The sequence below is a fragment of the Carya illinoinensis genome, chromosome 7, assembly GCF_018687715.1.
Source record: "Carya illinoinensis cultivar Pawnee chromosome 7, C.illinoinensisPawnee_v1, whole genome shotgun sequence".
In the NCBI taxonomy this organism is placed as follows: domain Eukaryota; kingdom Viridiplantae; phylum Streptophyta; class Magnoliopsida; order Fagales; family Juglandaceae; genus Carya; species Carya illinoinensis.
In genome coordinates this window covers 31,920,216-32,061,945 of record NC_056758.1, presented here as the reverse complement: position 1 = coordinate 32,061,945, position 141,730 = coordinate 31,920,216, and the positions used below count along the sequence as shown (strand labels likewise).

Below are 141,730 nucleotides of genomic sequence, written 5' to 3'. Positions count from 1 at the left end.
TTAGATTCTTCATTCCGCTTGCCGGTTCCCATGGATAAGAATGACATGATATTGTATGAAGAGAATGAACGTCTCAAACATGAGGCTAAGAATCTCAAGTTTATGTAAAAATATTTAAAAAATCTATCTCTATTTTTATTGACTCTGGTCTATCTTTTAAGAGATATTCATAGCATGCATCATACCTATTTCTCTTCTGATCATACATAATCTATCTTCTGGTAAAGGCTTTGTGAAAATATCTGCTAACTGATCGTGTGTGTTTGTGAATTCTAGTACTATACCGTCTTTCTGGACATGATCTCGAAGAAAATGATATCTTATTTCAATATGCTTAGTTCTAGAATGTTGTATTGGGTTCTTTGAAAGATTTATAGCACTTGTATTATCACATTTAATTGGAATGTGATTATACATGAGTTTAAAATCTTCAAGTTGTTGCTTCATGTAGAGAACTTGAGCACAACAACTACCCGCAGCAACATATTCTGCCTCAGCAGTAGATAGTGCAACAGAATTTTATTTTTTACTAAAACAGGAAACTAGTGCATGACCTAAGAAATGACATGCTCCAGTAGTGCTTTTTCGATCTATTTTACAGTCAGCATAATCTGCATCTGTGTAGCTAATTAGATCGAAAGATGTGTGCTTAGGGTACCATAACTCTAGATTAATTGTACCACTAAGATATCTAAGAATGCGTTTAACTGCAATTAAATGTAATTTTTTTGGAGATGATTGAAAGCGTGCACATAAGCACACACTAAACATAATATCTGGTCTACTGGCTGTTAAATATAATAAGCTACCAATCATACCTCGATATATCTTCGAGTCAACTGGTTTACCGGATTCATCTTTATCAAGTTTAGTTGATGGGCTCATTGGTGTTCCAATTTCCTTAGCATTTTCCATCCCAAACTTTTTCAGTAATTCCTTAATATATTTTGATTGATTGATGAATGTCCCACTTTTTACTTGCTTAATTTGCAATCCGAGAAAGAATGTAAATTCTCCCATCATGCTCATCTCAAATTCTTCCTGTATAGTCTTAGCAAAAACTTGACACATATTTTCATTAGTAGCACTGAATATTATATCATCAACATAAATCTGAATCAAAAGAATATCATCATTTTCATATTTAATGAAAAGAGTTGTGTCGATTTTTCCTCTTGAAAAATCTTTTTCAATCAAGAAACCACTGAGTCTCTCGTACCAAACTCTAGGAGCTTGTTTAAGTCCATATAGTGCTTTTGTGAGTTTGAAAACATGATTTGGGGAAATATGATTGTCAAAACCTGGAGGTTGCTCAACATATACCTCTTCATTTATAAAACCATTTAAGAAAGCACTTTTAACATCCATTTGAAAAAGTTTGAAATCTTTATAACAAGCATATGCAAGTAGCATTCGAATAGCTTCTAATCTTGCGACAGGTGCATATGTCTCATCATAATCGATTCCTTCTTCTTGATTAAAACCTTGGACTACAAGTTGAGCCTTATTTCTAGTAATGAGTCCAGACTTATCTTTCTTGTTTCTAAAAACCCATTTTGTTCCAATAATGGTATGATTATTGGGTCTAGGAACAAGTGTCCAAACATCATTTCTTTCAAATTGATTCAACTCTTCTTGCATAGTTAGAATCCAAGATTCATCAAAAAGTGTGTCATCAATATTTTTGTGTTCAATTTGAGATAGAAAAGCAGTATGATTGCAAATATTTCTAAGAGATGATCGAGTACTTATACCTTGTGAAGGTTCTCCCAAAATTTGTTCCACTGGATGATCTTTCACAAATTTCCACTGTTTGGTTGTATTTTGTATTAAATTTTGATGATCTTTCCTGATGGCTCCATGTTGAACTTCCTCTATTGTTTTCTCTTTGTTGAGATTGAGACTTTCCGTGTTATTTATACCTCCTGTTTCTTCATCAATAGATTTCTTGGAAAGTGGAGAATTAGATTCATCAAATACTACATGCATAGATTCTTGTACAGTCAAAGTCTTTTTATTGAATACTCTATAAGCTTTACTATTAGTAGAATACCCGAGAAAGATACCTTCATCAGATTTTGCATCAAATTTGCCTAAATTATTCCTGTCATTCAAAATAAAACATTTGCATCCAAATACATGAAAGTAACAATGTTGGGCTTTTTCTCATTCCAAAGCTCATAGGGGGTTTTATCTAACTTAGACCTTAGCATAACTCTATTTATAACAAAACATGCAGTACTTACCGCTTCGGCCCAAAAATAACTAGGCAAGTTGTTCTCATTGAGCATTGTTCTTGCCATCTCTTAAAGCGATCTATTTTTCTTCTCTACTACCCCATTTTTTTGAGGAGTTCGAGGAGCAGAAAAATTATGCACAAAACCATTTTCATCACAAAATATTTCAATATTTTTATTAACAAACTCTTTTCCCCTATCATTTCGGATACTTGAAATAGTATAGCCCTTTTCATTTTGAATTCTCTTGCATAACTTAGTAAAGGCATTATGTGCCTCATCTTTATGAGCAAGAAAGATGACCCAAGTATATCTAGAGAAATCATCAACAATAACAAATGCATAATATTTTCCTCCTATACTTGCAACTCTATTTGATCCAAAAAGATCCATGTGTATCAGTTGCAATGGTCTAGTAGTGGAAATATGTTTCTTAGTTTTAAAAGAAGTTTTTGTTTGTTTACCAAATTGACATGCATCACAAATTTTGTCTTTAAGAAAATTTGTTTTTGGTAAACCTCTCACAAGATCATTTTTTGAAAGTTTGGAAATAAGTTCCATGTTGGCATGACCTAATCTTCTATGCCATAACCAACTAGTTTCATTTTGAGCTAAAAAGCAAATAGCATCTTGTGACGTAATTTCTTCAAAATCGATTGTATAAACATTATTGTTTCTAAAAGCAATAAAACAAATATTACAATCATGATCATTCAAAATAATGCACTTATCTATTTTGAAAGTAACTGTAAATCATTTATCACATAATTGACTTATGCTCAAAAGATTATGTTTTAGACCTTCAACAAGTAGAACATCTTCAATTATGAGAGAAAATTCATTACCAATTTTACCTATTCTCACGATCTTCCCTTTCGAGTTGTCTCCAAATGTCACGTGTCCTTCTTCTTTAGATTTAAGATCAAAGAACTTAGTCTTGTCTCCCGTCATGTATCTTGAACATCCACTATCTAAAAACCACTTATTTTTGCTTGTAGATGACTTCATGCATACCTATAAAAACAATTAAAATGATTTTTCTTGGTACCCAAGTTCTTTGGGTCCTTTATTTATTAGTATTAGAAAAAACAAGATTTTTAGGTACCCATATGGTCCTAACAGTCATTGTATGATTTCTTCTAATAGGACAAATATGATAATTATGACTATTTCTATTACAGAAATTGAAAATAGCATGTGACATATATAAAGAACTTGAATGATTATAATAATATCTTTTTTTGACAAAATTATTTTTATGAAAAGAATTTTGATTATTAGTCTTTGATATAGAAGGATTATCAAAGAAATTTTTATAAGATTTGTATTTTTGTTTTGGAATATATCCCAAGCCTGCCTTGTCAAAAACACATTTTTGACTACCAAGAAGTTTTTCAAAATTTCTTTTTCCATTCGTAAAGTTTTCAACAATATTTTCTAAATCGGTTTTCTTCTTATTCAATTCAAAATTTTCATCTTTCAAAATGATATTTTCTTTTCTTAAAATATCAATTTCATTTGTTAAAGAAAAATTTTTCTTTTTCAAAACAGTATATTTGATACCCAATTTTTCAAATTCCTCATAAACCTCTTCTAAAACATTTTGTCATTCTTCATATGAAGGATATTCAATATTATCAAGATTTGTTACCTTAATGTCATCTTTAGCCATAAGACAAAAATTTGCTGATTCTCCATTGCTTGCTTCATTATCTGAGTTACTTGAATCATCATCCCATGTAGCTTTCATTACTTTCTTGCCTTTGTTTCGATCTTTTTTTAGCATAGGACAATCTGGCTTGATATGACCAGGCTTATTACATTTATAACAAATTAAAATGTCATTTTTACCTGAATCTTTCTTGGAAAACTTTTTGAAGGATTTCCTCGGAGGAATTTTATTTTTCTTTAAGAACCTCTGAATTCTTCTTGTTATCATCGCAACTTCTTCATCTTTATCTTCATTTTCGTCATCTTCATCACTTTCACTTTCATGAGGAACAGTTTTAAGTGCCAAGCTCTTCTTTGGTTTTCCTTCTTCTTCTCCTCTTTTTAATGTGTACTCATGGGTGATAAGTAACCCGATGAGTTCATTCACTTCGAGCTTCTTGAGGTCTCTAGCTTCAAGAATCGCTGTCACTTTTGATTCCCAGTGTTTTGGTAGAGAGTTGAGAATTTTTCTTACTATCTCCACCTTGGAATAAACTTTACTAAGAGCTGTCAAGCTATTTATGATGTTAGTAAATTTATGATGTTAGTAAAACGAGTGTGCATACTAAAAATAGATTCATCATCATTCATGTTAAACATTTCATATTCATAAGTAAGAATATAAATTTTTGATTCCTTAACTTGCGAAGTTCCTTCATAAGTAACTTCCAAGTTATCCCAAATTTCTTTTGCCATAGCACAAGTCATTATTCTATTAAACTCATTTCCATTGAGAGCATTAAATAATAAATTCATAGCAGTTAAATTCAAAATATAAAGTCTATCGTCTTCACGATCAAACTCTTCTTCTTCCTTTTTGACCTTTACTCCATCAACCACTTTTGTTGAAATATAAGGTCCAATTACAATACATTTCCAGATTTCTCGACCTTGAGCCTGAAGGAATATTCTCATTCCAACTTTCCAGAATGAGTAATTATCTCCACAAAAGAGTGGAGGCCGACTGCTAGATTGACCTTCACCAAATGAAGCCGAAATGTTAGCCATAAGAACTTAACTCAAAAGATAGTTAATCTTATAATAGAGCTCTTAGATCTGATACCAATTGTTGTCCATATGACTAACACAAGAAGTTGGGGTGAATTGAGTTGTATTAAAAAAATAACAATTATAAATCAAATATATAATATAAAATATAAACAAAATATGAAATAACAATAAATATAAAGAGTAAGGGTAAAAGAGAAGCAAACTCAGTATGTTAACGAGTTTCGGCTCCACTGCCTACGTCCTCGCCTCAAGCTACCCCTTGAGGATTCCCAAATTCACTATTCAACCTCCTTCAGGTGGAGATAGAAACCTATTACACCTTTGAACAACACCGCTACAAAGGATCCGTGTAGAACACCCTCTACACTTGCAATCACCTTACACGTGGTGATTCAACTATTTCCCATGTAGAATACTTTCTACACGCACAAGGGTTATACACACCCTTTTTCTAATACAAGAGCTGATAGTGGGTAGGTTATCAGAAAACACTCCTCAATGAGTGAAATAAGAACAATACAGTGCAAACTATATCTCTCAAAATGAACAAGGATTAAGGCTCAATGCTTAGAGAAGAGAGAATGAAAGTTTTGAATAAATGTTGTATGCTCTTGGTGTTGTGAATGTGAAGCTCTCAAATGATCTATTTATAGGCATATGAAACTTCATATTCAAATTAAAAAAGATTCACATGTCAAAAACAACATCATTCACTTTTTCAAAAAATTCAAATAAAAGGTTTTTCTTTTTCAATTGTCAAAGACAACATCATTTACTTTTTCAAAAAAATCAAACCTAATATTTTACTTTTGGCATATGGCAAAAAGAGCACACTTTCATTTTCAAAAAATTCAAACCTAATCTTTTACTTTTTGCATATGACAAAAGGAGCACACTTTCATTTTCAAAAAATTCAAACCTAATCTTTTACTTTTTGTATATGACAAAAGGAGCACACTTTACTTTTCAACTTTTTCAAACAAAATCATCTACTTTTTGTATAAGTCTAAAAAAGCATCAATCACTGTTGAAAATATTCAAATAAAACATGCACATGTGAAAGATGACAATCAATCATCTTTAATATTTTCAAAGTTCAACCCTTTAATCAAGGCATGCACATGTAAAAGATGACAATCAATCATCTTTAATATTTTCAAAGTTAATTTTCAAAAATATTCATGCACATGTGGAAAATGTATTTTAATGCTTTATGATAAAATATTAATTTTGAGCATTAATCCTAATTTCGAATTTTAAGAGATTTACAACATTACTCTATGACTTTAATGTGAACTTGTTTCCTTCTTACTCCTGATTGGTTCTTTGATGTGCTTGACTCCATTGTGTGAACAACTTGAGCTTGAAACTCTTTTATTCTTTGAATTCATTTGTTATCATCAAAATCCATGTGTAGATTTATAATCACATGAAACTTGAAACCTTGGGTTCAACATTAAGATATCGTCGATTCGTCGTTTTCTTAAAAAAAAATAGAAAGAAAAAGAAAAGTGGATAACAGTTTTGATTCTTCCAATAGCACACATCATCATCAATATGGTGGATGGATGTTGGCTGTATTTTCGGATGAACTTAATATATGATACAAAAAACAAAACAAAACAAAACAAAAATATCATTTAAAAAAAAAAACATTTGTCAACCGCACATACACCTCATCTGTGGTGACTTGTGGCGTCCAGGTGGGTTCGAGTGTTGAGAAGTATTGATGAGAGTTGTGAATAGTAATAAAAAGTAGGTAAAAAGTAATAATAAAGTAATGAATAGTAATAAAAAGTAGGTAAAAAGTAATGAATAGTAATAAAAGTAGGTGAAAAATAATAATAAAGTAATGAATAATAGTAAGAAGTGTTGGAGAAAGTTGAGATATTCTTGATACCCAAACACACGACATTACTATTCACATTGGAGAGAAGTGTTGGAGAAGTGTTGGAGAAGTGTTGGAGAGAGTTGAATGGTTATAATGCACGACCTTACTCTCTCATTTGTTACTACAGAAAAAGACATCACTGAATTGCAATTCAACCAGTGCCAAAAAATATCCTTAAAAGGTAAGTAAATGGCACTTAACTCTTAAATTGAACCCAAATTTAAGGGTGAATTCGGTCCGGTCCGGGGAGGTTTTACGGACCGGACCGGACCTATTCGGTCTAGGGTTTTCCCACCCTGGACTAGATCGGACTTCATACGGTCCGGTCCCATTCGGCCCACCCTATGAGTTTTTTTTTTTTTTTCAATGACATTTTGTTTAATACTTATGTAATTATATTGTGACATATTTAATATATATACATATAGTATACTATTATATATATTAGTAATACACTACTACTATTAGTCTATTAGTAATAATACTATAACTAATAATTATATGTAATAATAGTAATAGTGATAACTATATATGTAACTATATCATGTAATAATAATAGTAATAATAGTAATATATGTAACTATATGTAATATTAATAACTAATAGCATTAGTCTATTAGTACTAATAACTATACTAGTACTAATACTATAACTAATAAATATATGTAATGATAGTGATAATATATGTAATATTATATTAAATAATAGTAATACTCTTATTACTAATATTCTATGTAGTTATAGTGATTTAATACTAACATATTACATATTAAGTTAACTATACTAATACTATTATAAATTTACAAATATATGATATATTATAATTTATACTATAACTTTTATAATATGTTAATACATTAATATATATACTAGTACTATATATATTTTTTTTGATCGGTTATACTAGTACTATATATTATAGTTAATAGTTATATATTAAAGAATATAGTAATACATTGATACTAAATATATATATAATATAGTTATAGACTTACAATGATTTAGTTATTATGAATTTATAATTAGTATAACTATATAATTGTATTAGTATTAGACTATTAGTAATTCAATTTGACTATATTATATTAGTAATATTAGTTATGTTGAACTTGAATCAGTTAGTTAGTATAACTGTATTCTATATTATTAGTATTAATATAAATATTAGTATTAGTTGTAACTATATAGACTATATTAAAATTGAAAGTCTTAGACTATATAATAGACTAATAGTATTAGTACAACTATATAAGTATACTGTATAGCTATATATTAGTTTTAATTATAGTGATTAGTATAACTATATATTAGTATTAGTTATACTGTTATAGTGATTTAGTATATTATAATTTATATATTATATTTATACTATAACTCTTATAATATATTAATATATACTAGTACTATATATTATAGTTATATATTAAAGAATATAATAATACATTCATACTAAATATATATAGTTATATTTCTAGTGATTTAGTTATTAACTTATTATGATTAGTATAACTATATAAATTATAATAGTATTAGACTATTAATATAGCTATATATTAGTAATATTAGTTGTGGTGAATCAGTGCTTTAGTATAACTATATAAGTATTAACTATAATGATTAGTATAACTATATAAATTATAATATAGTGATAATTATATTAATTAAATATAAGTATATTGATAATTAAATTATATTAATTATAGTGATTAGTATAACTATATAAATCATATAATAGTATATTAGTATTAATAGTAAACTATTAGTATAGGTCACTATAGCTATTGTTGAAGTATTAGTAATAGTGATTTATATAACTATATTAGTATAAGTATAACTACAATCTATATTAGACTATTAATATTTTTTATACTATATATAATTATATAATTAATTATATACAACTATTATATAAATAATAATTTTTTTTAATCCATTCGGTCCGGTCCCGGACCGGACCGAATACCTTCGCTCCCTTAAAAATTGGACTGGGACTCATTCCGGTCCGGTCGGTTTTTCCGGTCCGGACCGTTCGACTTTCAGCCCTACCCAAATCCCATCGAGTCAAAGTTTTTTTTAGTGTAAATAAGAATGTGGTTATAACTCACGGGAGGAATATGTAATTAATCGGTATACAAATGAACAGATTAAGGAAAATAAAACTTTTTTTTATATAAGAAACAGACCTTCTTTCATTTAAATGAAATATGAATACATAATCCAGTTTTATTGTTGCATCTAATAAAACTCGAGATATAAGAAAATTAGGACATTAACGCCACCATTGGATTATATCTTCCACTACAAGCCAACAAGTGAGCAGCTTCATTATCCTGTCTTCCAACGTGAAGCACCTCGTATACCTGAAATCTTTACAACAAATGTTGGATTTTCATAACCAAGGGCTCCAGAATAGTGGGATTTTGTTCTCTTAAAATCACAACTTCAATAATAAATAAAGAGTCACCTTTCGGAATTAAATCATATATACCAAGATGAACCATCCCTAATCCTCTAAGCACAACAAGAGCTTCAATCTCATCTACTTCAAACTCACCCACTTCTCTCTTAGTCAATGCCATTAATACTTCAACCTTATCATCCTGCAAGATAACCCCAATGCCAGCAATTGCAGAATTTTTAAAAATAGTCCCATTGAAATTCAATTTAACCTAACCACCCAACGGTGGAAGGCTTCCAATAAAGTACTCACTCCTTATGTATCACTAACTGATTAGCCTTGATGGTAATAAAAGAAAACTTTTATTTGTAAGTCGGTGTATAAAGTACGCATGATAATAAAGTACTTTTATGGCGGCATAATTTGATTCAAAAAATAAATTTTAAAATTTAAATTTTACAAATCAAATCTTACTATTTAAGTAATATAGATGATATATTTTACACACAGACTTGAGAATATAATAACTCTAAGAGAAATATATAATTTCTTTTAGAATTTTGCTATGTACAAGCAAAGTCGCGTACTAATCTACGTATCAATACTGATTCTTTCATACTTAAAATTTAAATTAACACTGTTTTCAATAAAATCTATTTTTTAACCAATCATATTAAGTTGGTATGCGGATTAGTGCACAATTGTGCTTGCAACTAGATTTTTTCTTTCTTTTATGTTTCTTTTTGGTTCCTAAAGCAAAAGGATGAAAAAAAGAAAAAAGAAAAAGAAGGCTAGGTCATGGTCACCGTGGCATTATTTTAATTTGTATCGTTGAGATTTGAGCATAGTAAACCGGACTTTATTGTAGAAGAATGGGGCCATATTGCAAGGGAAGAACGGCCACTTTCCGCCTCCACCACATTTTTATGGCTGGTTCTTCAAGTTCCAAGTCTACCTTCCTTGGACAAATCATGTTTCCGTGACTAACTACTGATAAAGATAGTTTACCAAAGATGACAGTATAATATTATTAGAAGAAGAGAAATTAATAATGTTCTTAATCACATTCACAAATATCTCATATTTTAATCCTATGATTGGGAATGTTAGCAAAATCTCCGAGCTGAATGCCTATTTTCCTCCTCGACTGCATTTGTTTTGGCTGGTTCTTCAAGTTCCAAGCGAACCTTCCTTGGCCAAATGTTTCCATGACTAATGATAAAGATAGTTTATCAAAGATCGACAATATAAGCCCGTGGTCTATACGTTATAAACCAACATAGTTCAGAAAAAGGGAAATAATATCCTTTATTTTAAATATTATCATTCTTATTCATACAACTAGTTAATGTGTTACATTTTAAATGTAGACATATGAAATTGTTTAAAATGTGTCCATCAACTAATATGATTAAAAATAGCAAAATCTAGAAAGAAAAATAATATTATTACCTAGGAAAAAGTGCTTGGACCAACCTGATTTAAATACTATTTATCATCATTTAATTTTATATCAAGAAAATATGGATAAAAAATAGATGAATAATTATTACTATTTATTTATGGACAAGTTGAGAGTCCGCAATTGACACGGTGGTTCTAACTTAGGTTGTATTTAAATATTGAGGTGATTTCAAATGATTTGAGTTGATTTGTAAATAATAAAATTTTGTGAGTTCTATTGAGATGTATTTGAATGTAAATAAGTTGAAATATGTATTTAAATATCTGAACTAGATTAATATGAGTAATAAATCTGGATTTGAAATAATTAGAGTATCCTCTCCAACCAAACATAACCCTTAAAAGAAACATATATATGGAGAAGTCAATAGGCATTAGTCAGCCGCGTCCGATTATTAGAGATGTGGTTTGGCTTTTGGGATTGTCACCTAACACATTACGTATTACCTTTCCTTTATATGATTATGAGCACATGAGAGGCATTATTACTTTTGGTTTTGGTAACGTATTATGGGTTTGGTTTGAATAATTGGTTTTTTTTTTTAATAAGTGAAAAATTGGGTTTGTTAATTGCCAATTGTAGGCACCATCTGAGGATTAAGTATGTCATCATTATGGGTATGAATTATAGAGGTATTCATCCATATGATAAGGGCAAATGAACAGCATAGATTATAATTGAGTGGAAATTCTAGATTTGGGGTTCCACAGTGCAAACAACTGGATAATGACACTACTCATCATCGAATCATCATGATGCATGTCGACCACTTGTTTGAAAAATTATCCCATCCAGACCAGTAGGCATCAACCAGTCTACTGAAAGTCAATCACAGCATCTATTATCAATGTAATTTTTAAAGTTCTTTTTTTTTTCTTTTATTGTGCCATTTTAATTTATTTTGTAATTAATTTGTTACTATCGTTAGTTAACAACTTTAGTTTTTAAAAAGCAACTTCATTTCTCATTTTGTTATTTAAATGTCTAATCAATACACAAAAAACGATTTGATTCCAATTTCCTTTCCCTAAAAATCATTTAGTTTCTATTGTTCCAAACAATAGATCATGCATTTAGAGCTTCTTTGAATTAATTAAATTCTTACATAAAATATAATAAATAATTAAAATTTTTAATTCTCAATTTAATTTAATTTTTTAAATTTTAAAATAATAATAATATTAAAAAATAATATTCTAATAATATTTTATTTAATTTTAAATTTTTATTTAAAATTATTTCATCTAAATAATAGTTTGAAAGGAGGAAAGGTTTTGAAGGTTATAGAATTACCCTGCCTTCTTCAATTCATAACATCGTACTCCTTTTAGTTAACTATATTATCCATTCATATGTCAAATGATTACACGTTTAAAATAATGTTAAGGTCTATAGAATTAATTTTAAAGGTCAAAAACATATATTCTTATTTAATTTATAACATTTTATCGTTTTCTTGTTCATAACATTTCATCCTTTTTCATTTAGGTGCACTTCATTAAAACTAGCAATCGAAGATACTCATATTTAAACAACTTTACATAATCAAGTCATGAATAAATAAAAGCATGATAGAATAAAAAATTTAACTATTTTTTTCATAAGTAAAACTATATACATTCTTAAAATATGCAGTCACAACATACTCATTTAAAAAAAAAAAAAGATGCCATCATTTAAAAAAAAAAATTACGTAGATTTTAAATTTATTTTTTTAAAAAAATATATAAAAAAATTATAAATTTTAAAACTACAAATATCATTTACCTTTTCTGACTTTTTTCCATGTATTAGGCAGGTGTGCGAGTAGTCTATGAACATTACAAAGAGAAGACTAGAGCTTAAATCTAGTTTGTATTTTACTTCAATTTGTCATTACGTCTTAAATACTATTTGCCGACAAACATTTAAAGTGAAAGCTCTTTTGGGGGGTACCAACTAGCAAGCAATGCCCTCTGTCGTCCAGAAGATGGGCCTGGAGTTGGGGAGTCGGGACCTCTATTAGACCGACCACTCCGACTCCAAGCTATTATTCATTTGAATTTTATTATATATAAATACAATTAGGTACTAATTTATATATTTATATTAATTTATTTATATTTAAAATTTAAATTAATATTATTTTTAATAAAATTTACTTTTTAACCAATCACATTATATTAATATATAAATTAATGTATAATTATACTTACAATTATATTTTTCCTATTTATTTATTCTCTACTGTTGCTAGTCTCTACCCTCAATTCGCAAGTAGTAGTATCCTTTTGTGGAATTTAGGTTGTTGATTGGTACCTCGGAAGTCAATGCTGGAAAAAGTAAATGTAGTTAATATTTTCTATTTCATTCATTACTGTGATCCATAATAATATCTATATTCCATTCATTGATGGAAGTTCTTGGATTTAATGAGAAAAAACCATTCCCATTCCCATTTTCTATTACTTTCAAAGTCCTAAAGCAAACAAGAAAAATAAAAACAAAACAACGAGTCAATGACCCTTTTTTTCCCTCCTTAAACCGTCCTAATCCCGTTTGGATCTTTATCCTTTTTTGACCTGAATCCCATTAACAACCGTGGCATATCCGAAAATTAAAATTCCCACCTAATTTATAAAGAGTCGGTAGCTTTTTGCAGAAGTCAATCCAGCCGAAGTTGTTTATTTCAACCAAAAAATGAAAGTGTTGGAAATTTTTGGAAATTTTGTTTTTTCTTGATCGAGTGCTTGCTCTTGGTGGCACTTTTATAACCCGAGATGAGTTAAATAATGTAAGTAAAGAAAAAAAGACTGATTATTTTTGCGCTATAACACAACACTTTCATCTTATTTTTATTTTATTATATAAGACGTGACATATTTATCATTATTAAATAATAAAAAATTATATAATAAAATATCATTTAATAGTGATAAATACATCAAATCTTATATAGTATGATGATTGTAGTGTACTATATAGAATTTTCCTATTATAAAATAATAAGAGAATGATAAGAAAAAATATGATCCTGTTTGGTTGTTAAATTTAACTGAGATCAACTTAATTTAATCTAATTTTAAATTAAGTCTAATATCTAAATATCTAATTCTTAAATTATTAAATTCATTTCAACTCAAAATCTTTTTACACATAAAACCCATAATACTTTTCAGCTCATTATCTCTTTATACATAAAATTCATAATTTTTTTTAATTTTTATAAATATTTTTAAACTCATCTTAATATTTAAATATATTTAAATTCATCTTAAATAAGCTCCAAATAATTTATACCATGAATTCAATTTATTACTATATAAGGAGCTAAACTTAACTCAACTTCTAACGCAATTGAATAGATATTTTCAAAATGAAAAGGAGCGGTGTCTTGGTGTTATTAAAATACAATTAAAAATTAAGGGAAAGGCATCACCGCAAGCCGATAACAACTTTTTCAGAATCTGTCTGTGTATAAATACGACAACTGCTTCTGTTCAGTCTGTGAAGCACGACTGGCCTCATCATCGAAATGGCAATGTTGCTGCAGATGTATAAGCTGTTCATATGGGTGACTTTGCTTGGTATCAATGTTTCTGATGCGAGAGGGAAACAGTATATCTCTGCAGTGGGAGACCCGGGAATGAGAAGAGATGAGTTGAGGTTGGCTTTTGAAGCTTGGAACTTTTGCAATGAAGTTGGGGAAGAAGCTCCTGGCATGGGGAGCCCCAGAGCTGCTGATTGTTTTGATGTCTCAAGTAAGCACCACTAATAAGAGTAAAGAAGAATGACCTTCCATTTTTTTTTTTTCCCTTTAATTTCTCAGTTTTATCAGTTTCTCTGTTTTATGCCAGGATCTGAATCTTGTCCCTTATATAATTTCTTGGCAATGGCCAATGGGCATGCTCGTTATTAGCTACCATAATTTATCTGATAAACGTTCAGAATGCCTGTTTCATTTTCTGCAGTTGCAAACGAGTAAAAATAAAAAATATAATTATGTTTGGCGATTTCCACATTTTCACCTACTACCCATCTCTTTTCTTTCTATGGTACTTGATGATTTCTGTTTTTTTATTTTGTTTTATTTTATTTTTTTTATTTTTTATTTATTTCCAAAAGGATGCTGAATATTGGTTACAATGGCAGGTTTTTCTCTGAGACACAGGGTGAATGAAACTGATAACAAACTCGGGGTGGGTAACCCGTTCCCAGGTTTAGGTCCGGAAGCTGAAAATAATGCAGATCTTTTTGCTGCACAGAAGCAACTCTATCTGGGTTCTTTATGCCAAGTTGCAGATACCCCAAATCCTTGGCAATTTTGGATGATTATGCTGAAAAATGGAAACTTTGACACTAAGTCTGGCTTGTGCCCCGAGAATGGAAAAAAGGTGCCTCCTTTTAGTTCAGGGAGGTTTCCTTGCTTTGGAAAGGGATGCATGAATCAACCCATCTTGTATCATGAACTTACACATTTCTTAGGTGGTGATACAATGAGAGGAAGTTTCAATGGAACGTATGACTTAGGTTCTGATATTAGGAGTGAACTTGATGGGATCTCTTTCTTTGAGGTGGTTTGGGAGAAGAAAGTTGGTGACGGGAGTTGGGTATTCAGTCATAAGCTCAAAACCTCAAAGAAGTACCCATGGCTGATGCTGTACCTCCGGGCTGATGCAACCAAGGGATTCTCTGGAGGATACCATTATGACACAAGAGGAATGCTCAAATCAGTAAGTATAAGCTCTTTGGAATCAGTTTTCTTTCTATCATTGATCCATTCTTCAGTTTTCGTGTCCACTGTAATATTTTGGAATCTATACTATTCTAATCAAGTAGATAGGAAATTGTGTCTTTTCTCAATGATGAAATTTAGCTAGAGATTTGCTTTCCTTGCTTTTTACTAAGATCAATCATTTGGAGCAGTAACAAGAGACACCCTACTTGGATTCCTAGTTACGTTCTGCATTGTTTATCAATTTGATTCATATTGCGTATTACTTTGTAGTTAGGGCGAAGCATAAGTATTTAATCTTTTGTGCTTTTGACCTCAATACATTAAATAGATTAATTACTTGAATTATGTGAATAAAAAATTAAAAATCCAAACCCAACCAGGGTCAATCAGACAGTTGTCCTTAAGTTGTAGTTTAAACTTTGTACTGGACCTGGTTTATCTGGTACAGAGACTGAAGACAGTGAATAAGATCCAGTAACACAAGGCAACATAATTCTTATTAAAGATTGAAACATTAGGAGGTCGTAGGTTTACCCCCAAGAAATCAAGAGAGAGGGCCAAAAAGAATTTAATAGGAATACTCTATAAACTTGAAATAACACCCCAAAGGAATTTAAAACTATATAATTATATTTAGAGTGTGTCATTATTTGTGTTGGACCTGTTGACCCTTGCTATTTGTTGGAGACTAAATTATTTTATAATTCAACGTCACCTTGCAACAAGTTGACACTTGGGTTATACAAACCAGAGTTGATATTGGCAGTTCTGAGTACAGCTTTCGTTTTTTTCTTGATTGCCTATAAAAATGGTTCATCATGTTGTCTTCCCGGTGCTCCTTTCATTCTGCAAATGACAATTTCAGTTGTCTTTCAGCTACCAGAGTCGCCTAATTTTAAGGTCAGGGTGACTTTGGATGTCAAGCAAGGAGGAGGGCCCAAGAGCCAGTTCTACCTAATTGATATTGGTAGCTGTTGGAAGAACAATGGAAATCCTTGCGATGGAGATGTGCTCACGGATGTAACTAGATACAGCGAGATGATCATCAATCCTGACACTCAAGCTTGGTGCAGCCCCAATAGTGTGGGCAATTGCCCACCATATCATATTACTCCAAACAACAAAAAGATCTACAGGAACGATACTGTACACTTCCCTTATGGAGCTTATCATTACTACTGTGCTCCAGGTAATGCTCAACATTTGGAGCAACCTGTGAGCACTTGTGATCCTTACAGCAATCCACAGGCGCAAGAGCTTGTTCAGTTGCTACCTCACCCCATTTGGGATGAGTATGGCTATCCGACCAAACAAGGGGATGGTTGGGTTGGTGATGCTAGAACATGGGTGCTTGATGTTGGTGGGTTATCTAGTAGACTTTACTTTTATCAGGTTAGTGATCATTTACCAATCTTAGGATATTGAATCTATACTGTTAGTGGTTGATGCATTTTCTTTTTCTTTTTTTTTTCATTTTTCATTTTTATTCTCCTGTTGCAGGATCCTGGTACCCCTCCTGCCAGAAGAATATGGACATCTATAGATATGGGTACTGAAATTTTTGTTAGTGACAAAGAAGAAATAGCAGAATGGACTCTCACCGACTTCGACGTTCTTTACACATCCCCAGATTTGTAACAATATCCTACATTTTAGTCTAACTGTTGGTATTCTCTTATTTCCGAGCCAAGCAGAATAAAACCTTCATTTGCAACAGAGCAGATACAGGGCATTAGGATGAGAAGCAGAAGAAAAGGCCTGCAAAGGGCAGAGCTTCCACATCCCAGAGACTAGTTATTGTGAAAAATACAATTCTTAATGCTTAAACAGATCATAAGAACTAGTAACACATTTGTTTTCATGTTAGGATGGAGATATCCTATAATTCTTGGGCTAAGAATTTGGAAAGCCACAATGTCTTGGCTTTATAGCATTTGGTTAATCTGTGTAATTCAGACCCTAGAATTTGAGCATGGGATTCTAAGGACCCGGATCCTTCCTACTAAAAAGCATGTAATTGTATATGCAATAGGCTCTTTGTAGTTCTATTAACATATATCCATATATTTTCGTTTCTTTTAAACGGAAAAAAGAAAGAAAGAAAGAGAACGGCACGTCTGCAGTTGCACCTCATTATTATTTTGTTGAACTCGCTTACAATTGTTGAATACCATGAGTACAGATCCCATCGTCTTGATGGCCATGATGAAAATATCATAAAGCCCAAAACTAACGAGATAAAATTTAACTAAAAAATGAGTACACCTTGCCACAAGTAGCAGCAATTCAAACCTAAATTTGGCACCACGCACTTCTGACCAACCAGACTGGAAAGTTTACAAAACCATATCCAAGTGCATCTCAAAATCATCTACAAACCTTGCCAGAGCAATTTTTTCAAAGAGCCTCGGATTTATTTTTTGGAAAATTTGCAACCAGAGTATTACTGAGTAGGTCCACTTGCACCTTGCTTGACGAAAAGATCAGCAGCTTGATTCGCTAAGATATCCGAAGTTGTCTGCTCCAAATACACTTGCTCACATAGTGCATGACGTATGTAACCATCCGCCGCCAAGGACAAAACTCAAGTAATTCGGAGAAAATCATGGGTTAGATCACAGTTGTTGTTATTTGTTTGGTTCTAGAAAGTGTCATGGGCCTACCATGTGGGTCTGGCACCTAACACTCACCGAATGTTTGGTGTTAAAACAGAACATGAGTTACACGGAATCAAGCAAGCGATTGTTGGTTTATGCATCAGATCTAAAGCAGAGAGATGTGATGCTTTTTTCAGCAACTTGGTTTGCAGCTTTCCACGTTGCATCAGCCAAAAACTTCGGATCGGAGTCTCGTTTTATAGAGTACCAAAAAGGTAAAGAGTAGAGAGGTGTCGAAGTTGAGCAGTCGGAGTCCTGACTAGCCCGTGACTTTGTTAATGGATGCTGATTGATTCATAAATTCTGTCTATGGCCTTTGGACTCAATCAATGGTGAACAGATATATATATTTCTTTTTTGGTGGTACAACAGAATTAAGATATGTTTCGGGTTTAATTTTCGAGTATAAAGCAATGGCAAATACATACTCAAGAGAAAAAAAATGGCATATGGAAAATTATTTGTATAGTTTAGTGTATACAAGCCTCACAACAAGTTATTTGGGATATCTTTATCTTCTTAAAACAATTTAAAAAAATTTTAAAGATAAAAATAAAAAGGTCTCACAACAAGTTGAGTTTTTGGTTCTTGATGGGGGTTTTTGGTTCAGAATGAATAAGATGGTTCATGATCAGATTTCTTTACCACACGACAAGTTATTGGATTTGCTCTCTCGAAGAAATTGAATAAAGCTGGGTTGGGTGCTATCTTAAGGAATCATGTGGGAGAAGTTCTTGTGTCAGTAAGTAGAGCAGAATCTGTACATTGAGAACCAGAGCAAGTAGAAGTAGTGGCTTTACTAAGAGGATTACAGTTTTGCTTGAATATTGGTATACCTAATCTGCTTATTGAAAGTGATTGCTTGTTCTTGGTGATTGAAGTCAATAATGTAGCTGAATCATGTCCTGCAATTAGAACAGTGGTTGCTGATATTAAAAGTCTGATGCAAAGACTTCCTCAGTGCAGGCTACAACACAGCAACAGGTCAACTAATGAAGCTGCCCATCGACTTGCTAGACATGCATGGTCCATTGGAGATATGAATATTTTGTGGAATAGTGTTCCTCCTTTCATTGAGAATGTAATTTTCATTGATCAACACTATTGTATCCTATCTTTAAGGTTTTTATACCTTGATGAAACGAAGTTTTTTCCTATAATAAAAATAAAAAAAATAAAAAATGTCTCACGCATTTTCTTAAAAAAAAAAAGGCAAATGTGAACCCACATGAAAAAAAAAATCAATTTTTATATAGTGAACTTTCTTATTTTTTAAAAAGAGTACGCTAGAGTTACAAACTTTGAGGACAGGTTTGGGAGTGAGATGAAATGAGAATTTTTGTTATTAGTAGTGAGATAGTTTGTGAATAATAGTGAAATAGTTTGAGTTGAGTATCTTTTGGGTTTTGGGAAATGATAGAAAAAAAGTTAAATAAAAAATATTATAAAATTAAAATATTGTAAGAATATAGTTTTATAATATTATTTTTGTTTAGGGATTTGAAAAAGTTTGAATTATTTGTTATTTTTTATTTGAAAGTTTGATTAATTTAAAAAATTTGTATTTAAATTATGGGATGAGGTGAAATAAGATCATATAAGAATTTTATATCTACGGCATATTCAAGAGGTTGTCAAATGCCATATCTGCTCATAGATTCTGTCTTTGGATTAGAATCGTAATGGGCTGCACCTTGCTCATGTCAATTTGGGGTTCTGATACAACTCCTTAGAAATTGTGGATGAGAAGTGCAAATACAAGATGGACACTCACGAAAGGATTGAAAATATGAGAATTTTTAGGGGCTGTTCCAACTTTCCTTATACAATTGGAAGGTGCAAATTTTCTCAAACGTTTTCTCTAGGAGATTCCATTTAATAACAACTCGTACCGTGCAGTTCCCTTGCTGCATTTCCTAGTTTCTGTTTCTTAAACATATTTAATCCTTTGCATAGCTTTTCACTTTAATTTTGTATATGTACTATACTTGGCATCACTGATATGAAGTAGACCAGGTTTTGGCTGAAGAGCATCATGACCACATGATGCAAACCATGTTTTCCATGAAGGTTGTCCTGCTTATGTTGCCCATACTATTAATCTGAAAAGCCTTTTTTATGCATGCAGATAAGCCAAAATTTATTATTTTAGGACCATGGCAAACTTCGCAGTGTCCATTAGAGTTGCATCTTCTTATCCTTATAGAACACCATCAAACTCGAGGGAATATTGTTCATTTCTAGCCCTATAGAATAATTGCAAACCTTTCTTTCAATCAATCCCCCTCGCATATATCTATTATCTGTTCAAAAGTAATAGAGATACTTCCATTTCACAGTCAACCCTTATTTACAATCAGGTGGGGATCGTCTAGATTTTTAGACAATTTTACGGTGGAGTTATTTAAATAATAACCATTATTTGAAATTAAGTAATTCAGATGATACTACCTTAAGGTACAAAATAAACTTAAAGAATTAGAGATCCTCTAAAATGTGACTAATATTGAGATGGGAAAATCGTAGTTATTTACTTGAACATACTTACCATGGTTCTTTTTTCCCCCGAGGACTTTCAGATTCCAAAAAGATTTTGTCTTTGAATTCTGAATTTTCTGTAAAAACGAGGTTGCACTGCAGTACCATGGTTGATCAGATTGGAGTACAAGGAGCAAAGAGGGGTAGTACGTTTATTTTCTCCTTCGGACTTTTATTTTCTGCCAGTACACAAAAGAGTAGTACATAGCCAGGTTGTTCAACTAAAAATCTCAAAGTACTTGTGCATGTACGACAACCTCCCTTTTGCCTTTTTGGCACTATATATAGAGCAAAATGACAGAGCATAGCCACAAACAGAAGCAGCCTGAGCCTGTGGTAAAAACAGAAGTTTTGAGGCAAAAATCTCATTGTTGGGAGATTGATTATTGTTGTGACAGTTGTTGAGATGGTGACAGATATGTGAGGTAAAGGTTAATATGTGAGGAGAAAGAGAAGTTTGAGAGACAACAGCAAGAGAACAAACATAGACAGGGAATGGGCAGAGCATGGATGGAACCATCGACAGGATTGGAGCCTGTTGTGGCTCTACTCATGCACTGCCTCTTCCCTGGCTGTGCCTCTCTCTTCTTTTCTCTCCTCTCCCCTACATTAATCTTTTAATTTGGTTTCACTCTCACACACACATTTCCTTATTCCTACACACAATTGCATATATTAATGTTTGTTCAAGCAAAAATGAGCTCCTAGGTACTTTCTTTCTGGTCTCTGAGGCTGCATTATATAACTAGTTTGTGATTTTGTCATTTTTTTATGCAGATCACTCGCATTCCATTGATTTGTATTTCTTTTGAAGTGTACTCAACAATTAGATCTGCTAAAAAGAAGAAGTGTCATATACCCAAGTTACTGTGCCTTGATTGTCAAATTGTTTCATTGCAGGTAATAGGTGCTATGTCTGCTGAAAAGTTCCATGAAGTTTGTGTTTCAGAAGCAATGCAAGCGTTTATCCATTATTGGATCTTCCGATAGAGAATCAGGAAATGAATTAGCATCAATCAGAAATGAATTAGCAGCAGCAAACCCATTACATATGATATTTCTGCTATCGCTATAAATTATGTATGCGAACACTTTGTTTGTACCATAATCTCTAGGACGAATGGCTTGTTGCAATTTGCAAGTAGCAAACACCTTGGAATGACAATCGTGGGTTTTGAATACCATTTCTTTTCTCATGTTACAAACTGCAGAACCATCCCAGGTATTCGAATGTTATGATGGTTTGGTCCTTCTCATATGCCAACCCAAGAGGTTCATTAAAAAAAAATTCACTGTGTCACACAACGAATTTCCGAACGGCAATGCAGAGATTACTCAAAACAGAACTTGTTTTGGCACACCTCATAACTAGAACAAAACGAGAATCAGAATGCACCTTCAGTGTCTTTCACATTCACGATATGGGTTAGGTTAGAATTGTTTCTGGTTCTCCGTACAGACCACCCTAGAGGGTCTATTGCAATTAAGTCACCCATATCAGTAAATTACGATTCCAAAAAAAAAAAACTACAGCGCACAGTATGGTGTTTTGAGTCCGAGTTGATAAACAATGCTTTAAACCAATTTCTGCTATTCACAGTTTGGAATTGGAAACTGAGTCTTTCTGGCTTGCTAGCAATTTCATGGACAGGAGACCAACTTCCATCAGTGTTGCAAAGAAGAGATTGATTGATTACCTTCGTAGACTACGGATAAAACTTCAAACAGATGCACTAACTATAACCAGCAGCTTTGTTCAGGCAGGCTGTGTGCTCTTGTAAATAGCCCGTCGGTTCCAGAGATCAGTTTATATCTAATCGAACGAGCATGCTGAAAAGCAAAGGATTACATTATCAGAAACTACAATACAGCATGAATCACTAAACCAACTGGACAGAATGAAACAATTAAAAATAAGAAAGGTGTCATGTTTAAGACAGTAGCGTTCTTTGTTTTCTCTGTTCACTTCTTTAAATTAACTCCTGGATCAGAGACCTCATCATTTTGAGCATATAACATGTGAAAAACAACTGATGAACAGTATAATATAGACATCATTTACTCCTCGGCAGAACATCAACAGGTGAACCAGAGGACTCATTGAGCCCAGGTACGGCTTATTCTATTGCTAGAGTTGCATATCTTTTTCCCTTAATATTGTGAGGAAAGAGAAATTAAAGGCAGACTAGGCAGTCGGGAAACTGGGAAGCCAAAGTCCTTTAATTTATCTGTAAAGGAAAGAAAAGTAGGACGTATTGCCGCCGAACCCAAAAAAGTTTGCTTTGCCTTTGTTTAGTTCAATTGAGAATGTTTAGAACGTGAATGGAAACGAGGTTTTGAATTTAACTTCAAGAATCAACGATAATGGATATGAAACTTCATATACGTACGTGTTTTATCACATGATCTTCCTCCCCTTCTTTGGATGAAGAATGCATTTCCTAAATTTCAATTTAATTCCATCGCGCATATTCTGATAAAACGGTAGAGTACTCCTGGTCAAAGGAAGGAACAAGAAGGAAATCCCTTGAAGAACAAAGTTAAGCCTTGCATCTTTATTTTTTATTTTGTAATCTTGATGAGATTTGAACAGATAAAGACAAAAAATTGATTCATGAGCGCATGAAAGACAAACAAAAGAAAAACGTGAACATGCAAAGCAAATCTAAACTAAATCGACATAGGAAGGGAGATTGAAGCAATTGTGCCGCAGCAAGAGAGAAAAACATACTTGTTATCTCCATCACTCCAGCATATGGATTGAGAGCAATCAACTTGAAGATAAGGGTGAGGTTCCCCCAGTTTATGGTCCAGCTTACCAGATTCTATAACCTGCAAATCCTCCAAAAGGGTCACATAATGTTTATGCACATCCTCTGCACTCTTCTTTCCCCCGACCATGGCTGCAACCATTTCCCAACGATCTGGGTCCCGTTCATCAACCACTGCCAAAGCCAGCTCAAACAATTTGTTCTCCTCCCAGCTCCACCCACACAAAACCTTCGGAAAATCATCCATATTTCTATCACTACACCACAACCCTTGTGATCACTCTGATTCTTCGAGCAAAATAACAAAAACCCAATAATCCAGTTACATTTTACTCTTCATCGAGGAAAAAATAAATGGTAAAAGGGAATCTTTTATGATACGTCCTCTGATTCCACTGCTCAGATTCTAACACCCCCGAATCTTTGGAGGAGTGTCAGCTATCTGTTATGAGCTGCAAATCTACCTCTGATATGCTTTTATTAAGGAGGACTTTTTGTCAGAGACAACAGGCCTCCTTATGCCTTAGCTCAGATCTAAAACATACAAGCAATGAAATATATAAAATAATAGTAAAATCTTGGCATGATGTCATTTTAATATGATCCCTTGGCCCAAAACTGGAAACCAATGATCAAAATCAGACAAAAACCTTGTACTTCATTGACCATCTCTTGCAAGACCAGGTATCTCTTTTCTTATTGCCTTCTTTCTTTTCCAATTTTGGCTTTGGATCCGAAGGGTAATGGATCCAGGACTACCTAAACAAATGTAAAAAAAAATTTATTACAAATGAGAATTTAATTAACCCAATAATGGAAAGTAACTGACATATTTCATCCACTGTCAATGGATTATCATTCAAAGTTTCTGCTTCTCTATCTTGTTGGAAAAGAAAGAGACTTCTGTGGATACAACTATAAAATGCCCAATATTTTCTGGTGAATTTCTTTTACAATTAATGGAGTCATTTTCAAGGACTTTTAAGTTGGCAGAGAAAGACTTGGAGGTAGAGAGAGATGAATCAAACCCGCAAAAGGAGATTGTGTTTCTTTGTTTATACATTTTCTCGATTGGATATGGTCGTGAGAGTGAAGGCAGTGAACAAAGGTAGAGCAACCCCACTTTTCCATTTTCTCTGATATGAGGTCCTCCGGGTAAAGGTTGCTTTTTGTAAAGATATGTTCAAATGTCGCCTTCAATCCGGACAGTTCTTGATCCAGGTGATTCGCATCCTATCTATTGGCATCCGTTCCAATCTTACATCTTGTTGAAAATATAAAATTTATGTTAATTATCATCTTTTTATTATTTTCTTACCTTATATCAAATGATTGAAATATATAAATTAAATAGTTTTTTTAAAAATAATTTGATTCCACATCCAAAATAGATTAAAAATGAAAAATAATATGACTTTTATTTGTGATAGATTTTACACCGTGACTCTGGCTGAAAGACTTTTGGGTCTTTGTTTTCATATTTCCTAGGTTAGGAAGATAGAACTTGTAAGGAAAAGTGGCAACATCTTTTTCACGTCCACTTTGTGCCCCACAAATGATATCAGCCAGCTTAGACAATCCCATCTACAGCCATCTTTGTTGAAGCAGCTGCGTCACATACATTTATTCTGCAAGAAGACGAGAATGCTAATCACGATTCTAACATATCTTTCCATGCAATGTTATGCTTTGCTTGCAAAGCAGAAATCATGATTTTCTTATCTTCTTGTTTGTGGGGGAGCACACCTTGTCTTGGATGACCATAAGAGGACGGTGAATTTTAATACAGAACATGTGATGAAGGTCTGTAAGTCAGGATCACGACCAACAATTTCAGGTATTCAATTGATCACGTGTTAATACCAACTTCATGTAACATCATTCACCAACCATTAATAATTAATTAATGTCACACCATTACACTATAATTATAGTGTAATAAAATTCTCTGAGTGAGAATATTTAATAAAATTTACCAGATACAGTCTAGACCTTGTATAAACTATGTTTGAGGACATGTGAAAAGACAACAAAATCATCCCCTTAGAGAAATATGAAACTCTCTCTTTCTCTCAGTGCGTCAAGAAATGTTTTTAGGAAAAAAAAAAAAAAAGGTCATTTTTAGTTGAATCCGTACAGTTAAAAAGTCATACATGCCCACCTTGGCCCATTACCAATAAACTCCTATCACTGGGAAGAACTAAAAGATGCAACTGCATCCATTTCCTGCCGCAAAAGAAGAGCATCAATGAAGACATCCAGATTTTCTCCCTGCATCACATCATCTATTGCATGATGCGTGATGCCAACGCGATGATCAGTGACACGACCCTGAGGAAAATTATAGGTACGGATGCGTTCAGATCTGTCTCCACTACCAATCTGTTCAAAGTGACAATAGCTCTATAAGAATCTCAAAATGATCGACAAACACTTAAATCTAATATCCATCTCACGCTCTCATGTACCTGCTCTGATCGAAGTTTCGATCTACTGATCTGAATTCTGGACCGTTCCATTTCATATAGCTTTGCACACAGCACCTTAAGCGCTTTGGCTTTGTTCTAATGAAAAATCACAGAAAGCAGAAGGAGAACGCAGGGATATTAAAATAACATGATAGAAAAAGACAATAACAAGATTGAGGAACGGTACATAAAGCACACTGCCTGTAGATTGGCTCATATTGCTGCCAGATATAGAGGTTAAAAAAGGGTAGTGTAACTAAGATGCATGTTACCTATGTTGCAGATAAACAACGAGCATGAGTCTAGCATCGATAGCTATGTAAACCTATGTTACGCATAATTTAAATAACACAGATTGCAGAAAAGAGACATTAATCAGTGAATCACAAAAACCCAAAAACTGTGTGCTGACTGCTTTACCTATTTCAACATGTGAATTTATAGAGAAAAACAGAAAACAAAAGGGCAGACAGGTTGATAGTTTTGGTGACAACATTACAACATTTAACAAAGGAGAAAAAGACAATAGAAAACTAAATTAGAGCATAGCTCTCACAACTGTATACCAAATAAAAGCAAAAAGAGATGGTAGGGGCAAAACATGATCCAACTACAGCCAATGCAAATTATGACATGATTTGGATAGTGAGTGGAGATGAGATGAAAGTTGAATAAAATATTGTTAAAATATTATTTTTTAATGTTATTTTTGTTTTGAGATTTGAAAAAGTTGAATTGTTTATTGTATTTTGTGTGGAAATTTGGAAAAATTGGAATGATTAGATGAGATGAGATGATTTGAGAGGCTTCTTGTATCCAAACAACCCCTTACTCTTCCTTTCCACTGACAAACTCATCACTTAACAATAGAATTCACAGGTAAATTAGGAAAGGTGTCAAATCTAGCAGATCTGCACCTCTGTTAAGTTATTATGGTTTCCAGGCGAAGGGAGAAAAAGGCAGATTGATTCCACAGCTTGCAGACAGTAAGTATGCACAACAGTTGCAGAAGTTCAGAACTATAATACCATATGCTGAGATCGCTCATCTTGTATGGCCACTGTCATCCCCGTTGGAATATGAGTTATTCTGACAGCACTGTTGGTGGTATTAGCATGCTGCCCTCCAGAACCACCAGACCTATAGGTATCAATTCTCAATTCTTCATTCCTCAACTGGACATCTACCTGCAGAATACCCAAAATATACATGGTAAAGAAAGTAGCATTTCCCTTGCAAAAAATTTAAACCACAACAACAGGGAACTATCAATCAGATGTCCATAAGATATCAATACTTGCATCTACACCATCGACAAACAAGTAAAGAAAAGCAATGAGCTATTTGTGGTGTAAAATACAGAGTTTAAAAACAAGTTTCATCTGGGAACCAGACAAAACTTTCATATATCGTTACATCCCATAGTTATTCAGATAGCATGTCAAGCCACGTCCAGCAAAAAATTCAGCACCTCATCAGCCTGAGGAAGGATAGCAACAGAAACAGCACTGGTGTGGACACGTCCAGACTTCTCTGTCACTGGGACTCGCTGCCAAAAGAAAAATGTCAGTCATTGGCACTTGATTTCATAATTGTGAGATAGGCAGGTTGTAATGATTAGTGAACCTGAACTCTGTGAATCCCCTTCTCAAATTTAAGTTTCCCGTAAACACCAGATCCTGAGATTGCCGCACTAGCTTCCTGGAAAGAACCACATGTCAAAACAAGGAAACATAACAACTAGACAAATTTAGTTCATAATAAAGGAAAAAAAAAAAAAAAAAAAAAAAAAGAGACAACAGACTTTCTATAATTTGGGAGCCCCATGGATTAAGTGGCATTTTTTAAGGAGAGGCTCAGCAGAGGAAGAAACAAGTACCTTGTATCCTCTAAGATCAGACTCTGTTATCTCTACAACCTCAAATTTCCAACCTTTCTTATATGAGTATCTCTCGTACCTGTCAGGATTCAAACATGTTAAACATATCAACTGAAAACTTGAGAATAATTTACAACAAGTGATGCTTAACCTGTTCAAGTAACTTACATTTTAAATATGTCCATTGCAAACAAAGAAGCTTCTTCCCCTCCAGTTCCTGATTAAAGGTTCATTCAATAACAAAAAGAGAAGAGAAGGGTAATAAATGCCTAAATTTGAAAAAAACCTATTGACAACAAGAAAGTAGGTCTTCAGCAAAACTTGAATTAGATGTCAATCCTTCCAGGTATTTGTTACCTGCTCTCACCTCCAAGATAGAGTCCCTCTCATCAGCATCATCCTTTGGAAGTAAAGACCTGAGCAGCAAGCTCTGCAGCCTTTTCTCTTCGTCAATAGCCTGACGTAATTCCTCTGTGACCATATCAAGCATGTCTTTGTCTTCTGGACATTCAGCCATCATTGACTTCAAACCATCAATTTCCTACAGACAGGAAAGAGACAACCATAAAATCACCATCCAGCCCTATTACCCAATGAGCTATGCAAGACCCATTGAAAGGAAGGAAGCATTTAAATTTCCAGGTTCAGAAGAATGTAAGATATAAATGGGCATGGATTAGAGACTTAGTGGCTCGAGCGCATTCTATTTTACAATTACACGTATGAAAACATACAAGATGGATTTTGCTTTTAATCAAATCGGTACATACGCCTTTTCAAAACTGGGGTTAGACCAAGGTTGAGAGCTGAAATAATGAAACGTGGTTTGTTTTGCAAGGTTTTACAGCTAAAAGAACAAACAAGAAGATTGGGAGCGTATTAGATGCCCAAGCCCATGACCTCTCTGACACTTTGATTGTTCTGTCTTTCAATATAATCAAACAATCCCTTCATTTTAAGAACACACTTAGCAGCATTTGTGCTATAAGGCAGATGCATGGTTTGGTCCGTATCTCTCAAATGGCAGCACACAGAAAGGAAACTAGACTTGTGAATGATTAACTAAAATAAATAAACGCTAGGCATTCACATCAAGTACCAAAGGGGAAGATGTTACACATTTATCATTAGGAAGAACAACCCAATACTTCCAACAAAAATGATAAACGAAAAATTCAACAGCTGCACTTGTTTAAAAGACAGAGTAGCAGCAGCAGCAGTAGTAACAGTACCTTCTAATTAGTTAAAAAGAAAAAAAAAAAAAAAAAGTAATAGTACCTTCTGTTTGGTCCTCAAGTGAGTTATAAGGTCCATACAACCACTGAGCTTCCGCAGCTCCTTATTGGCCCTCGCATAGTCTGCGGGTGACGCTTCTGGCTGTCTTCATTCAACATCAACAACTAAATACCATTTCCATGCCTTTTTTTAAAATCCACAACCCCCCACAAAACAAAAGAAAAAAGAACTAAATGGGAAGCTCTTATTAATGATTATTATTGTTATTATTACCTGGTTGACGAGATTTTGTAGAGAAGCGTTCCTATGTTCTATAGCCGACAACCTTTGTTCCATGATTCTAACGAGGTCGGACGATAGCTGATGTTGCTGCACTTCTGTAATTTACCGAAACTTGTTCACAAGCTCAATGTATTTTTCAATTAAAAATTTTGAGAGAGACAGGTAACTGTACCGTCAGAGTAAGAGCGAAAACATCTGGAAACCGGTGAATGAAGAATAGGAGCATGAGGGTGGGAGTATCTGTGCCGCGAAATTGGAGCGGCGGATTCTAAACGTTTCAGAGCCCTCGCCAGATTCCGCCATGCTCCATCAACCCTCATTCTTTCTTATTCGGACACAGGCTGAGGAGGAGAAGGACGACGACGTGCCCGTGGTTGCGCCGTGTGCGGCCTGAAGAGCTTCCTCTTCTTCTTTGTCTTCTGTGCGTGTGTTTTCGTTCTAAAAGGGCTAGGGCCGGGCTTGCTACGCTTAGAGTTGCTTTTCCGTATACGGCCCCAGCTAGGTTTGGGCCTGCATCATCCATGCAGGAACTTGAAATATAGCTTTCATATTTTTTCTGCTGATATTCCATTCCATTAATATTAGTATCAATAATGCTACGTGCAATCATGAAATATGTAAATATTATATAATTATTTCAAAAAAAGTAAGATTCATGATCAAAAAATTAATTTTTTTTATATATATTTTGTATTAATTCATTTTTTTCAAAGAAACTGCATGTCGTTTGCACAACCACGACTGCAAATATCATTTCTCTATTAGTATCCATTCACATTTTTTATCTCCAATTACTGTGACTGATATGAGATATTTTAAATGATTTTTATTTTTAGCTTAAACAATAAATCACTTAAAATACATAAATCAACCCGAACTATTGAAATTTTAAAATATATATAGAGAACGAACACTAGAAGGTCATAAAAATTACTCTCAATCGTGTAGTTACCTAATACTTTTAGTAAGGCACATTTTTTTTTTTTATATTACATCAGAAATTTGCATTCATCATAAAAAAGTTAAAAAACAACCAAAAGTAAGAAAAATTTCATTTACAGTCATCAAGTGGAGACTAAAGTCTTTTATTAAATGAGAAAAAAATTATTTTAAAATAAATATTTTAATAATTTTAAAAAACTTTAAAAATAAAATTATTTATACCTACATTACAATCCTAAACAAAGATGGTACTTAGCATTGCTCCAAAAGCAATTACATGGCTGCATCTAGTAAAGTTCTAGAAAGAATCAAATGTGGACATTGCCCCACCACTGTACAGTATCATGTCTCATTCTATCATGTCTTGCAAGCAAATGAGCAGCCTCAGTTCCTTGTCTACCAATATGAGTGACATCAAAATCCACAAATTGCCGAAGGAGAAACTGAGTTTCTGCAATCAAAGACTCCGGACTGGCTTCAACAACCAGTACCAAGGATTCCCCTTCCAAGATCAAATCAGAAATACCCAAGTTTAAAACCACTGTAAACCTCATAGTGCCGCCAAAGGTTCAATTTCATCTACTTCATATACACCAACTTTCTTATGATAAAAAGCCAATTATAGTACCTCTCCACTGTCATCACGTACAATAACTCCAACACCTGCAGACCGAATAAAGTTGAACACAGCACCATCAAAGTTAAGTTTTACCTTACCCCTTACAGGTGGAGACCATGAGAGTAAACTTCACTACAGAGTCGTTGTGCTGAAATAAACACAGATTTCCATACCCCCATGCAACTGTGAGAAAAAGTGGCACATAAGCCATATCGTTTACCAACAAATCCCAAACCAGATTTGCAAAATCTGTAGCTGCATTCGGCAAAGCCAACACCTTAGGACAGCGATCAACCCAAACTATAACTGTAAAGCTTGACACCCATAGAGTGCATGTTTAATATCCTCAGGAGCCACTTTACATTGATCACACAAATCTGAATGGAGAATTTCTCTTTTCATTAAATTCATCTTTGTAGGCAAATTATCATGATGACAAGACCTCCAAGCAAAGTTCTTTACCTTATTAGGTAACTTAAAACACATTTTGATTACCATATGTGGCACAACAAGTTACAATAAATTATTTTTCATTAGTCGTTATGTTTGGGATGATAGAATATATATATATATATATATATATATAAGAACTATATATGTTTTCATTCTATATACACATGCAGTATCTTGAAAATTGGTTAATGTCACTCTTACAACGATAGAAGCTAGTGCAGGAGCGAGTTTACTCCAATCATCTATAATTTTATTTATTATACAACATCATCCAATCATCAACCCATAATGTATTATTAAGTTAATTATTAAAAAATTATTTTTTATATTTCATTTTTCCTTGCAAATTAATCAAGTGATATCATATATAATGAGGAGTTATACATGAGGACACAATTAGAAGGGAGATCATGATCATAATGAAAACGGCCTAATCAAGAACCCATGCATTATATAGGAAGCGATCATAACGTACATATTATATCATGTAATATGGTTTCTTATCATGATCCAATTTTCGTTACGTACACTTGCATCCATGTTAACATTATAAAAAGGTAGAATGATATTTGATCAATGATCTTAATTGGTTTCTCCTGCATGCTTAATTTCTTGGATTCAATTCACTGATCCATGCGTGCCCTAATTACATATTCTCAGTGTCTGAAGCCAGGTAAGTAAGGAACTCCGGTGGCCTTCAACCATAAGTTCCCTTGGATGAAAGGAGCAACGGTGAATTGAAGAGCCTCATTCCTTCCCATCACTCTAACATTCTTCCACCTGACCCTCCTGTTGGTCTTAGCGCCGGGGCCACGGTTCCCGTACTCGAGATAGCTACAGGTGTCGAGAGCAAAGTTTCCTGACCATGGCAAATACCCCACTGGCTGGATAAAGTCTCCCAATGTTGACTCCATGATTACAGTCCTAGCGTACTCCTTCCATGGCCTGCCCAAGTATGTTAGGGTCTTGAACCTTGTTGGGAACAACTTCTGCTCTGGGACGATCCTGCAGTTGTGGATCACCAACCCTGTGGTCTCACGCTTGTCGGCTCTGCCTTGTGCTGTCACGGTGTTTAGTTGGTTGTCCATTGGCTTCCTCACGATGATCAAGGAGTTCTGGATCACGGTAGAAGAGTCACCGAAGATGAAGTCAACTGTGCCGGAAACGACGCAGTTGCGATAGAATTGTCTGTGTGCCTGGACGTACAACGAGTCTTGGTAACCATCCACTCTGACATTGAAGAAGGCCGACATATCAGATTGGACGCGGAGAGACACAGCTTGGTGTCCCTCAGGACCGGCGGTGTTTTGGAATCCCATCGACTTGCAAAGGAACCTCTCTCCAATGGCCGCTGCATGCGCAAACAATAGTCATGAATATCAAGCAAACTACAAATAGTGATTTTCATCAAAGTCAGTCGAATTAGAGGCTAGATGGAACTTACAGAAAGTGGCAGTCTTGAAGGTGGAGAATCCATCGCGGTTGCTCTTACGGCCAGTGACAATGGTCTTTCTGGGTCCATCACCATACATGAAGATGTTCTTTTGATCCTTTGCCACGGTGATGTACTCGTCATAGACTCCGGTCTTAACATAAATGACATACCGGCCTCTAAGGTTCTTGGGGTAAGCGGCGAGTGCTGCAGCAATGGTCTTGAAGTGCCCGCTACCATCCTTGGCCACAACAGCGTTGGGTACGACACCACCATTGTTGTGCGAAGCCAAAAGCTTGCGGTCGGAGGCGGAGAACCATGATGGATACCCGTCCTGGCTAAGGAGTCGACGACCACTGGGCTTGATTTTAAACTCCAAACCAAAGGACTTAAGAAAATCGGCGAGCTCGGAAACGATCGCGAGAGCGTTGCTGGTGAGTGCAGAGGCATCTTGAAGGTTCTGTTTCATGAGGCTATGGTATTCGGGTGCCTCTTCGAGCCCATCAAGGCAGGTTTGCTGGTACGAGATGACAGCGCTCAACCAGGTCTTAAGGTCAGCACTCCGGTCATTCTCGGTGTGCATGTTGGCGTCTCCGACCGTAGAGAATGAGGCCTGGAGCTCGTCGGCGGCAAATTGTAACAAGTCCTTGCAATCTTCGGCTGACATTTTCACCCTGGGGTTGGCGCCGGACATGTTCTGAATGAGTTTATCGGAGAAGTTGGACGCCTTGGCCACCTCGTTGATGGTTGATTGGATAGCAGCCTTGAGGAATTCCTTAGGGTCGGTATTTCCATTCTCTGCCGCAGAGCTAAGGCTCTTCTGGCAAGCTTCCTTGTAATCTGTCTTTCCGCAGATCTCGGCTACGGCCTTCATTGATGGAGACAGGTTCTCGCCCGCCTTTGTGCTGCCATTGTGGTGAACGACAGCCACAACAGCAATAGCCACACCGACAACAAGAATAAGAGAAAAAATCGAAACAACTATTTTGCCTAACATCTTGATCTTAGATCTTATCCTTTTTCTTTCCTTGATTCACTGGGTGTATATCTCACCCCGAATCAAAGCAGAAAACACTCCCAGCTTCCCCCGCCAACCCGAATGAGATTCAATATATAGGCGAGCGGGTCGGAGAGAACGATCGACTTGTAATTGTAGATACTTCAGAAAGAGAGTAGCTTAATTCCTCTCTATAATCTTGGATGAGGAAGATAGGGATGCGCATGGAAGGCTTTTATAGGAGTTGAAGTTTCTTAAATTAGGGTGAAATATATACCTAGTACGTACGTAAGTAGTTTGTTTCTTGTTTTGTAAGGCTGCATGCATGCATGGACGTGCGTTGTTAATAAATTAAGTTTGGATGGTTGACCGGTAGGTATGGGTGGATGAGTTGAAATGTATGGCTAAGGACAAACGATGCTAAATATAGGTACGTAATTAATTATAAGACATTATCGATGGTACGTGTTCAAATTAAAACACCCAATTATCATAATTATTAATTTTTAACTTAATTTTCCATGCATGCAATAATATCTTAATTAATTAATTAATTAATTAATTCCCGGTTTCATTAATTTGGCTGGTTTTGATGGCTCTGCGTTGACACAGGATCGATCATGAGTTAGTTCGTGAACAATAATCAATATTAATCAATAGGATCAGTACGTACTACTGATCATCATCATCAAATCTTCGATATATCGAAATTAATCTTGGATACATATATAATAGTCTACATGATATTATATATATATATATATATAATTTTATATACAATTATTTTTATATATTTTTTACATATTTTATTAATATGATTGGCTATATTATATTATTTTTATATAAAATAATTAATTTAACTAATTACATAAGTTGCGTGTAAAAAAAAAAAAAAAGAGCAAAAATATATAACTAATAAAGAACTCTCGAGCATTCCTGTAGTTTCTTGCAATAATATTGCAAGTCTTACATGGATGGGCCTTACTGGACAATCGACGCTTTGGGAGTAATGTAAATGGCGGGCACGTGTCAATATTGAAAGTGGCTCAAAAGCTATCGATCAGCCCATTTCCGACTTTGACGGACAAAAAAAAAATGATAATTACAAAATCATAATAGATAAAGCTTAAAATGTGAGATCATGTACCGCAACAAAATTAAACTGTTCAATCAAAATCAATCATTGGCACTAATTAATTTTAGAGGGATCTTCTCCAAATCACTAGTATGGTTATCAAAATTGCATGTCAGTTTTCATAGTTTCTTTATAAAAAAAAAAAAAAAAAAAATAGACTCCATCATAAAAATGATAAAAAACATCTATTCTTTTTTAATGAAATTCATTTTTTTTTTTTTATAAAAGACTTGCGTAATACTTATCTATTTGGGTTTGTATCTAGCTTACTTGCATTCCAAACCCGACAAGGTGGGTGCACAATTCTAAATTTTCACAAAAATTTTAGATAACAAGATGACTTCTTCGTGTGAATAAAACCTCAACATCTCATTTTATTAGAAAACAAAAGCCTTCCATAAGGGTATAATCGAGCCGGGCAGGTTTTTGGATTGCTAAGTTTGGCTTAGTTAGAAAAACTCAGAGCTTGAAACTTTTATATAATTTTTATTCAAGCTCAACTCCGGAAGCTAAGATTCCAATTTGAGCTTGAACTAAAAACGAGCTCGAGTAGAACTTGGCTGAGCTCGAGTTGTTTGTTTTTTAATAAAATTTAATAATTAAGAAATGAGATAAATAAATAATAAAATAAAATTTTAATAGATTTTTTTACAACTAACAAGTTGAACCTTTATTAAATTAGGAAATTATAAAAATTTATAAATAATTAATATGTAACTAGTTGATATTTACCATAATAACAATATATTATATGTCTACATAAATTACTAATACGTATACATAATATGATAGTATATATCAACATTTCAAAAATATTTCTCACATACTAATATATGAAATTATTAAATCTCATCGACTAACAATTGTACAAATTATAAAATATAGATATGAAGTATGTTCAATATAAAGGCACAAATGACTAGGCATAAGTAATTAGGTTACATGCATACTATATATTTAATTATAAAAGATGCTATGCTTATATTATTAAATAATATATATAAATATATAGAGGTGTATGTATATATTTGTTAATGTATGAATGAGTTTTAATCAAGTCAAGCTAATGAGTCGACTTGGGCATAAACGAGTAGTTCCTAATGAGTCTTAGCTGTGTCGAGTTAAATTTAGTCATGTATGTGTTATTTACTAATCGAGCGGGTATATTCTTTCACGAGCAAGTTTTTTTATTTTCGCAAATTAAGTTCGAATTGAATTTAACAAGATGAGTATCAAACGGACTATCAAACAAACTAGTTTATTTATAACCCTAACCTTCCATAATGACCATTAATCTCAATACTCCTTAACATTTTTAACAAAATATCTTAGGTTCGGTTTGGATATCCAAATGAGAAACAAACTATCTCATTTGGACTATATGATCTGGCTTTCCAAGCGATGACAAGTGAGTTTTTATTTCATCTCTACATTTTCAACAACCACAAATTGTTTTCAAATTATTATTGGAATAAACAATAATAAGTAAAGGAAACAGTTTAACGTCACTCTCTTCTCATCATTCCCGCATACCTTTTTTTTTTTTCCTTCCCATTTCGTCCATTCTTCCTCATTGTCTTTTGGTATGGTGTCTTTATTTATAGATTTTTTAATAATAATTAATTATTGCTTTTCAAAGTTAAGTGCACTGTCTTCTAGCATACGGTCTTTGTTTATAGATTTTTTAATTAATAATAAATATTATTTTCTATTAATATATTCATAACTATTATTTAATAATTTTAAAAAAAAATTAACTATTGATGTGACTCACCCTTTTATCAAATCTCAAAAAATTAAAATTATCTGATCTCATCTCATTATCTAAATACATATTTTTTTTTATAAATCATCTCATCTCAACTTAAAAATTTTATTACTATTCAAAATATCTCATCTCATCTAATTTGAATTGTATAACTAAACGAGGTATTTGCTTCTCCAACATCCATGGATCATCGATTCAGGAGCCAATGAACACTTGATCGGTTTATCTTATTCCTTATCTAAGTTAGATACTATGACATCTCCAAAGAGCGTTAAACTTTCTAATGGTTCTCTTGCTAAAGTTACAGGCATTAGATCCACTAACACCACCGATTCTATATCATTGTTATTTGTTTTATACGCTCCTAGTTTTCCCTTTAGTTTAATGTTTATTAGTAAAATTACTCAAACTCTTCAATGTTTCGTGACTTTTTATCTCTTTATATGTATCTTTCAGGATCTCAAGACGGGGAAGAAGATTGGTACGGGGCATGAAACTGGTCGTCTATATTACCTTAATGTCAAATAGTCACCTACTCGAGCCCTAGTCACATCCTCATCATCTGCTTTTGAATGGCATTGCCGCCTTAGACACCCATCCATTTCTCTTTTGAAACGTCATGTTAGGAATTTTGAAAAGGTGTCTCCCTTTTCTTGTGAAGCATGTTAGTTTAGCAAACATCATCGTGTGTCTTTTGTACCTCCAGTTGATAATCGAGCTTCTAGTCCTTTTGAGAAATAGTGACTCGGTTGGAATTGACAGGCTAAAAAAATTCCTACATGATCAGTTTCAAACAAAAGATTTAGAAAAACTTAGATACTTTCTTGGAATTGAAGTCGGTAGATCAAAGAAATGTATTTTAACCTATCTCAGAGAAAATATGTACTTGACATTCTGGAAGAAACTTGCATGTTGGGTGCACGGCCCATTGACACACTTATGGATCCAAATCGTAAACTCTTGAAAGATAAAGGATAGTTGTTTGGAGATCCAGGTCGGTATAAAAAACTTTTTAGTAAATTGAATTATCTTACTATTAGTAGATCTAATATCTCTTATGTAGTGAGTGTAGTGAGCCAATATCTAAAAATGCCCAGGGTCTCACATTGGGATGTTATAATTTATATTTTTCGTTATCTTAAGCGAGCTCCCGGCATTAGATTGTTGTATAAATCAAATGGACATTTTAGAATTGAAGCATTTTCAGATGCTGATTGGGCTGCATCTCCTTCAGATAGAAGATCGACTACTGAATATTGTACCTTTGTAGGATGTAACTTGGTTACGTGAAATAGTAAGAAGTAAACAGTAGTAGCATGGTCTAATGCAGAAACTGAATACAGAGTAATGGCTCACACAACTAGTGAGCTGACATGGTTGCAACACTTTCTTCAAGAGATTGGGTTTCCAGCTCCTGTCCATTTTCAGTTACTTTGTGATAACCAAGCTGCAGTGCATATTGCATCTAATCCCGTTTTTTATGAGAGGACTAAATACATTAAGATTGATTGTCACTTCCTTTGGGATAAAAAACTAAGCGGTGACATTTCTACACCCTTTGTGAAGTCTTCTGATCAACTTGCAGATATATTTACCAAACCATTGTATTGTAAACGATTAAAACTTATTTGTTCCAAATTAGGTTTACATGATATATATGCACTAGCTTGAGGGGGAGTGTTAGAGGGTATGGTTATAACTAGTGTATATAACGGTGTTAGTGTTATTTGTATATAGTATATATAAGCTCAAAAGATCAATAAAATATCACTTGAATTTCTCTCAATACTAACTACACATATTAATGTTTCATAGATGTGCATGATGGCAACAACGACATGGATCTCTTCTAATACTCTGCCATGGTGGAAAGCATACTCGATCGATCACCAGGTTGTACATGGAGGCCAGAGATAGAGAAACAAGCTGCTTTGCAAGAATATGAGGTACTGCTTTATATGTACTTTCTTCTCCAAGAATTTTCTCTTGCAAATCATGACCTTCAGTTCTGGTTTGAAGATTTAGATCTTCAATAGTTTACTAAAAAAATTTTATTCCTTGGTCGTGTTTTGAAGATACTCTACAATATTGAAATTGAGAAATCATGCATATGGAGATGAAAGGGATGAGAATGCGAATGAAGAAAAGAAACGTGATTGAACATGCAGCATGCAAGGTGAGACCGGATAATCATTTTCTGTATGGGAAAATGTTATTTCAGATCGAGGGATTGAAGGGCTATATATTTTCTCTCTCTTATTTGCTTGTCAAGGCTTATTAAAAGCAAAAGGAGGAATATTATCCTTCTCACAATTTTTTTCATCACTCAAAATATTACCATACTTATACACAATATATTCATAATATTCTAGCGCATATATATTGTAAGAGTAAAGCTTGGGAAGGGTGTGAAAAACATTTTCCCACCAACCAATGACAAACATATACCTAGGTGTGAAAAAATCACTGAAATGCACCTGCATGTAGATGCCCAGCCCTCTCTTGAGCCCATCTTCACTCTCCCTCTCCCTCTCATCTTCACTCTCCCTCTCCTGCCCAGCCCTCTCCTTTCTCTCCCTCCCATCTGCGATGCCCCATGTCGACGAATCCACACCGAAGCCCTCTAGAGCCCATCTGCACACGTCCACGCCGAAGCCCTCTCCTTTCTCTCCCTCCTGTCTGCACTCCTCCACCACTGACAAAAGCCCCCAAATAAAAAAACATCCCTCTCCTTCTTAGCATACTTTCATCAATTTCTTCTGCAGGATAACATATTTATACCATCTGTTGTCGAAAAACAAACAATATTTACAAGGACTACTCTGAGTTTTGACTTAAAAGGAAAGTTTCCATTTTGGGATGGCACTTCTCCAAGTAACTCAACACAAAAGGTGATCATTTTTTTTTAGATTCTAAGAATCTATAAAAATACTAATATTGAAGTAAAGAAGCTAGATTGAACCAGAAAATACCGGCGAAAGGAAATGAAACACCATAGCCAAATGAAGAAAGGAAACGATACATCAAAACAAAAAAGAGGTAGTACCCTTGTTTAGTTGTTGACAGCGACCAAAAAATTGCATAACTCCATTGGATACTCCTCACAACAAAAGCAAGTTGATTTCTTAGGTTTTTTGGCACCCCATCTCGAGTTTGAATGCCATTAGCCATTTTCCAACAAGCAACTCTTTAACTGATCTTATAGAATTTGGAAGGTCATCAAGTTATCAACCCTTTGCTCCAAAGGCACTGGTTTCCGCTTTTCAAGCTGACCCAGCTGATGAATATTATTTGATTTTCGGTGGAGTGAAAAAAAATAAAAAATAAAAAAACTCCTCTAGCATTCTATCAAGAATTCATGATTTTAGAAACCAATCAAAGACAATATAACTCAGACCCACTTGGGTTGTTATAGCCTATAATGATGTGGGATGGAACTGTTCTTTGGAAAGAAAATCTGTCGACGTGGAGCATCGTAGATGGGAGGGAGAGAAACAAGAGGGCTAGGCGGGAAAGGGAGAGTGAAGATAGGCTCAAGAGAGAGCTGGGAGTCTACGTGCGGTTGCATTTCAATGACGTTTTTCACACCTAAGTGTGTGTTTGTTATTGGCTGGTGGAAAAATATTTTTCACACCACCCATCCAACCCCAATCTTTACTCATATTGTAATATGGCTTATTATTTATCATATATAATTTATTATATAAATTAATTAGTATCAACTAGCAAGTATCATTAATTTATTATATTTTCATATTTTATGTGGCCTCAAATATGTAACCTTCAAATTCTCAGTCATTCTCCCTTCTTCATCTCATTTTCTATTATATTTTATTATCTAGCATGGAATTAGAGTCATCAACTTCCTAGTGTCTCTCGCAACGTTTTCTTCCATTCGTGATGAGTCTCATATTCAATATATTATTTGGTGTCCTTTTCCATTCACCACACATTCTTTAGAGGCTTCCTATGCACTTAATAGACCACTGCCCTCCTTTTTATCATCAATATCGTACATCAGTTTGCTTACACACCCTATACAACTTCTATTGTCGTTTTATTTATACCATGAGTCGTAGAGACTCCGTCTGTTGGATTGTCAGTCAGATCCCCAAGTCTCATCCACATGGTCAGCAACCTAATCTTATTTTCAAATTCAAGATGGCGTCTTCATCATCATCCTGAGTTTTGGAAATGTTAAATCTTACCATACTTATGATAGAATGTATTCATAATATTCTAACATGTATATAACAATGACTTATTTTATACTATATTTATTTTATTGTGTAAATCAATTAGCTTTATCGTTGATTTATTGTGTTTTCATGCTCTCTCTTGCATTTTTCACCTATAAATATGGATAGATATTATGTATTCAATGACAATTATTGAAAATAATCGTTTACGTTTTCAACCGTTGGTTTGAGTTTAGCTTGTATTTTCAGTAGGTTTAATGTTGCCTTTTTTCTGATCTTCTTCTTTTTTTCTCTCTGTAACTTTGCTTCATTTGCTCACCTAAAATCTTATGGGCTTTGCTATATACAGTTGCCAGATACAATCGGCGTGCAGTCGGCTGTACGGAATGAATAAAAAAAAATTATAAAAAAATTTTTTTATATTCAAAGGGACCTACATGAATTATAAAAAGTTATAAAAATAATTTTTTTTTTATGTAAGTCCTGTATTAATTTTTTTTACAACTGACTGCACGTCGACTACATCTGCCGACTGTAAAAAATATTTCTCAAATCTTATTTATATGAACTCAATCGGTGGTCAGAAGTCAAAATGCAGACCGGCCCACGTTGTTAAAACAGTATCGAAAGAGATCTGATTCCATAGTACTTTGGTAATGTTTAAAACTTAAACTTTATTAAGTAATGAAAAAGAAAAAGAAAGGAAATGGGAAGTCATTGATCAAACATATTTGTAATTATGAAGCTTGTAAATGCTGCACATTTCTGTTTTAAAAGAATAATACTAGTATGTCACCTTATTTTAACTGTTCATGCATTTAAATTTTTATTAAAATTTTGCTTATTGATTAAGAAAATGACGATTAGTGTATTGGTATTATTTTAAAAAAAGTTTAAACATATTAAAAAAATGTTTGAAATAAAAAGTAAAAATAAAAAAGTATAATTTACACTGAGGGACCATCGAGTGGACAAATTGTGGAAGCATAGTAGCACTATTCTTTAAAAAAATAGTGAATATAAGACTTCTATATATATAATAATTAATTTTTTAATAATAAATTTTATTTTTTCAAAAAATAAATACGTAGTGCTAGTACAATCCACTAAGATTAACATTACTCTAAAACTAAGGGCTTGTGTAGAATCGTGTCTCCTTCCTCTGTCCTCTTGGGATTTTCATCAAGAAGTCACTCCTTGAATTCTGGATTCAGGCAATTGGGGAAGTTCAGTATGAAGTCATCATTTGCAACAGAGAAGCTAGCTGGCAAGTTGTCTTTAGAACGAAGAATGGCATCAGTTGTCCACTAAAGATAATTTTTGCAATTTGCTCAATGTTTACGAGAATCTAAAAACAGTTGGGGCATAATGGCATATGCTGTCTGCAAATTTAATCAAAAAGCAAGCAAAAGAAAGAAAAGGACAAAAGCACCAAAAAGGAAGAAGAAAAGCTCTCCATCAAAAGGAAGTTAGATGATGAGGAGGCGGTGGTGAATTAGATTGCCGGATTGGTATCTGAACAAATATTTTCATTATTTGGGGACCAAGCAACTTCAGAATATGCTATCCCTTGTCACAAAGGCAAAGGCCGCCGCCTTAGGACCCGCACCCACTTCTTTATGGTTGTGCTAATAGTAATATTCATTATTTTTTTAGGTCCATCACCGTACTTGAATGCATTAAAATAGTTGCAATTATCTGTGTATAGCAAATTATAATACGCAAGAATGATTAAAATGAGAGAGAGAGAGAGAGAGAGAGAGATTAATGAATTTCAATTAGAAGACCCACAGAAATGACATCTCATAAATAAATTATTAGGGTCAATTGTAATACGTACACACCTAGGGCCCATCTTTCTCTTCTCAATTCCTAAGGAAAGAAAATGGGCTGGCTGATCAATCGAGTTCAGCCACTCCCTTTAAGTAGGTAAGGGGGTTGGTTTGAGAGTCCGTCCACGCTGACGCGGGAATATCAACATGCTGAAGTAGTCAAGAAATTATAAACAGCTTTCATTCTCGTCTCCGTCTCTCTTCCCACTTCTTGTTATCCAACAAGCAGCGCGAATACTACTCATAAACACATTAATTCAGCTTTATGATTGCAAGTACGAGTCCTACCTGCTCGCAAATCAAATGCAGTCCAGCAACGACCTCGTCCCGCTCTTTTCAAAACTTGACAACATTGACCAATTGCCGTCTTGGCCTGCACAAACTCTCCTCTTCTTCTTCTTCAAAGCGGACACACGCACGCACACGAGAGAGAGAGAGAACTTTACATCATATTGCTTTTTCCTGAAGAAATATTGGCTTTTCTGATATCATAATTGAGTTACGAGTCCCCAGATATTTCATCCCCAAAGCAAGCCAGCCTGTTCTCCCTAATTTGAGCTAAAACATTCCTTCAAAGGGAACTTTACTGAAAAAATAGAACAAGCAACAAAATAAAATTTCAAGCATACCCACATATGTTCAGTCATGGGTCCAAGCCAACTTGTTGAGCCAAATACAACATGAACAGGAACTGAAAGGACAAAAAAAAGAAAAGTATACACTTCCAATTGGATAGCGCCATAGATGGCATCACTGTTCTTCCCAGGTTTTTACTCTACCAGCATGATAATTGATACAAACAATTTCAAGGTAAAACACGCACAAAGCTCCAGCTATACTTTCCTACAAGGCATCCCAGAAATCTTTGGCATTTGCATATGCTGACTGCATAAACAATGCTTCCTTCTTTTCTATTTACCTATCATAGGAATAAAAGCAATGCTTTCTTCTCACACTTCAAAGACCAATACCAGCCACCATCCATACCTTGTATGCTTCTTTGATGTCTATGGAGTTGCTTCATCTCATTCGCTTTGAACTTTTCTGTAGTCTTTTAAATGAACCGCTAAACTCCTCCATGTCGTCACGGTCATCTCATAACCCTTCAACAGAACTATGGCACGTCTTCAATAAAACTTGCATTAAAGGCCCTTATACCACAACAAACCAGCATAACCTAATTATGCTGGCTATAATAAAAGTATCATATATCCACGGCTACGAAATTTGCTTACAAGGTTTTCCTTCTTCTTTTTTTGTTTTTGTTTTCTCTTCCCTGGTGCATTTCTCTTAAAATACTACACTTTTAAGAAACAAGACCTAGGAAGTAGTATCTCTAATTAAGGAATAGACCCATTAATTTGGGTGCAAAGCTTGTTTTAAAAAAATAACTAGGGCGCAGAGAGCATCTTATAGCCACCAGGCTGTAGGAAATTGAGCAGTCTAGTAGGTGACCCCAAAGAGAGTTTTCATTCTATAGATGCCAGCTACTTCCAGCAAATAAAACTGTGAAACGAATAGCCGATCCCTACTTACTTTCAAAAGTGACCTGTGTTCCTCCAGTCATGAGGTCCAACTTAATGATGATACCTCTAACCATCTTAAGGCGCCAATATTTTGGTGCCAAAACTGATCTTATATTGATCAAGGACCAGTTAAACTGATCTTATATTGATCAAGGACCAGTTTCGATAGCTATATCAGTTTAAGTCTCTGGAAGAATAATGGTAATCGGTTGCCATCCCGAGTGATGATGAATAATCCATCTCTTCACGGAAATGACCATATTCAAGATCTGGAGAACATCACCCAAAGCAAAAGCATGTTCTTCTAAGCATTCTTTCCTTAAGGTCAAAGCTGCTTCATATCTTCATAAATCAAATAGTTTATCAGTTAGAATTCACTAATCGCGGAAAACAAAGTAGCAAAAGAATTATCAAACACCTCTACCTGCATTGAGAAGCCATCATCTTTGATCTGCCAGCTGAGGAAGTAAGAAACTTCTGTATGCCATCCCATGTTGATTTTGAGTAGTGCATAGGATTACCACCTATAGGGTTCACGCACTTCCATAATTTTCCATTTTTACCAACATACAGCTGCACTGCACCTAGGTTCTGTTTCACTACCATATTTTGCTCAATTGCGTAATCCAAGGCCTTCTTTACATCAGTATCGCGATGTTTCAGATCTCCATAGCGTATGCAATCAGTTATGTTTGCTTCAGTAGGCATAATTTTTTCAGTTTTCAGGGTGTTTAATGCAAGTAGGATGACACCAATAAGGCCTTGCACATAGTCAGAAGGTGGTGAACATCCTTGAGATCCCCAGCCACCATAGTTAGGAACAGCATTCATTGGAGAGGATACAGATTGGGAATATCCAGAACCGCGAGGATACCTGTGGTTCATAGCATCAGGATGAAATGCCTGGCCACCCTGCAGGCTATGGCCTTTTTGTTGTGCATTTATACGAGCTGAATATGGAGATTCAGTAGAGTTAGGCCTAAATTCTTCTCCACTTCTGTGCTGGCCATTAGGAGGGGGAACATAGCTGGGGTATTCTGGGATATTTAACCTACCCAAATCGGGCATATTCATGTGTGGAGCTGGAAAATATCCAGGGCCATCAGGTCGAATTGGGCGAAAACCATGACCATGAAAATTTGGATGATGCGAATTCTCCGGTCCAAAAGAAGGTTGCATATGGGGGTTGTTCGGCCTCAAAGAATGAGGATATTGATTTTGTGGATTTCCTAAGAAATTATTGCCATTACTCCCTGAAGGGTCAGAACTGCCAGGAAAGAAATTTGGTGTAGACCGACTTGCAGGGATTACAGGCTCACTGCTACCAAAGAATTCATGTGGGGCTTTCTTCAACTGCTTTGCTTCTGTATAATCTGGTTGGTAAGGATAATTGTTGTTTCTACTCTCTTGAATCGACACTGGCACGCTTGAGGCCCTTGGTATGTTTGGCTGATTTACGGTTTTTCGACTAGATTTTCCTTTATTTTTTATATCACCAACCCTCCCACCACTGACAGGCCTTTGATTTTCAGAATTGACAAACATACTAGTTTGGCTTAATTGAACAGGATCAGAAACTTGGTATTGCAACGTTTCATGATTAGAGGTATGGTGACCATTAGCAATCGCTGCAATCTGTGATGACTCACCACTCGAAAGAGGGGATCCTCCAGCAGAGAGGCTGGTCCAGAGCCATACAGATTTTGCCGCAGCAATGAGAGGTGCAGATGCTTTATGAGGTTGCGCTAGAAGAATATTATATCTCCTCATGCGTAGTTGATGGAGTGCATTAGAGAAATCCCTGTCACCAGAAATTAGCATGAAGTTTGCAGGAGCAGGGTTGTCCACTGCCCAGAACAGCATATCAACTAAAATCTTCTTATCACTTGCATCTTTTACACCTGTTGCATACCATAACGTGTCAACATAAACAAATACACATGCAAAGATCTGACAATCATAGATTATAGTCTGTCAAATGGGGAAATATATAACAATAGGTTTGCAATAGTTAGGAAAGAAAATTCACTGACTTATTAAAAAAGAAAAGAAATGCAAAGAAACAGCCAAGGACCAAATGATCCATGTGAATTTGCAACAATTACAAATATTCTGGAAAACAATTACTGAACAAATCATGGGTGCCTGGAAAACAAGAAAAAGAATATATGAAATCAACGCCTGCTAATTAAGTTAGCAGTTAAATAACGAATAATAAAGACTTAATCATCTATGACCTTAATTGAGCACACGCACATCTATAGAAAATTCAAATCAACATAGTAAATGAAAAATCGATGAAAATATTAAAGAGCACCATCGCAGAACAAACAATCCTAACCCTAATTTGCAACATCAGGGTTCACCCCAAAATGAAACGGAAGTACAATTTTAAGAATTATCAATGAGACTTTAATCAAACGTAAAACGAGATTTTAGGATAAACTAGTTAAGCTAAGCCATGACATGCATAGTTACATGAATCGATAACAAAGTGGCAGAAATGCTAAAGACTTGCATAATAGGTGCCAAATAAATCACGCGCACGTAGTTAATTTTAAACTCAAAAGGGCGGAAAGAAACCAAATGCTTAGTACAGATATTAATACGAAGAAATGAAAAAACGATGCAAGAAACGCAATCAGCTCACAAGAAAATCGAGATCGTGAATGATTAGAAAGAATATATTCTCCAACAATCAAAATCAGAATCGTGGAAGAACTCATACGTAGAAATAGACTAGGGTTAAGGGCGGAGGAAAGAATACCGGTAGGGACGTGGTTGAGGGCGATACCGGTGCTGGAGAGCGCGTGCTGGACAGTGGCGGGGATGCGAGTGGTGTCGCAATAGGCGGAGATGGAGATGGGGCCACAGTAGTTCATCTTAATGAGCGCAGAGCTGATATTCTGAGCGATCGAGTGCGGGTCGCAGCCCTTGGGAACCTGGCAGTTCTCTATGTCCCACCACACGGACGTCTTCGCTCCAACGTACTGAGTTTCCGCCAACGCCGACGAAGAAGACGTCGTTGCGCTGGCTCCGCTTCCGTTCACATCTCCGACCATTCTCGGCGGAAGCTAGATAGCGGCACAAGATAGCATATATCACTTACTTTCTTTGTGTCTTCTTCTCTCTCTCTCTCTCTAGAATAGTAAACCCTCCTCTTCTTCCTTCTTTCTTTTTCTCTTTCTCTAGGTAGGCCTGCGTAAACTAATTTTCTGAGTCTCTAGGGTGTGGTGCGGGCAAATTAGAACCATATTCTTCGGAAGGGGCCCACCAGGACTACTCGCTGCAAAGTTCAAACGGGCCTCTAAGCCCACTTACAGATAATTTTTATTTTTTATTTTTTTTAGAAGACACGTCGCTCGACTTGCCCTAGCAACAGGACATATGGAGCATCTTTTACGGCAGATCAGTCTGCACCTCTTTATGCAGCATCGAAAGCAGTAGAGAGAACGTAATTATATTAATAAAAATGCTAAATGTACTTATAAAATAAATTTACAAAATATTTACTTCTATACGTATCAGTATCACGATACGTTGAAAATAATAAAATTTAAATTTTAAATTTTAAATTTTAAAAAAATACTAATAAAATAAATCTTATAAGTAAAAATGTAAGTAAAACTATAAATACATATAGCATTACTCTTCTATTAATTGATTCGATGTATTTTAAATAATTTATTTTTGTTAATATAAAAAAATTAATTATATATCTCGTTACGTTTGTTTTGATGGGTATTTTGTTTAAAAAATTATTATTTATACCCCCCTACCCTACCCTACCAACTCTGATCCAGTCCATTTTCCTTCCATATTTATTCATTTTTCTCCTCTACCACATAGGATCTAGGATGAAACAAACAAAATCTTTACAATAAATCAGTATACACTCGTATATAAAGATGTTCAGTGAAAAATTTATAATTTCCACATTGAAGAAAAGGAGGGACTTGGTACTTTGACTGGCTACTTTCTAGCAATTCTTTCTCTGCTTCTAGGATGTATGGCTACTAAGCGGGCTTCTCCCAAGATGAGACACCCTCGAGTGAGGAATCAAAGCAGCTTCTTCATCCACATCTGAGCCAGGAAGAGAAGCAATCCTTCCACTACCGTTGTTCGCCTCACCATTGGGGACATATATATCAGATGCCTTCCTCTCCATCTTCAACTCCTGCATTGTTTGGAGACAAAACGAAGATAACTAGATAATAACTTGAATTGTATAACCAACCATTCAAGAACTGCTTAGCACTAGATAATTTTTACATCTTTCCTTTAACCAAAACATAAAATAACCATCGTTCCACGACTTAATCTTCCTCTTTTAACAAAACTTGCCAATGTAAAGTCAGTTCAATCAGATAGCCAGAGTTTTAAAGTGGATGCTTAGTTGGAGGTAGCAATCTAAAGATTATGCTTGCTCCTAGGCAATAACCTTCATACGATTGAAGAATGGGAAATAAGATGGGAGGTCACTCGCCATGGCAGACATTAGTTTTCTAAGATGGTCATCAACGTACTGGTCCTTGCAAAGTATCATCAAATGCCGGGGAAAACTTTATAGAATTCCTAGGAGTAAGTCATAAATTAGGAAAGAAAATGAGATCACTCAACCTAAAATATTACAAGAATAGCATAGAATATTGACCTTTATCACACCATCTGGGAGACTCTCGGGAGAAAGTTGAGATGTACGAGCATCTCTGACCTTCAAGTAGTTATACACGATGACCCCACAGAGAGCTGCAGCAAGATGGAAGAAGTTCAGTAGGTCATTAAGTACCTACTACAAAGTTTTAAAAGTTAAAACTAATAGCAAACCAACAATGTACCTATGGCATAACCAATTATATTGAGGCTTGTGATAATAGACTCGGGAAATAGAGCAGTTGAAAGGGCAATGAGTATCCAGTCTTTCAAAACTCCCGCAACACGGATGGTTACAGCTCCGGTTCTCCCAATTACTAAGAAAATTGAAAAGTTCAAAGCTAGAGCACAAAGTGCGTTTGAGAAGAATATCCAAAAATTGAACTGAATCTGTGAAACTTCCATTACAGGCTTCTCCAGAAAATACCAAGGAACAAACAAAAAGACAAAGCTGCACACGACAGAGGGTGAGAATCAGTAATTTATGCAAACAGCATAAATAATTTAAAATTGTTCCCCCACATTGCATGTCAATTGATTTATCTGGAAGCATATCCACAAGAAGTTTAATTTTTTTTTTCAAACTCCTAAAATATTCTTTTCCATGATGTTGTTGCTGGATTGGACTTTCCTCAAAGTTCAAATAAAGACATGCAAGCCAAAGGACAATGCATGATGATAGCACAGTCCAAGGGAGTGCCATGAATAAATTGCTGAATCCCATCATTTTCAATATAATAGCAATAACGAAATATCAGTAAGTGATAAAAATAAATAAATAAATAAATAAAAAGGTCAAGAGCCACCAGGGAACAATTCAGAGTAATGGTTAATAAAGACCTGCATATACAGGGATGCATATGAGTGATCAGAGTTTAAGGATCAAAAAAGGCCCAGGAAGGGCAAAAATGACATAAAAGCAGTTAGGAGGTGCATGATTGCCAGGTATGTAATAAAGATAAAATAATATGGCTTTAAATTGAATAAATTGCAAAAAAGGATTCGTGAATCCTCCAGTCAGCTGGGCTTTAACTCCTAACGAGGTTAAGATAGTTATAATTTTTTTTTTTTTTTTTTATAAGTAATAAGAGAATTTTATTCATAGGAGTAAAGTAGGCATAGCCTGAGAGCTTGAAGACCAGAACACCATATAAGCACCATTCGTGCTTGAATCAACATGTTAAACTCATAAATAGAACTCCTATTTAAAGGTTCCGGATATGTGAGAATAAGATACCTGCAAGGTGCTATGTAATATAAGCTGGTGATAGGATTTAATGTTAAGCCCTTCTTTTGAAGAAGAACTTGTGTTAAGACCAGCCTGAGAGCCTCACCAAACATCCCCATAACTTGATAAGCTGTACCCAGCACGTTAAAATGAATTTCCCCATATGAGGAAATGACGACTCCAACACTGACCAGCAGCATGTTCAAGAACACGTCACACCTTAATTTGTCTGTGCCACAGACAACTGCCGTCAGGAATGTCGCCACTGGCACTGTGAAATCCAGATTTTAAGCAGCGTTTAGCCATTCAGTAGTTTACAAGGCATACCAATGATATACAAACACATAATATTAGCATACTCAGGGCTTTAAGCATTTGGATGAAGGCCACAGAAATGTACAGATAAGCAGTGTTGCCAAACCTGTATAGACACAGAAAATGCATTTAGTATTTGGAATATATGAGTTTTTTATATAAGAGTACTGGGAATATATGAATAAACGATAAATACAAGCCATTATGGATATGTAAATCATAAGTTACACATGAGAGCATTATTAGTGAAGACAAATCAACATAATGATACAAAAGCAAGTATTCAAATCATGAACACCTAAACAGATCAAAGTTAACAGAAGAACTGCTAAAAACTTAGCAGGAATGATCTTAAGACAGCTTACTAGCAATTATAATTGATTGTCTTCAAGTAACAAAAAATACTTGCACAAAAATAATCTAATCATGAAGATGTTCAGCCCAATTATTTCCATGTGAAATAGGATTTTAAAACATTATGGAAAGAAGATACATTTCTGACCCCACAGTAGCTAAAAAGTCAAAGATCATTGTTAACACTTAAATCAATTCAACTAAGCCTTAATCCCAGCCAGACTAGGGCCGTAAAAATGAATTCAGAAGTCCTTTTCCAACAAAAAGTATTGATATCTACTAACTAAAACTGATGAATATTAATATGATACTGCGTTCTACATAATAATGAAAAAACTCACATGAAGCACTACAACAAGTATCCTAGCAATCCAGGAGAACTTGATAGCATTAGTCATAGTTGGACCAGCTTATATTAGTTCTTAATTTCACAGGTACACGTAGGACAATAGTAAAACAACTGGCTAACATGCCCAAAATTATTGTTTCTTGTCTAAATAAAATAAATTAACAAAAGCCTCAAGATCGTATCCTGGAATTGTCCCCAGCTATGTCAGAGAATAGCATGTGTGCATAGGCTCGTGCCTTATGGGAAACAATTACTGGATTCAATTTCAACCAGCAGTCTAATTCTACAATATGAGTTGCTTACCATAAACTTGATGCAAAGAACGCACTTATAGGAACGACACATGTTGCATATCTGCAAAGCCAGGACATCACTGAAAAGCAAAAGGTTTTGATGACAGAAAAAACCAAAAAGTTCATGTGACTAGCTTACATTTTGAACGTCATTTTAATAGGAGAAACAACCTGCACCAATTAAGCACCAATTAAAAATATCAAACTGTTTGGCCAACATAGATTTGTATAAAGGAAAAGAATGCGGGACAGAGAAGCTAAGCCATGGGACAGAGAGGAAATCAAAGGGGGAATAAGAAAGTAAGAAATGAACTGGAATGAGGCCTAATAAAAACACATTTCAAAAAGTTGAAACGGTAGAGCTTAATGTTAATTTTATCCTTTCATGTCCCTTCCTAAAATTTACATCTTTAGGTGGATGGTAGGAAACCAGTGATGAGAAGATAGAAGAGAGCAAAGGCATCACAAGTTTGAACAGACTCCTACCTTGAAAATGCGGATGAGAAAAAACGCAACTGCGCCAGAAAATCCCATATGAATCATAGTGAGGGTTATTGGATACGGAAAATTGAAGTACTTGGTCGAGAGGACCCACTGCATGAAGGAGAATGAGTTAATAGTAATTATTTAATCTAGCAGATGGGAAATCAGACACAAATTATAAAAGAAAAAAAAAAAAGAGCCAAAAAATAACCCTGGATTATGTGACAGACATATGAGGAATGCCTCACCTTGTTGTACAAAATAACACCGGATGAAAGCACTATGTAAACTAGAAGATAAATATAGGTCAACAGATGCTGCCTGCTGACCATCATGGCTGGAATACGAGTCCTACAAAAACCCTTCAAAAAAAACTCTTTGCTTTCCAAGCGGCATCAAAGAATACAAGCTTTCCAAATGAAAAATTAGGCTATGCGGCACATATTTCCCCCATATAGACCGGTGCAAATATTCTTGTTGAAGCCGAGATTCCCCTGTTCACCAACGATTACCAACATGCCAATTATCAAAACCAATGCTATCACTGAGATTTCAACGCTTACATCTCTAAAACTGACAAAAGTATGCCGTGGGGGATCATTATATCATCAGTCCAGCATGACTGGCAACCGCAAGATATTTCCTTAACTATTAAAAAGCAAGGAAATTTTGCAAAACAATTGTCCAAAGTTTTATTCAAAGCAATCGAACAACACGGCTAGAATACGAATATCAACAAGACATTTATCTATAAATAGGACATATTATACTGACAGTGCTTCGAGCAAATCCAAATTTCAACCAAACGACACGGATCCAGATGCACGTTAGAACATTATCCTCGGCATGGAACAATTAATAAATGGAATAAAATTGCTAATTGTCTCCAAAATTAAAAAGCTAACACCATTATAGACTGAACACCATTATTGTTATAAAAAAATTAAAAAAAAAATTATTAATTTAACAAATATACCATAGATAAAATCGCTAATTATTCGCCAAAACTATAAAGCATTTACTACTAAACGAAATTTTTGTCTTAGCTAGGAATTGATTGTGAATAATGAATAAAAAAACAACTAAGAAATAGTTTACTCATTCACAACTGCGAATCTGATTCGAAAGAAGCAATGACGGAGATCACAGAGAGAGAGAAGAACCTAGAGACTGAAATGGAGATTGAGAGTCATACAAAGTTTTTTTTTTTTTTTTTTTTTTTCCGTGTGATAGGGTTTTTGGAGCTCGAGGCCAAAATGGAAGTCGGAGAGATCCAGAGGGACGAGAAATCCGCGATTTTATTCAGCTTTACTTTTTCTGTAATTTTCTCTATAACCACGAAACCACGATGGTCCATGGTCCTTAATAACTGGCAACAACTCAAACGATGTCGTTTACGTTAATCAAAGATAATTCACCGCCGACATAAGATCCGTAGCCTTGATTGATGAGTCAGGTGTGATTTAGTTATGTAGTTTAGATCAGATCATATGTTTTATTGAAAATTATATAAAATATTATTTTTATTTAAAGATTTAAAAATTTTAAATTATTTATTATATTTTATTTAAAAATTTAAAAAAAATTATAATGATTATAAGAAATAAAATAAAATAATTAAATTTTATATAATTAAATCACTCCTTAATATCTGAATTGGGAATGTTGATTTTATTTACCAAATAAATAACATCTTTCGGATTTTAAGAGATAGATAATAATTTTTATTTAAAATTTAAATATTATATATTTTATAACTTATTTTAAGTATTTGATTTTTTATCACTTGAATTAAAATTGACAAGAAAAAATGTAGCATTAGATTTGCTGTAATATTAATTGCAAGAAAGATTCCTTATCTTGAATTTGTTTATCTCATTTACTATCTTTTAATATATTTATTAATATAATACAATTTAAATAATTAACATATTCGCAGAGAAAATTAGAAAGGAAAATTACGGAGTTCTCATTGATTCGTCAGTTAGGAGTCACAGTCATTTGTCAACATGTGTCAGATCAATTAATGAACTTACTCCGAAACAATCACCATGGAAGTGGGTAGCGTACAATCCATAGGAACCACTGGTTTCCATCTGCCCCACACACACCACTTGTAAACTTGTTAAACTCTAGAGATGGATTCTTGGTGGGAATGACAAGGAGATGTGAAGCCTGATGTAAATCAATCATACAATGAATAATGTTCCCACCGCTGGCCCCTCCTGCTACGACCTCCCGAAAGGTTATTTTTATTTTTATTTTTTTAAATCATTTTTTCAATTTTTTAAAAGTTTTTTAAAATATGCATAATATTATTAAATAATATTTTCTTAATCACTATAAAAAAAAAGGGAGCGAAAAGCTTCAGGGAAATTTTCAGTATTTTCCATTATTTAATATCCATTGCAACGTTTGTTGTTTGGATAATCTTTTACCATTTTTATAAAAATACTCCTACTTTACTACATGTAGCGTAAAGTTTTGAAAAATATGTCGTGTATATCATTTTTCTTAAATTTGGATAAAAATGTGAGTAGTTATTTTTTTTATATAATTTTAGAGTTTCCTATTCCATTGATGAATGAGAAAATGAGAAGAAAAGACCATTAAATTTTATTTCTTGAAAATGTTAAATATTTTGGCATATTTTCAAGAAATAAAATATATAATTAAGATGACATAAAATATTTTGTTAAAAATTGAATAAAAAATTATTATAATAAAATTTTTTAATATTAATTTTATTTTAAATTTTTAAAAAATTAAATTATTTTTTATATTTTTTATAAAAATTATAATAATTATATAAAATAAAATGAGATGGGATAACTCAAAACCACATACCAGTGTAACACTTTCCATAACCACAGATTTTTGTTGTAAAGCACGAGTCAAAGTCATGTCATCCAGATTTTAAAAAAAAAAAAGGGCCTTGTCATCCATCTTAGAGAGGGAGGAGGAGATATGGCCCAAAATATTGTGATGAGTTTTACTACACCAGTATATTAACACGTAGGATTCATTATAACTTTTATAAATAAATAAAACACCAATAAATTTTTAACACAGTTTCACATCAGCAGTGTGTTGATGTTTTATAGATTTTCTCATTCCAGTCTCCAGAATCCAGATGAAAGGAAAGACCCCCCGACCTGCGGCGCCCAGCCCAAAATTATGAACAAATTGATACTGTAAATAATGGAAGCAAATGGAACCTTGTTCAAACAACTTACCACCACCTTCTCAAACAATCTTTCTAATATTTTTATACCCACATATGAGAGAGAGAGAGAGAGAGAGAGAGAGAGAGAGATCTTTCTAATATTTTCATACCCACATATGAGAGAGAGAGAGATCATAAGCTAGGTGTTTCACCAGCGGGTCCAGGCCGAGTATGTAACAGTGGCTGGAGGGCTTTGACTACAATGCTCATGTTTGGCCGGAAGTCAGCTTCATATTGCACACACAATGCAGCAACAGCAGCCATCTGTAAATCAAGACAAACAAAGGGATTGAGATGAGAGTTTTGGGCCAAGAAAGGGGTTTGAACTTTGAAGCGATGGCTAATTTTCTTTCTATTTTCTTTGCATTACGTGCCAACTACAAACTTGGGTTCTGAGTTCTACCTTAACTGTAAGTTATAAAACAAATGTTGATTCTTTAACTGAAAAAAGGGGAGTGGCCAAAGTAAGTACCTTTGCAACTGCCTTGGGAGGAAAATCTCCGTTAAGTCTTGTATCAACACACTGCCTAACCTTGTCTTCACTAAGTTTTGGTGTAGCCTAAAAATGTTCAAAACCATCTGGGATTCAGCTTCTGTGCATGGACAATATTTTCTTTTTCTTTCTTTCTAAAATGAATGAAAACAAAGCAGAGGAGCTAGATGTAAGAAAAGAGTAGTGCAACCGGTACCCATGTTACTAAACTCTGCTGTCCACGTGGTAAGGTATGATCAACAGGTTTTCTCCCTGTCAAAAGTTCAAGCAGGACAACACCAAAGCTGTACACATCACTCTTGGCATTCAATTGTCCAGTCATGGCATACCTGCCAACCACCAAGTACAGAATGATAAATGGATGGAGCTCAAGAAATGCAGTCTCATCATGCCATTTGAAGAAAACCAAATGAAGTCTCACACCAAGCTTTAATATAGAAATATTTAAGTAATTTCAGCTAATGCCCAATTTAATTGCAAGCGAGGAAAATGAAGCTCTTGCAACCCTTTTTGATGTTGGATTGGCCTCGATAAAAATTCTGAGGATTCATTTCTTGTCAGGAAATATCTCATAACCAAAAGAAACACTAAATGAGTCACATAGGCAGTGCATATCACAGTTGTTCCATGAAATCTTTGGCAGCCAATTTATTGTGAAGTTAAGAAGATTAGCTTCACTCATGATCATATATCATACTTCAAACAAAAAAGAAAGGGAAATGGAAAACACACATGATGCACCCATAAATTGCTTACTCAGGTGCATGATAACCAAAGGTTCCTAGAACACGTGTCGAATGAAGACGTGCAGCCATATCAGGAGCTTGATTTGACAAATCAAAGTCCGCAATCTTTGCAACATCATCATCAAAGATCAGTACATTGCTGGACTTGATGTCACGATGGATGATATGAGGATTGCTCTTTTCATGCAAGTACTCGAGCCCTTTTGCAGCCCCTACAGCAATTTTAACACGTTGTGCCCATGAAAGGACAGGACCAGGTTGTGCTCCTTTAACCCCCTTCCTCCCTACAAAAAAAAAAAAATGACAACTCTAATTCTACTTAGAAACTGCAAATATTTCAGCTCTTAGTTATACTCAATGCATCTTTGAGAAATGACTCTAAGGACTCATTTGTTTTTGCGTATGAGATTAGTTGAAATAAAAGTTGAAAATTGAATAAAATATTGTTAGAATATATTTTTTTAATATTATTTTTATTTTGAGATTTGAAAAAGTTGAATTTTTTTTTTTATTTTGTATGGGAATTTGGGAATGTTGTAATGATTAGATGAGATGAGTTAAAATGAAAAGCTTTATGAAAGTGAACGAAATTACATAAGAAATTTCCTTACTTCAGCATAAGATGTAAGGCAATGCATAAACTAAGATAATGCAGCTAAAAACAATAAAGATATGATAAAGGTTTTTTTTTTTATAGGTACACATGTGATAAAGGTTTTTAACCTCATACAATTGCAATTCAATCTTACATACCATGTAGAATATCATGAAGAGATCCATTAGATGCAAACTCATAGGCAAGGATACGAGAATTCCCATCAATGCAGTAACCAAGCAATTGGACAAAATTTTCATGCTTCAGCCTTGACACCATAGAAACCTGTAAAGTAGACATTAATTAACACAAAGCTTAACAATTTATCAACGCAGAAAAGATAGTAATACAATTGCCTAAACCTGGGCTAAAAATTCTTCATCGGGTTGTTTGCTGGCATCTAACTTCTTGATTGCTGCAGGTTGCCCACTTTGAAGAACCCCATGATATACTCTTCCATAAGAGCCCTCTCCAATTAAAGCACCTGTACCAAAGTTCTCTGTAATTTCCTTTAGTTCATCCACTGGTATAGCAGGAACTTCGATGGGCTGGACTTTCACAGTTTGTGCACCCTTGGGTGCAGTGTCTGATGTATGATAGCCTCCATCATTTCCTGCGGGATAAAATTCAGTTCAGATTACAATAACAAAATCAGTAATTGGGAAAACACAACCAAATAAAACAAAATATAAATACCAAAAGAAAGAAACAAAAAAAGAAAAGCGACAAAGAATCTGAATAAGAATGGCACGTGCATGTGTCTCAGAAAATGGATTTAAGCTGTATAAACACATACAGCTTAAACCCAAGTCTCCAACCAATCCGGCCGGTGCATTTTAGAAGCTATCAATCCAGTAGTGATTGTATAGATCCAGTAATTCATTACAAAGTTACTTGAATTGATATAGTCCTGATGCAACAACTCTAGCTTGGCTGGCAGAATTACCTGCTGAAGTTTTCACCGGGTATGGACCTCCACTTTCAGCAGCTTTATGGACATCATCTTCTTGACAACAGCTAAAGCAGCTCATGACGCCTTCCCTTAAGAGTACTCCTCTCTAATCCAAAAGTACCAGCTTAAATAAACAGAGAAACAACCCTAAGTTTTGGGTGTAAGACAACTAGAAGATGATAAATAGAACAGACCGGCAAAAGTGCTTCATGAGAAGTTGATCAGCATACAAATGAGCCATCTCCAAAAAACAGTTGAACAATTCAATTAAAATGATGAATACATCAATCTATTCAAAGAAAATGCAATGACGTTTTTATTATGGTTTAATTGACAGATTTGCAATATCGTAAGTGATGATTGAGATCACTGATTCCTTCTCCTAGTTTCAGAAGTATACTCCATGTGAAACCACTACTAATCCAAAAAGCGTAAGTTGATGAGAAAATGTATATTTCATATTTGTATTGTATTGTTAACACTCACCCTCATATGTGGGCCAAACCCCCCCCCCCCTCTCAACGAGTGGACCCAACACATGAAATATTTAATTAAATGTGATAAAGTGTAGAATCAGATTCGAACTCAGGACCTCTACTTTGATACCCTATGAGACCACCAATTGTCCTAAAAGCTTAAGGCTATGGGAATAGGTATATTTAATTATTTATAGTATATTCTTAATACTCCATACTCAGGACCTTGTTAAATTTTCCTTCAACTAACAGGATTGGCTTTGAGGAAAAAGACAAATAATAGAAATTAGGAAAATCTCTTCATTTTGCTTCCTTTCATTTTCCTTTGTATATGAGTAAATAATTTATTTTTTTTATAGGTGAGTGAGTAAATAATTTATTAAAACGAAATGCACTGAAAACATTTCACTTCCTTCATTTTTTAAGGTTAAGTCAATAACAACACGAAGGATATGAACCCATATGCAGGTTCTATTGAGCAACTGAATTATAGGAAAACGGAAATTTAAGAAATATCTTCCTGAGACTAAATATGATCTTCTCGTCATACTAATGTTACCATATCAGTGACTTAGCTACAATCTTAGGATTCCCAATCAAACCAAACTAATCCATTCTCGCAAATAAGAAGACTAATGTCATAGTTCCTTTATTTTCTCTCATATAGCAGACAAACACAGAGAATATTTTCGTAAGGGCGTGCAAATGACAGAATTCAGCCTTCCATTTTTCATAGATTTAGTGACACGGGAATTTTTATTCAACATAAAACATATCCACCTCAAAGTTGACACACTTGGGCTTCTTCTGTCCCTTAAATAGTCACTTTAATACCACAATTTAGTCGCAAACTTGCACATTATGGTGCGAATAATTTCACTTTATATGACCATTCGAAATTTTTCCTATTATAGCATCCAATCAATCCACTTCAGCGATCATACACAGAGATTCAGCAGATCAAGACCAATCAGCACCAACAATCAGAACTAAATAAGCATGGACAAAGATACAGCGAAAACATTTTTTCAAAGAAAGGGTGTGGATCAATTGCATGCTTCACAGAGAAGAATTTATAATGCATTCCTTAGTCAGAATCCTTCAACTAACAATTCAAAGTCGAAATTACTCATAGACGGACTCGTATGGACTAACGAAGCAAAGATTTATCGAGGGTACAGAGATCGATCCGTACCTGAAGTCAAAGATAAGGCAATAGCTCTGCGTGTGCTCGAATCGCTACGTGTGTGTGTGTGTGTGTGAACTTGGAGATCTAAGCTCCGAAGCCGGCAAAGGGTGCGCAGGATAAGCGGAGATGACCGCGCAGGATAAAGGGGCCGAGGTGCCTTTGTCCAGCTTCAGCCACTTTAATTGAAAATGCTATGACTTCCGGTTTCTTTAAGAAAGTAATGTTATGTAAAGTGTGCAAGTGTGTATGATTGATTTGAAAAATAAGTAGTGTTTATTATAAAAACTTTTTAAATAAAATTAATTTATTTTTTGTATAAATTTTATAGCTATTATTATTTTTAAATATTAATTTATAATTATAAATATTATTTTTCTTTTTTAATAAGCATCGTTATTACAATGGATCTCTCTCATAGCTCATTTCAAACAATATCATTTTTTCTAATCGGTCGAACTGTCATGTTAAATGTAAATTATATTTAATTTAATTAAATGAGTTAGACTTTTAATTCTATTATTCATGTCAAGATCTACATTTTAATAAATTAAATTATATTTTTAATTCTAAACTGTTAATTTCATGTCACTGACTAATCCTTATAAATTCTACGGACATTCTTAATTTTGGTAGAGTAATGTTGGATAAAATTTAAATTGCACAAGTTTTATGTAAACTCGTTTTTAAAAAAACAAATCTCATTAAAAATAATTTATATATTTTAATGATAAAGCCCATATTTTATAAATAAATTATACGAAATCAATGTTTTTTTATAATAAAGAAAAAGAATTATATATCATATTATTTTCATTTTATTAAATAAAATATGATATATTTATTACTATTAAATAATTATATATTAAATATTTTTTTATTTAATAATAATGAATATATCATACCTTATTAGATAAGATAAAAATAAAAGAAGGGTGTACGTTACTAAAAGAAAAATATTAATTTGGAGGTGTACGGCCGAGTCGAGCTAGCCATGGTTGACGGTAGAAATACCGGCCACCGGGTCGAATTATGAACGGGTTTTAAAGATACGTGTCGGGGAATTGGTTAATCGAGTCAAGTGGGGGTGCTGACTGACAGGTCAGCTCACATGAGATTGAATTTGTCTACTTACAATGGTTCCGCATATGATTGATTGCCTTCGTATTTCCTATTCTAATTACTCAGAGAGCTTTTGTGGTTGACAGTTGTAGCGTGGACATGCCATTGGTCAATTATGGAATCGTAGTGCAACTTGTGTGTACTGTGAACGCATCAAACTTCTTTGATTTGATCAATGAGATTTTATTGTTATAATTGCACAAATTTAGAAACTACGTTACGTTACTGTTATTATTATATTAATTTAAAAAAATCTCTTAAAATTAATAAGCAATTATGGAAAAAAGGTAAAAAGTTTTCAAAGATGAATGTTGTCGTGGACTCTTTTCTTCTACCGCAACTGAGCTTACTTTATGTTTTTGTTACAAGGATATTTACTGTGCATCAATCACTATTTACTTTCACATCACATATTTATAATTTTTTTATAAATATAAAGATACTTTTCATAAAATATATAGATATTTTTTATAAGATGTGAGACGTGAAGTTGTAAATAGTGGCTGATAAGAAAAATTTTTCTTTGTTAAGAGATATGCTATAATCACAAACAGATTATATAAAAATAATTTTATAAATTAACTTAATTTTATATAATTTGTCAGATTTATTTTATAATAAAAATAATTTTATAATTTGACGAACCACATTAAGTAATATTAGTTTGTAGAATTATTTTTGTGTAATCACTTTATGATTAGAGTTTTTTTCTTTTATTAATATACTCAAGGTGTAGTTTATATGGTCGACTAAGCTAGGAAATGGGATGGTTAAAATTGAATGTATATGGCAGGTATGACTTGTATTTACAAGAAAAATACTATTTATACTTAACAATTTTTATTTATATAAAAATACATGTTGACGTGTAAACTCTTGATATATTAAAAATTATGAAATTTAAATTTAAAAATAAAATTAATAAAATAAATTTTATATATAAAATTATAAGTACATACAGCGTTATTCTATTGACAAAATCTAGGCCGGGATGGAAGATTATTAGGAATGAGCTGGGCAATTTTTGTAACTACCTTTTTCTCTTTTTGGTTTAGGAATTAATTAATAGAATGAATAAGGTTAAAGCTTTGTTGGATGGACCAAGACTTTGTTACGACTATATTTGAACGTTGATATGATTTTAGATAATTTAAATTGATTTGTGAATAGTAGTGTTTTGTGTATCTCATTGAAATATATTTAAATATAAATAGGTTTAGACATGTGTTTAAATATATAAAATAAGTTGATATACGTTAAAAAAATAATAAGTTTCATCAATAATTTGTCTGAAACAAGTTGAAATCACTTTAACAACCAAATATAATCATGAAATGTGATGTTGCCCTCTTATTGAATTGGTGAAGAGCTCTTAGTGCAAAATAAGAAAATGGTCACCAGAACTTATGTTGATTGGTAAAGAGATGATCAATTTAAATTTTTATAAAGCCACAAATACTAAATTATGGTTGTGATGAGGGTAGTTCCCAGGGCCAGCCCAGGCCCAATAGGCTCTAGTTGCGAAGCCAAGAAAGGGGCAGGCCTCAAGTGCAAGAGAGGGGACATATCAGGCCGAATTAGGGGGCCTAATAGCAGGAGCAACTAGAACGCTCGGAGCAATCAAGAAGCTCCTGACACCTAAGTGGCCAATAGGACCTTGCCAACAAGAAAGGGAGCAATGCATACCCTAGAGCCCCAACAATTGACCATGTTCAATAATAGGGAGTGCTTGACCAAGGACACACTACTTTAAATGGAACGTAGAGTAGGGCACGCTATAGTTAGAGACCACGCCACATTCAATGCTCACCAGGGCTAGATACGCAACGACATACTTCTTAGAGTGCCTGTGGTCGGCATGACCTTGCCCTGATGCATTGTCGCTTGGCAGAGAGATTGACAGCAGACCTGGCCAAAGTATAGGCTAAAACATCCTACAATCTGTATCTGGGATCGAGTCCAAGATAGGTATAAATACCTCTACCCTCACTAAGGGGGATCTCTCTTTCGTCCTCTTACACTTTTATTTTTCCATAGCGTATACAAGAGATATCGTCTGACTTTGACATCAAATGTATCCCGGAACACTTTGGAGTCTACTCTTCTTCTTGGTTGTAGGTTTCAACACTGATGTTGCCCAGATGACTAACACAAGAGGGAGGGTGAATTGAGTTGTATTAAAAAAAATAACAATTATAAATCAAATATATAATATAAAATATAAACAAAATATGAAATAACAATAAATATAAAGAGTAAGGGTAAGAGAGAAGCAAACTCAGTATGTTAACGAGGTTCGGCCCCACTGCCTACGTCCTCGCCTCAAGCTACCTCTTGAGGATTCCCAAATTCACTATTCAACCTCCTTCAGGTGGAGATAGAAACCTATTACACCTTTGAACAACACCGCTACAAAGGATCCTTGTAGAACACCCTCTACACTTGCAATCACCTTACACGTGGTGATTCAACTATTCCCCGTGTAGAATACTTTCTACACACACAAAGGTTATACACACCCTTTTTCTGATACAAAAGCTGATAGTGGGTAGGTTATCAGAAAACACTCCTCAACGAGTGAAATAAGAACAATACAGCGCAAACTATATCTCTCAAAATGAACAATGATTAAGGCTCAATGTTTAGAGAAGAGAGAATGAAAGCTTTGAATGAATGTTGTATGCTCTTGGTGTTGTGAATGTGAAGCTCTCAATTGATCTATTTATAGGCATATGAGACTTCATATTCAAATTTAAAAAGATTCACATGTCAAAGACAACATCATTCACTTTTTCAAAAAATTCAAATAAAAGGTTATTCTTTTTCAATTGTCAAAGACAACATCATTCATTTTTTCAAAGAATTCAAATAAAAGGTTCTTCTTTTTCAATTGTCAAAGACAACATCATTCACTTTTTCAAAAAAATCAAACCTAATCTTTTACTTTTGGCATATGACAAAATGAGCACACTTTCATTTTCAAAAAATTCAAACCTAATCTTTTACTTTTTGTATAAGTCTAAAAAAGCATCAACCACTTTTGAAAATATTCAAATAAAACATGCACATGTGAAAGATGACAATCAATCATCTTTAATATTTTCAAAATTCAACCCTTTAATCAAGGCATGCACATGCAAAAGATGACAATCAATCATCTTTCAAAATTTTCAAATTTAATTTTCAAAAATATTCATGCACATGTGGAAAATGTATTTTAATGCTTTATGATAAAATATTAATTTTGAGCATTAATCCTAATTTCGAATTTGAAGAGATTTACAACATTACTCTATAATTTTAATGTGAACTTGTTCCCTTCTTGCTCATGCTTGTTTCCTTGATGTGCTTGACTCCATTGTGTAGACAACTTGAGCTTGAGACTTCTTTATTCTTTGAATTCATTTGTTATCATTAAAATCCATGTGTAAATATATAATTACACAAAACTTGAAATCTTGGGTTCAACAACTGGGCCTCCATGGAATTATTCGGGATGCAAAATATAACATCAGCAAAGGCAATTAAGGCAATTATAAAAGGCTACAAAATTAATATTATATATCCAAATTATACATCGTATTATATTTATATATCAATCATATTGAACGGCCTAAATAATATTTTAAACTTGGTTGTCTCAAAATAAGACACAGTCATAAGCATAGGTTCTGAAGAAGTTTGACAGACATTCATGTTAGCATATTTTTTCATAATCGACATTCAACCAGTCGCCCAACAGAATGAGTCTGCAGAAACTATATTTATATATATATAAAGAAAAAAAAAAGCATGGATTCGATTGTTGCCCACTGTTTAGATCTATCTTATTTGTTTTTTTTGGACGAAAAAAAGAAGTGTATGGTTGAGAATATTTGCATGGAGCGGGTAGATTTATGGGCTCATATCATGTGAGAATACACGTAACAAATCGGCGGAGGAAATTGAAGGAGATATGCTACGTCTTGGTTGGATTGGTGGGGTCATGTGCCCACTACCCACCCGTAACCCCTCCATTATAAAATACAAACAAAGCTCATGGTGGAGGGTTACTTTCACACGACCACTTGAGTACTTGGAGGGTGTATTTTTTTTCTTTTAAAGAAAAAGAGGAGGAGTTTGAGGGTTTTAAGAAATCCCAAAATCAAATTCATATGCTAACTATGCAAGTAAGAAAACTAGGATTTTACGAGAGAAAAACCAAATTTCCAAATTTATATGAAAACCAAAGAGTAAACTAGTGGCGTCGAAAGTTGAGGATACCACTTTTATCAAATTTAAGCAACTCAGTAAATATCTTTTAAAAATTCTATGCGTAATTATTTTTAGATATTTTTTTACACATTTTACTAATATAATTGATTATATTGTAAAAAAAAATTAATATAATCAATCATATTAATAGAATACATAAAAGATATAAAAAAAATGACTTTATTTAACATTCCTCAATACTTTTATATTTGTCGAAAAGTTGGAAAAGAAGAAATAATTCATGGCTACACTATAATTGGCCAACTCATCAGCTAGACAAGTGTCCTCCATGAAAATATGTTAAAAGGCAATGTGGAAGCAAAGTTTAAGATATCATAAATAATTCAAAATGATGCCAATGAGTGTGCCTATACTGCATTAACCAATTCACCACTAAAAGAGAATTTGATACGTTAAATTTATTTTATATTAAAAGATATTTTATAATAAACATATTACATCAAATTATATCAATTTTATAAGTTTTTTTTGTTGATAAAAACTGTGTAGACTAAACGTTTTTTTTAATGTATAGCCGTTCCAAGTTCAATCGACAACATAAGCAAGCCAATTCTCAAAATAGAAAACTTAACACTATATATCAGTATATAATTTATTATTTTTATCTTTTTATTTAAACACATATATATTGGTGAACCTGAGTCACATTTTGCCTGCTTTAGTAACATGAGTCACATGAACCTAAGTCCATGTACAATGATCTCCCCTGCTTTAGTAACATTATTGAAGCAGCTTTCTTTTTTTTTTTATTTTTTTTTTATTTTTCTTTTTTTAAAAAGGTATCAAAGTCAACCAGTAATGCTGATTGCTTATTGATCGGTTGGTCCGGCAGATTTTCTTATACCGAGTTACTTTAGTTGTTCCGGACAACGTTGAATGCCAGTGCAATGAATCGACCTTTGATAATTGTTTTTTTTTTTTTTTTTTTTTTTGCGAGTAGCTTTGATAATTGATATTGGTGTACCAGCGGTTCCTTGATTTTTGATAGAGTAATGCTATTATGTATTTTTAGTTATAATGTTCACTTTGTTTCATTGATATGACTTCATGGATCCATCAAGTAGTGTCATATGTCTTATTTAAAAAATTTAAGACATAAACACAAAAATAGTATGAAAATTTAGGGTTTCAGTATTTTCTTTTCACGTTTTCATATGTTATTTTTCTTTTGAATATATTATTTATAATTTTTTTAATAAACTACATGGTACTAAGTGATGCTGTCGTATCAATATGATAAAGTAATCAGTATAATCAGAGCGACCTACTAGCATTTCTCTTTTATAAATCGGCTAACTTTGTATTTCCATTATCAATTACTATAGAGTTAAGAAATATGCATGTATTGAGATTAAGATAAGATGGACGCTGATGAAGGAAGAGATAGATACATAAAATAGGTCGTAAATTGCTTATTGAGCATTACTATAAATCGTTTTTTATAAAAGAAATTACACACACAATTATAAGTCAACAAATTCTAGCTTCTCATAAAAAGGATAAAAGATAAAAAAAAACTGTTAATCTATAACCTAAATAAAAGAAAAAATATATTTATAAGTTAGCGTGGAAGACACGTCTTCCACAATATTGAGTTGACATGATTTAATTTATAATAAAAATTTTAAAAATATATCTCTCGTATATCAAAATTTATTACATAATCAATATAGAATGTGTATCCACATCGCAAATTATTAATAGAAGATATAAATAAAATAGATTTGCCATTTTGTTTTAGGACCTAATCCAGTTTGTATTGTGAATATATTAAGTGATGAAGATCAAGATGACCTAATCAAGATAGTTATTGAGTAAGCCAAGTACGTATTGAGGAGCATTAGTTATTTGTGTGGTTTTTCTGTTAGATAATATCAAATACTCGATCGATGTTATAACAATAATCAATCATTTTCTTCGTAACCAATAAAGTCATGTTTGTTTTTATAGATAAAATAAGATGAGTTAAGATAAAAATTAAAAATTAAATAAAATATTATTAAAATATATACTTTTTAGTATTATTTTTATTTTAGAATTTAAAAAAATTAAATTATTTATTTTATTTTATATAAAAATTTTAAAAAAATTATAATAATTATATGAGATAAAATGAGAATAATTGTGATAACAAAAAGACTTAAAATGCAATTCCATCAAGCAGTCCAGAAGTATCCAATAAAAACCCAAAACTCAAGAGGAGTTCGAGGAGCATCAGTACCACCATACACGACAATACTTTCTCACATGATTTATAGTTCTGGAGTTTCTTTTGGTTTCTGAGATCCAAAGTGGAAAGAACAATAACAATAGTTATTTGTATGAATTTGAGTTAGATAATATCAAATATTTAGAAGTTGTATACGAAAGTCTTACCCAACATATATATATTTTTAATTAATATTAATTTATTATTTTTACCGTTCTATTTTAAGAGCAAAAATATAATAAAAATGTACGGTACATTACTTTTTTTTGTAGCATTTCTGATAAACGATAAAATAATAATAATAATTAATGCTTTACCCCACTGCAAAGTATTCATCATGGATGTAACTTGTAATTGAACGAGGGAGAAAGACACAGACACAGAAAGAGAGAGAGAGAGAGGGGAGAAACAGTAGCTCCAACTAGGAAATGGTCGGGGACCACTTGTGCACATACCCGCGTGTCTTTTGCCCCCACTCCCATTATATATATATATATATATATATATAAGAAATTAAAGATTTCCGAAAAAGTTGATTTAAAAAAAAAGATAAATTCTAGTTATTATTTTCTACGCCATATATTAATATATAATTTATTATTTTATTTAAATAAATATATATTAATATATAGTGTAGGATGAAAAATAGTATTTTTTTTTATTAAAAGAGGTGCTCCTCAGTCATATGAATTTGCCTATTTAAATTTATTATTAATGTAATTGTATTTTTTTATCTTTTAAATATTTTTTAAATATCTTTAAATATTAAAAAATATATCATTTTATTAAGAGTCAATTTTTCATTAAAAATAATAAAATATCAGAACGGTAACTTTGAGAGGATAAAATCCTAGGATCGAGATTTTTCTTTAAAAAAAAAGATTTTTTGGGCTTAAAGATACGTTTATTTTAATTCAAATCTTTTAAAAAATTAGGAGAAGATAGATAAATATAAAGTGTCTTGTAATATTTATTGAGTATTTATTATATTATTCAACTTTTAAAAATTTAGAACAAGATAGATAATTATAAAGAATAAATTTACACAGTAGCTTCACACTTTTTCACACCATGAAAAAAAATAAATTTACTATTTTATCCTCTGTTATTTTACACTGGTGTATTGGATATGGGGCTGTTGTGTAGCAGTGCTCAATTACAAAATGAAAAAAACTATAAAAAAGTTTTATACCATATATTTTTATTTAATTAATATATAATTTGTCTTTTTATTTTTTATTTAAATATATATATATATTTAAGTATTAAAATAGTTACATAAAAATGATAAATTACATCTTGATTAAAGTTTTTTAAGTAGAATTTTAAATTATTAAATTATTGTCATAATTATTGTTAACATTTACTTCTTGTGTGCGTGCACCATACAATACCCAATGCTATCTCACACCACATCATCCTCACCATCTTCTCTATCTTCATTTTCATCAGCATCCTCATCATCATCGTCCATCCGAATCTTTCGCTCCCACTTGCCTCTCGATTAGTGCGCTTTTTCGGACATCAACTCCCCTCCCTCCCTCGCCCGCTGCCGTCGATCTCCATTTCTTCAGGAAACCACTTCTATTCGGCAGGTGTCTTTAGTTGTTTTCCGTGCTTATTATTGTTATTTGTTATTATTTTTGTTACTATACAGTATACTACTTTGTTCTGTGTCATCTCTCAGAGTCTGTAGAGTTTTATTATCATTTTTATTAATTTTAAAAAGCGTTAGTTTCTTTCTTTAGTTCGGTTCATGGTTCTGAGGCTTTCTTTGTAGTTTAATTTGGAGGCTTTGATGGTTAATTAAATCTTTATTTGGTAGTTCACGGTTTTGGGACTTGCTTTTTGTGTAGTTGATCTTGGAGGCTTTGGTGGTTAATTAAAAGCCTTCCTTGGTATGTGGGTTGCTCTTAATTGGAATCATGGTTGTGTCGGTGTTTTGTTTCTGGACTTTTGGGGAAGAAGTGAAGCTGATTAGTTGAGACCTGGGGTTTATTCAACTTTGGGTCTTGAGCTCTGATTTTGTTACTGCAATTGGATTTGATCGGTGGGTTTGGGTTTGGATCTCTTGGGAATTTTGGTTTGATTCATGGAGGCTGGATTTGGAGGTGAAGCTCATCATTTCTATGCTATGAGTGCTGCGGATTTGCGGGTCATGGGGAAGAGGAGTTTGGAGTGGGATATGAATGAGTGGAAATGGGATGGGGATCTTTTCATGGCCAGCCGGTTGAATCCAGTGCCATCGGGTTGCATGGACCGGCAATTTTTGCCAATAGGGTCTGGGATTCCCCTGACCGGGGGCTCTTCAAATAGTTCATCCTCATGCTCTGGTGAAGTAAATCTGGAAGTTGAAAGAGAAAAGAGGGAATTGGAGAAGAGGAGGAGGGTTATCGTGCTGGAAGACGAAAATTCAAACGATGAAGAAGAGGGTACCCTTGCTTTGAAGCTTGGTGGACAGGATTATCAGGTAGCTGAGAGGGAAGTAAGAAACTGGGAAGGAATGAATGGAAATAAGACTAAGTTGGTTGGGGGTACTTCAAACCGTGCCGTTTGCCAAGTGGACCACTGCGGAGCTGATCTGAGCCATGCCAAGGATTATCATAGGCGGCACAGGGTCTGTGAGATGCATTCCAAGGCCAGTAAGGCACTTGTGGGAAACAGCATGCAACGATTCTGTCAGCAGTGCAGCAGGTAAGCATTTAGTGCCGGTTTGTTTTGAATTGCCATAGTAGTTGATATCTTTATAATAACTTATTATCATCACATGGAAAATGTGCATTATTAATGATTACCATGGTAATACAAACAACACATATGGTGTTGAATTTTACTGAAGAACCATGGAATGTGATAGGGATATTTTTGTATTCCAATATGCTCTCGAGGTCTCCGGCTCCTTGCACACATTGGTTTCAGATAACTTTCCCATGGCTTGCAGTTCAATGTCATGTTAGACTTTTTCAGATTCTTGTCTTAGGGACAATCATGCTGTTTATATGATTCGTTGTTAAATTTATGGGTAGGTTTCAGGAACTTCAAGAATTTGATGAAGGGAAGAGAAGCTGTCGTAGACGTTTGGCTGGGCATAATAAACGGAGGAGGAAAACAAATCCTGATACTGTTGTCAATGGAAGCACAATGAATGACGATCAGACTAGTGGTTATTTATTGATTAGTCTACTGAAGATACTTTCCAACATGCACTGTAAGTTAACATGCTTTGCTGCTCGGGATTATATTGTTTGCTTATTAGTAAAATGATTGCTTACCTATAAAAAAAAAATGATGGTGAATATGGTGATATGTCTTTGAACTTTAATTTCTTCGTGCGCAAGTACTCTTGTATGCTTTAGCCGTTGTGAGAATGAATTGCCAGCAGCTTAGGTTTTACTAGAACACCCGCTCCACTATTTGCAGTTATAATAGTAGATGGGGGAAATAAATTTTATCAGAATCTATGTTGATAAAAAACTTTATATTTTCATTAAAAGGTCTCAATATAGAAGCCTATGGTGATTTTGAGATGAAACAGAGTGGTTAGTTGTGGTAATCAATTACAGAATTGATGGGTGAAACATATAGGAGGATTGTATCTCAACTTGCGATGACCCTCATGAATGTATGTGAATATGGCATCTTACCTAGTCTGAAATTAACAATGAACCAATCTGTTCCCAATTCTGAAGATTTAGGGCCCGTTTGGATGCTTAGGGGATGCTTGGGAAATTAGATGAGATGAGAACTTTGTGAATAGTAGTGAAATAGTTTATGAATAGTAGTGAAATGGTTTGTGAATAGTAGTGAAATGGTTTGAGTTAAGATGTTTTATTGAGTTTTGGGAAAGGAGAAAGAAAAAGTTGTATACAAAGTATTATAAAGTTAAAATATTGTTACAATATAATTCTTTAATATTATTTTTGTTTTGAAATTTGAAAAAGTTGTATTATTTTTTATGTTTTGTTTGGTAGTTTGGGAAAGTTGTAATAATTAGATGAAAAAGTTGGAAGATTTGAAATTGAAAAGTATTTTGTGTTTGAGTGATGTTTGGAAGAAAATATTTGAGAATATCTGGGAATACTTGAGAGCAGTTGTGTTGCCAAATGGACCCTTAACCTACCTACTTCGATATTTTTCCCGTTTGTTGATTTTAACGTGCAAATGATTTCTTACTTGAGCAACTGTTATGGGTAGACAATTCTAAAGTTTAAGGATATGTTTATATATATTTCTCTGGTGCGGATTCAATTAGTGTCTAATATGATCTTTGCCTACTGAATATTTTTGCCTCTCACCACAGCTTTTTAGTTAAAAATATTGCTCATTTTTATTTTGGACATCAATTGCCAATCAACTTAGCTGAGACATATAGCAGACACAATTGGTAGCATTGTACCTATCCCATTATTATAAGATTGATTGTGAATTAGCATTAAAGTAGGGGCCATCGACGCTCAAATAAGGTTCCTCTCTCCATTTCACTTGAAATGGGTAGTATCCATTCAGTGTAAAACATGGGCATGGTTTGGTCATTTCATTTATCAATCCATCAAACCCCTAGGGGTTGGCTCAAGTGGTAAAGGCCTTGGGCTCGAGGGTGTGCTTCCCTCAGGTCTAAGGTTCAAACGATCTCTAGGGGTCATCATACTGGGGGATTTTTCCCTTAAATTAACCGAGGTGCACTTACGAGAAACTCCTGAGGGCCTGTATACCCCTGGGATTAGTCAGGATGCTGTTCCCGGTTACCCAATGCCAATAAAAAAAATAAAAATATCAATCTGATTGCTTTTGGAAGCACTATGACAAAATAGTCTATGTTTTGCACTAAACGGATACTCTCCATTTGAAGTGAAATGGAGACACTGATTGAAATGGCCATTGTGACAGATGTCTTGTGGTTTCTGAAACTACAATTCACGTCACGGAAGCCACAAAAGGCATCAGTGAATCCTAGAAAGTGAATTATATTTTTTTATGTCCTTTCTTGCATAATCAATTGGTTGGGAAAGAAGTAGTGATCATTCTTAGTCTGTGATATTATTCTACATATCTTTGACATGATAAATATTTTCCATTATTTATTAGTGGACTGAGAGTGTTTTTTTTTTATTTTTTATCATGAGTTGTAGCCAACAGATCCGACCAAGCCACGGATCAGGATCTGCTATCTCATATTCTAAGGAGCCTTGCCAGTCAAACTGGTGAACAAGGGGGAAAAAACATTTCTGGGATTTTGAAGGAAGCACCAAATTCGCTAAATGCTGGGAATTCACTTGGAAATTCTGAGTTGGTTTCTACTTTATTCACAAATGGTCCACATGACCCTTCAAGGACTTTTAAAGATCATCACCCTGTACCTGCACCTGAAATGCCACAGCAAGGCCTTAGAGTAGATGAGGCTCGGGGTGGAGACATACAAACTGCATCTTCTTCAAAACCTTCCATTCTGAGCAGCCCTCCAGTTTACTCAGAAGTCAGAGACAGTACTGCTCGGCAGATCAAGATGAACAATTTTGACTTGAATGACATATATATTGATTCAGATGATGGCATGGAAGATATTGATAGATTGCCTGATCCTACAAATATGGGGACTAGCTCCCTTGACTCTCATCAGTCAAGTCCACCTCAAACCAGTGGACACTCGGATTCAGTGTCTGCCCAGTCACCCGCAAGTTCAAGTGGAGATGCTCAGGTACATTTGTACTCCAAAACATGTATTAAGAAATACAAACCTTCTCTTTGCCTCCTTCCCACGTTAAACATGCAGTAATGTTATGGTGGCCAAGAATGACGTGCCTCATTTTAGTTGATTATGCATCTATCTAGGTTATCATTTTGGGTTGGAAAAACTTTTGAACTTTTTTGAAGAGGGGAAGGAAGCAAAGCAAAAAACATAAGAAAAGGAATTTTCTTTACCATTTAACAAAGAAGGTGCTCTTTTAATCTGGAGGGATAGGGACCACACCTAGCGCAGCAGAGGTTGCTAGTTCAACTCCTATCCTACTTCTCCCTTTTGGGCCAGCCACACGTGGAAAAAAGAAGAAAAAAACTCTTTTGTCAACCATAAATATCAAAAGATATCATGTAATGTTGTAAGAAGTGACTTGTAACAGTCTACCCACACTTTATTTAGTAAAAAAAAAGAGCCTACCCACACTTTTTTCCTCTGTTACACATGTTGGGAATGCATTTTTGTTTATATGGTTACCTTGGACATCTGAATTAAAGGCTCTTGTGATTTTTTTTATATTCATCTGTTGTCATTTCTCAATCTTTTTTTACCATCCATTGTATAGGATTGTCCATTGTATAGGATCTGAAGTTCTCTAAGTAATACTTGGGCTATGCCTATTAATATTAATAAAATTTTACTTATAAAAAAAAAAGTTCTATAAGTTGTCTAGGTAGCTGACTCCCTTACTTTTGTTTGCCATCTTCCTATTGCCAAATGTACTGTTATAAGCTTTGCCTCTCCTTTACTTTCTTATTATCATATGAATAATTTGTATGCCCCTCCCTCCCTCCCAAGTTTAAAAGCTGCTTGAAAATTAAGCATGCTGTTTTATATTATGTGGGGCATCAAGAGGTTGCCTTCATCTAACTTTTCTTCACCATTTCAGAGTCGCACCGATCGAATTGTATTTAAACTATTTGGCAAAGAACCTAACGATTTTCCTCTCGTACTGCGAGCACAGGTAGTTTAAACTATACAATTTACTAGCGCCATTGTTTTGCTTTTCCTTCCTTTAATGGCTGAATCATGGAAAATTTTTGAACTTTCAGATTCTTGACTGGTTATCGCACAGTCCCACTGACATCGAGAGCTATATTAGGCCCGGTTGTATAATTTTGACTATTTATCTATGTCAGTCTGAAGCTGCCTGGGAGGAAGTAAGCTTTTGCACTCATGGGACTTTTAATGCTTATCTGCATATGTGTGTGCATGTATTTCTAAGAGTGCCTGAACTTATAAGTCTTAATTTTTCTTTCTACAGCTTTGCCATGATCTGAGTTCCAGTTTGAACAGGCTTCTGGATGTCTCAGATGACTCTTTCTGGAGAACCGGATGGATTTATATCAGGGTGCAGCATCAAATAGCCTTTATTTACAATGGTCTGTCAAATTTAATTTATTCGACTATATATATCTGAAATAGCCAGATTTTTGGTATGGAGGGTTTAGCATTCTTACCTAATCATTCATACTGCAGGCCAGGTTGTAATAGACACATCCTTACCTATTAGAAGTGACAATTATGGTAAAATATTGAGTGTCAAACCTATTGCCATATCAACATCTGAAAGAGTTCAATTTTCGGTTAAAGGCATTAACCTCACTCGGCCTGCCACAAGGTATGCATTAGCATTCCTGGAAATCTTCCTTGCATTACACTTGAATCCCAAAGCTCTAGAAGTGATGTTAAGCTGCATCTGATCTTAATTTTTTTTCCCTTACCCATGTGTTTTGAACTGAACCAGCGTACTTCTACAGAGCTGTTCATGTTTTTTCCTTTTTCCAGGTTACTCTGTGCACTTGAAGGTAATTGTCAGGTTGAGGAAAATACTCATGATTCAACAGATGCTCTTGATAACTTTGAGGACCATGATGAGCTCCAAAGCATAAACTTTTCTTGCTCCATTCATGCTGTGAATGGAAGAGGATTCATTGAGGTGCTGTTGTCTTCTATTCCTTTGGGTGGCTTTTGTAAATCTTAACGTGCTGAATTTCCATGATTTCCTTGTCTCTTTTCCTATTTCTGATTAGGGGTTCCTCTTTCTGATTAGGTTGTGCCTCTTGCGTTTTTTAATAAAATCTTCGATTATGACGTCCTTACCTATTGTTTAATCCTCTAATCCTCATACCAGATAATGGTTTACTTGTTTAGTTTCTGAATGGTTGGCTGTAAATAATTTTCTTTTTATCTGTTTTGCTTTGTCATTATGCTGGGCTTAGTAATTTTCTTTCCGTAAGTTCATAAGGGTCCATTTAATGTGCCTTTGGAAGAGTAGACATCTGTCTTCTGTCAATACTTTGGTCAATAGCAGTTGATTATAGTAATGGTAGAAAGAGCATAGACATAGGAAGCACGACTTCTATTTTCCTTTTTCAACTGTTATTTTTATATCAAATTCTTTTATATGTGGAAAGTTGATTAAAATATGGTGTGGTGAAAAAAAAAAAAAATGGTGTGGCGTATGTCTTGGCTTTTCTTCTCTACATGTCTTCCTTACAGACATAGACATGCTAATTTGTATTCACATATTAAATCATACACGATTACTAGTTTTGACTATATCCTTGGCTCTTAAGATGTTATTTTAAATCTGATTCTGTCGATAGTTTCAAGCATATGTTTACAATTCGATCCATCTTACTAGAAGAGATGAAACCCCTTAACAGTGCCCTTACTGTAATACGAGGTTTATGTTTTCTTGGATTTATCCAGATTGAAGATCATGGGTTTAGCAGCAGCTTCTTTCCTTTTATAGTTGCAGAGGAGGATGTATGCTCAGAGATCCGCGCTCTTGAGAGTGCATTGGAATCAACTGAAACTAATGCAGATTTTGTGGGGACCAGAAAGATGGAAGCCAAGAATCAAGCCTTGGATTTCATTCATGAAATGGGCTGGCTTCTTCATAGAAGTCAGTTGAAGTGTAGATTGGGTCGCATGGATCCTAATGAAGACCTTTTTCCTCTTAAACGGTTCAAGTGGCTCATGGAGTTCTCGATGGACCAGGATTGGTGTGCTGTAGTGAGAAAACTATTGGACATCCTGCTTGATGGAACTGTGGGTGCAGGAGAGCACCCTTCCATGAATCTTGCATTAGCTGAGATGGGTCTCCTTCACAGAGCTGTAAGGAGAAATAGTAGGGAATTAGTGGAGCTGCTTTTAAGATATCAAGTTTCAGATGAATTGAGATCTGAAAACGCGGAATTGTTTGGTGGAGGCAATGAAAGCTTCTTGTTTAGACCTGATGCTTTAGGCCCTGCAGGTTTGACACCACTTCACATTGCAGCTGGTAAAGATGGTTCTGAGAATGTACTGGATGCATTAACCAATGATCTCAAAATGGTAAAAAATTTCTTCTGGCTTTTCAATATGGTTGCTGGGTTTGCTTTAATACTCCTATTTGAACTAGTTTTTGCAATGTTAGCATAGTTTATCATATCCGATCCGATTCAGTTTTTTTAATCTACTAGCCTCATTTTACTGATTCTGTGGCTGGTCCAGTGAGCCCTGTCCAATGTTCATTTGTTTTTAATCCTTTCCCTGGTGTCCAATAGATGGCAAATTGAAATTTCTCCTTTGGCGTCCAAGTGACAAGTCTTTTGTACATGTTTAGATTGCTAAAGAAGAAATCTTTATTCATAGCAGTCTGTAATTATTTCTCTTAAATATGATTATACGGGGGGGTTCTGATTCAGGTGGGAATTGAAGCCTGGAAGAGTGCGCGTGACAGCACAGGTTCCACACCTGAAGATTATGCTCGCTTGCGAGGCCATTTTTCATACATCCACCTGGTGCAGAGGAAAATTAACAAAAGGTCTGCAGCTGAGCATGTGGTGCTTGACATTCCCAGTGCTCCCTCAGACTGCAATGCAAATCAGAAGCAAAGTAATGAGCTGACCACCAGCTTTGAGATAGGGGCTGAATCGAGAAGAGTCCGGCAACACTGCAAGCTTTGTGATCAGAAACTGGCTTATGGAACGCCTTGCAGGTCTCTTGCGTACAGGCCCGTAATGCTTTCACTGGTGACCATCGCTGTGGTCTGCGTCTGTGTGGCCCTCCTGTTTAAAAGCTCACCTGAAGTTCTGTACGTATTCCGCCCCTTCAGGTGGGAAATGTTGGGTTATGGTACAAGCTGAGGTGCATTAACTTGAAGCTGATATAGTTTTAAGATAGCATCTAATTGTATGCATTTATAGACTGTAAAGCAGAGATCTCCTGTAGAACCCTTGTCTTGGGGTGGGCTTTGAACTTAATAATACTGGTGACATACTTAAATAGTGTTCAATGTACTGGCCTCAGGCTTATTTAGTTCCTTCCAATAAGTGCTTTTAATGATTTCAATCTCTCTCTCTCTCTCTCTCTCTCTCTCTCTGTGGGTTTCCCTTTGTATTGGAGAGATTTTTTCCCCCTTAGGATGAATAAAAAGGAATAAAGGTTGTTGGAAGATGCAATTGCTCTTTTCTTTTCGTGGAATCTCTCTCTCTCTCTCTCTCTCTCTCTCTCTCTCTCGGAGGTTTCCCTTGGTAATGATAGCAAGAGCTGAAACAGAAGCTCATCAAAGCGGAATAGTACATGTGTATGGAAGGAGCATCTTTACCTCCTTTGAAAGTTACAGTTTTACTAGAGCGTATGCAAAAAGAACAAATGCTACATAAACTAGCTTTGAATTGAAGGCACTGATTGATGGCTTTCTGTTCTCCACCAACGAACCACTATTTCCTCCATGTCAAATAAATCCGGACCCACCATTTGGGAATTTTCTGGATGAAAAATTTCAGTCTGATCAGGTGAAATGGAATCTTATTCCCATGATGAAAAGATTGAATTGAGTCTCTTATATGGTTAATCGTAAGCAAGCTTTTAGTAATATATTAATATTCGAAATTGGTTTTGTACCAGAACTTATATAATTTTTGAGATGGAAAATTATATGCTGGGTAGAAATTTATTGCTGGATATGTAACTACTGACAACATAATCGCTTGAAGGAGTACATTCATATGGAATTTCAAGAGTCACCAGCAACATATTACATATACCCTCACTCCTACACTTGTTTAATTACAAGGACTTGATGCTTCCAGATCTCCGAATGGATCCATCGTATTTAAGCTTCAAATCAAAGAAGAATCTCAATCGTTTGAAAAGGAGATGAAGCTCATCAGGGCTCCCAATACCCAGATATGGTTCTAAACATTCAGTTCATGTTAGGGGTCTCGAAAGTGTGAAATCTGGGTGGAAGCGCCTTCTGCATGACTGCTGGTATGAACATTCGCGTGAGCAAATGAGAGTCACAACTTACTAGAGAACTAAATGCATGCTTGATGCCAGTGGAGAAGTAAAAATGCCGATTGATCAGATGCTTGAACATGTAAGAGGAGTGACTGCTATACGTGCAGTCATGCCAGTTTAACCCAAGACGAGTAGGTAGAAGAGCACTAGGAGTGGATTCTGCTGGTAACAATCAGGAAACACATGATGTGAGCGACCAGCAATAATATAGGCATGACAGATAGCAAAGGCCAGCATGATCATGTCTATAAAACATTTAGTAACGTATTAACATTTAATATAAGAGAAATGCTTTAGCCACAAAAATCTTTAACAAAAGTAAACTCACAAACTGACATGGTTTGATGTGGTACGTTAGATTGTAAAGTTATTTTTATTATAAAGTAGATTTAACGTATCACATGAATCTATGTCAATTTGGTTTCAACTCATAATACTGAAAACGTCTGAGGATGTTTTCTTTTTTTGGTTTCAACCGAAGAGGAATCCTTCATTTTATGGTGATAAAGGTGGATTAGTTTTTTTTTTTTTTTTTTTTTTTTTTTTTTTTTTTCCTTAGGAAAAAAGATTGATTTTGTTCCACATTGAAACTCAGTGTTGATTATATACAATGGTTGAACACTAACTCAATCAATTTAGCCAACAACCTTGTAGCCTGATGTATTAGCTATTAGCTCTACTCTAATTACTATAATTAGAAAATGCACTGGTTAACCAAGTACAAGATGAGGATACCATGTAGAGCTGCAAACGAACCGAGTCGAGCCGAGTTCGAACAGCAGATCTCGAGCTCGATAAGCAAATATACGTGCTCGAACTCGACTCGAGCTCGACAAAATTTACAAACGGGAGATCGAACTCGAATCGCATAACATATATCAGGATCGAACTCGACTCGAACTCGTATAAGATAAATAAACGAACTGATACGAGCTCGAGTAGCTCGAGCTCGAGTTAGAGTTAAATACTTTGTTTCGGTTGAAACTCCATGCCCAAACCGGAAGGCAGCCTCGCTCACCCCCATCAGAGAAGCATGCAGCAACATTAGAGAAACAATGCATAAATTAATCGCAACAGAGAAAATCGCAAGGATTGGAGGGGTTGCGGCGGCGATGAGAGGCAACGGGAGGCCCGGCCGTGTGGTGCAGTGGTGGTGGCGATGGGAACAATGAGAGCAGCTCACGGATGGTGGTAGGAAGAAGAAAGAAAAAAAAATGAAAGTAGGAGAACGGGGAGATGATGTCGTGCGGCGCAAGGAGGGGGAGGAGAAAAAAGAAAGAAAATGAAAGTAGGCTGCAGGAGAACAGGGAGATCCGGAGATGAGGTCGTGCGGCTTGGAGAGGGGAAGGAGAAAAAAGAAAAGAAAAGGAAAGCAGGGGAGATGAGGTCGTGCGGCGCAGAGAGGGTGAGGGGAAAATGAGATGAAACTAGGGTTAATGAGATGAGGTCATGCGGCTCCAAAACGATGTCGTTTTGGATGGGTTTAGAGGGCTGGGCTCCAGCGCACGGGCTGGGCCCTTCATATTACCAAAGCCTACAACTTGTAGTGTCTTTTAAAAATGAAATAAATTAAAAAATATTTTTAAAAAATACTTAATAAATTTTTTTGCAATTGGTCATTTGTAATGTGGTTTAAATAATTCAATAAACTTGTTTCTACTTAAAAAAAAAAATGACATTGAAAGAAAAGCTTTTTGTTTTCATAGATAAAATTTTACCTATATTTAACTAAGATGCTTTAGGCCATATATTTCTCTTATTGTCAATTTATTTTCCATCATATTGATATTTGTTTTTCATATATTCATTTTTCTGTTATACTTAATAATTATTTAGGTAAATGCTATATAATAATTATATTTTAATAAGAGCATATGAAAATGTAAATATTTATTATAATAGATTTGTATTTTTCACAATGCACATGTGCCTCTTACTAGTAATATTAAATATGGCCAAATAATCAAAATGAAATTAGATAAGAAAGTGTAGTAATCAAATTAAAGTTGCTTACTCTTTATAAACATTTGACTCAATAATTCTTCTGTGAACTTAATACATTATTATACTCAACATTATTCCTTCGTCACCTTGTTATACATAAAGTAACAAAATATATTACTTATATGAAGTATAAAAATAATACATATAAGTTTATAACACATAAAATATATACAATAAAAGAATATATGTAAGAGTATATATATAAATATTACGAGTATTGTGACGAGCTCAAAACGAGTCGAATCGAGTTTATACGAATATTGTTCACGAGCCTAAACCGAATCGAGTCGAGATTATACGAGTTTTGCTCGTTTAATATTCGAACCAATATTAGTGCTCACGAACAACTCATTTATTAAATGAACCGAGTCCGAGTCGAATTTATACGAGTCGATCTCGAATTGTTCACGAGTAACTCTGTTCGTTTGCAGCCCTAATACCATGCATGCAAAATCCCCCAAAATTGCTACACTTGTTTGAGGAAAACCACCTACAATTTTGTTGGGGTATTTTGTATGGCATAAACAGGAATCAGTACCAACATAAACGTTAATAAGCATTATATTGCTTCCATCCAAACAGAACACATAACCAAAAGGCATGGCAGCACTTGGAAAATTAGTCATACAACTTATATGAACAAAAATGGAACCCAAAGTTTCCAATTTATTATTGTGACTTCAAAAAATAAATAAGTTCTGAAACTAGCAATTAGCAGAGTCCACATTTTCTGCTTTATCCAAGCTGGTAAACTAATTGGACGCCTCACATATATCAATATTTCAATTCTAACCTCATAAGCAATCTGTCCTACGTACTCCAAGAAAGAAAAAAAGCTAACCCTTAACTGCAGGGCACTATTGGTAGTTTTGTATTTAACCATCTGTAAGGCATTCTCTGATCACAACACTATATCTACCTCTCAACTGTGCATGCCCTCTTCACCAATCTCTCCTTTTCTATCTCTCTTTGAGTTGTTTGCCTTTGCAGTGACAGATGAAAATGAAGGCTGCCAGAGGGACATTTGCAATTTTCCTTCCTCTGGCCCTGGCTTTTCTCCTGTCTTTTGCTGCTTGCACTGGTGTGTCTTGCTTTTCTCTAGCTCCTAGACCACCACTATTTATTTAGCTTTATGCATATCATTGAGTTCATCTAAAATGCACAAATTAAATTCGTAGCAATACCTCTTTCAAGAGCATGCATTCTAAGGTCATGATCACCTGTCCTATCGTGCTGTCTGTTCAAGTTTTTATTACCTTTTTCTCTGATACTTACAAATGTATATTTTTGTTACAGTAGTATCTGACACAGTTTTTATTACTTTTGCACATGCCCATTGATCTGCTTTAATTTGGATTTGATGAATGCTAAATGAAAAGCCAATTGTAGAGCCATTTTGGATGAAAGTCAGTGGATTCTACTTTAAAACCGCAGATGATCATGTTTGTTGTTCTATAGTTTTGGGGCTGATGGTGGTAGTTCTTTATACCTCTAAATGTCATAATCGCCATGTAGAGTCAAGGACGCAGGTGAATGGAAAAAGGCTGCAGGCAGCAATTTTTTCACGGTCCCATGTGAATGGAAAAAAGTTGCAGGTAATTTTTTTTACACCTCTATAATCTTCCAGCCTTCAAATCTGAATGGACAGCCAATCCAAATAACAACAATGGCCATTTCTTTTCTTGTCTTCAATTCAATCTGCATTATTAATTACTTCCTAAGGAAAATGTTTTACTACTTTCAAGGCCTGATTTCTCTCTCCTTGACGTCAAATTATGTCTTGTAGCATGCAAAAGCACGCGAGAACAAAGCGTTGTATTCAGATAGAGCAACAAAGGATTCGTCGAATACGTGGTGCATTGCAAAGCCTTCCATCGATAATGAAAGACTTCAGCACAACGTGGAATACAGCTGCGCACAAGCTCATGTCAACTGTAGTAGCATTCAGGTTGGAGGTAGCTGCTTCCATCCAAACAATGTAAACTCACATGCCTCTGTTGTCATGAACCTCTTCTACCAGACTGCCGGGAAGCACCGCTGGAACTGCCATTTCAATGCAACTGGTCTCATCGTCTTTGTCAACCCATGTAAGTTTTTCCACCATGAACCTCCCTTTTGACGAAGCTAACGTTGAGGAATCAGAGGTTTTCATAATTGATTAATGTAGTAGCCATATTATGATTTTCCTGGATTTTAGTTTCAGATCTATACCTGATCAGTTTGTCTTTTTTGATTATGTTTTTGTGTTGGCAGCTTTTGGCAATTGTCATTATCCAGCTTGATTAGAGAGCTCAGGGATAAGAAGTGAAGAAATTCAGAACATACTTATGTTTCAGTCGAATAAGTTAGAAGGTTTTCAGAGCAGTTGTTGTAATGGATGAGACAGACAAAGCTCGATACTGAATAAGTCAGAAGGTTTTATTAAAAAAGGATTAATAAAAAAAAAAAAATGTATTGCAGGAGTACCATTGCACTGGTGGCAACTGAATTCAGAGTCACTGTGACACTCATTGCGGCAAAGTTTGTCGCCATGAAAAGCGCTTATATTTCCGACAAAAAAGGGCCAAACCAAATTCAAATACGACATAATAGACCACTTAGTAATGAGAAGTGAGAACCAAGGACAATTCTTTGATATTTTTAAATTATTTAAAATATATTTATTATTTTTATTATTATTATTTTTAAATATTCTTAAAATCTAAACTAGGCTAATGGGACAGCTCACATGGGCTGTCGTCCTGGGGGCAGGCCCTATCTGACGTATGTTAAAAGAGTTCATGCTTACTGGACCTGAACGTTACTGTGGGAATGGGTGAGGAGTAGTTATTGAATAGGATTTTGAGATTGGTGCAACGTCTTTTATACTCCTAAAGTAGCTAATTTTTCAAATCAACGAAGAAGAAAAGTAATGGGATACGTTTGGATATAAAAATGGTTTTATTTTATTTTATTATTATAATTTTTTTAAATTTTTATATAAAATATAGTAAATTATTATTTTTAATTTTATAATAATAATAATAATAATAATAATAATAATATTAAAAAATAGTATTTTAATAATATTTTATTTAACTTTCATCTAAAATGATCACGTCTTATCTTATTATCCAAACCATATATTTTTTTCTCAGCAAATAAGATATTTATAGATAAACTAATAGATACAAAATACAAGTTCAATAGGGCGGGAGTCTCTTACAGTCTTCCCAAAGCCAACAAACATTATAATACAAAAAAGAAAAAACAAATGGGGGTGATCGGAACAAAAAAATTGGCTCCCATCTAATTCCCAGAATGGGAGAGCGCTTGGTGACGGTTTTAAAATAGTCTGATGAATAGTAGGGGTGTACATAAAACCGAAACACCGACCGGAACCGACCTCAGGACGCCGGAACCGGCCGGAACCGGCGAAGAACCGGTCGGCGGTCGGTAGAAAGATGTATGAACCGATTACGGTCGGTTCGGCGTGCGGTTTATATATTAAATAAACCGATAAACCGACCGACCGAACAATATATATATTTTTTCCTTTTTATATAAATAAAACGACGCCGTTTCACTTAAGTGAGTGAAACGGCGCCGTTTTGTATTAGGGCAAAACTGACCCTTACCCTCTCGGCCTCTCCCAGCTCCCTCAGAATTTCGACCTACCCTTACCCTCTCGGCCTCTCCCAGCTCCCTGTCTCCCAAGTAGGCCTCTCCCAGCTCCCTGTCTCCCAAGTCCCGGCCGTCCGTCTTCAGCAGTCCAGCGGACCTCCAGCAGTCCAGCGGCCGGCCGTCTTCCCCGATTCTCTCCTCCGGACCTCTCGGCTCTCGGTCATCTCCCTCTCTCCCGATTCTCTCCTCCGAGTCCGGACCTCTTATAATGGTAAATCTACTAAATCTCATATTAACTGTATTAGAATATTAAGATTTTAATTTCTTTTATAATTATTATGATAATTACATGATATTCGTACCATGATATTCGTACCTATCAAAAAAAAATTATGATAATTACAAGCCGTGTATTTTCACGTCCGTTTATAACTAATGAAACTTATACAAATATGTTGCATATTTATCAAGAAAATGGTACGGTAAAAATAGATATTTTTTTGGGAAATTTTGCATATTTACTTGATTTGGGATTTGGGAAATTTGTTGGTGTTTGGTGTAGAATCCGAATGGTGTTTGGCATGTTTGCAGTTGGTGTCTGGTGTAGAATACTAGAATCCGAATGGTGTTTGCCGTGTTTGTTTGTTTGCTTTCAAATGAATCAAATGATGTTAGACGTTAGTTAAAGGAATATATTTATGAAAATCAAATGGTGTTTGCAGTGACTAATTTTGAGCTTGTGAAGTTAATTGAGCTTGTGATTTTGAAATTAATTGAGCTTGTGATTTTGAAATTAATTGAATTTAATTTTGGGAAATTTGTTTCTTATTTAGTTTTGAATTTAAATTTTTACATGTTAGATGGATTCCTCGTCAACTCCAATCGATCTTGATAATGATGAACAACCTGTTAATTTGGAAGAGACCCAAACACCAAAACCATCAAGTGCCCCTAGTAGTACTTGTCCACTTCCTAGGAAACGGAAGGGAAAAGACCCGTCAGTTGTTTGGGATCATTTTACTAAAGTTGAGGGGTGTTCCGTAGATGATCCGAAAGCTAAGTGTAACTATTGTGGCAAGATTTATGCTTGCCACTCAAAGAGAAATGGGACTTCAACTATGCAAAATCACTTATCTGCATGTCCAAGAAATCCTCATAAACGTGGGCCTCTAGATAGATATCAACAAACATTGGCGGGTGAGGCAAGACTTGATGAGGGGATTGGAGAGAGTGATAGTAGCGTCGTAAGGAATCTTGTGACCCACAAATATAATGAAGATGCAGTGAGGTTGGCTATTGCGGAAATGGTAATTATTGATGAATTACCATTTAGAATTGTTGAAGGACAAGGCTTTAGGAAGTTGGTTTGGTTACTTGAACCAAAATTTAAAGTGCCATGTCGTGTCACAGTTGCAAGAGACTGTATGAAATTATTTACATCTGAAAAGGCGAAGCTTAAAAAATTGTTTAAAGATGGGGAGATGAGGGTTTCATTGACTACTGATACATGGACATCGATACAAAATCTGAATTATATGTGTCTAACTGCCCATTTCATTGATAATGATTGGAAGTTGAAGAAAAAAATCATTAATTTTTGTTTGATCCCTAATCATCGAGGGGATACAATTGGAAAATATATTGAATCGTGCCTCCTTGATTGGGGCATTGATAAGATATTTACTGTGACTGTTGATAATGCTAGTTCAAATGATACTGCAATTTCTTACTTGAAGCATTTTTTGACGGGGAATGTGTTGGGTGGGAAGTACATGCACTTGAGATGTTGTGCTCACATTTTAAATCTTGTCGTGAATGAGGGTTTAAAGGAATGTAATGATGCCATCACAATGGTTAGAAATGCGGTTAGATATGTGCGCTCCTCCCCTGCTAGATTAGACAAGTTTAAGAAATGTGCAGAAAAAGAAAAAATTGATTGTAAAAAAATATTGTGTCTTGATGTGCAAACCCGATGGAATTCAACTTACATGATGTTGGATGCAGCTGAAAAATTTGAAAAAGCTTTTAGGCGGATGGAAAGTGAGGATTACAACTTTTTGTCTTACTTTAATGAGGGACACGTAGGGCCTCCTAGATCTGATGAGTGGGAGACAGTGCGAGTTTTTGTGAAATTCTTGAAGATGTTCTATGATGCCACTTGTCGCTTTTCTGGGTCCCTTCATGTCACGGCAAATACAAGTTTTGTGGAGATTTGCATGCTCCAAAAAGAATTGGTTAGGCTGAGTGGGAGTTCTAATAGTATTTTGATGAACATGGCCATAAGCATGAGAACAAAATATGATAAGTATTGGGGTTCATTGGATAAGATGAACTTGTTGTTATTGGTTGCCGTTGTGCTTGATCCTCGAAATAAGTTAGGGCTTCTCACCCGTAACTTGAAAAAAATTTATGATGAGACTCGAGTGTCACATTTGGTGTCTAGTGTGAAACAGTTACTATTCGACTTATATGATGAGTATAATGCTACATTTGGTTCTACCTCGAGTAGTCGAGAACATGTGCCCGCTACGACATCTATACCCACAAGAGAAAGTGAAGAAGAGGTACAATTGTATATGGATTGGTATGAGCCAGATAACGAGACTGAATCTGCTGCTTCTAAAACAGAGGTAGACCGATATTTATCAGATGGTTGTGAGGCACTCAGTTCATCTTTTGATTTGTTGATCTGGTGGAGACAAAATGTGGTCAATTATCCTATACTTGCAAGGATTGCACGAGATTTGTTAGCCATGCCTGTTTCCACTGTTGCCTCAGAGTCAGCATTTAGTACAGGAGGGCGTGTACTTGATCAGTTTCGTAGTTCATTGGCTCCGAAAACAGTTGAGGCACTTATTTGTACTCAGAATTGGTTGCGACATCCGTCGGCGCCAATTGATATTCGAGAGGCCATGGATAATGTGGAGAGCTTTGTGGTAGAATCTGGTAATGTATTCATTCAATATTCATTTATTTTTATAAGTTAAATTAATTTATTTCTTGATTATTCAAGTTTATTAATATTTGATGTTTAATCTGAATTTTTTTTATATTTATATAGAGTTGGGAGCACAATCAGGCGTCACAACTATTGAAGATTGAAGACTTTGCAAATATGGAATGAGACCGATATTTGTGTTGATTTGTATTTGTATTAAACATCTCCTCATTTAGTGGACATTTTTATTAATTACTTAGTAGTTAGTAGTTAATAGTTATTAACTAACTTATTAGATTTTAGAGTATTATTTAGTAATTACTACTACTTACTATTATTAGTTTCTAAAACAATATTAGTTTTATGGTCTTAAACTAGTAATGAATTTTAAAAATACAAGAAGAAAATTCTAAAATATTGTGAATATAGATTAATAAAATCAATAGATTGAGTAGAAAAAGCCCAAAAAATAATTGAAGTGAGCAAAAAAAAAAAACAATCTGAAAAGGCCGAAAGGGGGGGCCCAAAAGAGGCCCAAAACAGTGGCCCAACCGGGCAAAACGCCCTCTGAAAAGGGGCCCAAAACAGGGCCCAAAACAAAGGCCCAAACCGACCGTGAACCGACCGTGAACCGACCGGAATCGGTTCCGGCCGGTTCCATCCCTTTGCACGGTCGGCGTTCGGTCGGCAAGTTCAGTTAATTTGGGTGGTCGGTCGGTGGTCGGTTCGGCGTAGAACCGAACCGAGGAGGTCGGTTTTCAGCCCTAATGAATAGATTAGCTATAGTATAGAGGAGTGTGCTGTAACGTGTTGGTCTAGACTAGCTGAAAGGAACTATCACATCTACTTTCACTCGATTCTTGGTTAGGGGAAGCAGGAACATAGCATAATAATCGAACATCACGACAAATCATCAACGAGGGGCCGATATTGACAATGGTGGCATGTGTAGGCCACACACTACATCTGGAGAGAAGAGAATAGTTAGATTTGAAAGATCCAATGCAATTGACTTCGAAACTATCGCATGTGGCGGCAGATAACTCTCTAAGACATGGCGGCGGGTGGATCTCATGCGCGGCATAAGGCATACGCGCTGCACATATGAGTGAATTTCTTTTACTATCTAGACGATTGGCACCTGGAGAACCTACTGGACAGGTGCGTGTCAGCCCTATATTGCCAGAAAGCAATAAATCGGCAAAGGAGGGGAAGTGGGTGGAGCAAAAGCACCAACCCCCCTCCCCCTAGCAAACAAAAAAGATTTTTGGGTGAGGTAATTGGGAGTTTTCTGGAGAGAGAACAGAGAGTTTTTACGTGATCTTACTTAAAATACTATCCAAACCTCACCTAATGTGGTAGGGATATTATTTTCGGTGCTTGTAATTGTTTGATGGTACCATACTAAAAGGATCACATGCAAGTAGAAACCTGCCAAAATGGAGTAGGGGTGTAACCAGTCCGGTTCGGTCCGGTTTTGTACAAAATCTAGGAGCGAACCGGTAGGTACCGGTTTTGTATTTTTTAAAACTGATTACGCACCGATTTTCATTCTAAATCGGTATTCCGGTTTTACCGGTTTTCGGTCCGGTTTGGTCCGGTTTTCCGGTTTTAATAAAATATAAATTTTTTTATAAAAATTCTGTTTAAAAAAAAACTGATTTAAAAACTTCTATTTATCATTTACAAAAATTTGCTTTGTAAAAAAAATCTGCTATGTAAAAAAATTCTGATATAAAAAATCTGCTTTATAAAAAAAATCTGTTATATAAACAAAATTCGCTATATAAAAAACTACTATAAAATAAAAAATAAAATAAGAAATCTAGTGTAAAAAAAAAATCTGCTATAATCCTATATTAGACGATTAGTATTAGTATATATATATTAGTATTAGTTATAGCTATATAATATATTAGACAATATAATAATATTAATATTAGATTATTAGTATAGTTAGTATTAGTTTTGATGATTTAGTATAACTATATTAATATGAGTATAACTATAATCTATATTAGAATATTAGTATTAGTATATGTGTGATTATTTTTTATGTGATTAAAATTATATATAATATAAAATATATTATATATAATATTAATATATAAATAGTACCGGTCCGGTCCGGTTTGGTCCAAAATTAACCAAAACCGAAACCGGACCGGTTCCAGCCGGTTTTTCATTTATGAAAACCGGTTCTGAACCGAACCGGTCCAAAACCGGCACAACCGGTTCGGTCCGGTTTAGTCCGGACCGGTTTTCCAGTTTGCCGGTTATTTTTTACACCCCTAAAATGGAGTGTACCAAAGTTAACTGACCATGCATTTAAAAAGAAAATTAGTTATACAGTTTAGATGAGATTGGATGAAATATTTTATTGAAAGTTAAATAAAATATTTTTATAATATAACTTTTTAATATTAAATTTGTTTTAAAATTAAAAAAATTAAATTATTTATTATATTTTACGTAAAAATTTAAAAAAATTATAATGATAAGATAATATTAGATAAGATAATTTAGATTTAAGTAAATAAAGAGGCTTTAGTTACATACATTGAAGGCATCTGATAAAATGCTGAGCTGTAAGCAAACTGACGTAGACAACTACAAAATTAAAGACAAGTGGTTTCAGTTTATTTTCCTTTCAATAAGGCCCTACAGGCTACAGAAGCTTGTTGCTGGTAACAACCAAAAGGTCCAAAACTCATAACCTCCAACTTTGGGATGTATACACGAGTATTTGACATGCAATTAGAGAGAGAGAGAGAGAGAGAGAGAGAGAGAGAGGGGGGGGGGGGGGGGGGGGCAAACTAATAGTTTGATTTTTTCCCAAGAACACAACACTTCAAACAATTTGTTGCAGCCAACTTTGGGATGTATACACGAGTATTTGAGATGCACTTAGAGAGAGAGAGAGAGAGAGAGAAGGGGGGGGGGGGGGGGGTGGCAAACTAATAGTTTGGTTTTTTCCCAAGAACACAACACTTCAAACAATTTGTTGCAGCCCCGCTGCTATATTCTGCACTCACATGTTCAGCAGCTCTTTACTAATTAGGAATCCATCCATTTGACAAATTCTCATATTTTTCATTCCACCGATATTGGTAACAAGATTACATAAAAATCCAATTAAAAAAAAAAAAAAAGGAATAGAAAACGGAAATCTTAGGTAAGGGATTAGAACATTAGATAAAAGTTCAAAATAAAGTGCAGCAGCAAGTAACACTCGAATTATTCATCAAGTACCAATAAAACAAGTATTTAACCAGCGGATGGTGCGATGGATGGATCTTAAGATTAAGGCTTCTCCCACTTGAGGGGCTTTACAACCTCCCAGGTGAAGTCTGGGTCATCCCTACCGAAGTGTCCATAGGCGGCAGTCTTCAAGAATCTACCACCACCACCCCTCTTCAGGTCAAGGTGAATGGTAATCATTCCTGGCCTGAAGTCGAAGTTCTCCTTCACAATTGTGAGGATCTCCTTGTCCGGAATTTTTCCAGTTCCATATGTGTCAACAAAAACTGACAAGGGCTCAGGCACACCAATGGCATAAGAGACCTGCACGATGCACCTGCGAGCAAGCCCATTCGCAACAATGCTCTTGGCAGCCTGCCTGACAATGTAAGCACCACTCCTGTCCACCTTGGTTGGGTCCTTTCCAGAGAAAGCACCACCACCATGGGCTCCCCACCCACCGTAAGTGTCAATGATGATTTTACGCCCGGTGAGACCTGCATCACCATGAGGGCCACCAATGACAAAGCGACCTGAAGGGTTAAGGTGGAAGATGGTCTTCTCATCAAGGTACTTCTCAGGGATGACAGGCTTGATAACATGCTCCTTAAGGTCAGCAGCAATCTCATCGTTTGTGACAGTCTCGTCGTGTTGGGTGGAGATGAGCACAGTGTGAACACGTACTGGAACCATGGCACCATTCTCATTGTAGTACTCAACAGTCACTTGGGTCTTACCATCGGGTCTCAACCAGGGGCAAGTGCCATTCTTCCTGACCTCTGTGAGGCGAGCTCCAAGCTTGGTTGCAAGGACATGGCTAAGAGGCATGTATTCAGGGGTTTCATCAGTGGCATAGCCAAACATATGGCCCTGGTCACCAGCACCAATCTCCTCAGGGCGCTTGGTGAAGTGGCCGTGGACACCCTGGGCAATATCAGGGCTCTGCTGCTCGATGTTGACCAGTACCTTGCAGTTGTCGGCATCAAGACCCACATCATCGGAAACAAATCCAATAGTACGGCAGGTTTCACGGACAATCTTCTCATAGTCTACGTTGGCCTTAGTGGTAATCTCTCCAAAGACCATGACCATGTTGGTCTTGGTACATGTCTCGCAGGCAACCTTGCTGTCAGGGTCCTGGGCAAGGCAGGCATCGAGCACCGCATCGGAGATCTGATCGCAGAGCTTGTCGGGGTGACCCTCGTTGACAGATTCAGAGGTGAATAGAAAGGTTTCCATTATCTCAAGCTGCACATCGTCAAAAATACACTCAACAACGTCTTAATATAATAAGCAGCAGTGAATTTCTCATAAAACAAGTTCTGCGATCTTGGTGACCGACAAGATCTAATCAAGATTAAAGACTATAGAATTCGGAACAAAAACAAGTATAACCTCATGACTGATAAAAAGTTCACCCTTTGTGCAACATATAAAGAAATTGAGGATAATTCTAATTCAATCTTGTCCATAAGTACCAGATTCCTTGGGCACTAGATAAAAAGTTGTAAAGAATCGAAAGCCCCGAAGAACAATATTGACGTCAACTACCATAGAAAAGAAGTCGAGCCCTCACTAAATTAGGAAATATATATATATTCCGTTAAACAGTGACTTGCCTCATCTCTTGTGGGACTGGACCATTCCCACAAGAAACGGAGACCCCAATTGACAGATCTTGTAAAGGAGGCAAAAACACTCAGGGCCGACACAACTCAAAACTTCAATACAAAAAGAAAAAAAGAAAAGAAAAAACAAGACGAGACGAGACGAGAGAAACACAGGCCCGAACAGAGAAATCACAATCAGATCTACTACATAGCCAACAATGTTGCGTGTCTCTGAGATCCTAGAACATGCAAACGAAACAAGCTACCAGACCACCAAAACATGCAAACGAAACAGCAGAAAACATACAGATCTGTAAACATCGATGACCACACTAAGAAAAACGCAAATCCAAATGCGCTTAAAGAAGCGAAACAAGGCGTACCTGGGGGTACAGATCGTTCTGAAATTCAAATACGGGTTCGTGTGTGCTTGTATGTGCGTGCTGCTGCGCCCCAAACAAGCGAAACTGGACGACGTTTCTGAGCCTTAGAGCAATCGCTATTTATAGAGGGAGAGGCACTTTGTGACTTGTCACCGGGATGTACGGTTTGGATTCCTTTTCTGATAGGTGGGGGAATCCCAGATCTAACGGCTGTTGTTTAGTTGCGTGTAAAAAGTCCCAATATTGCTGCGGTAGACTGTAGTCTTCGGATAAAGGTCTGATTTTTGGAGTATTCCTACGGTGTGATATGCGCATACGGTTGAATTGCTTACATTTTAAGATTTAAATATATTTTCTAAAATTTATATGGAGTTACTTATAAAAACCCAAAATTTCATAAATTTCATGTTGATAATCTAATCTCAAGTGATTATATAAGTTCCAAATATATAAATCTCATACAGTTCTTTTAAAAGAGGGAATCTTATTATGAAAATATTAAAAAAATTATAATTTTTTACAAAGCGTTTTGCACAAAATTTAAACTTGAATTTATAAGATTACTCTATAATCTCTTATTTGCACGTTGGTGCTGAATTAAATAGTTTTAAATACTATCACTCTGAATTATGATAAATAAAAAATATAAAAATATTCTGAAAATAGTCAATGCAGAGTTAAGTGAAAAATATCTATTATTATAATAAACAGGAGAGTTGTGATCAAATTTATTTATTTATTTATTTTTTGTATGGTGAAGAAAGAGAATGAAAGATTATGTTGGATTAGGGTTGGAAGTATGTGGTGCTTGATAAGCTTTTTAATAATTTGTGTGGGCTCGTAATGGTATATTACAAGTATGTAAAAGGGTTTTGTTAGACGCAGTCGATAAATACAATCGACATGCAGTTGGCATGCATTGCTCTAGCTCTCACTCCTCCGTTCAAAAATGAGGTCTCGCGGTGAAGTTCATGAGAAGTTCGTAGGGTAGCACTGCCGTATTAAAAAAGATAAGAATTTAGAGCCGTTAGATGTAAGAAAAACTTGCGGACGGGATTGGTTGGGGGAGTTGGGGTAGGGGGAGTTGGTGAGAAGGAAGCGAGCGACACTTTGCCTATTTTTGATAGTATCAATTATCAAAGGGCTGCTAATTGTTCTCTGATTTGACGATTTTGGCCTCGTAATTTACCGGTATATTTGGGTCATTCACCAACCCTAACCGGTCATCCGTTTCTTGGCTTAAGCATTTTACGGTATTGCCCTCCCATCTTTATTCTCCCCGTCCCTTTTTTCTAGTAAGATTCATGATTTATTTTGTTTTCACATGTTTAATTCATTTAAGTCCCCAATGGCCAATGCAACTCAAATCTTGGATATAATTTAAGATTATACTCTTTCTATATATATATATATATATATACACACACACACATTGGGTCAGGACTACGTGTAAAACACGTTTACCTAGTTAGATTAAATAAGTTTTTTACAAAAATAATATGATGTTTTTTAAAAAAACTTGATCAATAAATAATTTAATGCTAGAGAAAAAAAAATAAATTTTAGCAAATATCTTTAGATAATGATAGGTTGGTAAGTATAATAATTACATATTTAAATACACTAAAAAAAGATTAGTTTAAAATTAAAGTCAAGATACATCAGAATATCATAGACAAATAAAAATAGTATTATTGCCACCATAATAAATACTACCAAAATGTGAGATGGTAGGTTTGAGGCGGGTAGTTAGAGAGGCAGATATCGAAGAGTGGGAGAAAAGTTCGAGATGAGAGAAGAGAAGGAATTGGGAATGAGAGAGAGGTATAAAAAGACAATTGTATCCCTAAAACAAGAAAGTAACAGACTTAACGAAAAAAAAAAAAGTTAATAGAAAAACAAGAAAAGATATTGTAAAACTTAGATAGCTACTTATTATAATAGAATATATATATTTTAAAAAAATGAAAGTCAATTTCAAATGTTAAATGTAATATTTGAAAAATGAATAATGCCAGGTAAAAATCCTATTTTGTTTGAAGTCTTAATTTTAATTTGGGTTGAATGTAGTATTATGATGTGTTTGTTATATGATTCTGATCTACCTATAGCTCCGTTTGGATGGTAAAAGTGTTTCATCTTATTTCATCTAATCATTATAATATTTTCAAATTCTCATACAAAATATAATAAACAGTTCAACTTTTTCAATTTTTAAAATAATAATAATATTAAAAAATAATATTATAATAATATTTTATTCAATTATCAATTCACTATCTAATCGCAACTTAAATGTTTACTGGTTCTTTTTCAAGTATTTAGTTTTTGGGTTGATTAATGTGACTTGGTTGGTAATGATAGGTCGGTAAATATAATAATTACATATTTAAATACATTAGAAAATAAAAAGATTAGTTTAAAATTAAAGTCAAGATACATTAGAATAGTATAGACAAATAAAAATAGTATTATTGCCACCACAATAAATACTACCACCGCAATCAAAGAACACATAAAATTTGAGATTTTTTTGAGATATTGGACGATAAATCCAAATCATGTGTTTTGATATAATTTTTTTTAATCTCGGCCTATTTGAACAGATCTTGCTCATATATGAGTGTTTTCTTTGTGGATTTTTTTTTTTTTTTTGTTGTTGTACATATTGTTCTTTCTTTTTCCTACAAATATGAACATTTATACTCAAATTAAAATATGAGCATTTTAGAGAAAAGTGTGAGAGGGTAGGTTTGAGGCGGGTAGTTAGAGAGATAGATATCGGAGAGTGGGAAAAAGGTTCGAGATGAGAGAAGAGAGAGAATTGGGAATGAGAGAGAGAGGTATAAAAAGACAATTATATCTCTAAAATAAGAAAATAATGAACTTAGCGGAAAAAAAGAAAAGTTAATAGAAAAACAAGAAAAGATATTGTAGAAGTTAGATAGCTACTTATTATAATAGAATATATATATATATTTTAAAAAAATGAAAGTCAATTTTAACTGGTAAATGAAATATTTGAAAAATGAATAATTCTAGGTAAAAATCCTATTTTGTTTGAAGTCTCAATTTTAATTTGGGTTGAATGTAGTATTATGATGTGTTTATTATATGATTATCATCTACCTATAGCACCGTTTAGATGGTAAAATTGTTTCATTTTATTATATTTCATCATTACAATTTTATCAAATTCTCACATAAAATATAATAAATACATTAATTTTTTTAATTTTTAAAATAATAATAATATTAAAAATAATATAATAATAATATTTTATTTAATTTTTAACTTTTTTTTTAACTTATTATCTAAACGCAACTTAAATGTTCAGTGATTCCTTTTCACGTACATAGTTTTTGGGTTGATTAATGTGACTTGGTTGGTGGAACCCAAACTGACATTGAGATTCAAACCGTTTTTGTGTTGTCTTTAATGCTGAATGAAGTGGGTGATCAAGGATTAAGATGGATTCTATTTTTTTATTTTTAATAAATGGGGTTTTTAGTTGAAAACTTGGACATAATTATAACTGTGATCATCAAGAAGTTAAGAGAAAAATTTATAGTTTTGAGTTTTGGACAAGATACAGCATAAGTATAACTACCTTTTCTGACCAAGATAAAATATAAGAAAAATATAATTGCAAGTATAATTATATATTAATCTGTATATTAATATGATGTGATTGGTTAAAAAGTAGATTTTATTGAAATCAGTATTAATTTAAATTTTAAGTATAAATAAATCAATATTGATACACAGATTAGTATGCGACTATGTTTGTATATAGTAAAATTCTAAAATATATAGCATTATAAGTTTAATGAGAAGTGAAATAGAAATCTTCATTTAATTTCTTTCTAAAAAATACTTTTTTTAATTTTTTATACATTTAAATAATTTCTTTTTAAAAAATCATAATATCATTAAAAAAAATTATTTTTTTAATTATTAAAAAAAAAATGTCGGGACCAATCGGACCCGAACTGTCGGTACGAGTAGATTTGTTCTTCACCATACAGCCGACACTACAGTATCTTACAATACATTTGATGTACTTTAAGCATCGCAGAACAGCCAATACCCTCAATTATATTTTTCTTGACAAAGAAACGCATGTGCTAATAATTAATGCCATCACGTGCTAGTTATTAATGCAAAGCTACTTCCTATTGGAAGGGAATCATAAAACAAAACTCAACATCTTATATAATTCTATTTTATCAATATATATAGACATAATAATATAAAAAGTTAGTCGTATAAATATTTATTATTAATCTTGCAAATTTTTTAAATTTCATTTTTTGCCTTAGGAAAATGACCTCAATATTTTAAGAGTAATGCTATTTGCTTATATATATATATAAAGAAGTACTACTACTTGTTAAGCAATAGTTTTGCTGAGTAAATCACAATATTATTCATTGAAATTGTTTACAAATATATAGCTATATACGGGTGGTGCTTTACGTGGAAATAAGATCAAAAAATTACCATACAAGGAAATCAAATATTTGGTGGCAAAATTGGTGGGATGTGCTAGAATCATGGGGATTCTATTGTGTTGTAATACCCTCCTTCAAGTTGGTGCATGAAAATCCGTAATACCCAACTTGTGAGATAAGTGATGAAAGATATTAGAACCCAAAGCTTTGGTAAAGATGTCGGCAATCTGCTCGAAAGAGGGAAGATGAGCAGTGGTGAAGAGACCAGAACGAAGTTTGTCACAAATAATGTGACAATTAATTTCAATATATTTGGTACGCTTGTGAAAAACTGGATTTTGAGTAATGAAGAGGGTAGATTGATTGTCACAATAGAGAGTCATGGGATCTTTGTAGGAGATGCTGAGATCATGAAGTAACTGTTGAATCTAGACGAGTTCACATGTAGTGACGGCCATGGCGTGATATTCAACTTCCATGGAGGAGCGAGCAACTGTAGTCTATTTCTTAGTATGCCAAGAAACGGGATTAGAACCAAGTGTGATGAAGAAGTCGGTAGTGGAGCGACGAGTAGTTGCCCCAATCAGAATCAATATAAGCACAAACATGCAAATCATTGGATAAAGAAAAGAAGATGCCTTGGCTTGCAGTACCTTTAATGTAGCGAAAAACACGTGTGGCAGCAGTCATGTGTGGAACCCATGGAGCATGCATGAATTGGTTGAGAATATGTATTGCAAAAACAATTTCGGGTCTAGTGATGGTGAGATAAATGAGTTGTCCAACTAACCGTCGGTAAGTGCCTCGATTGGGAAGAAGGTCACCATCAGTGTCGTTGAGCTTCAGGTTTTGTTCCATAGGAAAGGAAGCAGGGTAAGAACCAAGAAGGCCGCTATAGGCAAGGATGTCCAAGGCATATTTCTGTTGATTGAGAAATATGCCTAAAGAAGAGCGAGCAACTTCAAGTTCAAGGAAATATTTGAGAGGACCAAGATCTTTGATTTTGAAGTGAGTGAAAATAATAGTTTTGAAGTAGGTAACCTGAGAAAGATCATTGCCGACAATCAAGATGTCATCAACATAAACAAATACAATGGTGAGGTTGGTAGCAATGATCAATGTAAAAAGAGAATGGTTTGCTTGAGACTGAACAAAACCTGCAATAAGAAGAATAGATGTTAGTTTAAAAAATTAGTTTCGGGAGGCCTGCTTAAGGTCGTAGAGAGATTTCCATAGACAACAAACTCGTGTCTCCCCCTTAAGACAATAATCGGGAGGGAGTTTCATGTAAACTTCCTCATCAAGGTTGCCATGTAAGAATGTATTGTTGACATCTATTTAGTGAATAATCCAATTTTTGGTAGCAGTAATAGCGAGAACACAACGGACTGTGTTCATTTTGGCGACTGGAGCAAATGTTTCATGATAGTCAATGCTTTCAACTTGAGTGTAGCCTTTGGCCATGCGTCGAGCTTTGTGGCGCTCAACAATACCATCTGCTTGTAATTTGGTCTTAAAGAACCATTTGCAACCGATGGGTTGCTTACCAGGAGGGAGAGGTTCAAGGGTTCAAGTAGAGTTTTCTTCAAGAGCACGAAGTTCAGAGGATATAGCTTCACACCAGTGAGTGTGGTGAGTAGCTTCTAAATAAGAGGTAGGATCAACATATGCAGTAAAGGCAGTTAAGAATGAATAATGAGTAGGAGAAAAATGAGAATATGAGATAAATGTAGATAAGAAATGAGAAGTACTTGAGGACTATGCAGCGGTCGAAGTAGCAATGGACTCCGTGGGTATTGTAGGACAAACATAACCAAGAAGATATGCAGGTCAGGTGATAGTACGATATGGGTGAGAAGTGTGAGGGGTAGGGTCAGGAGGTATGGGTGGAGGAGAAGGGTTAGGAGAAGTAGGATTTTCTGGTATGGGTAAAGGGAGAATGATGGAAGTAGGTGTAGGTGAAGACACAAGAGTTTGGAATGGAAACTGATTTTCATGAAAGGTAACATCATGAGAGTAGAAAATGGTATGTGTGCCCATATTGTATAACTTATAAGATTTGCGGTTTCTAGGATAACCAAGAAAAACACAAAGAGATGCACGGGATGAGAATTTATCGGATTGAGTGGTAAGAGTTTGAGCGTAACAAAGACAACCAAACACCTGAAGATTAGTGTAGGTGGGTGGAGTGTTGAGAAGAATTTGAAAATGGCTTTGATTTTGAAGAGAGCCATCTATTGATAAGATAAGTAGTAGTAAGGGCACATTCGTCCCAAAATTTGAGGGGTAAATGTGCTTGCAAATGAAGACTACGGGAAACATTCAAGAGATGTCGATGTTTACGCTTCGCAACACCATTCTGTTGAAGAATTTCAACACAAGTACGCTCGTGAATGATGCCGTGATCATGAAAATAGGTTTATAGATTTTGAGAGAGAAATTCTTGGTCATTGTTGATTAACGGTTGGATTAAATTGATTTTTGACAAGGGCAAAAAAATGCATTAAATGGCTAAATGTTTCTGATTTAAAACGTATTAAATAAATCTAAGTTATGTGTGAAAAATCATCAACAATAGTCAAGAAATCATGTGCGCCATAAATAGAAGTAGTAGAATATCCATCCCAAATATCACAATAAAGTCGATTAAAAGGAATCTTACTTTTAGCATAATGAGTTGGAAAAGGTGAGCGAGTATGTTTAGAATAAGCACAAACATCGCAATAAGAAAGAGTATATGGACTATAAAAAATTTTAGGAATAACAAAACTAGAATGATGACCTATACTTTGATGCCATAGGGTCTTATTGTCAAGGGTGTGAATGGAGAAGGCAACGATTTTTTGTGGCTGAAATATGTAAAGTCCATTACAAGCTTCAACTGCTCCAATTAGTCTTTTCAACTGAAGGTCCTGAAAAAAACATATAGAAGATGAGAAAAGGGCAACATATGGTAAATTACTAGTGAGTTTAGGGATAGAAAGGAGATTATAATGAAAGAGAGAGACATAAAGGATATTGAAGAGTATGAGAGTTTCGGATAGCCGAATGGTGCCAATGCATTCAATGGGAATCATGTCGCCCGTGCATAACCGAATCTCATGGCTCAAGGGAAGTTGTTGAAGACTCAAAAAAGATGATCAGTAGTGGCTCATATGATCACTAGCGCCACTGTCGATTATCCAATCAGTGTGGGGATCGAAAAAAGAAGAGTTTGAGAAGGATTTACTAACAAAATTTGCCATGGGAGAGGGGTTTTGTAAGAGATTCATGAACTGTTGATAGGTTTCCAATGAGAGTCCTGGAACCGGGTTCGAGGAAGAATCAGCGAGATGAATTGTGGTAGAAGGGGGTTTCCTGAACAAAGATGGCTTGTGGTGGTCGTGAGGTTCACGACCAGGGGGATAGCCGATGACGTGACAACAGTGATTTCGCAAGTGGCCAGCTTTGCCCCATTCAGTGCATTTGAGAGGTGGCCGTTCATGGGAAGAACTCCGAGCAACGAAAGCAATATTTTTTGAGGGGATTTGGAAAATTTGGAGAAGTCGCTGTTGTTCCTCTTGAAAGAGCATGGACAAAATTTTTTTCAGAGGGGGAAGATGATCGGTGGCAAGGATTTGGGATCGAAGAGCAGCAAATGAATCATTGAGGCCAAGGAGAAACTAAAAGATATGTTCATCTTTGGCCCTTTTTTCCAAGGTATTGGCATCAGTGAGGGGTTGGAGATTTCCCAACTCATCCTAGAGTTGTTTGATACTGTTGTAGTAATCAGGTATGGAAAGTTGGTTTTGATGTTGGAGATTTCTCTTTTAAGATGGAATAGACGAGCATTATTTCCATGGCTAAAACGAGATTCAAGATCAAGCCAAACATCTCGAGGATCAGAGTGATAGTCCAAGGAATTGGCTAGGGAAGGGGTTATTGTGTTGAGAATCCAAGTTAGGACCATATCTTTGGTCTGGCTCCATTGTGCATAATCATGGGATGTTTTAGCTGGGGCTTTAAGGGTGCCATCGACAAAGGAAAGCTTGTTTTTAGCATTGAGTGCGCAACGAAAAGCACGTTGCCATTTGAAAAAATTGTCACTGGTGAGGAGGCCGGAAACAAGAACAAGACTAGGAGAATCAAAGGGGTGGAGGAGATATGGGGAAGAAGGTGGAGAAGAATCAATTGAAGAAGCCATCGACAGGGGAAGAGGTAAGTCAGGACCTGTTTTGGCCTGATACCATGTTAAGCAATAGTTTTTGCTGAATAAATCACAATATTATTCATTGAAATTGTTTACAAATATATAGCTATGTGCGGGTGATGCTTTACATGGAAATAAGATCAAAAAATTGCTATACAAGGAATTCAAATATATGGTGGCAAAACTGGTGGGATGTGCTAGAATAATGGGGATTCTGATGTGCTGTGATATTACTTATCATTTTAACTCTCATTATTTTTTCATAATATAATATTAGATGATTGAAAACTATTTATTGTATTTTACTTATAAACTTATCATATAATAATACGATATGATGATTGAAAGTGATTCACCACTGATGGTGAATGAAATCAAAGCATCAGATGATTTGAGATCCTCATATGTCAACTTAGTTTTTGAAATCAAGACTATGATGAAAGTAATTCCAAGATGTTCAATCAAACACAGTGGAAGAATGACCAATCCAGCAGCTCATACTCTAGCAAAGTTTGTTAGGCATTTAGAAGACTTCATGATTTGGTGGGATGCTTTTCCAGATTGTATCTCCCATATTATTTGTGATGTGAACCCCAATCGACTCGCTTTGAGACCCAACAACAATATTGGAAAAAATAAACCCAAGAACCCAAACTCAAGTCTATGGATGGAGAATTTAGACCCGTTGAGATCTCGTTTCAAGAACCTAGATTATATTAAAATCTATACCCAATGAAATCTCGTCTCAAGAACCCAAATTACAAGGAGGAACGCCACAAAGGTTGTGATTTACCTTTGATAAGTTCAAGAGTTCAATTAAGAATAAGAGGAGAAAACTCACTCACAATGAAAATTCAATAAAAAATGTCTTGCCCCTCAAATGAGGCTACAAGTGCCTTAAATAAACAATTCCCAAAACCCTAAAGGAATAGTGCCGCGGGTACTATAGCGTGAACAGTGCCGCGCTACAGTAACTTCTAAAACCCTAGTTCACATAAATTAATAACTTTTCAAATATGCCCTTGGCCAAAATACAAGGCCTTCCCAAAAACCCTAGTTCATTAGAAATAAGACATATGGGCTAGACATCTCCCAAGCCCAATTATTCTAAAATAATTCCTTTGACTAATAAAATAAGCCATTTCAATGAAATAAATAAGTCCATGATCTTTAATAACAATTGGCTCAAGTCGTGTCTTCCATAGCTTGGATCAAGTGGATCAAAACTGGTTCTCATTCTTTCAAACCCATCATGTGTGTTGGGCTCTTGCTAGTTTCATCCCAATTGGATTGCACCAATTCTTGCATTGCTCCCTTAATCTTCGTGGCTCTTAATCTTATAATTGATCCTTAAGACTTGATCTGCCTTAGAGCCCATCAATTTGGTTTGATTCATTGATGTAAGTAGAGTTGCTTTTATGAATTAATGAAAGTATCTTTTTCATAAAAAAATAAAATGCTCCAAAATAAATATAATGAACAAAGTATATATCCAACATTCTTAATTCTTATGCATATATCCATCTACTAAGATAGTTTAGATTCCTTAAAGCATGAATGCCACTACTCATGTCATTAAGAAGTAATCCTTACATCATATGTCTACTCACATTCCATTATATGATTGAATGGTCATCATATATATGTGTAATCATCACTTGTCCGAAAAATTTAATTATTTGTATTTATTTTGAATATTATTCGTTACATGTGGGTTAGACTTCTTTTTAATAGGTGTCTAATACATGAAATATTTAATCAAATATGATAAAATATAAAGTCAATATTTAAACTCTGGACCTCTGTTTTAACATCATATAAAATTAATACTTGTCTAAAAAAAAAAGTTAATAAAAAGATATAGATTTAATTATTTAAACTTATTCTTAAAAGTATCTGCTTCAAGTTACAGCTCCGGTTCAGAACTATCTATAAACGTCCCTGGCTAGTTGTGTTACAGGTACTAAAAAATAGTGTCATTGTTTCGGAGATTAAAGAGGCTCTTTTCAATGGGTTAGTTAAATGAGAAGGACGTTTATGGGTGGAGTTCGATTGGGTCAAACAACAGCAGCGGCAACTTTTAGGACCCTTAAAAGGTCATCATCCTCACTGTAAGTCAAAATCAGGTGAAGTAAAAAACTCTTTCTTTTTGAGCTGGTTATTTGGTGTTTGGCCACCAAACATATAAGCCATTAATAGAATATTGTTCAATTAACCAATCAACCATATAGATAGGCTCAAGAGCAGATTGGATTACTCTTTTTTTTGGTCAATTTCCAGTTTTTTAGGTTATTAATTACATGGTTATGGTAAGGGATCCATCCCTTCTTTTGTATTGTTATCTTGAAAAGAAAAACAGTACTGCATGTCATGAAGCCGAATGCCATTTCACCTAAAATCTAGGTAGATTTGGACAGGAACACCAGGCCAATATTGGAACTCCATCTAATATTTGATATTGTCTGAGAATTAAATCAACTATAGTATAAATAAGTGTATTGCCCACAATTCATTCTTCAAGCAAAGCAAATGGGTTTTGGGTGAAGTTAGTGACGTGACGTGGCAACAACTGGGGCATTGAGGAGGTGGGGGTGTTGGAAGGAAGGACAGTGGAGGCAGGTGGGATTTGCTAGGAGGTAAGCTAGGTGCCGTTCCCACCCAGATTTAAAAAAAAAAAAAAAAAATCAAAAGACAGAACAAAGCAGCTGCTCTTGTGGGGTCAAATCCATAGCCATATGGCATTGTTGTCAGGGAATTCCCAAAAGGTTGGGCCGACCGGCACGTACCGGTACTATGTGGTTGGTTTGATGACTTGACACCATCCTTCAAGCGAGGGAGTGTATGGGGGTTGGTGAATATCTCTCTCACTATGTGTCTCCATCTCTGATTTTAACTGCTAATGCATCAAGTTTGGTAGGGGAAGAAAATTTTTGTGTAATGGGTTAACTGGGTCTGGAAACTGTACATGTTGATCTCTTGTCTCTTTTGTTCTTTTAGGGCCAATTTAGAGTTGAATTTAATTTTAAATTGAATCTAATATCTAAATTTTCAATTTTCAATTTATTATATTTATTTTAATTTAAAATTTTTTTAAAAGTGAGATTCACAATATTTTTTTAATTTTTTATAAATATATATAAACTTATATTAATATCTAAATACATCTAAATTTATTTTAAATAGATCTCACAAAACTTACTCTACTATTTTAACTTATTATTATTTATAAAAAACCCAACTCATTTAAGTTGACTTAACATCTATTTGAATCTTAATAGTCTATTTCTTGATATTGGTAGAGTCCCATAATTCAAAATGAAGATATTGGACTTTTACCGAGTCTGAAAACCTTCACCCCAGCTCCTGGAATTGTATAAAAATCCATTTGATTTTGGGCCAAAAGCAAAGTCTGATGAAGACTTGTACCATCGCACTTGTTTTTGGAGTACGAAGACTTTTACCTTGCACAGCTAATAATCCATCAACTTGTTGAGATACTGTACTTTCGAGATTAGTCAGAACTGTATTCTGAACACCCGATATGAATAGATAATAACAATTATAATAATCCGTCTGCAGCCATTTCTGGATTGGTGGCCAGCAGCTTGCATAATTATTTTGAAGAGCACAGCAGCTCAGGCTCATGCACCCAGAGTGCAGAAAGTCTTGGAGACAATTGGTCAAACTCAATCACAGATGGTTTAACTTCAACCTACCTACCAAGCTGAACCCGAAAACTTCTACTGATTTTTAGTTGGGTTTCGTTTTGGAGTATGGAACATCATCATGGTCCATGGAGAAACGAGAATACAAAAACCAAGGACAACATGGGTGGTGACAAGCACGTTCGATTACAAAATTCAAGTCTAACCTCGGTTCCATATCTGTTTGTATCGAACTCCCGGCCACAACCTTAAATAAGTATTTTTTGAGAATTGCTTACGCTGTCCGATACAATTAAACGTGAAATAAATTGGTGGTTCAGTACACTGCACCATATATCTAACTATACATACAGTCAGCTAAAGAAGACGGCCTTCTCCATGCAGTCTTAAATACTCCAGTAGTGTTTTAGTTTGGCATCTTCCATTAAAAAATATATATATATATATATAGTTATTTTCATTAGGCCTTTTTTTTAAACCCACCAACCAACCCAGCTGAACATTTTTACCCAGAAAAATCCAACCGAACATCTCATCAAAAAACTTATATTCTGATGGATTAATGCCCCCTTAAATCTTCTTCTTTTTTATCCGAATCTTATGCTCTAAAGTAAGACAATCATATAAAATAAAATTTACAATATTTATAGTTGTTTGGGAGAATTTCTGAATCAATATTAAATGCTCAGTAAGTATTAGAAGATCTATTTTACGTGTCTATCTTTCTTCAATTTTAAATCCTACAATTCAATTAATAAGAACTTCACAAGTATGAATCCGGTAAAAATAATAGGCCTCTATTAGGCTCAAGCTATTAAAGGGTCATCATTAGGAGGTAAGTGAAAAGAGACAAGGAAGAGATAAGGAAAAGTAAACATCAATAGGAAGAGGAAACATAGGAAAAAGAGAGAAAAATGACGGGGGAAGGAGTTAGACACACAAGGAAAAGTGGGATAAAACTAACTTACCAATTAGAGATAAGGGCAGGAATAAAAAGGATTTCCAAACGGCTAAGTGGGGGGGATATTTTTGAATGAGAAGACATAGGTCATTTTCAATCTCAGAATAAGAGCTCTAGAGATTATCCTCTCCACAAAAGAGGCCTCTAATTTTCATTGTACAGAGAGAAATGAGATACTATGAGAGACTATAAAATACTCATTCTAGTGGATTTTCCTTCCTAACAACATGTGGATGTAAGCTTTTTACCGAACCCTGTAAACATGTGTGTCTCCAAATCTATTTACATTTTTTGTATTTATCTTTTATTCATTGTTATGGATATATGTACGAACATTGTACCACCGTTCTGGACCACTATTGAGGACTAAGAATCATTTTAGTGGGTCGGGAATGACTTTTTCTCCTATTCTAATTGTTGTACAATTTTTTGGGATTAACAAATCCCATTTTGATTCTCATGTTCTCATTCTGATTTTCATGTTCTCATGTCTGTTATCTTTTCTTCAGAGCATTGCGGATTTTTGCACATGATTCAGTTCATTAATTATGCTACATACTTTGTCAAAGAACGAAGTTGGCTGCGATTATGAATAGTATAGCATCACCAACATTATGGGAGAAGTTGATCCTTGAAATGATAATGAAACTCATGAACAAATATTGCAGTAGTTATGCAGACTTTTCCCTATAGGTAACATAAGCTCGTATAGAAATGTAATCAATTTATCCCATTCTTTATCATCCAAAATTTAAGGCAAGCAACTGCTACAGAGAAACGTCAACGGAGCTGCACTGCCTAAATTTGCACAAATCAATCTAGTATCCTAAACTGCATAATCCAATATAACCTGGATCCTAATTTGAGGTCAACGTCTGTCCCAGGAAACGAGGCCGCGTCGTTTCCTAGATGGGTACGTAACAATCATTTGTAACCAAGAAAATAGTTTCTCATGGGGCCGAAAACTCTCTCTTAGGCTCTTAGCTGTTGCAGATATCATGCTCGCTGGTCAACCTAGGTGAAACTTGTCTCCGACCAAAATGGCTATGGAGGATCCTTCTCACTCTGGGTTCTCTTACTGTCGATGATGAGTCATGGTCGTTTTGCTCTTTAGAGGTAATGATGAAAAGATCATATCTGCTGTCGAAAGCTTTCATCAACGCTGGCAGCAAATTAATTCACCGGGGGGGAAAAACTTCATTTTCCATGGTCTGTTTCACAGACTCCAGCAAACTCAAAGATTTGCATTCCTCTTCCAGCTACAGCAATCTGATAATGGTTTCTGGATAAGACATGAAAAACCACCAGCAAACGAACAAGCAAGTTAATTTACCAGAATCATAATCAAATAATTTCAACTAAGTTCGCAAAAAGGGCTCAATGGATGCAAGTTCTACACGAGATGCTCACTCACCTGCCACATACTCTAGCATCCAATGCTTCGGGCTCTGGCACACTAACCACTAAATAAGCATGCTCAGTTAGTTTGCCATCTTTTTCAATAAGCCAGCACCTGACACGCTGATCAAGACCAGTAGAGAACACCCAAGAGCCATCCGTCCAAACACCTTCATGAAATAAAACCAAATCTTACTACTTAAAGCAACCAGAACTCATCAACAACCAGAACTCATCAACAAAAGGCATGCACAGAAGTTCCAAAAGGTTCATCTTTTTCCTTGCTAAATAACAAATAAAACTTTTGAGCTCATGACCTTCCAGCATTTAGAATGGACAGGAAAAACACTATTGTAAAAGCATTGATAACACTCCACAAGATTCTAGTCTTATAATATTTCACGGTAGAATTATCAGTCTTTAAGTTGTTGATAAGAAAGAAATGGATACTCGTAGCAATTTATGATGAAAAAAAATGTTTTCTGAAAGGTTCTTGGCACAGATATATGAAGGAAGCATGATTTCAAACACAAATATATTCACCACTACAGCTTATTTCAAACAGAAGAATTTGACAGAAGAGAAAACTCAAGCGTAAGAAGTGGTTATTTTACCTTTTACAGCAGAGCTGTGAGCTGATGCAATTTTCTCATGATATAAGAATTTGATCTCATAATCCTCGACCTGTCTTTCTCCACAATTAACAAAGGTATTGGTACTTTCAGGTCTCCCATTTGAATTTCTGATGTCTGGTGCCATAAACTCATTATCCGGGACCATTGCTATCAGAGACAATTTAAATCTAAGATAGTAAAGCGCTTGATCATCGCCCCCACTTATTATATTGAACATTAAACCAGACAGGGAGTTTTGACAATCTCTTATATCTGAAACACGAAGACAATTGACTCCAGATTGGTGAACATTACTTAGAACATGTAAAGGCCCTATTTCACATATCTCAGATGGTGAGTCATCTACATTTGCTGGAGGCTCCAGGGAAGCAGTATTTATAGCATTTGAACAAGTTGCTGCACTACTTCCAGAATCATTTATCAAAAATTCTGTTCCATTTGTAACCTGGTTTAGCATATTTGAATTTGGTACATCTCCAGCTTTCATGGTCACTGAACTACGGTAACCTGGTTTTCTCTTAGATATGCTATTGCTTAATGATCTCCACCATCGTCCTCCCTGACTTCCCCTACCAGTGCGTGGCCGTTTCTGACAGTCAATGAAGTTTTCTACCTGAAGAGTTGAAAGCCGCCGCATAAAAGCTTCAACGGCTCCAGTCAGATCCCAGAAGGCAATACTGCCATCAGTAGCTCCACTAATAACAATAAATACACTTCGTTTCTGACTGTTATCTGAGAATTGAATTACAAGTAAAGAATTAAAACTCCAGACTACTGGAAATATCAGAATGTAGAAAGTTAGGACATATATCACAAACATTATCTAATGCATGAATTAAATCTCCAACTGCGTACTTCTATTAAGGATCTAGGAGTTGCAACTAAAACTTCCAAGCTTCTGAGAGACCTGACCACCTAGATGTTAGATCCCAAGTTACAGGATGCATCCATCATCTCTTCAACATCTACGTTCAAACTGGTAAGGAAATTGTAAACCGGTACTATAATCACTAAATATTTTGAATGCTAAAATTCCTGATTATAATGGTAAAGGATTGTGTTGCTTATGGTTTTAAGCTTCTTTATGAATGAAAAGGACAATGTTTTAAAAGACATATCACAATGAAAGCATGTATAAATTAATTCAAAAACTAATGATTATAACACCTGATTAGTACTTCTCTTCTAGTAAGTTCATTATAACTATGAAAGGAAAAAGAATAATAAAGAATATGCATTACTAATGAGACGTGGTGGGAGGAGGTGCTGAGGCAATTGGACGCTTCCATAATGTATTTCCACCATTACGTGTGAAACTATTTCAAAAGAATTGCTACATTTTAGATCTAGTTATCAGACTAACCTTCAGAAGGAAGACATATTGGAATGATGACATGCTGCAAAGCCAAAACTGGTGATGATAGAGGAACCAACAAAGCAACATCAAACCTGAAATAATGTGGAAAGAGAATGTCAGGCAGGACATGAAGAGTCAGATGACAGCCACAAAGGGAAAATAGAACCATCACGTGAACATGATGATAGTGCCTTTAAATACCATAAACGACAGGGCAAAATTAAAGCCCGTAGTACAAGTGTGGCATCTGAACAAGCAACAACAACAAAACAGACAGTTAACCTGATAAGAAGAAAAAGGAAAGTTTTCATTAAATTCGAGTAAAAAAAGATTCAGAAAATAAAAATAGTAATTATCTCCTCTAACCTGGAATCAGGACATTTAACAAGAAAAGCTGTGACAGCCAGGTATCTCCAATCGTCTTCATACTTATCTCCAAAGCCAGATGTTATGTCCATCTTTCCCTTTCCTCGAAAAAATGATCTTGCACCAACTTTTGTACCGTGGACATTTTCTGTTGCACTGACTACTTTCTCCATCTCTTCTGGATAATAATCAGAACTTGAATACCTTGCTGGCATGTCAGTAGAAAGCCACTGGAATGACATTGATGAAGACTCTCCTGATGAAGGCTTACAGCTATTTCCAGTTTCACCATACTGCTGATCAACTGTTTCTTCCTTGTGCTTCCTATTTCTTAGTAGCCAAGAAGTCAAGACCCGCTTTGCACCAACTGAAATCAGTAAAAATGGATTCTCTCCACTACCTGCACCAGCAGTTTGCCTGCTCCTCCCATCAGGAATGTTGGTGTCCTCTGATGCAACTATATGTACCTCCGACGCAAAGCATATTGACCTTACAGCTGATCCACCAACATGCTCCCCAAGCAATTTTGATGCAGACCAATTCGCCACATCTGCTGTATACCTAAGCAATCAGCACATGGTTAGCATTTTCCAGCTCAAGGGGAAGGTGTTATAATCCTTACTCTCTGAGAAGAAAATCCACCATACAATAATGTTTTCCCTTGAAAAGCAAAAAGCAGGCCCCTTCTTTTGCAATAATAAGGTCTAGATCTACCTTTATAGACACATGCAATATACGTGTATATAATAGTACTTAGTAAATTATCCCAGCTATAATCAAGAAAAAATATGCCCAATGCCATTATATTATGATCCTGATGCCCTGTCCAAGTCATATTCTAAACATGAAATAAACATTGTAATACCTAGTCAACCTAACAGTTCCATCTTCACAGCCAGTTGCAATCCAAATAGATCTAGAAAAGAGATCGTTAGCTCGAAGTTCAGAGACAAAGCATAAGGTATGCATCTCTCTCCCATGGAATTGCACATGCAAATTCTGGGGGATTATCCTCCTCTCACCATCCAGTGTCCAATTTCTATGAATATAGATCATCTCATCCTGAAAAAGAAACACAACATTACATAAATACAGAAAAAACTAGTGGACATGTTTAACATTAGAATGATATAAAATTGGTGCTAGGCTCAAGGTTTGACGTCTTACTCCAGTACACACTTTTTTATACATCACACAAATATGCATACTGCAGAACAAGGCAGTGTAAAATCCTGTCAGAAATCTTTTGGGAAGAGAAGGGGAAGACAAACAGTAGCAAACATATTTTAAAGTCCTATCACATATCTAGCAGCAGAAAAATATATATCTGACTTGGGCATTCAACAAGTTTCACCACCCAGAACTATTCCAGTGAATTTTTTGAAGCGTGGATTCCTTTGTCCTTTTGGTAGGGGTCAAAGTAAAGAGAGCAAAGCAGTCGCAAACACCTAAATAAACTCAATTTATCTTGGTTTGGTTCCACCTAATCTTTCACTCTTCCTTCCAGATACGGATACATGTCAAAATGACATTGGTGGGGCCCTCTCAGTTCATATTCAACCTCATTCAAATCCTTATATATATATATATATATTGATAGGTAAAATAAAATTTTATCGACTCAAGTAAAAGATATTTCATTTTTTGATTGGTAAACAAGATCGTATTGATAATAAGAATAGGTAAGAGCCCAAGTATACAGAACATATACAAGAGCATCACCTATGCGTGCAAGAAAAATATCTAATATTTTGATAGGTAGAGTCCTAATATATAATAGAATGCAAAGTATATTTTAATGATCCAAGAGAATAACATATCAAACAAATTGATCCACTGGTCATGACTTTTTACTTGTATTGATTCTCTAACCAGGAAAGAGTCCCAATTGCATGGGCTTAAGATGCCTAAATAGAAGATTTTGTCTCCTTCAGTAACTTATGGTTTGTGTATTTATTTATTTATAAGTAACTTATGGTTTGTTTATTGAAGTTATTTCGGTGAAGTATTCTGGCTGACAACCTTGACATATGCAAAGCAGTTCTGCATCTCTGGTACATCACCAAGATAATAAGAATGAGGACGCCGCCATCCACCACATGGTATTTGCACAACCTGCCAATATGCACGCTTAGGAACCAAATAGAATAGAGAGTGCAAGTTTTGTAAACATAAGCAGTGGAAGAGAGTACCTTTGTCTCAGTTATTAGATTCCATATTATAAAATCTACTGACGCAAAACCAGCTGCATAGCAACCACTAGCTAAATTGTCAAGTGAATCATTATCGGCAGATACAGATTGGATCAAACTCAATTCTTTAACTTGTTTCATCCCTATAAATTCTAAAGTTCTATGATCCCTGTCATATTCCAAATTGCAAATGCATCCATCTCCTCCAGTCTGAATAAGAAACAAAATAGTGAAAGAAGAAAAACATTTAGTCCTCAAGCACAAAACAGTTTTGCTTTACATACAAAAAGCTTGCATTTTGCCCATACCGAACATATTTCAATCTGCTCAGAACTTAATCTGCTGAATGAAACACTGGACACACTTGATATCCCATGAACTCCTTTAAAATAATTTATTGGAGAGATTTTCACTTTGGATGCAACGGATGTATTCAACAACAGGTCCTTCAACAATGGAAAGAGGACCAAATTACCACGTACGTCCCCACACACCAGAACCTGTAAAAAAAATTGAAAAACAACGTGAATCAAGAAAACAATTGAGATATAATCTCAATATTTAGAAACCACTTTAAGCTTTGAGAAGTTCATATTACAACATCTGGTAAAAGGACATGAATAAGAAAAAGGCCCAGAATGACAGAAAAGAGACAGTGGAAAATATGGATGATATGGTAGCACAAAAACTTGAAGAAATCAGGACGAGAAGAACAAGGAGAAATGAAACCAGAAGCAGACCAACAAGTCTTCCCACATTGTGTTAAAAATGCCAATCCAATTTTTCTAGAAAGGAAAAGAAATTATACAAAACAAATACCTCTTTCTCAAAAGATGCATTCAAACACAATACTCTGTTTCCAAAGCATGATGCAAACTCCCCTACCAGAGACACATTATTGTAACTCCTTGAAGAATTGTGAGAAGCTTGTGGTGAAGGGCCACACAATCTCCACAGTTTCAACATTCCTTTAGGATCAGTGGTAAAAATGTACCTAAATACAACAGAAATTGATGATCTTTCAACACACCCTACTTTTCAATCAACAAAGCAAGGGAGCAAAAATATTTCTTTAAGTAATAGGAGGCCTGGGGCCAAGCATATAGGAATATTGTCCAACACGTACTTTATAATGCAAGGTGGAAAGCTTGGCCTGACGAACCATTCAGATAATCCTACAATCTAGTTTTTCTTTTTGCACCATTAGAGATAGAATTAAAAATTATACCACATACAATAACACATGCACCTTTTAACCAACAACCTTTTGAACATTAAACTTATTACATTTACGGGGCTTAAAATCCTTTTTTATAGGAGAAATTACATTGGCAACATGGCTTAACATATTCAACAACAGCTTCCAGATTGCATCATCTTTCTTGTACCAATATATAGGTCTGGCAAGGTAAATCTATCCAATGGTTTAGACATCATTAGTATAGAAGGAATGTGTTACCTATATCCTAATGACTTGCACCAATAGGTTCCTAAGAGCTGTCTCTCTATTCCAGCTGGCCAAGTAAATGTGAGGCTCACTTCAGGAGTATAACTATCACAAAATACTCTGGCAATGGTCATGTATCCTCGACCATCACCCACAGCAACCCAATCCTCAACAGCACCACAAAGCTCAGATGATTTATTGGATAGGACATCCATGCATACAATTGGAACCTCTTTACTGACACAGACAAGTTCAGTCCATTTTACATCCCTGGTATTTGATACTTTAGTGTGGTACAAATAACCACGGTTTGTGGCAACATAAAGGGTATCTTCACTTGTGAAATGTAAACAGCGAACATATTCACTTTTGCTGCAACAAGTCAAAAGGAGCCAACAATGCCAGTAGTTAGTGAACAAAATGATAACAATTGATACAGTATAAAACCATCAATAGCCATGCTGGACATTTGAAAGTTTGGAAAATGACAGACAACCTTTTTTGCAACCCTTCATACAACTATTAAATGAGGGGCATTTTTGTACAATAACTTATAAAAGTAACATCACTTTCCATAAATACCCTCGTTTTAAAACATGGTTGTATAAAGGGTTGTGTGTGTATCATTACTCCGGAAGTTTTGTGAACCACCACTTGTGGGGTCCCTTATGGAGATGTTCTGATGACCCCAGTTGAATGTTTATCATCATCATTCTCATGACACATACACATTTTTCTAAAGGAACATGGACATCAGATGAAGCTAATTAATTATGGCAACCCTTCCCATTGATGCCCATAGGTTTGGGGAGGACACAGGACAAAAGTATTATTCTCGAGCACCAAATCAGACTTTCCAATTTTTCGACGTCATCTATGGAAAAATTCTAGGAGTTTCTGACTGCTGAAGGTATCCTGAGTAAAATTAATAAAAAGCATTGGTACCTGTCAGTGAGTCCACAATGCTCTGATGTATTAGGGATACGAACAGTGAATATCTCCATTCCGTCAATAAACTCTTTTACCTCAGCATGCCCATGCAAACCCCCAGACAAAGAGCCATGCAGTTGATGCACTTTAATTGCAGAATCAAACCCAGCAGTTACAAGAAGCGAAAACTTTGCATCATACAAACATCGCCAAATGCCCCTTCCTCTGCACAATAACAAAAGATAGCTATGATTGTTTTATTCTTGCAACATAAAATAAATACAATGTACCTATAAAAAAAACATAAAATAAATACAATGTCAAATTGTTAGATACTAGTTTCATATATTGTATTACAGTTATGTGATATAATGAAGAAGGCTGTAGTACTAGTTGTGATACAGTCCTGCCAACCTAGAATCGTAAGGAGATCCTACAGCATCACAACATTGGTGTAGGCCATTTCCAAAAATTAATTTTACAACTTTATTGGGAAACAAAAGAATACAACAATTTTTCGGAAAACTCTCACATGGATTCCTTATGCAAGTGTCAAGTTGAATTTAACATTTGACTAGGCAACAATGTTTTGAATACCGTACTAGATGCCGTACTGGTCAAGACACTGGAACGAAATATTTCAGTACCGGTACCGTTTCTTGTACTGTTGTAGGATAGTCGATATATGAATAAATTATATATATAAATATATCTTAATTATATTCCAAAATAATAATCTATATATGAATAAATTATGCATAAATACATATATATATAAATTATAAATATACTGGTCTAAATTAGGTATAAAAAAATGGGCTTGTAGTTTGAAGAAATTGAAAAAAAAAAAAAAAAAAAGTAAAGGCCGAAATACCGGTTGGTACATAGCCTGGCACAGGCCGAAATATCGGCTGGTATTTGGACCGGTACGAAATAGGTACAATTTCTGTACCAGACTAGTGACCAGTATGGCATATACAGGCTGTACTGGCCGGTACGGTACAAAATTAAAAACACTGCTAGGCAAACAAAAATTTGAGAACATTTTAGGTGGAATAATCAATCAAGAAGATTCATATTTATTATTATTGTTTTTTTTTATAAGTATCAAGAAGCTTCATATTTGGAAGCTACAAATTGAAGGTACACTATAAGGTTCAAATCATGGTTGTCAACAGCAAGTTCACAAGATCCTAAAGCAAATCATTTTAGTTTTATGTTAGCGTCTGGATCATCCATTATCAACAGGAACAAATAAATTTCTAACTAATAAGTTAATAATCCTCAATGCTCAACAGAACAAGAAACACACACTTCACTTACATGTGCTCCTTGATCATCTGAAGCTGCTTACCATCTAATCCCCACATGCGACATGTACAATCCTCACCCACGGTGACAATCAACTGACAAAAGTCAGGAAAGATTAAATCAAATTCCAGCAGTCCATATGTAATAGAATATGCAAGAATATAACAAACAGCATAAGAAATTCAATTTCAATACCTCCCTCCAATGGATAACAACAACGAGAAGCAATAAAAAAATTGGATAAAGTTAACTGCTTCTGGTATGTTTGTCTATGCGAGAAATAATATTCCTAAGGGCTAGGGCATTGGGATAGGGGATGGCCAAAAAAAAAAAAGGATGGACAAGCAGAAGGCGAAGGCAATAGAAGAGTTGGGAGTCCCCACAACCAAGTTACGATCATTTCTTGGCCTTTGGAATAAATTTTTTGAGAAACTCTATAGGGAAGCCTAACGCCACATACTTCCACCAAACCAATATTTGATTTGTCATTTTTTTTTTTCCCTTCTATTTAAACACACACATATTTAAGCATTATGATAGAAGGGTAAAAATGACAAATCACATGTTGATCATGTGGAAGGCTTCCATGTATAATTTCTCAAATTTTTTATATGTATATCTGGTTCATCCCTTGATACGAAGAGTTGTTCCAGTCAATTTCAAGCTGTGTATGAAATCGAGCCAGTATCACATTTCTAATGCCATCCAAATCCTTGCTGGTAACCTCTTCCGATGTAATTGATTTTTAATCATGAGCAAAACTTATATCCAAGCATAATGTGTTCATGTGACCAGTTAAACAAATTTAGAAGACAAAAAGTATTGAGAGAGAACAATAAAGAAAGGATGAAGCTGTTCTCATTCACACAAATGCTATATTGCTTTCAACTTTAATTCAAACATAAAATGAAACATATCCAACCCCGAGTACAAGTTTTCATATATCAGTCCATGTTTAGTCTGCTAGGTTTGGGTGTTGAGGTATATTATGAATAGTAATGAAAAAGTAATAATAAAATATTGAATAGTAGTAAACAGTAATGAATAGTAGATGAAAAGTAATAATAAATTAATGAATAGTAATGGAGAGTGTTGAGAATGTTTCAACACCCAAACCGGCCCGACACGTTGACCATAATGCTTGGGCACCTCAGCCACATGCATAACAAATCCAGCATGAAAATGAAAATAAATTCCATTTTTGAACTCATGCAAAAGTAGACATGATTAAAAAACCTATAAATTAAACAGACACAAGTACATAATTTTCTTACTGATTGGTAGGTTTGGATAGTGAGATGAGAATTTTTTGTTTTAGATGAAAGTCTAAAATATTATTTTTTAATATTATTATTGTTTTGGGATTTGAAAAGGTTGAATTGTTTATTATATTTTGTATGGGAATTTGAAAAAGTTGTAATAATGAGATGAGATGGGATGAGAATTTTGTTTCTCATCCCATTCTCATCCCACTTGCCAAACCTGCCTGAACCCACTTAGAACCAAAATTTTTGCCCCAAAAATTTCAACTGATGTTAACAATGTATTTTCTTTACTCCAAGATAATATGTTTCTCTACTAATAAGTTGTCAGAAAACAAGAATAAGGAGTTTGTGAATCTGACAAAATCACTAATACAGCAGTCCCAAACTCTGGCATTATGACCAAACAGCACAAATCCATCAAGGTCAGGGCCAATAGAAACTCCGGGCTTATCATAACCATTCCTTGCACCATGAATTGTCCAGACACGAGCACTGCACAGATCAACTAATAAGTTATTGTGTTGAATCACTCTTCTAAGAAAAACACCACAAACAATTAGAATGGTAACGCATAAGAAACTAATTCACCTACGATCATCAGAAACAGATACCAATTTGCGTCCATCAGAGGACCATGCTATGCGAAAGATTGAGCCTTCATGGCCAGCAAGTTTGCATATATGAACAGCTTCAAACTGCCGACAATGAAACCAGACATTGTTGTAGAATGGGCACCTCTGATCAATATGGTCTTCCATAGGATTTGCCAAAGATGGAGCATCATTCTGAGAAACCACTTTCCAAACAAGAATCTGGAAAATCCCATTTTCACCAAAGAGTTCAAAATAAAAGAAAGACCGGGTCCAAAAGCTTCTTTTACATAGAAAAAAAAGAGGGCAAACTAATATAAAAAATCATAAAGACTGAGCTAATCCGAAGATGAGCCATGTAATCCCTAATTGAACATAAACCCAGTTCCATTAACAGTATATTAATCAATCAGGGCATAGACTACTTCCCTTTCCTTTTAGTCTTCCTGTGAATAAAATAGCCCTCCCAAGGAGGGAGAAGGGGGAAGAAAAAGAAAGGGGGGGGGGGGGGGGGGGAGTTGGGGCATAGTAATGAAATGGAGAGGAATTCGGAATAAGGAGAGTCAGCCACCTCATTAAAAATAGTACCAGATGCAATTTGAAGAGCTTCAATATTGTCACCCCATAGCCGCAGGGAATAAAGAAGGCACCTCTCTACAGTTCAACGAAATATTAATCAAGAAGACGAAATTAAAACCAAAATTTACTCCACAAAAGGAAAAATGAAAAAAAAAAAAAAAAAAAAAAGGAAGTCTTGTGCAGCTTTAAAGACCAGTTTTCAGGAAATACAATATATAACTCGACAATACAAGAAAGTTTGAATTTCGAATTCCCAACAAGGAGGGAGGGCTAAGAAAATGCGTAATCGCCCAAAAGAACCTCACTTTGAACACATTCTGGGTACTAGTTGATAACCGGATCAAAGATAAAAAAAAAAAAAAAAAAAAAAAAAAAAAAAAAAAAAAAAAAATTCTTTCATGAGTAAAACGCAAAAAAAAAAAATCTTATTAAAACTAACCTGGAGACTGGACTTGAAGAACCACACTAGAACTCAAAATATCCCAAACAAGAACAGAGTTGTCACTACACCCAATTGCAAGACAATGGCTCCCCTCATCGAGAGAACGTACAAGTCCCTACAACCAATCAAACAGCAAAGCAAATCCATAGAGTAAGAACCATCAAGCATGAATTCAGATAACTAGCTTAGCAACACATTCTACAAAAATTTACAAAAGATTAAACTTTGTACCTTCAAAAAGCAGACATCCAAAACCCAATTATTAAACTTGGGCAACAAATGCAACTGGTTCAAATTCACACAAATCCCGGATCCATTTTGGGGTTTCAAACCAAAATCAATCATCAAGCTAAACAATTTCACACGCCTTTCACCAAATACAGCGAGTTGAAAAGCAAGCTTAGAGGAAATGGTTCCCTCGGCGCAATTAATGGAATCATTACAAGCAATACCGTGTACACGAATCCCTTGGAAGACATGAAAGGACCTTATTAGTTGTCCAGAATCTAAACTGTACAGCAGGATTTGTGAGCCTGAACCGGCCAGGAGGTACGGGAGAGAAGAAACATGGGACGGGAGGTGAAGGAAACAGAGGGCTGAGATTTCTCCAAGGTATTGACCGCTCTGTAAACGCCATTCAGTTGGAGGCTCCGCCATGGCTCCTCGGCTCTACACTTAGCCAATGACCGTAGTGGGCTGCGTTGAGAATTTGAAGACTCGGAGCAGGGTAGAGGAAGGGTTTTAGAATTCAGCGATGCCCCTACGCGGCTGCACTAGCAGGTCCAGCCCTGGATGGAGTGGAGTTAAACGACATGTCGTTACAATAAAAAAGGTGGAAAACAAAAGATAAAACAATGAGGTTGCGGTGAGCGTGGATCGAACACGCGACCTTCAGATCTTCAGTCTGACGCTCTCCCAACTGAGCTATCCCCGCTTGATTGATGGTATTTTTGGAAGGATATTATATAATCTATTTTAATGTACTTTTCCTCTCTCTTCAATCTCTCCTCTCCTGCTGGCTGCTGCTGCTGCTTCTTCTTCTTATCTCTCCCCATTTCTCTGCGAGTCTGAGACGGTGAGTGACGCATAGCCAGATGGGGAAGAGCATGCCCTTCAAGGAAGAGCTCAACTTCGGTCTGTTCCCGTTCTTTTCTTCATTGGGTTCTCTATTCATATTTTCGTGTGTTCGTTCATTTCTTTCTTTTGAATTCCACTTGCAGAGCTAAGACATGAGGAATCGAGTGAAATCCTCGCCAAGTACCCCGACCGAGTCCCTGTATGTAATTATTTTAATGCCCATAAGCTCAAAACTCATTTATATTCGTCCCTTCCCCGTGCATTAAACATGTTTAATTTCTTTACCAAAAGTCTCATTTTCCCCTTTTAAACACGGAAATTCGGTGTGCCTTGTTCCTAAGCATCTTGTTGTGTGGAAAAGATGGTGTTCCGAATGTTTTTTTACTTCTCTTCTCTATGTTTTCCAAAGCAAATAAATTTTTTATCAGCTTCTTAAGGTGTAGATAAACATTTACCCTTATCTCCGAGTAATTGCTTATGTATTATCGATTGCAGGTAATTGTGGAAAGGTATTCAAGAAGTGATCTTCCTGAAATGGAAAAGAGAAAGTAAGTTTTAGCTTTCGCTTACCTTTCCGAAGGTTGATAGTTCTCTCTCTCTCTCTCTCTCTCTCTCTCTCTCTCTCTCTCTCTCTCTCTCTCTCTCTCTCTCTCTCTCTCTCTCTCACACACACACACACACACACACACACACACACAATGTTGTTTAAAGATAAATCTCCTTAGTGTTTTATATTTGAATATCGGTATTGGTTAAAACTGATGCTGATCTATTGATATTTTCTATTTCACTCGGTTACATTGTTGATGTATTTGCACGCTCAGGCTATCTCAGGCCCCAATTGTTGTTTTAATTAATTTTTAAAGGGGACATTTCTAATTGTGTTATTTGGCTATCTAATCTCAAGGCCTCACCCCTGTTTCTAGACAGGGTCCTATTAATTTTCAACTTTCATTATTTTGTTTGATAGGGAACAATGTTTCTTTTCCACGCTTTCAAGTTGTCAAATTCAGAGGCAGAGGCTGAGCTCATATTTTGATTTCATGTTCTTTTCCATTTTACTTATAGCATGTGGAATGCAATGCATTTGGTTTTCAAGCTTGATTAACTCTCATCCATATAAATGATACACTGCTGCTATCATTGAGCAATTTGTGAAATATTGATGGGAAAAGTTGTAATGTGGTATAAATGCATACTTGTATTTGTGCATTTGTGGTGGAAACAGCAATCTTTCTTATCTGATTAGCGTACTACGTTTGCAGTGCTCGAATAACCACTTTTTATGGGCAGTGGAGCAGTAGTTTTGAAATCTGGAGAGTGACTGAGCATGAATTAAAACTTTCATTGCCACCTTTTTGTTCCGAGTACTTATGTTTAGTTTAGTATGTGTATGATACATCTTTATTTTTTTCTTTGGTGATAGATACCTTGTTCCCCAAGACATGTCTGTGGGGCAATTTAATCACATTTTGAGCAGCAGACTTCATCTGGCCCCTGGAAAAGCTCTCTTTGTATTTGTGAAGAATACCTTACCACAAACTGGTATAGTTGCAAGCAAATCCTGTACCACTTGTTTTTTGTTGAGTTTTTCTGGAAGAAGTATTTTCTGATTTGCTCTCTCGTATGACTTTGATCTGCAGCTACTTTGATGGGCTCTGTTTATAAATCTTTTAAAGACGAGGATGGATTTCTGTACATGTGTTACAGCACCGAGAAAACCTTTGGTTATGCTACAAATCAGTGAAGGTTGTTCTTTTAAGCTGTCTGATATATGGGGTATGATTGTGGATCTAGTGTTGGCATGATCATTTATCTTGTAAATTTTATGAACATACCAAAATGACACATCAATTTAATGCACACTAACCATTTTAAGTATATGAAATGCAATTATTTATGTGTACTCTTCTTTTGAAACTTTCTAAGTTGCAATGTTTCATTTGCAGAACCTAGTTACTTAATGTAGGCTAAACTCGCGAGTGCAAGTTAGATGAGCATTTCACTCATGCAGCATCTTTTGTATTGACTTAGGGGAGAGTAATTAGTTGGGGCCTTATCCCCTGCGGGGGTTGCATGCTTGTAGAAATCCATGGGATCGTCAGAATGGTTACCATGGGTTTGGTATGGCCATGTTGGTCTCTTAAAACAGAGTAATAATTGTGGGGTGCAAATCTACTTTAGTTGGAATAAGTACAGTTAATTTAGTAAAGTAGATTGGTGGATGAACCGGAAAACTTCCCTTGGCTTCACCTTTCCAGATAAATGATTCAACAATACTTATCCAAAAAGTGAAAACAATGCAAGAATGACATCTGGCCAAAAATTAAAGTTCAGTTTTATTGAGTGATGATAAATGCGGTGCAATTTTCAGGGAAATTTAAAAATAATAATAATCAAGTGCAATTAAAACCTGTCAGATGTGGAACAACCGCATATACATTAAAAACAGGAATGTCTAGACATATTGTAAACCTCAACCTCCGCACTATATATATATATAAACTCAAACGGTTATCTGCATATGAACACTTGCGAGGTGCAAGATATACCCATAGGGGCAAGGGGTATCTGATTCGGGCAACATTGCCTTTGCCTTCAAAGCTACCATGTAGAAAATTCAACTCAACTTGAAAATCCTTTTTGTCTTTCCCAGATCAATCATGATTCTGAAGCTAATGATTCTTGTACCGCACAAAAAACTACCACTGGAATCAGTGATTTTAGGATCTCTTAAAAAAAATTATTCGGGGAAGAGTTTATGGCCTCCTCCATTTCGCCAAACACCACGCACAGGCAACCCTCCATCTGAACTCTCATCCATTGCTTCTGGGTTTGAGTCAGGATCTTTGTTCTTGTGATCCAAAAGTGATGACACGGACCCATCACCCAATCGAGCTCTGAGGAACTTTGGGGTTTTCTTTCTTTGCTTGCTTCCTCCACCACCATCCTGTATATTTTGATTAGATTTACTACCAGCTAATGGGGAATCGTTCTGACCTCTCAGCTTCATTAAGGGTTGATTACCGGTAATTAGCTCCGCATGCTGCTCATCCATCAAAACCTTAGATTTGCCTCCTTTGTAAGCACGGTACCCCTCCCTTGATAATACCTCAGCCGCTGCTTCCTGGGGCTTGTATGCAGATTGCAGTTGCTTTACGGTGTTCAAAATGTTATTTGCTAATCTATCCTTTGAACTATTTCCTTCAGCAACTATAGACTTCCCTTTACCTTTCTTAGAGCCGTTACCGTCTTTCAGGTGGGAATTGCCTGTGCCCCGACCATTAGCTTGAGGAACATTGCTTCGCAAACTAGCATTATAGGTCTCAACAAGCTCTTGCTGTTTCAGCTCATCAGGACAGAGCCGAGCCAACTCCAGAATAAGATGTGACAGGCCAAACTTCTGGACAAGATCCAGATACCTTCCTGTGTCAATTAAACCCTGGCGATACTGTACAGTTATGCCTTTGAAGGCAGTGTATCTGTCTTCATCAAATTCAAGGGCAGCACGAATCTTTTCCACCAAGGACCGGTTTGCAGTCTGAACATCCTGCACATTTAAGGAAGCCTGGCTACTTCTGGGCAACTTGTGCAATTGTGCTACAGATACTGGAGGGAAATCTGAACTTGAGGGTTTCACAGAGACACTTTCCACAAGATCTGGGGCTGATGCAGAGTGTCTGATCCTACCAGTGTTGCCCGAGTCCCTTGAAGAGCCAACTGATAAAAGTGCGGGTGTTGGCCAAGCCTGAGCCAAACTTGCATAACTAGATGATGCTAGTCCATTACCAGTGGCCATCTTAGACTGTCCAGAACTAAGTGATTTTACATGTGCTGAATTTGTTGTAGGTCTAGGTTGTGTTGAAGCAGCTGCTAGTGGGAGGGGTCCGCAGCTTGATGCTGACCAAACCTGAGCTGAATTAAGTTCGGGCACATTTCTTTGACGGCGGATATGTGATGCCATAGAGTTACTAGGAAAATTTTCTGATTCCTGTTTTGGTTTTTGTTGACTGTTTTTGGGTGCCATGGGGAGAGGAGGAAAGGAAGATTCTTCCAAAGGAGCATTCCTTGACCTTCCCAAAGCTTGAAGGTACCTTGAAGGTAATTCAGAATCTGTTGTAGCTAATGATTCAAATTCCTGAATTATCGGATCAATATTGCTTGTCCCCTCAGCATCAGGATCAACTTGCGGATTGGATGTTAATGGTGGATCATGAAATGTATGATCGGCATTAGCTGTCTCTAAACTTGCTTCAATAGCCATAGAAGGTTGACTTTCAGAAGAATTGATTTGAAATGCTCGTCCTCTCCCACGGAGACGATCTTGTTCATTACTTCGTTGATATTGAAAGCTAGTCGGAATCTGTGAGAATGAGGGGAAAAAAAATAGTTACCAAAGGATACAGCCAAAGAAATAGAGCTATAAAAAATATGTTTAAAATTAATTGACGCAAAAAGCAGCAATACATGTATGAAACGATCTATAAGACAGAAAGAAGAAGCTATAATTTTTTTTATCAGTAAAACTAGATAAAATGATCATAGCTAACGATTGATAAATTTTACATACCTGCAGAGCAGCATTACGCTTCGAACGTGACATTCTTCCTCCATGTTCAAGAGCATTATGTCTCTGAAAAAAAAAAAAAAAAAATTAGTAACCGATAGAAATATAGCTAAACCATGAGTTACAAAAATTCAAAATAAAGGACAGGAACATAAACGCACACATGCACACTACATTCACATGCTAGAAGACATCACCTTCAATGCTTCTCCTGATGGAAAGACAATAAACTTTTTGGCTAGGCAGGCGTCATCCTCACACAAGAAATGGTCGACGGAAGTGGATCTGTCATACAAAACAGTCAGCTGTTTCGAAAAATGTTCCCAGCTAAGACAATAATGAACTGTGGACTTCACAAACTTATTGTGGATCTTCACGAATTTATTATAACAAGAAGTGAAAGAAAGTACAAGTATCTTGCCTCTAGGTCGTCATAATTCTTATAATACTCGTAGTGACCTGGATGCTGCCTGCATTCAGCAGAGTGAAAAATCATTAACAATACTTGTCTTTGTTGCAATCAAAGCAGAGGATTTTTTTGTCACATATGGTAGATTGCTTATTTACCTGAGGCATATGTGACAGGTGTAATGTTCAGTAGACATATGCGAGTACAGTTCATTTTCCCCATAGAATGGGGTTCTGCAAAATTCACACAAAGGATGCCCAGTAAAGCCACCTCTTTCGCTCTCAGTTCCATCCACCTCAGAGTCCCCTGTGCTTATATGCTGTTTCAATTGTGCTCTAGTATATAACTTTTGTTCACAAATAAACACCTGGGTCACACAAAACAAGCTAACGAGTCCTCATGAAAACCATTAAAGAAGTACACTTTTGCTACCAAGAATCATACAAGAGGTCAAGTCTATCCATTTCACCTTCCTTCCTTCCAAACAAAGACTGCACATAATTAACTTATGTTGATGGAATAAATGACCCTTCAACTGTTCAATGTTCCTAAAATTTGCTCGACGCTTTGAGCTATCATGTGGCTGCCCCTCCGTCTTATCACATACACTGCACGATAGCCTACACATTGCCTTGATCATCTTGTAATGATCAATGTCATCAAAAAATGCTTGAGTACCCTCGTGGTAATAGTATGATCCCACCCTGCCCTCCCTTCCTTTTGGCAAGACAGAAAAGTCATTAATCATCCTTGTATAATCTCCTAAGGCCTGCAACAACAGCAAAAGCACATGTATTTATAATAAAGAGAGCAATTGTATAAACAGGAAAATAATAAATATCAGAAAGAACAAAGAACACCAGTTCATGCTCAGTCTAATTTCCTACACAAATATTTTAACACCTAATAATTTTAAAATTGAATGTCAAGTTTTGACATTAAAAAAAATCTAAACTTATAATTCTTTCAGAATCATAAAAAACAACGGAAACACGTGCGTAAAATGGATATTACCAGACTGCCTTGGCAGTGACAGATTAATATTTAAAAAACTAGGAAAATGCCTGATTGTAGGTTTAAGTTTGACAAGCAAATAATAAGAAAATATCCTGAAAAGACGAAGAGTTCAACCTCAAAACAAATGCATGAAGAGAGCCACATAAATTCACAGCAACCAAAAACGCAGTGAACTAAATGCTACTCGGTATTTCCTTTGTGCGGCATAAATATATTTCCGCCCTAATTTCACATATACCATATACCTAAGGGATACCAAACCATATCAAAATTGAGAAAAAAAAAAAAAAATCGTAAATACGCTGAGTCAGTATTATTATTAGCAAAGTCTGAATAATCGTAGTAGGCGCGAGATACCAGAGAAAGAGAAAGAGAGAAGAAGAAGTTGAAACCTTGGTGACGAAAACGATGTCGGAATGGGTCTTGCAGATGCAACAGGTGTGATCTTCGCAAATGAAGCGGAGACGAGCGACGCAGGTGGAGCAGACCTCCCGGTGCCCACAGGGACCGTAGGCCACCCATTCCAGAACATCGGCGCACACGGCACAGCTATCGTCCATGTCTTCCTCAGTCTGTCTGTCTGTCTGTAATCAGTACGTTTGTCTGAGATTGACAAGCGAAAGAAAAAAACCCCAATCGAAGCGAGAGAGAGAGAGAACAGTGAAGATGAGAAAGGAAGATCTAATCTAGGGTTCGCAGAGAACAACGGACTCCCCCCAATGCTATTGTGATAATTATAAGCTTTAGGTGAAGGGAATAACAGGATGAAACTTGTATATATAGGTTCCGCCGCCGTTAATCCAACTGGGAATAGGTGAGTTACTGGATTTGCAGTGTCCATTAATATTAAAATTTGGCTTTAATATTTATATAAAAAATTGGACTTTCTTTTAAAATCAAATTACTACTCTATATATTATTTCTAATTAAATTTCTTATTCCTTTATAATCTTAAGATAGATCAAATTGATTCCTCCATTGAAAATTTTTAATAAATCGTCAAATATGCTGATGTAGCCACAAAAATAAAATAAATAAAATTCTAATTACTTAAACAAAAGCCTTGTTCAAATATCGACCATTTTAAAATCAAATTATATTTAAAAAAAATAATATTTATAGTCTTAAAATATAACTTTCATATGATGCTGGAAAAAAACAGATAAATCTGTATAAAAAAATAATTTTTTAGTAAAAAAATTCAATTTTTTGAAAAAAAAATTAAAATTTACAGTTGTTCAAACATATCACCGTTGACTTTTAGGATTTGGTTCGATAATTTCTCCGACCAACATTCTGAACGTTGAATTACACTGATTGGATGACTCTCTCCGAAGATTGTGCTCATCTAAGCAATGGGTTTCGGTTTGATTAAGCAGGACGATTTGCTTTTGCATCATAAATGGAGTTTTAATTCAATTATCTATCTAAATATTTTTCACAAGAGAAATACTATTCCCACATAAATTTTCGGTCAAATTGTATTTTTATTTCATTTTAATTATTTTTACTTAATGATTAAGAAAATATTTTATAATAATTTTCTAAATTTTATTATTTTTTTAAAAAATAGTTAAAATGATTTAAAAATATGTAAATAAAAAAGATAAAAAAAATAAAAAAAATGATTTATACTATTTGGCACCCGATACCAAATTTTCTGTAGCCCTCTTTTCACAATTAAGAAAGAGAGACCTACAGTACATAGATTATAATATTTAGGTTCTGCTTGGCTCCAAGAAATTTTCATCTTAAACATAAAATTTTCATTTTATCATTACAACTTTCTCAAATCCCCATACAAAATATAATAAACAATTTAACTTTTTTTTAACTTTTTCAAATCTCAATACAATAATAATATTAAAATATAATATTTTAATATTTAATCTTAAAACTCAAAATTCTCTTGTAAAAATTTTCAGTGACCAAGCATAACCTTAATATAATGATCACACCTTTTTTAAAAAAAATACACAAAATTTATATATCACCGTAAAATTCTATCTGACATTCTCAGACAAGAGATATCAAACATTCATATGTTGCAAGAGATCCAGAGTGGATCATCAAATTCTCCTTTCAACATGTCTGCAGCTCCGACCTCACTTCCCATACGTATGCGCCCCATATCAAGTGCATCATCATACGGGTGCCACGCTGGCGTCCCGTTCTCGTATCCATTCCATGTTAGCCTCGTCAGCTGACTCCCATCCAATCTAACCACATGCAGGTCACCATATGGTTGAAAACTATTAGGTAAAGACACTGGCTCCGCTGTCACCCCGCCCAAGTTACTTGTGAACAGCAGCCATTTCCCATCCTTACTAAAGCACACGTGGTTGATCCTTTCCCTGTCCACGTCACTCGAACCCTCCGGACCTGCCACGTGAATCCTTCGCAAACCCGAGCCATCGGGCCTGATCACGTAAATGCTAAACGCATCAACGTTGTTTGGGTTGTGTCTGTTGGATGAGAAGGCTATCAAATCTCCATTTGGTGACCAATGGGGCATGGTATCAATCCATGGACCCTCAGTTAACTGACGCAAACCGCCGTTAAACTCGCCATCGACGGCGTCAACTATGTACAAATTCTTATGCCCAGACCGTCCAGATCGAAACACGATGAACTTGCCATCTGGCGAACAAGACGGGAAGGCATTATTCCCTGTCTCCTCTCTCGTTAAAATCTTCATCTCGCACTTTATAACCTCGCAATCCCCATCCAAACCAACCGGATCAAATTCCATCCTTGCAATCTGGACCGTTGCTTTCACTGAACCGAATATCGGCCCCACCGAGGTATATATAACGTGTTTCTCTGTGGGGCTCCACGAGTTGTAAAATGTCAAACGGTCCTTGAGTAGGGCCCATCGCCTAGAACCGGCTGATTTTATAATCTGTAGGCCGGCGTTGGACTCGAAATCTTGATTGAGCGCGATCAGGTCGACGGTGGGGGAAAATGAAGGAAACGAACCATTTAGCCTAAGCATTCGAAGTTGTTCGATTGGGGACGTCACAGGGTCAAGATGTGGAATTGTCGACTCGCCCTGGGTTGACTCGCCTCGAAACCTATGGTATCCGAGGAACCGGGAACCAGGAGATACAAATGGGTTGTAGTGGTGGAACTTCGGGTTCAGAGGCTCGGTCACCGGGAGGAACGTCTTAGACTCGGTGTCAAAGATCTCGATGTGACGGAAATTTTTTTCACGCCGCCGAGTCGCAACTGCTATTCGTTTACCGTCGTGCATGGCTGCGGGAGTGAAGCAGTGGAGCCCAGAAGGTGTGATCCGAGTGGCGGTGTTTGGAAGCCCTGAACGTTCGAGATTTTCCGGTACATCTACACGGAAGATGCTCCACCAACCATCATCGGCTTGGCGGTGGAAGTAAATGACCGAGTCACCGGACCAGCTGGGCCAGCCACCTCGTTCGCACACAGTGATACGGTTACTCCGGTCCGATAGCTGGAACACAACTATTTCAGTGTGGAGCTCGTGGAATTCACCGTTCCAAGGACGACTCCCGTAAGAAGCAACGGCTATGAAATTCCCAGACCGAGAAATAGCAGGACTATAATCGACGGCACCGTACGGAGTAAGCCGGGTAAGTTCCAATTCCTCGACGCGGGTCGAGTAGAGAGCAGACCAGCTCTTAAAGGGTCGTTCAGGTTGTTCGTGGGCTGAGATGAAGTAGAGGCGGTCGTTCTTGAGGACCGGGCGGTCATGGAAGAGGCTACTGGGCAAGGAAGGCAGTGGTTTCGGGATGAGGAGACCAGGCCTGGATAGGTAGATACGGGGAGACCCAGTTCTCTCGGAGATAAAGACGAGTGTCTGATCGTCGTCGACGAACTGGGCATTGAAATTGATGGAGATGCCGTCAGTGAGGCGATGCTCCGGATTGTTCAGGGTGGTGGAAGGGCAGAGTTCGAGAGAGAAGAGGTCGAATCCATATTGGGGCCTACCAACGGTGGTGAAGACGATGGTGCCGGCAGGGTCCATGAGAGAGAAAAAAAGTGGTGGGAGTTGAAGCTGGGTTTGGATTTGGAGATGATGGGAAGTGCCGACTTACGTATAGCGTGACTAAGCATTCTTATCCTTTGTTGACTAACGAATGAAAAAAGCTGACTTCAAATGTAAGAATTTTAAAAAGGGATAGTGATAGGTCGTCACTCTATTATTAATACTTCATTTTTTTAATCATTAAATAAAATAAAATTAAAAATTAAAAAAATAATTAAATATAAAAAAATAATAGATAAATTATAGTTGAGCACTGAGAATATCATTTTCTTTTGAAAAGATTTTGCAGTTCAAGCAAACTTATTTCGCACCTATATCCTCGTATTAACGACAGGTTTCAAATAAATAAATTTTATATAAGTTTATTTTTTATAAAATAAATTTTATTAATAAAATAAAATTATATTTTTTAAAATAAAATTAAAATTTATCTATTTAAAATTTATACACAAAATGTCTAACAAATGTTAGGGGCCCTACCTAGTGGGTGGGTAGTTTAGATATGGAAAGTAGGATTTAAGATTTGATGTATTATTGATTTTCAAAATCATTTTTTCTTCCTGAATTCTTAATTAATTACGACAGAAGAGATCACGAGGACCAGCATCTGGTTCTTTTTTAGCCTATATTGGATTGGTGAAATATATAATAATTAAAGTATAATTATAATAAAATTAAAATTAAAACAAAACCAGTTTATATTAAAACACAAAAATTTTATTTTTTTTTATAATAATAAATATTTATCTCACTGCTATAGAAATAAATAATAAATTCTCGTTCCGTTTTTATTTATTATTTCCTTCAATTTTTGTGTATGTTGTCTATTTAAAATTTATTTATTATCTAATTATGTTAATTTGTTGACAGTCCAAACTAGTGACAGTTGTTCTTTCCGTTAGTCCACTCATATCTCTTTCCAATGCAAGATTAAGCAATTGTGTCAGTATAATCTGTGTCCCTGGTCAGTGCATGCATACAGGTAACGTGTATAGTTAATATAAATGTCAGTCATCCTGCCGGTTTACATTTTAACATCGTTTAAAAGCTAAATATTAAATATTAAAAAAAAGGTAAAAATCTTAAAAAATATTAAATAAGTCAAAAGACCCGCTACTAAAAAATAATGAATCTAGCTAATAGAAAAATCAAAACCCACAAAAAAAATCATAAAATACATTAAAAAATTATACAAATACAAGCGTGTTAGATGGACCAGCCAGCCACACCGATTCTAATCGTAGCTGTTGCTTCGCTGTGCCACCAATGCCATCAGCAAGCAAAAACAGAAACAGAACCATGCAGGAGGTGTGTAAAGACCAAGAAAGTTTGGAGGGAGAAGCATGGGCAGCTCAGCTAGCTGACGCACTTTTCTGTGGCCCTTTCACCAAGAGTTCATGCCATTATCACTCATAATTTCTGCACTAAAGAGATTCGTATCTATCACACACTTGAAAAGAACTAAATGAACAGTTATTTACTGTAAAAAAAAAAAAAGGGAATTAATGGGAATTATATTAATGGATTATCTTTGAAATATAATATTATTACTCCAAAATTACCTTCAGTTCTTCCATTTCATGAGCTTTTTCTTCGATACTTCCACAGATTAGATTCGGGAACAGCTGAATTGAACCCACTGCCACTGGCATTCAGAACAAAATTTTTGTTTGTGTAGCCAATAAATAAATCAAAATCTAGAAAATAAATAAAAAATCACAAAAAATATTAAATCGATTTCATTGGATAAAAAAATAAAATAAAATCCATGCATCTCTTTTATATTTTGATAATTGTAGTCATTACTGAAGAAAAAAATTAAAAGATGAAAAAGAAAAAAAAAGCTATTTTCATTACTGAACAAAAAAATAAAATAAAATAACTATGCATCATTTCGACGGTTCATCATAATAGTCATGACTCATGATATTCTTTCAACACTTCCTTGTACAAGTAAAATTAAATCTATGTCAGAGATTTAAATAAAGAGATATATGTCATAGATTTAAATAAAAAGATAAATGTATGTTTTTTCTTTTCTCATACCTGTTTGATTAGTTTTTCAGCAGAGAGATTTACATTTTCCTATATTTGTATGATTGGTTTTGCAGCAGTTTAATAGGTTTCAGTAGTGGTTTTGCAGGGTAATAGGACATCCTGGAGGATTGAGGAGAACGGTCACCTTAAAAGAGTCTTTATGGCTCATTTGTGGTTTCCTGCTAGCTTGTTTCGTATAGCTGATTCGGTATTTTCTTTTAGAGATATATATTTTCTTAGTGTTATTTCTTTGTTCTTATTTCTTTTTTATAGAACAGTGCACTTTAAAATGATCTTTATGACTTATTTTTGGTTTACTGCTAGCTGGTTGTGAGAGCTAATTTGGTGATTTTTTCCAGAGGTTACAGTGAGGTTCATATTTTCTTAGTGGGCTACTTCTTATTTCTTTTTTTTTTTTTTTTTATGGGTTATTCTCGATTCTTTGTAGTGCTTATTCTTTTTTTTTTTTTTGTGGATTATTTTCCTTATCTTGCTAACTTTTCTTTCTTCTTTTTTCCATTGTTTACTATAGTGCTTATTGTTTTTTGTTAATTTTTTGTTATGATTTTTTTTTTGAGGTCTTGTTGGTTGGGGACTTTTAGAGTTCCACACATTTCTGGTTTTTATCTTTGTAAGGGCACTAACAATAGTTTATGCATCTTCATCTTCAAAATCACATATTTTGAAAATTGATTTTGAAGATGAAGAAAAATTCCTATATTGGATTATGTATTTTTTGACCAAATAATAATAAAATGTTATTATTATTATTATTATTTCCCTAAAATCTGGATAGTCCAATAAATTCAAGTCAAACTCAATGTCCAAGTCCAATAAATTCAATCTACCATATATATATATATATATATATATATATATTCAGCAACATAGAAAAATTCATACATACTCTATGTGTGGTCTAATTTCATACAAATTCATAACTTAGACAAGGAAAAATAATAAAAATAATGTTTGAAGAAGGAAAATGACATCTTCAAAGATAAATAATGATTGTTCATAGTTATTCAAAATTATAGATATAGATAAGCCAATGCAGCTGATTTTAAGGGAAGTTTATTTAAATTTGAGAATAAAAATGAAGATAGACAAGCCATTGCTAGTGCTCTAAGTATATAGTGTGGTTTACTTTGTTATCTTTCATTTGCTATTGTTCAGATTTATTCTATTTTTTGATTTGGTTCATGATGGTTCATGCTGTATATAAGAAGTTGCAATATATGAAAAGATCTAAAAACATAATAGGTTCTGTTTTCTGGCTTGGTTATGTTTTATGCTATACTTGGTTATGTTGTTATGTTCTAAAAAGACAAAAAACTCTACACTAAGGTTGTTATTATTAACTCTTACAGTGTCTTATTTCTACTTATGTGTTTGGCAGTATTTGTTTTCTTAATTCTTTTGATTTTTTTTTGTTATGCTCAGTGCTGTCTTTTTGGCTTAGTTATTTTCAATATTGTGCTTGGTTATGTTTTTATGTTCTAAGAATATAACAAACTCTACATTAAGACTGTTATAATTAACTCTTACAGTATCTTATTTCTACTTATGTGTTCTGTTGTATTTGTATTTTTAAAACAATGACATGCAAACCAAAATAAGAAAACCCATAATTTTTTTAGGATGACAAGTCATGATGGTAAGGAAAATCTACCTACATGAAAAATAATTTGCCTAAGAAAAACTTTTATACTTTCCTGTGTATTTTTACAGTTTGTGGGTCAAAGTGTGGGCTGTATTCAAAGTCTTAAAGTGATTTGCCGCCTACATCATTTATTGTATATTCTATTCTGTGTATTAAATGTGTATATATAGGATAGAGAATTTTATTCATTGATTTTCACATGCATTACCGAATATTCATTTAAAGATCACAGATGAAATGCATAAGAAAAAGTTGTTTTCGATATTGAGGGCCACATGTTTCAAACAAAAGACCAAGAAACCAGCATAGATGAAATACTAGAAATGTTAAGGGTAGTACAAAATAGATGAGATATATACCAACAAACCAACATAGATAGAGTACAATGAGCATAAAAATAAAAACTCATTGATTTTCACGTAGTGAATCCAATGTTCACATGAAAAAAGAGCACATAGATACGTACATGAAAAAAGTACAAAAAGGAAACTCCTACACTGCTCTAGATAAAGGTTTTTTTACATGTTCTAACATTTGGATCATTTAAGAAGTTCAACTCTGTAGACCTCAATCTCCCTGTTGAACCCAAGGTTTCAAGTTTTATGTGATTATAAATCTACACATGGATTTTGATGATAACAAATGAATTCAAAAAATAAAGGAGTTTCAAGCTCAAGTTGTTCACACAATAGAATCAAGCACATCAAAGAACTAAGTATGAGCAAGAAGGAAACAAATTCACATTAAAGTCATAGAGTAATGTTGTAAATCTCTTAAAATTCAAAATTAGGATTAATGCTCAAAATTAATATTTTATCATAAAGCATTAAAATACATTTTCCACATGTGCATGAATATTTTTTAAAATTAAATTTGAAAATTTTGAAATATGATTAATTGTCATCTTTTGCATGTGCATGCCTTGATTAAAGGGTTGAACTTTGAAAATATTAAAGATGATTGATTGTCATCTTTCACATGTGCATGTTTTATTTAAATATTTTTAAAAGTAATTGATGCTTTTTTAGACTTATATAAAAGGTAGATGATTTTGTTTGAAAAATTTGAAAAGTAAAGTGTGCTCATTTTGTCATATACAAAAAGTAAAAGATTAGATTTGAATTTTTTGAAAAGGAAAGTGTGCTCATTTTGTCATATGCAAAAAGTAAAATATTAGGTTTGAATTTTTTTTTTAAAAGGAAAGTGTGCTCATTTTGTCATATGCCAAAAGTAAAATATTAGGTTTGATTTTTTTTGAAAAAGTGAATGATGTTGTCTTTGACAATTGAAAAAGAAGAACCTTTTATTTGAATTTTTTGAAAAAGTGAATGATATTGTCTTTGACATGTGAATTTTTTTAAATTTGAATATGAAGTCTCATATGCCTATAAATAGATCATTTGAGAGCTTCACATTCACAACACCAAGAGCATACAACATTCATTCAAAACTTTCATTCTCTCTTCTCTAAGTATTGAGCCTTAATTCTTGTTCATTTTGAGAGATATAGTTTGCGCTGTATTGTTCTTATTTCACTCATTGATGAGTGTTTTCTGATAACTACCAACTATCAGCTTTTGTATCAGAAAAAAGGTGTGTATAACCCTTATGCGTGTAGAAAGTATTCTACACGGGGAATAGTTGAATCACCACGTGTAAGGTAATTGCAAGTGTAGAGGGTGTTCTACACGGATCCTTTGTAGCGGTGTTGTTCAAAGGTGTAATAGGTTTCTATCTCCACCTGAAGGAGGTTGAATAGTGAATTTGAGAATCCTCAAGGGGTAGCTTGAGGCGAGGACGTAGGCAGTGGGGCTGAACCTCGTTAACATACTGAGTTTGCTTCTCTCTTACCCGTACTCTTTATATTTATTATTATTTCATATTTTGTTTATATTTTATATTATATATTTGATTTATAATCGTTATTTTTTTAATACAACTCAATTCATCCCCCCTTTTTTGTTAGTCATCTGGGCAACAATTGGTATCAGAGGTAAGAGCTCTATTATAAGAGTAACTATCTTTTGAGTTAAGATCTTATGGCTAACATTGCAGCTTCATTTGGTGAAGGTCAATCTAGCAGTCGGTCTCCACTCTTTTGTGGAGATAATTATTCATTCTGGAAATTTAGAATGAGAATATTTCTTTAAGCTCAAGGGAGAGAAATTTGGAAATGTATTGTAAATGGACCTTATATTCCAACAAAAGTGGTTGATGGAGTAAAGGTCAAAAAGGAAGAAGAAGAGTTTGATCGTGAAGACGATAGACTTTATACTTTAAATTTAACTGCTATGAATTTATTATATAATGCTCTTATTGGAAATGAATTTAATAGAATAATGAATTGCGCTACGGCAAAGGAAATTTGGGATAACTTGGAAGTAACTTATGAAGGAACTTCGCAAGTCAAGGAATCAAAAATTTATATTCTTACTCATGAATATGAAATGTTTAAGATGAATGATGATGAATCTATTTCTAGTATGCACACTCGTTTTACTAACATCATAAACAGCTTGACAGCTCTTGACAAAGTTTATTCCAAGGTGGAGATAGTAAGAAAAATTCTTAACTCTTTACCAAAACGTTGGGAATCAAAAGTTACAGCGATTCTTGAAGCTAGAGACCTCAAGAAACTCGAAGTCAATGAACTCATTAGGTCACTTATCACCCATGAGTACACATTGAAAAGAGGAGAAGAAGAAGGAAAGCCAAAGAAGAGCTTAACACTTAAAGCTGTTCCTCATGAAAGTGAAAGTGATGAAGATGAGGAAAATGACGATAAAGATGAAGAAGTTGCGATGATAACAAGAAGAATTCAGAGGTTCTTGAAGAAAAATAGAACTCCTCCGAGGAAATCCTTCAAAAAGTTTTCCAAGAAAGATTCAGGTAAAAATGACACTTTAATTTGTTATAAATGCAATAAACCTAGTCATATCAAGCCAGATTGTCCTCTGCTAAAGAAAGATCGAAACAATGGCAAGAAAACAATGAAAGCTACATGGGATGATGATTCAAGTAGCTCAGATAGTGAAGCAAGCAATAAAGAATCAGCAAATCTTTGTCTTATGGCTAAAGATGACATTGAGGTATGCATGAAGTCTTCCACAAGTAAAAACAAATGGTTTTTAGATAGTGGATGTTCAAGATACATGACGGGAGACAAGACTAAGTTCTTTGATCTTAGATCTAAAAAAGAAGGACACATGACATTTGTAGACAACTCGAAAGGGAAGATCGTGGGAATAGGTAAAATTGGTAATGAATTTTCTCTCATAATTGAAGATGTTCTACTTGTTGAAGGTCTAAAACATAATCTTTTGAGCATAAGTTAATTATGTGATAAAGGATTTACAGTTACTTTCAAAATGGATAAATGCATTATTTTGAATGATCATGATTGTAATATTTGTTTTATTGCTTTTAGAAGTAACAATGTTTATACAATCAATTTTGAAGAAATTACCCCACAAGATGCAATTTATTTTTCAGCTCAAAATGAAACTAGTTGGTTATGGCATAGAAGACTAGATCATGCCAACATGGAACTTATTTCCAAACTTTCAAAAAATGATCTTGTGAGAGGTTTACCAAAAACATATTTTCTTAAAGATAAAATTTGTGATGCATGTCAATTTGGTAAACAAACAAAAACTTCTTTTAAAACTAAGAAACATATTTCTACTACTAGACCATTGCAACTGATACACATGGATCTTTTTGGACCAAATAGAGTTGCAAGTCTAGGAGGAAAATATTATGCATTTGTTATTGTTGATGATTTCTCTAGATATACTTAGGTCATGTTTCTTGCTCATAAAGATGAGGCACATAATGTCTTTACCAAGTTATGCAAGAGAATTCAAAATGAAAAGGGTTATACTATTTCAAGTATCCGAAATGATAGGGGAAAAGAGTTTGTTAATAAAAATATTAAAACATTTTGTGATGAAAACGGTTTTGTGCATAATTTTTCTGCTCCTCGAACTCCTCAACAAAATGGGGGTAGTAGAGAGGAAAAATAGATCTCTTCAAGAGATGGCAAGAACAATGCTCAATGAGAACAACTTGCCTAGTTATTTTTGGGCCGAACCAGTAAGTACTGCATGTTATGTTATAAATAGAGTTATGCTAAGGTCTAAGTTAGATAAAACCCCCTATGAACTTTGGAATGAGAAAAAGCCCAACATTTGTTACTTTCATGTATTTGGATGCAAATGTTTTATTTTGAATGATAGGGATAATTTAGGCAAATTTGATGCAAAATCTGATGAAGGTATCTTTCTCGGGTATTCTACTAATAGTAAAACTTATAGAGTATTCAATAAAAAGACTTTGACTATACAAGAATCTATGCATGTAGTATTTGATGAATCTAATTCTTCACTCTCCAAGAAATCTATTGATGAAGAAACATGAGGTATAAATAATACAGAAAGTCTTAATCTCAACAAAAAGAAAATAATAGAGGAAGTTCAACATGGAGCCATCAGGAAAGATCATCAAAATTTAATACAAGATGCAACCAAACAGTGAAAATTTGTGAAAGATCATCCAGTGGAACAAATTTTGGGAAAACCTTCACAAGGTGTAAGTACTCGATCATCTCTTAGAAATATTTGCAATCATACTGTTTTTCTATCTCAGATTGAACCCAAAAATATTGATGACGCACTTCTTGATGAATCTTGGATTCTAGCTATGCAAGAAGAGTTGAATCAATTTGAAAGAAATGATGTTTGGACACTTGTTTCTAGACCCAAAAATCATACTATTATTGGAACAAAATGGGTTTTTAGAAACAAGAAAGATGAGTCCGGAGTCATTACTAGAAATAAGGCTCGACTTGTAGCCCAAGGTTTTAATCAAGAAGAAGGAATCGATTATGATGAGACATATGCACCTGTCGCAAGATTAAAAGCTATTCGAATGCTACTTGCATATTCTTGTTATAAAGATTTCAAACTTTTTCAAATGGATGTTAAAAGTGCTTTCTTAAATGGTTTTATAAATGAAGAAGTATATGTTGAGCAACCTCCAGGTTTTGAAAATCATATTTTCCCAAATCATATTTTCAAACTCACAAAAGTACTATATGGACTTAAACAAGCTCCTAGAACTTGGTACGAGAGACTCAGTGGTTTCTTGATTGAAAAAAGTTTTTCAAGAGGAAAAATTGACACAACTCTTTTCATTAAATATGAAAATGATGATATTCTTTTGATTCAGATTTATGTTGATGATATAATATTCGGTGCTACTAATGAAAATATGTGTCAAGTTTTTGCTAAGACTATGCAGGAAGAATTTGAGATGAGCATGATGGGAGAACTTACATTCTTTCTCGGATTACAAATTAAGCAAGAAAAAAGTGGGACATTCATCAATCAATCAAAATATATTAAGGAATTACTGAAGAAGTTTGGGATGGAAAATGCTAAGGAAATTAGAACACCAATGAGGTCATCAACTAAACTTGATAAAGATGAATCCGGTAAGCCAGTTGACTCGAAGATATATCAAGGTATGATTGGTAGCTTATTATATTTAACAGCCAGTAGACCAGATATTATGTTTAGTGTGTGCTTATGTACACGTTTTTAATCATCTCTAAAAGAATCACATTTAATTGCAGTTAAGCGCATTTTTAGATATCTTAGTGGTACAATTAACCTAGGATTATGGTACCCTAAGTACATATCTTTCAATCTAATCAGTTACACAGATGTAGATTATGCTGGCTGTAAAATAGATCGAAAAAGTACTAGTGGAACATGTCATTTCTTAGGTCATGCACTAGTTTCCTGGTTTAGTAAAAAACAAAATTCTATTGCACTATCTACTGTTGCGGGTAGTTGTTGTGCTCAAGTTCTCTACATGAAGCAACAACTTGAAGATTTTAAACTCATGTATAATCACATTCCAATCAAATGTGATAATACAAATGCTATAAATCTTTCAAAGAACCTAATACAACATTCTAAAACTAAGCATATTGAAATAAGATATCATTTTCTTCGAGATCATGTGCAAAAAGGCGATATAATATTAGAGTTCACAAACACACACGATCAGTTAGCAGATATTTTTACAAAACCTTTACCAGAAGATAGATTATGTATGATCAGAAGAGAAATAGGTATGATGCATGCTATGAATATCTCTTAAAAGATAGACTAGAGTCAATAAAAATAGAGATAGATTTTTTAAATACTTTTACATAAACTTGAGATTCTTAGCCTCATGTTTGAGACGCTCATTCTCTTCATACAATATCATGTCATTCTTATCCATGGAAACCGGCAAGCGAAATGTATAATCAAATAAAGATTTCAACTGTTTATCCTTCTGCCGAATGATTCATTCCCTTGTGTGAGACTCTTGAACAATTCGTTGAAGTACAACAATTTGTTCTTTGAGCTTTTCAACTTCATGATTTTTGGCTTGTAGCCGCTGAGAAAAAGCAACAATAGAGGAAGAGTAGCGAGTCCCAAGACTCACCAAGTCATAAATAGCATCAGAATCTGACTTATTAGTCAGATTATTATTTTCTTGCTGCAACATGGCATCAATGGTAGCTGCAGAAAGAACAGGAGGTTGAGATGCAGAATGCCTCATGAATGGATCTAGAGAAATGTTAGAAGAATGAGCCATTGAGAAAAGAATAGAAGGCTTAAAACGAGAATGTTGAAGGAATGCAGATGAGTTATAGAGATGAGAAGAAAACTTGATGCGGATTTGATGAACTTCAGGACTGATTTTATAAAGATAGCATAAAGAATAAGACAAGCTATCATCCAATTCAAAGAGCAATGTATTTTTTTTCCTGATCGGTGAAAATGATATTTTTAGAAACTCGGAGCCTTCAATCTCGTTTGTCAACAACATCATGCAATTTTTTTCAAATCTCCAGCCGCACTTGTCGGGTCACGGACGGATAAAATTTATTTATTTATTTATTTATTTTAACTATCTACAGTGTCTACTAACGCACCGTTTTCTTCAGGTCTATTTACTTGCTGCCGATCCTTTTTAATGATGCCAAAAGGGGGAGAAGTTTTAGACTAGAACATTAACGTTGTTTAAATTGCTAAACTTGTTATATATGCTTGGAATTATATTTATACTTTTGCTTGAAAAACTAACACATATTTTCAGGGGGAGCTTAAGTATTAATACAAGTTTCAAGTTCTATCAAGTATTTGTCATCATCAAAAAGGAGGAGATTGTTGAACTCAAGGTTTCAAGTTTCATGTGATTATAAATCTACACATGGATTTTGATGATAACAAATGAATTCAAAAAATAAAGGAATTTCAAGCTCAAGTTGTTCACACAATGGAATCAAGCACATCAAAGAACCAAGCATGAGCAAGAAGGAAACAAGTTTACATTAAAGTCATAGAGTAATGTTGTAAATCTCTTAAAATTCGAAATTAGGATTAATGCTCAAAATTAATATTTTATCATAAAGCATTAAAATACATTTTCTACATGTGCATGAATATTTTTGAAAATTAAATTTGAAAATTTTGAAAGATGATTGATTGTCATCTTTTGCATGTGCATGCCTTGATTAAAGAGTTGAACTTTGAAAATATTAAAGATGATTGATTGTCATCTTTCACATGTGCATGTTTTATTTAAATATTTTCAAAAGTAATTGATGCTTTTTTAGACTTATACAAAAGGTAGATAATTTTGTTTGAAAAATTTGAAAAGTAAAGTGTGCTCATTTTGTCATATACAAAAAGTAAAAGATTAGTTTTGAATTTTTTGAAAAAAAAAGTGTGCTCATTGTGTCATATGCAAAAAGTAAAAGATTAGGTTTGAATTTTTTTTTAAAAGGAAAGTGTGTTCATTTTGTCATATGCCAAAAGTAAAAGATTAGGTTTGATTTTTTTGAAAAAGTGAATGATGTTGTCTTTGACAATTGAAAATGAAGAACCTTTTATTTGAATTTTTTGAAAAAGTGAATAATGTTGTCTTTGACATGTGAATCTTTTTAAATTTGAATATGAAGTCTCATATGCCTATAAATAGATCATTTGAGAGCTTCACATTCACAACACCAAGAGCATACAACATTCATTCAAAACTTTCATTCTCTCTTCTCTAAGTATTGAACCTTAATCCTTGTTCATTTTGAGAGATATAGTTTGCGCTGTATTGTTCTTATTTCACTCATTGATGAGTGTTTTCTGATAACCTACCCACTATCAGCTTTTGTATCAAAAAAAGGGTGTGTATAACCCTTGTGCGTGTAGAAAGTATTCTACACGGGGAATAGTTGAATCACCACGTATAAGGTGATTGCAAGTGTAGAGGGTATTCTACACGGATCCTTTGTAGCGGTGTTGTTTAAAGGTGTAATAGGTTTCTATCTCCACCTGAAGGAGGTTGAATAGTGAATTTGGAAATCCTCAAGGGGTAGCTTGAGGCGAGGACGTAGGCAGTGGGGCCGAACCTCATTAACATACTGAGTTTGCTTCTCTCTTACCCTTACTCTTTATATTTATTGTTATTTCATATTTTGTTTATATTTTATATTATATATTTGATTTATAATTGTTATTTTTTTAATACAACTCAATTCACCCCCCCTCTTGTGTTAGTCATCTGGGCAACACTCCCAAACTAGTAAATTATTTTAACACAACATCATTTGTGGAACATAAAAGTCTTTCAATGCAGCCTTCAATTATAAGAAATACATTTCCTACAATTTGAATACCTTGTAAAATCCAAAGAAATACTTTTCCTTCTAACATCATATAACACTGCTCAGACAAAATATAAAAGGAACATTCTCATCAAAATGGACCCAAATCAACAAAGTAATGAAGAGAGAAAAAACCCTAAAATCTCCACAGAATCTCCAGATTTCCAAACCTAACCCAAAAAAAATTCCTCAATGATTATTCCACTCAAACATTCTCATCAAAACAGGCCCATATCAACAAAGTAATAAAAGCAAAAAAAAAAAAAAAAAAAAAAATCCTAAAATCGCCACGAAATCTACAGATTTCCAAATCTAACCCACAAATATTCCTCAAAGATTCTTCTATTCAAGTATTCTCAATAAAACAGACCCAAATCAACAAAGTAATAAAAGGAAAAAAAAAACCTAAAAATCTCCTCGAAATCTACGAATCTGACTAGAAAATATTCTAGCATTTCCTTCTATCTACAGGTCTGACAACATGAAATAGAAATACATAAGAACTTTTGAAGT

General features: G+C 34.8%; 15 protein-coding genes, 2 long non-coding RNA genes and 1 other non-coding gene across 31 annotated transcripts; 5 read left to right on the top strand and 13 right to left on the bottom strand.

Moving 5' to 3' along the window:
- Positions 1-14,126: 14,126 nt before the first annotated feature.
- On the top strand, positions 14,127-17,481 carry LOC122317505. Its single transcript, XM_043134629.1, has 4 exons — positions 14,127-14,452; positions 14,844-15,424; positions 16,306-16,821; positions 16,930-17,481. The coding sequence occupies exons 1-4, from the start codon at positions 14,227-14,229 to the stop codon at positions 17,065-17,067; spliced, it is 1,461 nt and encodes a 486-aa protein (XP_042990563.1). The 5' UTR covers positions 14,127-14,226; the 3' UTR covers positions 17,068-17,481.
- Positions 17,482-20,568: 3,087 nt separating this feature from the next.
- LOC122316651 lies at positions 20,569-21,773 on the top strand. Of its 2 annotated transcripts, none has more exons than XR_006244288.1 (2): positions 20,569-21,049; positions 21,525-21,773. It is a non-coding gene; the product is annotated as an uncharacterized LOC122316651 (long non-coding RNA). The 2 variants fall into 2 exon arrangements; XR_006244289.1 differs by having other exon boundaries at positions 20,569-21,332.
- Positions 21,774-22,005: 232 nt separating this feature from the next.
- Positions 22,006-24,563, bottom strand: LOC122316650 (protein RADIALIS-like 3). The gene is made up of 2 exons (XM_043133336.1): positions 23,356-24,563; positions 22,006-22,454 (listed from the first exon to the last, which is right to left on the bottom strand). The coding sequence occupies exons 1-2, from the start codon at positions 23,640-23,642 to the stop codon at positions 22,427-22,429; spliced, it is 315 nt and encodes a 104-aa protein (XP_042989270.1). The 5' UTR covers positions 23,643-24,563; the 3' UTR covers positions 22,006-22,426.
- Positions 24,564-25,323: 760 nt separating this feature from the next.
- On the bottom strand, positions 25,324-29,704 carry LOC122316649 (peptide chain release factor 1, mitochondrial). Of its 2 annotated transcripts, XM_043133334.1 has the most exons (11): positions 29,433-29,702; positions 29,252-29,355; positions 29,021-29,119; positions 28,100-28,283; positions 27,911-27,959; positions 27,743-27,821; positions 27,490-27,564; positions 27,335-27,412; positions 26,892-27,050; positions 25,864-25,959; positions 25,324-25,777 (listed from the first exon to the last, which is right to left on the bottom strand). In XM_043133334.1, exons 1-11 carry the CDS (start codon positions 29,578-29,580, stop codon positions 25,583-25,585), a joined length of 1,266 nt encoding a protein of 421 aa, XP_042989268.1. In that variant the 5' UTR covers positions 29,581-29,702; the 3' UTR covers positions 25,324-25,582. The 2 variants fall into 2 exon arrangements, 1 of the variants encoding a protein (XP_042989268.1); XR_006244287.1 differs by lacking the exon at positions 25,324-25,777 and having other exon boundaries at positions 26,781-27,050; positions 29,433-29,704.
- Positions 29,705-31,691: 1,987 nt separating this feature from the next.
- LOC122317105 (pectinesterase-like) lies at positions 31,692-33,917 on the bottom strand. Its single transcript, XM_043134026.1, has 2 exons — positions 32,719-33,917; positions 31,692-32,625 (listed from the first exon to the last, which is right to left on the bottom strand). Exons 1-2 carry the CDS (start codon positions 33,701-33,703, stop codon positions 31,931-31,933), a joined length of 1,680 nt encoding a protein of 559 aa, XP_042989960.1. The 5' UTR covers positions 33,704-33,917; the 3' UTR covers positions 31,692-31,930.
- Positions 33,918-43,203: 9,286 nt separating this feature from the next.
- LOC122315811 lies at positions 43,204-47,394 on the bottom strand. 2 transcript variants are annotated; one of them, XM_043131988.1, is made up of 4 exons: positions 46,931-47,394; positions 44,588-46,064; positions 44,321-44,505; positions 43,204-44,289 (listed from the first exon to the last, which is right to left on the bottom strand). In XM_043131988.1, the coding sequence occupies exons 1-3, from the start codon at positions 47,223-47,225 to the stop codon at positions 44,343-44,345; spliced, it is 1,935 nt and encodes a 644-aa protein (XP_042987922.1). In that variant the 5' UTR covers positions 47,226-47,394; the 3' UTR covers positions 43,204-44,289; positions 44,321-44,342. The 2 variants fall into 2 exon arrangements, with proteins under 2 accessions (XP_042987922.1, XP_042987921.1); XM_043131987.1 differs by having other exon boundaries at positions 43,204-44,505.
- Positions 47,395-48,016: 622 nt separating this feature from the next.
- On the bottom strand, positions 48,017-53,176 carry LOC122316754 (probable sugar phosphate/phosphate translocator At3g17430). 3 transcript variants are annotated; one of them, XM_043133519.1, is made up of 10 exons: positions 53,034-53,176; positions 52,087-52,332; positions 51,842-51,949; positions 51,495-51,526; positions 51,366-51,416; positions 50,404-50,465; positions 50,054-50,315; positions 49,002-49,267; positions 48,818-48,912; positions 48,017-48,340 (listed from the first exon to the last, which is right to left on the bottom strand). In XM_043133519.1, the coding sequence occupies exons 2-10, from the start codon at positions 52,171-52,173 to the stop codon at positions 48,164-48,166; spliced, it is 1,140 nt and encodes a 379-aa protein (XP_042989453.1). In that variant the 5' UTR covers positions 52,174-52,332; positions 53,034-53,176; the 3' UTR covers positions 48,017-48,163. The 3 variants fall into 3 exon arrangements, with proteins under 3 accessions (XP_042989453.1, XP_042989452.1, XP_042989451.1); XM_043133518.1 differs by having other exon boundaries at positions 52,937-53,174; XM_043133517.1 differs by having other exon boundaries at positions 53,002-53,174.
- Positions 53,177-54,898: 1,722 nt separating this feature from the next.
- Positions 54,899-59,739, bottom strand: LOC122317093 (pto-interacting protein 1-like). 3 transcript variants are annotated; one of them, XM_043134011.1, is made up of 9 exons: positions 59,522-59,739; positions 57,845-57,974; positions 57,261-57,511; positions 57,057-57,183; positions 56,314-56,587; positions 55,754-55,886; positions 55,537-55,623; positions 55,175-55,328; positions 54,899-54,993 (listed from the first exon to the last, which is right to left on the bottom strand). In XM_043134011.1, the coding sequence occupies exons 2-8, from the start codon at positions 57,927-57,929 to the stop codon at positions 55,197-55,199; spliced, it is 1,089 nt and encodes a 362-aa protein (XP_042989945.1). In that variant the 5' UTR covers positions 57,930-57,974; positions 59,522-59,739; the 3' UTR covers positions 54,899-54,993; positions 55,175-55,196. The 3 variants fall into 3 exon arrangements, with proteins under 3 accessions (XP_042989945.1, XP_042989944.1, XP_042989943.1); XM_043134010.1 differs by having other exon boundaries at positions 54,899-55,328; positions 57,845-57,956; XM_043134009.1 differs by having other exon boundaries at positions 54,899-55,328; positions 59,522-59,738.
- An 8,801-nt stretch (positions 59,740-68,540) lies between these two features.
- Positions 68,541-77,193, top strand: LOC122315272 (squamosa promoter-binding-like protein 1). Of its 2 annotated transcripts, XM_043131095.1 has the most exons (11): positions 68,541-68,713; positions 68,975-69,812; positions 70,145-70,326; positions 72,248-72,813; positions 73,742-73,816; positions 73,905-74,012; positions 74,117-74,234; positions 74,332-74,473; positions 74,641-74,791; positions 75,568-76,194; positions 76,548-77,193. In XM_043131095.1, the coding sequence occupies exons 2-11, from the start codon at positions 69,211-69,213 to the stop codon at positions 76,986-76,988; spliced, it is 3,012 nt and encodes a 1,003-aa protein (XP_042987029.1). In that variant the 5' UTR covers positions 68,541-68,713; positions 68,975-69,210; the 3' UTR covers positions 76,989-77,193. The 2 variants fall into 2 exon arrangements, with proteins under 2 accessions (XP_042987029.1, XP_042987030.1); XM_043131096.1 differs by lacking the exon at positions 68,541-68,713 and having other exon boundaries at positions 68,735-69,812.
- Positions 77,194-77,830: 637 nt separating this feature from the next.
- On the bottom strand, positions 77,831-79,673 carry LOC122317046. Of its 3 annotated transcripts, none has more exons than XR_006244366.1 (2): positions 79,113-79,673; positions 77,831-78,306 (listed from the first exon to the last, which is right to left on the bottom strand). XR_006244366.1 is itself a non-coding variant. In XM_043133944.1 (2 exons), the coding sequence occupies exons 1-2, from the start codon at positions 79,187-79,189 to the stop codon at positions 78,050-78,052; spliced, it is 567 nt and encodes a 188-aa protein (XP_042989878.1). In that variant the 5' UTR covers positions 79,190-79,593; the 3' UTR covers positions 77,831-78,049. The 3 variants fall into 3 exon arrangements, 2 of the variants coding, with proteins under 2 accessions (XP_042989878.1, XP_042989879.1); XM_043133944.1 differs by having other exon boundaries at positions 78,880-79,593; XM_043133945.1 differs by having other exon boundaries at positions 77,831-78,303; positions 78,880-79,593.
- A 1,260-nt stretch (positions 79,674-80,933) lies between these two features.
- On the top strand, positions 80,934-82,602 carry LOC122314711 (major pollen allergen Ole e 10-like). Its single transcript, XM_043130253.1, has 4 exons — positions 80,934-81,229; positions 81,664-81,743; positions 81,935-82,235; positions 82,402-82,602. The coding sequence occupies exons 1-4, from the start codon at positions 81,145-81,147 to the stop codon at positions 82,428-82,430; spliced, it is 495 nt and encodes a 164-aa protein (XP_042986187.1). The 5' UTR covers positions 80,934-81,144; the 3' UTR covers positions 82,431-82,602.
- Positions 82,603-89,680: 7,078 nt separating this feature from the next.
- On the bottom strand, positions 89,681-92,081 carry LOC122316042 (S-adenosylmethionine synthase 1). Its single transcript, XM_043132500.1, has 2 exons — positions 91,923-92,081; positions 89,681-91,177 (listed from the first exon to the last, which is right to left on the bottom strand). The coding sequence occupies exon 2, from the start codon at positions 91,166-91,168 to the stop codon at positions 89,993-89,995; it is 1,176 nt and encodes a 391-aa protein (XP_042988434.1). The 5' UTR covers positions 91,169-91,177; positions 91,923-92,081; the 3' UTR covers positions 89,681-89,992.
- A 13,799-nt stretch (positions 92,082-105,880) lies between these two features.
- Positions 105,881-118,506, bottom strand: LOC122317079. Of its 4 annotated transcripts, none has more exons than XM_043133982.1 (19): positions 117,936-118,506; positions 117,702-117,819; positions 117,255-117,337; positions 116,682-116,905; positions 116,453-116,585; positions 114,841-114,923; positions 113,533-113,742; positions 112,600-112,959; positions 111,960-112,134; positions 111,449-111,640; positions 111,141-111,350; positions 110,971-111,063; positions 109,814-110,010; positions 108,949-109,509; positions 108,784-108,864; positions 108,589-108,674; positions 107,205-107,957; positions 106,607-106,760; positions 105,881-106,474 (listed from the first exon to the last, which is right to left on the bottom strand). In XM_043133982.1, exons 1-19 carry the CDS (start codon positions 118,359-118,361, stop codon positions 106,390-106,392), a joined length of 4,224 nt encoding a protein of 1,407 aa, XP_042989916.1. In that variant the 5' UTR covers positions 118,362-118,506; the 3' UTR covers positions 105,881-106,389. The 4 variants fall into 4 exon arrangements, with proteins under 4 accessions (XP_042989916.1, XP_042989915.1, XP_042989917.1 ...); XM_043133981.1 differs by having other exon boundaries at positions 116,453-116,598; positions 116,686-116,905; XM_043133983.1 differs by lacking the exon at positions 117,936-118,506 and having other exon boundaries at positions 116,453-116,598; positions 116,686-116,905; positions 117,272-117,337; positions 117,702-117,779.
- A 59-nt stretch (positions 118,507-118,565) lies between these two features.
- Positions 118,566-118,638, bottom strand: TRNAF-GAA. Its single transcript has one exon. It is a non-coding gene; the product is annotated as a tRNA-Phe (tRNA).
- Positions 118,639-118,688: 50 nt separating this feature from the next.
- Positions 118,689-120,687, top strand: LOC122317081 (autophagy-related protein 8i-like). The gene is made up of 5 exons (XM_043133986.1): positions 118,689-118,838; positions 118,925-118,980; positions 119,277-119,329; positions 120,208-120,326; positions 120,425-120,687. The coding sequence occupies exons 1-5, from the start codon at positions 118,799-118,801 to the stop codon at positions 120,526-120,528; spliced, it is 372 nt and encodes a 123-aa protein (XP_042989920.1). The 5' UTR covers positions 118,689-118,798; the 3' UTR covers positions 120,529-120,687.
- A 517-nt stretch (positions 120,688-121,204) lies between these two features.
- On the bottom strand, positions 121,205-125,588 carry LOC122317080 (E3 ubiquitin-protein ligase ZNF598-like). Its single transcript, XM_043133985.1, is given in 8 exon segments — positions 121,205-123,144; positions 123,352-123,414; positions 123,546-123,621; positions 123,623-123,633; positions 123,770-123,818; positions 123,916-124,124; positions 124,227-124,526; positions 125,167-125,588. Coding segments are annotated over 8 exon segments (2,496 nt in total). The 5' UTR covers positions 125,335-125,588; the 3' UTR covers positions 121,205-121,524.
- A 1,095-nt stretch (positions 125,589-126,683) lies between these two features.
- Positions 126,684-128,862, bottom strand: LOC122314776. Its single transcript, XM_043130361.1, has one exon. The coding sequence runs from the start codon at positions 128,772-128,774 to the stop codon at positions 126,813-126,815; it is 1,962 nt and encodes a 653-aa protein (XP_042986295.1). The 5' UTR covers positions 128,775-128,862; the 3' UTR covers positions 126,684-126,812.
- Positions 128,863-129,947: 1,085 nt separating this feature from the next.
- On the bottom strand, positions 129,948-130,441 carry LOC122314826. Its single transcript, XR_006243874.1, has 2 exons — positions 130,358-130,441; positions 129,948-130,214 (listed from the first exon to the last, which is right to left on the bottom strand). It is a non-coding gene; the product is annotated as an uncharacterized LOC122314826 (long non-coding RNA).
- Positions 130,442-141,730: the final 11,289 nt, after the last annotated feature.

Coding starts and splice junctions, on each gene's coding strand:
- LOC122317505 (XM_043134629.1), top strand. CDS start 14,227: ATGGCAATGTTGCTGCAGATGTATAAGCTGTTCATATGGGTGACTTTG. Junction 14,453..14,843: donor TGATTGTTTTGATGTCTCAA/GTAAGCACCACT, acceptor TTACAATGGCAG/GTTTTTCTCTGAGACACAGG. Junction 15,425..16,305: donor CAAGAGGAATGCTCAAATCA/GTAAGTATAAGC, acceptor GTTGTCTTTCAG/CTACCAGAGTCGCCTAATTT.
- LOC122316650 (XM_043133336.1), bottom strand. CDS start 23,642: ATGGATGATTTTCCGAAGGTTTTGTGTGGGTGGAGCTGGGAGGAGAAC. Junction 22,455..23,355: donor TGGAGTGATGGAGATAACAA/GTATGTTTTTCT, acceptor TTTGCTTTTCAG/CATGCTCGTTCGATTAGATA.
- LOC122316649 (XM_043133334.1), bottom strand. CDS start 29,580: ATGAGGGTTGATGGAGCATGGCGGAATCTGGCGAGGGCTCTGAAACGT. Junction 27,051..27,334: donor TCCTTCCTCAGGCTGATGAG/GTGCTGAATTTT, acceptor GGTATTCTGCAG/GTAGATGTCCAGTTGAGGAA. Junction 25,960..26,891: donor ATGAGCGATCTCAGCATATG/GTATTATAGTTC, acceptor ATTTTTCATTAG/AACAAAGCCAAAGCGCTTAA.
- LOC122317105 (XM_043134026.1), bottom strand. CDS start 33,703: ATGTTAGGCAAAATAGTTGTTTCGATTTTTTCTCTTATTCTTGTTGTC. Junction 32,626..32,718: donor CTTCAAGACTGCCACTTTCT/GTAAGTTCCATC, acceptor TTGCGCATGCAG/CGGCCATTGGAGAGAGGTTC.
- LOC122315811 (XM_043131987.1), bottom strand. CDS start 47,225: ATGGTCGGAGATGTGAACGGAAGCGGAGCCAGCGCAACGACGTCTTCT. Junction 46,065..46,930: donor CCTCAACCACGTCCCTACCG/GTATTCTTTCCT, acceptor GGTATGCAACAG/GTGTAAAAGATGCAAGTGAT. Junction 44,506..44,587: donor ATGATGGCTTCTCAATGCAG/GTAGAGGTGTTT, acceptor TGATTTATGAAG/ATATGAAGCAGCTTTGACCT.
- LOC122316754 (XM_043133519.1), bottom strand. CDS start 52,173: ATGATGGTCAGCAGGCAGCATCTGTTGACCTATATTTATCTTCTAGTT. Junction 50,466..51,365: donor TTCTTTGCATCAAGTTTATG/GTAAGCAACTCA, acceptor GTGTCTATACAG/GTTTGGCAACACTGCTTATC. Junction 48,913..49,001: donor TATAATTGGTTATGCCATAG/GTACATTGTTGG, acceptor ATCTTGCTGCAG/CTCTCTGTGGGGTCATCGTG.
- LOC122317093 (XM_043134011.1), bottom strand. CDS start 57,929: ATGAGCTGCTTTAGCTGTTGTCAAGAAGATGATGTCCATAAAGCTGCT. Junction 56,588..57,056: donor TCTTCATGATATTCTACATG/GTATGTAAGATT, acceptor TTTTTTTTGTAG/GGAGGAAGGGGGTTAAAGGA. Junction 55,624..55,753: donor AGCAGAGTTTAGTAACATGG/GTACCGGTTGCA, acceptor GAACATTTTTAG/GCTACACCAAAACTTAGTGA.
- LOC122315272 (XM_043131095.1), top strand. CDS start 69,211: ATGGAGGCTGGATTTGGAGGTGAAGCTCATCATTTCTATGCTATGAGT. Junction 74,235..74,331: donor AATAGCCTTTATTTACAATG/GTCTGTCAAATT, acceptor TTCATACTGCAG/GCCAGGTTGTAATAGACACA. Junction 76,195..76,547: donor TAACCAATGATCTCAAAATG/GTAAAAAATTTC, acceptor GTTCTGATTCAG/GTGGGAATTGAAGCCTGGAA.
- LOC122317046 (XM_043133944.1), bottom strand. CDS start 79,189: ATGTTGCTGCATGCTTCTCTGATGGGGGTGAGCGAGGCTGCCTTCCGG. Junction 78,307..78,879: donor TTCGTTTGCAGCTCTACATG/GTATCCTCATCT, acceptor GATTGTTACCAG/CAGAATCCACTCCTAGTGCT.
- LOC122314711 (XM_043130253.1), top strand. CDS start 81,145: ATGAAAATGAAGGCTGCCAGAGGGACATTTGCAATTTTCCTTCCTCTG. Junction 81,744..81,934: donor TGAATGGAAAAAAGTTGCAG/GTAATTTTTTTT, acceptor TATGTCTTGTAG/CATGCAAAAGCACGCGAGAA. Junction 82,236..82,401: donor CATCGTCTTTGTCAACCCAT/GTAAGTTTTTCC, acceptor TTGTGTTGGCAG/CTTTTGGCAATTGTCATTAT.
- LOC122316042 (XM_043132500.1), bottom strand. CDS start 91,168: ATGGAAACCTTTCTATTCACCTCTGAATCTGTCAACGAGGGTCACCCC.
- LOC122317079 (XM_043133981.1), bottom strand. CDS start 118,361: ATGGCGGAGCCTCCAACTGAATGGCGTTTACAGAGCGGTCAATACCTT. Junction 110,011..110,970: donor ACTGCTTTGCATATGTCAAG/GTTGTCAGCCAG, acceptor TTTCTTTTTCAG/GATGAGATGATCTATATTCA. Junction 108,675..108,783: donor ATTTTGCCCTGTCGTTTATG/GTATTTAAAGGC, acceptor ACATTATTTCAG/GTTTGATGTTGCTTTGTTGG.
- LOC122317081 (XM_043133986.1), top strand. CDS start 118,799: ATGGGGAAGAGCATGCCCTTCAAGGAAGAGCTCAACTTCG. Junction 118,981..119,276: donor AGTACCCCGACCGAGTCCCT/GTATGTAATTAT, acceptor TATCGATTGCAG/GTAATTGTGGAAAGGTATTC. Junction 119,330..120,207: donor CCTGAAATGGAAAAGAGAAA/GTAAGTTTTAGC, acceptor CTTTGGTGATAG/ATACCTTGTTCCCCAAGACA.
- LOC122314776 (XM_043130361.1), bottom strand. CDS start 128,774: ATGGACCCTGCCGGCACCATCGTCTTCACCACCGTTGGTAGGCCCCAA.